This window comes from Heloderma suspectum, chromosome 7 (assembly GCF_057233095.1).
Source record: "Heloderma suspectum isolate Gila_16-S chromosome 7, 16-S_ref, whole genome shotgun sequence".
NCBI classification, from domain to species: domain Eukaryota; kingdom Metazoa; phylum Chordata; class Lepidosauria; order Squamata; family Helodermatidae; genus Heloderma; species Heloderma suspectum.
In genome coordinates, this window is record NC_139464.1 from 3,822,878 (window position 1) to 3,934,323 (window position 111,446).

The 111,446-nt window shown below is 52.4% G+C and overlaps 2 protein-coding genes across 2 annotated transcripts in view; both read left to right on the forward strand.

The window, feature by feature from the left end:
• The first annotated feature begins 15,742 nt into the window (after window positions 1-15,742).
• Window positions 15,743-100,645, forward strand: KCP (kielin cysteine rich BMP regulator). The gene is made up of 58 exons (XM_084811422.1): window positions 15,743-15,914; window positions 17,792-17,884; window positions 25,311-26,144; window positions 27,016-27,065; window positions 28,896-29,039; window positions 29,084-29,223; window positions 30,558-30,722; window positions 31,431-31,447; window positions 32,205-32,761; window positions 34,804-34,876; window positions 40,590-40,858; window positions 42,763-42,946; window positions 43,945-44,012; window positions 44,259-44,429; window positions 45,374-45,470; window positions 50,303-50,385; window positions 50,632-50,772; window positions 51,130-51,223; window positions 52,089-52,322; window positions 52,559-52,815; window positions 53,266-53,359; window positions 54,482-54,564; window positions 55,925-56,018; window positions 57,397-57,476; window positions 57,639-57,738; window positions 59,252-59,337; window positions 60,449-60,542; window positions 61,383-61,535; window positions 62,934-63,040; window positions 64,089-64,182; window positions 64,279-64,452; window positions 65,395-65,477; window positions 65,691-65,784; window positions 66,209-66,391; window positions 66,922-67,092; window positions 67,274-67,450; window positions 68,148-68,233; window positions 68,958-69,048; window positions 72,255-72,337; window positions 74,158-74,337; window positions 75,316-75,586; window positions 75,886-75,968; window positions 77,080-77,250; window positions 77,394-77,487; window positions 77,913-78,086; window positions 79,740-79,822; window positions 81,148-81,268; window positions 82,487-82,569; window positions 83,564-83,663; window positions 84,776-84,864; window positions 85,462-85,564; window positions 93,486-93,628; window positions 95,466-95,638; window positions 96,281-96,392; window positions 96,650-96,751; window positions 97,603-97,767; window positions 98,344-98,653; window positions 100,042-100,645. The coding sequence occupies exons 1-58, from the start codon at window positions 15,743-15,745 to the stop codon at window positions 100,257-100,259; spliced, it is 8,745 nt and encodes a 2,914-aa protein (XP_084667548.1). The 3' UTR covers window positions 100,260-100,645.
• A 7,657-nt stretch (window positions 100,646-108,302) lies between these two features.
• LOC146339255 (interferon-induced protein with tetratricopeptide repeats 5-like) overlaps window positions 108,303-111,446 on the forward strand; it is a 6,467-nt gene continuing 3,323 nt past the window's right edge. The window contains exon 1 of the mRNA XM_084811676.1: window positions 108,303-108,434. Within this exon, the coding sequence (XP_084667802.1) occupies window positions 108,430-108,434 (5 nt within the window). The 5' untranslated portion in view covers window positions 108,303-108,429. The remainder of the gene's footprint in view (window positions 108,435-111,446) is intronic.

The following is a 111,446-nucleotide window of genomic DNA, read 5'->3' on the forward strand; positions in this document are numbered from 1 at the left end:
TTCATGTCCTTTTTTTCTTATTGACATCATAAGCAGAACATATGAACAATATTACATGTACGCAGTCATCCTTCCTTCAGACTTCTTACCATGATGCACTTGTTGCTTTTTCCTGACTGTAGAAGGAGGAATGGTTCCCCCTTATTTTTCCCATGTTACTTTAACAATAACAGCCTCAGAGGGCAGTGAAAAGTTCAGTAAAATGTCATGGCATGAAAGCATGATTGTTTTTGCTGGAATCAAACTGATTAAAACTTAATATGAGAATTCCTCTTAAGATTTCATGTGCTTTTTTATGAACGCTGTAAGCTTCTGAGTGATGCTTCTGAGAGATGTATAGACCTTTTTTTTTAATTTAGGATGAACATTTGCAAGGTAACCTATTATGCAGGTTTTTTGCAAGACACCCAAACTAGAATGCAAAGACTTCAAGGGCAAATATTTATCACATTATATTGAATACTCAACATATATTAAGGATGCTTCCAGATGGACAGTTCCTAGCACTACCAATCAAAAGGCACCAGGCAGCTATTCTGTCTTTCCCTCCTTAATGGATCTTTTACATTACTGCAGTCAGAAAAGGACAGGAGAAGCCATGGGGAAACACGGAAGGGTTACAAATGGAAGGTAACATTGTCTGGACTGCACCCCTCCTCCCCTGTAAAATGCCATGAAGGAGGCAGGGCGACTGCACAATAAGAGCCTTGCCTTGAAGCACCCTGAACTCCATAAGTCTCAAAAAAAAATCCTCGCTTTGCTCCATTTTAACCCACATTGAACCACTCCTTTGTCACAGCTGCCCCTGTGCACTCAGGAAATACTCTATGGGCGCGCTGAATAGACCAGCTTTCTTCTACCCTTTAAGCCAAAGGTTCTCCAACTAAGGCAAGAGACCCATCTCCGAGGGAGGCGTGGGCTGTTTCAAGGAGTGGCAAACTTTGCCCTCCCTGCTGAGTATCCCTAGTGGGCAAGGCACCAAAGAGGGCACCAGATGAGTGTAGCTATCCACACTCGGTGGAGGAGCCATAGCTTAGTGGTGGAACGCCTGGACCAGCCACAGCCCCCCCCCTTCTCCAGTTGAAAGGATGGCAGAAGGCAGAGCTGGGAAAGGATCTGGCGAGCTGCTGCTACTGACAGCTGGCAACACAGGGCCAGATGGAATGACTCAGTGGAAGGCAGCTTCCGATGCCAGCTCATGCCAGCACAGGGCTGATGGTCAGTACCGTGAAGGGCTTTTCTTCTGCAACCTCCTTGCTTGCCCAGAGCATCTCCTTTCCCACAATCCTGGGCGTCCAGGTGACCTATTTCCAGAGGACAGCCCTTTATTTTGGAGAGCTGGTAGAGGACAGTCCTCTATTTGAAGGTGTCCTCTATTTGATGGGCTGTCTGGCCTAAGTCTGGCTTACAGTCAAAGAACCAGCAGAAGGGCACAGCAGCGGGGGGCTCGAAGTTGCCCATCAAGACATAGCACCTGGATAGCAGCCTGAGCAGGCAGTCGGGGCCACCTGGTCAGTCTTCTCCGCAATGGTGAGGTGTCTTGTATTTCTATTTAAATTATAGCTGTTATTTCTAAATGTGCACCTAGGCATATAAATTTGCACACACACACATGATGCAAATTGGTGGCTTCTTTTGTCCTCTTTTTGGGTGCTGCGTTTCCCAACGTGGAAGTGGCAACCTGAGTCCCAATATATTCCCATTCATTTCAACTGCAGCATAAGGAGAGCCTTCCGGATCAGACCAAAGGTCCATTTAGTTCAGCTTAGAGTGGCCACTGTGACAGCTCACCTGGTCACAGCCCTCCCCACTATGTTGAGATGTACTGGATATCAGTTTAAACTATAGCCATCATGTAGCATATGCAATATGAACAATATGGGCAAGCAATATGGACAGTATGAACAATATGCAAGATGGACAAGCATGGGCGAATTTAATTCAGGTGACCATCATACCTACTACTGTGGGCAAGAATCCCTTAGAAGAAATGGGGTAGCACTCATAGTCAACAAAAGGGTGGGAAAAGCAGTCCTGGGGTACAATCTCAAAAACTATAGAATTATCTCAGTATGAATCCAAGGCAAACCATGCAACATCACAGTAATTCAAGTCTATGCCCCAACCACTGAGGCCGAAGAAGCTGAGGTTGATTGGTTCTATGAAGACCTACAACACCTTCTAGAACTAACACCAAAAACAGATGTCCTCTTCATCATAGGGGATTGGAATTCTAAAGTAGGAAGTCAAGAAATCACCAGGATAACAGGCAGGCATGGCCTTGGTGTACAAAATGAAGCAGGACAAAGGCTTATAGAGTTTTGCCAAGAGAACACGCTGATCATAGCAAACACTCTTTTCCAACAGCACAAGAGGCGACTCTACACATGGACGTCACCAGATGGTCAATATCGAAATCAGATTGATTATGTCCTTTGCAGCCAAAGGTGGAGAAGCTCCATACAGTCAGTAAAAACAACACCTGGAGCTGACTGTGGCTCAGATCATGAGCTGCTTCTTGCAAAATTTTGGCTTAAATTGAAGAACGTAGGAAAAACCACTAAACCATTCAGGTATGACCTAAATCATATCCCTTATGAATATACAGTGGAGGTGAGGAATAGATTTCAGGGATTAGACCTGATAGAGTGCCTGAGGAACTATGGACGGAGGTCCGTAACATTGTTCAGGAGGCAGCAACGAAATCCATCCCAAAGAAAAAGAAATGCAAGAAAGCAAAGTGGCTGTCTGAGGAGGCTTTACAAGTAGCTGAGGAAGGAAGGGAAGCAAAAAGCAAGGGAGAAAGGGGAAGATATACCCAACTGAATTCAGAGTTACAGTGAATAGCAAGGAGAGACAAGAAGGCCTTCTTAAATGAACAATGCAAAGAAATCGAGGAAAATAACAGAACAACTAGAGATCTTTTCAAGAAAATCGGAGATCTCAAGGGAACGTTTTGTGCAAAGACGGGCATGATAAAGGACAAAGAAGGCAGGGACCTAACAGAAGCAGATGAGATTAAGAAGAGCTGGAAAGAATACACAGAAGAACTATACAGGAAAGATCTGAATGTCCCTGATAGCCATGATAGTACGGTCACTGAACTTGAGCCGGACATCCTCGAGAGTGAAGTCAAGTGGGCCTTAGGAAGCATTATTAACAACAAAGCTAGCGGAGATGACACTATTCCAGCTGAGCTATTGAAAATCCTAAAAGATGATGCTGTTAAAGTGCTGCACTCAATATCCCAACAAATCTGGAACACTCAATAGTGTCCGCAAGACTGGAAAAGGTCAGTTTACATTCCAATTCCAAAGAAGGGCAATGCCAAAAAGTGCTCAAACTACCGTACAATTGCGCTCATTTCACATGCCAGCAAGGTGATGCTCAAAATCCTACAAGTTAGGCTTCAGCAGTATGTGAACCGAGAACTACCGGAAGTACAAGCTGGTTTTTGAAGAGGCCGAGGAACTTGAGATCAAATCGCCAACATTCTCTGGATCATGGAGAAAGCAAGAGAATTCCAGAAAAACGTCTATTTCTGCTTCATTGACTACGCTAAAGCCTTTGATTGTGTGGATCACAACAAACTATGGCAAATTCTGAAAGAGATGGGAGTACCAGACCACCTTACCTGTCTCCTGAGAAACCTGTACGAGAGTCAAGAAGCAACAGTAAGAACCGGACATGGAACAACCGAGGGGTTCAAAATTGGGAAAGGAGTACGACAAGGCTGTATATTGTCGCCCTGCTTATTTAACTTATATGCAGAGGACATCATGAGAAACGCCGGGTTGGATGAATCACAGGTCAGAATTAAGATTGCCGGGAGAATTATCAACAACCTCAGATATGCAGACGATACCACCCTAATATAGAAAGCGAAGAGGATCTAAAGAGCCTCTTGTTGAGGGTGAAAGTGGAGAGTACAAAAGCTGGTTTGAAACTCAACATTAAAAAAATGAAGATCATGGCATCTGGCCCCATCACTTCCTGGCATATAGAAGGGGAAGAAATGGAAGCAGTGACAGATGTTATTTTCTTGGGCTCCAAGATCACCGCAGACAGTGACTGTAGCCATGAAATTAAAAGACGCTTGCTCCTTGGGAGGAAAGCGATGGCAAACCTAGACAGCATAGTAAGAAGCAGAGACATCACCTTGCCGACAAAGGTTCGTATAAACAAAGCTATGGTTTTCCCAGTAGCAACGTATGGCTGTGAGAGCTGGACTATAAGGAAGGCTGAGCGCCGAAGAATCGATGCCTTCGAGCTGTGGTGCTGGAGAAGACTCTTATGAGTCCCCTGGACTGCAACGAGGCCAAATCAGTCCATCTTAAAGGAAATCAACCCTGACTGCTCATTGGAAAGACAGATACTGAAGCTGAAGCTCAAATATTTTGGCCACCTAATGCGAAGAGAAAAATCACTGGAAAAGACCCTGATGCTGGGAAAGATTGAAGGCAAAAGGAGAAGGGGACGGCAGAGGATGAGATGGCTAGATAGCATCACCGATGCAATGAATATGAACCTGAGCACACTCCGGGAGAGAGCAGAGGACAGGAGGGCCTGGCGTGCTGTGGTCCATGGGGTCACAAGGAGTCGGACACGACTTAACGACTGAACAAGAACTAGCATATGCAAATTGTATGCACATCATGACCTCTTTTGCCTTCTTTTTTGGTGATGCTTGAGTGGCCTGTCCCTTCAGTTCTTCTTCCCACAGGGGCCAGCCAGTAACTTGACCCTGCCTGTGGCCAGGGCCTAAGCTTGGAAACATGGCTTCATCTAGGGCTGTTGGAGAAATCTGCAATGGATTCAAATGAGTTCAGATTTCTATGAATCTGATCTGCAGACTCCAGAGCGGACCAGCTTTTTCTGTGCTGCACAGATACCACAGACTTGCGGACCGGCTTTTAACTTTGGGGGGGATTTGTATAAATGCGTACTTGTACTAATGCACATGAGTGCACTTGCACTCATGTGCATTAGCGAAAGTGTGAATTAGCGCTAATGTGTGTTAGTGCAAAGGGAACAAAATCCTCATACATCCCTTAAAAAATCTGATTCCATCAATAAATGGACGACAGAACAAATGACGCCTGACAATCTGCAAAACGCAGATGGAATGAATTTAACAAAATCTATATATCCCTAGATTCATCTTTAAGAACATAAGCAGAGCCCTGCTGGATCAGACCAAGGCTCCATTTAGTCCAGCCTTCTGTTCACACAGTGGCCAACCAGCTGTCAACCAGGAACCCACAAGCAGGGCAGGAGCACAACAGCACCCTCCCACCCATGTTCCCCAGCAACTGGTGTACAGAGGCTCACTGCCTCTGGTACTGGAGGTAGCACACAGCCATCAGGACTAGTAGCCATTGATAACCTTCTCCTCCATGAATTTGTCCAACCCCCTTTCAAAGCCATCCAAATGGGTGGCCATCACTACATCCTGTGGTAGCGAATTCCAGAGTTTAACTATGTGCTGTGTGAAAAAGTACTTCCTTTTGTCTGGCCTAAATCTCCCACTGATCAGCTTCATGGGATGACCCTGTTGGGTTCTAGTAATTTGAGAGAGGGAGAAAAATGTCTCCCTGCCCACATTCTCCACACCATGCATAATTCCGTACACCACAACTTTCCTGGCTGGCTGTGGTGCCATTCCTAAGCCACAGAAGGACAGCAAGTGCTTCCTTTCTCAGGCATCGCTGCTACCATCCATGGGGACACACACTAGATGAGATTTACCTGTGGGTGGGTTCTTTCCATCCTACCCAGGGACAAAGCCTCTCTCAGCCTTAGCTTCTCACCTGCAAATAGACTAATTGATGTTCTTATCCCATGCAGGGCTGTTTTCTTGCTTTGCTTGTGGTTTGACATTTGTATTTTTATTCTTTTGTAAGTTGCCCCGGAAACGCCTGGGTCCCATCACTGAAGGACTATAAACTTTAGAAATACAGAAATACATAAATGAGATTGGGACAGAAAACATCTTCAGCAAAAACAACTACAAAACTGCTGAGAACATGTTTGTCAGCCACTTTGCACATTCATTTGTGTGGCATAAAAATGATCTCTCACACCTAGTGACATACACTCCCCAGTCACAGCGTGGTGAGAAGTTTCAAGGAGAGCCGCAGGATTTATGCTTCTTATGCCATATCCCTCCTTGGCTCTCTTTGGGCCAAGATCAACAGCAGCAGCAGTTACGAAGGCCATGAGGAGCCGCTGGATGTCCCCTCGCTTTCCAAAGCCAGCGCTTCTTGCTAGCATCCCTCCCCGCTCCGACGGTCCCTTTTCAAAAATGCAAGTCGTGGATGTTAAGCAGCCACTGCGAGCGGACTTGCCCAGCGGTTCGTGCTCTCAGCACTTCATGCTGGAATGACACAGCTGCTCAGCAAATGCCTGTCCCCAGTCCAGAGGTGTTTTGTAGGAGAGGAGAATGGGGGGGGTGGCTTCCCCCTTCTGTGCCTATGACTCTGGCCTGCAATTTCACACACCACACGCACACACACTGCCTGCCTCCCTGCCTTTTTCTCTCCACTGGGCTGGCCTGCTGTTTTGGAGCATGGCTGGGGCAGGGAGGGAGAACGAAATTTTAAAAACCAGGGGATTTTTAAATTTGCAGAGGAAAGAAGGCAGCTAGGAGAAGGGTTAAACGCCTCCCTCCTGCCCACCAATACTTCTCTGCAGTTTCTCCCCCCACCACTATGGTCCCCCCTTTCACCTTCCCTGGAAAATGTAGGGTTGGGGCCCCCACCTCGTAACATCCAGTTCTGCCTTCAGAAAACCATTCTTTCTTGCTTTTCCTTAAGGTCCAAACTAGAGGTGACACGGGAGATCCCTGGATTTAGCCTGAGGGGAAAGAGGAGATCCTAATTGCAGATCTCCCACCCTTCCACGAGCAGAAAGGTCCCCTGGTAAAGCTGGTGGGTCTCTCGACTAGGGTGCCCGTTCAGCACCAACCTGGATTCCCAAAGATCTGCCACGCTCTTCACACTAGGAAACCTTTCCCCAACCTGGTGCTCTCCAGACGCGTTGGACAGCAACTCCCACCATTCCCAATTAGCATGACTGGGAATGATGGGAGTTGCAGTCCAACCCATTTGGAGGGCACCAGGTTGGGCTTGCTTTATCCACATAGAGCCACACGGGCACAGCAGTTCCTCCAAAGTGCCATACTAGGTAAACTAGGTATACTATATGGGGGGGCATGGTGAATCTGACCACCCATGAGTGGGGAAGGGCAACTGCATGACTCTTTCCCATCAGCTCCAATCCCAGAGGGCACCACAGTGTTGGGCAGGTGTGAAGGGAGGCAGGAAACAAAGCCCAGAATGGGGTTATGCAAAAAGGGGTGACTCTAAAGGATGAATCAGCGACACCACGGTTCACACAAGCAAAACAAGCCACCACGGCTTTATTTCTTTAAGCCATGGTGGCTTGCAAATCGGCGGTGCTGCTGTTGGGTTGTCTGAGGGCTGTTTCCCCCTCAAACAAGTAAGTAGGCTAATGGCACCGATGAGACACGCACCGCCAGTTAAAACAAGCCACCATGGCTTATTTAAGCTATGGTAGCTTGGTTGATCGTGTGAACCGGCTCTCTGAGGATTATGAGTACAGAATGAAGAGCTACACCATTAATTGGGAGAACCGATGTGAGCCAGGCACTGGGCCGGTTCGCATGATCAAGCAGCCCACCGTTGGCTGTGGCATGGGGGGGTGGCCATTTTGAACATTCAAGCCGCGGCTGCGATTTCTCATGTCATCCAATCCTGGCAAGAGTGAATTGTTGGCATGGTAAACAAGCCACCCACAACCCTAAAACAGCCCGTGGGTTCTGAGTGGTTTGTTAACCAGCCCAACAACCCACCCTTGCCAGGCTTGGATGACATGAGAAATCGCAGCCGCGGCTTGAATATCCAGAAGTCACCTGGCCACAACAGGAACCGTAGGTTAAATAAGCTACAGCTGGCTGTGCTGATCTGGTGCGAACCCAGTCACTGTGCAGGGTTGCCAACTGATGCGGGAACACAGTTTGGACTGCTCCTGGGTTTTTATATATGTTCTTGCAGGATGGAGCTTTTCACAGAACAGAAATAAATATTTTATCAACTCGTAATGTCTGAACATCAGGCTGCTATTAGAGGCACAAGATCGAAGGTGGGTAAAAAAATGGTTGTAAACCTTAGACAAGTGGAGAAGCTGGTGCAAGGGGCAGGTATAGTGCCCGCGCACACGCACACACACACAGACTCCCAAAGGGTTCACCAAATGCAATCCCTTTACTTTCTCCCATATGTATATGAATTATTGACTTTCAGCCTTGCAGAGGAGCATTAAGCAATGCCCCTGAGGACCACTTTAGTGGGCAAGCACAAACAGCCCCCTGTCCTGGACACGGAGTGGCGAAGCCTCCATCAATAGTCCAGCAGGAGGCATTCGCCCTCCCTGCCAGGAGCTCTGCAGTATACGCCCTGCTTCCCCCACACATCCATCTAGCACGCATCTTACTAGCTTACCAACACATGAAGCTTTAGCACAACCCCCAACTGGTCCAGAGATTCCCTGTCTGGCCTAGGCAAGTTCCTCCCTCTCTGCCTCAGTTCCCCACCTGTAAGAAGGGAATAATAGTGTCCTACATACCCATTGTGAGAACAAATCAGAGCTAATGTAGCATCAAAATCATCATCATCATCATGTGCTATCTACGTTCATCACAGATAATGATGTGGTGTCTATGTGCCATCTATCTATATAGCATAATGATGTGCTATCTATGTTCATCTACGTATCATCATCAAAATGATGTGCTATCTGTGTTCATGGTCCTTTAGAAAGAATGAGAGGTCAGATCCCTCTCCTGTCAACCTAGAGAATTATGAGGGAGGCAACAGAGGAAGGGGAGGGAAATGGGGTGACCATATCTTGCATCAGGGAGTTCCAGAGGTCAGTAGTTAGGCGTATTTGGTTTAGTTACAGTCGGGCCCCAGGACTAGACTCTAGAGGGCCTCGCAGAAACAGCGGATTCAGAAGGTGGGTGTTCAAATCCCACCTCAGTCATGCATTTGCTGGATGGCTGCTAATATAGGTCACTATGAATATTTGACCCACATCCTTCCTTCGAGGAGCCTTCCCCTTTTATCTTCACAACAACCATATGCGGTAGGTTAGGTGGAGAGATAGTGACTGGCCCAGGATCACCCAGTGAGCTTTGTGACTAAGTGGGGAACTGAACCCAGTTCTCCCCCATCTAAAACTAATGCAATACCTACTCCATGATACACTCTTTCAGCCCCCAGGCCCCCACCACGCCCCCCGACATGGGGCTAACACCTCTGGCCTTCCTCACGGTGCTGTTACAAAGCTCACCCAGATAACAGGCGTTGCTGGGCTTCTGGGGGAAGCAGGAGCCCTGGGTGGTCTCTTTATCCAAGGGCAGGCGACCTGGCGCCCTCCGAGTGTTCTGAACGACAGCTCCAGCTTGTGGAAGCTGCAGTCCAAAACATTGGGAGGGCACCAGGCTGCCTGCCCCTGGCTTTAGCCATTTTGGCAGGCATGTGTGCTCCGGCACTGGAGAGAGGGAGCGCACAGCTCAGCCATCCCCCCCAAACCTGCTGCTCTCCCGGGGTTTTGGACTACATCAAATGTCTTGAACTACAACTCCCATCATCCACAGGCAGCATGGTCATGCTGACTGGGGTTGTGGGTATTGTAGTCCAACACATCTGGAAGGTGCTGGCTAGCGTAGCTTTTCTCAGCCCATGCAGCATCCTGGCATGACAGTATGCATCTTCCAGAATTCCCTCTCCCTTACACAAGTAGCCCTCCTTTGCATGCATCTACCCACATGTTTGGTGCCTCCCATTCCAGATTCCCCCAGGAAGAAAAGTTGGGTGGTGAAACAATTATGTGCAGCATGCAAGAGGAGGGGGCCCTGGAAATGTCCGGGCTGGACAATGACTGGGAGAAGCAGCAGAGAGGACAGGCAGAGGAAAGACAGCGGTGGCATTGGACAACGGAGCTGGCAGAAGCAGGAAGCCCCCAGAGCCCCCCAAAGGGCTGGCTGAATGCTTCTCCCTCCAGTTTCTCCTGTTCCCACAAACCAGCAAGGAGTTCCGTGTGTGTTTGTGTTCCCCTGCAAGGTGCAGCTTGGCTCACTGTCTTGAGTCACCTGGAGCTAGTTGTGCTACAGAAACATTTTGGCCACTCATATGCACATCTGGTTGTTTTTAGCTGTTTTAAATATGGTGGCACTCTGAGGTTTGGATGGCATGCGACGATCAAGGCGAGGGGGCAATCCTGTCTGTTGGGCAAGGAGTACATTAGGCCTCTGCCCCCCCCTCTAATTCTCTAAAATATTTCTCCCTGTCCCCTTTTTTTTGGAAGCCTAAATTCGATCACCTCCTGTGAGAGAGCAGCCTCTTTTGGCTTGCTCCAGCTGTCACCCAGCCAGCAGCCATTACATCAGGCTACCTGAACTCTTTCCATCCCATCTGAATGGTAACTTTAAGAATCAGTGCCTGGGGTAGCTTTTTTCCCTCCTCCCTCCCCATCCATTTTCCTTGAGTGTCATGTCTTTTAGATTGTAAGCCTGAGGGCAGACACTGCCTGGCCACTGATCTTTGCAAGCCATCCTGAGAGCCTTTCTGGCCAAAGAGCAGGGCTAGCATGCTTTAAATCAATAACTAAGGGGTCCAGTCTGCTTTTTCCTGCCTGTCCTTGTAGACTCACTGTGGACTTCACCAGCCTCCCTCCCTCCGGAAGGAGAAGGGCATGAGTGCCTCACCGCCACTACGCCCTTCCAGAGCTTCGGAAACCACTTTAAATGACAAGGTTCAGCCTTATGAAGCACAAAGTAAGGACGAGGAGGGTGCCTGTGAACATCTGCAGAGTGCCCCTCTCACACCAGAGGATAAAAGTTCCAGGAAGGCATCAGCTCCAGCCGTTTTGGGGGAATGAAGTGCCAGAGACAATCTCCCCTCCACAGACAAGAGGAGCACCTTTGTTTTCTGCTGAGAAAAACTCCAGAGAGGAATGTGAGCAAGAAGGGTGACACCTCAGGGTTACCGGTCTTACCTCCACCCTGTTTAGCAGGTGCCGGGGCGCTGGCTTCCGCTAGTCCCTTGGGGAGATGAATTATGTTACCACCCAGGACACAGCTTTCCTCCACTTGGTGTCTTCCAGATGCGCTGACTACAACTCCTAGCATCCTCCAGCCAGCATAGCTGGAGGACACCCGGTTGAGGGAAGCTGTCTGTGTCCCAGAAAATGAAAGGGTTATTTTGCCCCATGCATAGGAAGAGACACCTGCTGAAATTACCTTTTCTGCACCGCTATGAAAGATGGACAAGCCCTGTCCTCCCTGGCATCTGTCCCAGCCCCGCTAACCTCCACTGAGCAAGCATCAAGTCTGCCCCTTTCTAAGTGGAAAAAGCCACCTTCCCCAACCTGGCACCCTCCAGATGCCATTTGGACTACAACTCCCATCTTCCCCACAACTTTGGTTTGGGATGGTGGGAGTTGTAGACAAAACGTATCTGGAGAGCACCAGGCTGCCCAAAATACCAAAGCACCGAAGGCTGCTAAATATAATTCCAGTGCACGTACCAAAAAAAAACCCTCCAAAGGGCAAAAAACAAAACCCACCAGAAGCTGGGAAGTTCTCCCGCATACGCCCCATTACGAGAACAGGAGCTGCAGCCCTGTCCTCAGCAGGCACCTGTGGCCCACGGCTGCTGGCACTCTCATGTCAGTACAGACTGAGAATCTGGGCCCCTCACTGAAGAGCCAGCGTGGGGTGGCCAACTTTTCTTCTAATTGGGCTCCTGTGCCTTCAACTGTTGCGAGACTGGTTGGGAAAAGGCTTCGCCCGTTCAACAGCTGCTTGTTACGCAGCTGATAAAGATACAGGAGCCTTACCTGGGGGAGCAAAAGCATTGGACGGTGCACACTCAGGAAGCAGAACTGCATTTCAGCACACAAGGACTGTTTTGGAGATGAGCTAGTGGGATGGGGCCAAAACTCCATGTTACACACAAAGACATACAACGGTAGCCAGAAGCCTCCTTTATAAACTGGAGAAGCCGCTTTGGGAGTGGGCAAAGGAGAGCAGAGAAGTGGTGGATAAGGGAAGGGCCAAGCACTTGCATCTACATCAGGATCCCTAAACCATTTGAGCCAGTGGGCACATCTGGAATTTTGAGAGGGTCTTGTGGGCACTCTTACAAAATGGTTGCCATGAGGGAGCTGCCGATTCATAAAATGGCTGCCATGGTGGATGTGGCCAGTCACAAAATACTCATTTCTCAGGAGACAAGCTGGGGTGACTAAAAGAAAAGTAACTTGCCCCAGGACCTAATTACAAGACAGAGGTGGGGGGCTGAGCTCCAAAACACAAGACCACTCTTTGGAACCCAAATCAAGATGGCACCGGAGGGCAGCACACCAGCTTCCCAGTTAAAAGAATAATACATTTTTTTTTAAATCTTCAGAAATAAAATAAAAATCAGGAGGGGCAGGGAGGCACCAGCTTGGAAACTCCAGACTGGCCCCCAGAAAGAGGGAGATTACAAGCAGGAACTGCTGCATTCTCTTGAAGGGCCCTGGGGTCTCACACTCTGGAACTGTGGGGGCGTCTAATATTTATTGTTATTTATTGTTATTTATTTATTTATTTCTATGCCGCCCAATAGCTGAAGCTCTCTGGACAGTTCACAAAAAATAAAACCAAAGAGCACACAATAAAACAATATAAAATATATAAAACATTAAACCACAGTATAACAATACAACCAGAATAAAACCAGAATAAAACTAGCAACAATGCAGAGATTTAAAATACAGATTTAAAAGTCTAGAAACCTCAAATGCTAAAATGCCTGGGAAAATAAAAAGGTCTTCACCTGGCACCAGAAAGAATACAATGTAGGTGCCAGGCGAACCTCATGAGAGAGCTCATTCCACAGCCGGGGTGCCACAGCAGAAAAAGCCCTCCTCCTAGTAGCCACCCGCCTCACTCCCTTTGGCAGGGGCTCATGGAGGAGGGCCGCTGAGGATGACCTTAAGGTCTGGGCAGGCACATATGGGAGGAGATATGGGGCAGAGCAGGGAGGCTGTGGAAGTCAGGGGCCGCTTGTGCTTATTTATTTATTACATATATATCCTGCCTCTTTTCATCCTGAAGGAACCCAAGGTGGCTTACACAATCCTCCTCCTCCATTTTATCCTCGCAACAACAACCCTGTGAGGTAGGTTGGGCTGAGAGTCTGTGACTGGCCCAAAGTCACCCAGTGAGCTTCCATGGCCGAGTGGGGACTAGAACCCGGATCTCCCGACTCCCAGTCCAACACTCTCGCCACTACACCACACTGGCTCTTATTCAGTGGTGTGTGTGTGTGTGTGAGAGAGAGAGAGAGAGAGAGAGAGAGAGAGAGAGAGAAATTCTGCACATGCTCAATGGCACTTTTTTAAATTATAACTTCACTTATTCCAGGACTCAAGCCTGACTGTTCAGTTGCTGCAAAAGGGGATGGGTCAGGTTGGAAAGGGGGGGTGGGCTGGAATCAAGATCCCACAATTCTTGACCAGGGGTGTGCGGGGAGTACTAAGTATTTATTCCATGATATTTCCTGATCCATCACTGAAGGTAGGAGTGAAAGAATTAAGATGGAATCCACCTGAGACGGGTGAGGTCACCCCAAGGTAGAAGAACATATTTATGTATGTATGATTTCAAATCTTTCTGAACCGCTTTTTGTCCAGAGGATTCCAGGGGAGCGTGCAAAAGTGTGCATGAAACCATGAACACAAATGTATACACACAATATAATAACAACAACAAATAACCACAACAGAAGAGAACAACCAATTAGGCAGATTTAAAAAAACAACAAAGCAACTGAAAGCATAGAAATAAACTGCAGTGAAATCTCCTCTAAAATGGTCGAGCCTTCCGCCCACACACCCAACCTGGTCCCTTTCAGGTGGGCTGGACTGCAGCTCCCATCATTCCCAGATGGGAATGATGTGAGTAGTAGTTGGGGAAGGCTGCCCCCAGATAACAAAGCTCCCCCGCCTTGATAGCCGAGTAGGAGACGTTCCCCCTTCTCCACAGCACTTTAAGGCACTGGAGCCTGCCTCCCCCCCCCCCCCCGCACGCTGGCTTCCACCACGGGCTCCTGGCCGTTGCAATCCAGCCTGCCCTCCTCCCCATCATCAGACTCTGAACAACGTCCAGCCCCCTGTGTCTAGAAGAGGGGGAAGTCCAGCTATCTGGGCTGGGCAGCAGAGGAACAACCCATCCCTGGCTGCCCTGGGAGGGCTGGAAGGCCATGGCCAGGTGCAACAGCCGGGATTCCTGAACTCAGCTGTGCAAACGCCTCACCTGGGCTGGGCTGGGCTGGGCTGGGCTGCTCCCACAGCTCTCCTGCCCGGGAATCTCCCCTCTCGAGAAGCCTGCTCCCAGCACCAGCCGGAGGGCCTCATGAGCCTCGCCTGGTCCTGTGCTGTGTCAGGGGCTCCATGTTCACCAGCTGGCTGGCTGGCTGGCCTGGACACCCCCCCCCCCCGCAGGGCCTGGCCAGGTGGGCGTCAAGCTAATGCTCTCCGCCAGCCCGGTAATTGGATTCGGCCGGGCGGCTTGACCTGCATTACACCCGCAGGCCAGGCAAAGGAAGGCGGCCACCAGGGGCACCCAGCGGCCCTCGGCAGGAGAGCCACAAGCCGCTGGTGGCCACGAGGCAAGGGGGCCGTGGTGAACGGCTGGAGTCGGAGCCCAGATAGGAGAAGAGGGAATCGCACCTGGCATACTTGTGCTTGCCCTCTGACACGTTCTCGGATTTGCACAGGTTGCTGGGATGGGCGGCATCTTTATTTGTCCAGAGCTTACCTGCAAATAGAGCAGGTGTAGAGACCCCTATCACCGATGCAATGAAGATGGACTTGAGCACGCTCTGGGAGACAGTGGAGGACAGGAAGGCCTGGCGTGCTGTGGTCCATGGGGTCTCGAAGAGTCGGACACGACTGAACGACAGAACAACAACAAGAGACCCCTGTCCCCACCCAGAGGAGTGAAGGGTTGGGGGGGTTGTTTTTAAACCTGAGTGCGCCTGAGCATGTGAAGAGCGCATGACAAGGAAGGCTCCCTCCGCTATCCAGAGACTCTCACTGTATGGAGAAGTCGGGTGTCCTGTGCCTTCCACCGAGATCTCCTTCAAGCGTTACTGAAGGATCGATGTTCAGTATTTGTAGCCAGCCCTTTGGCTATCAGTCCCCAAGGCACAGAATTATAGGGATGGAGCGGGGCTTGAGGCCATCTAATATAGGGGGGCAAGGCAGAAGTGGGGGAATCAACAATAGTAGCATATTTGGGTTTAAACCTCTTCCTGCCAGAAACGGGGCCTTAGGAGAGGCGTTTCAACCTTGGGGGGGAGGTGCACAAAACCCAGGAAACCACCAAACTATCAGCAGCCAGGGGGTGTGGCCAAGGGAAGGGGCGTGGCCTTCCAAGAAACCTCAGAGGGCCAGATTTGGGTCCCAGGACAGCGGATCTGGCCCCCAGTCTGAGGTTCTGCTCCACTGCTCTATAATAACAACCCCCCCCTTCTCCACCTCCCCAGTCACTATTGAAGACTGGAATGCATCTCATGCTGACTGGGGAGGGGGAGGCTGGGAGTTGTAGTCCAACACATCCGGAGGGCATCAGGTTGCGGGAGGCTGCCGTAAACCACTGGGCACGGGGATGAGGGATCCCTCCTGTATCGGAGCAGTGCTGGTGCACACAGTCAACCCGATGCTCTGGCAGCAGCTGATTTGGGCTCGGCTGGGGGCTGGGGGCCTCTTCTCACGCAACCCGAGGGGCTGCAAGTGGGACCAGCTGCTCCTGGGGCCTGGGTGGGGGCTGTGGCCAGGGAGTGGGGGCGTTCACATGTGGAGCAAGCAGGCCCCAAGCAAAGCCCCGCCGGCTTTTCCTGCAAAGAGGCCATTCTGCAGGGAAACGGAGCCGGATCCTGCCTACCTTCAGTGGAGGCTGGTGGCTCCGATGTCAGTGGGGCAGTGCATCTGCTCCGGGTTTCACTCAGAACCAGCCAGAACTCTGAAGTTGCTATCCCAGGTGCAAAACCTCCTCAGGCATGGATTTTGGGTGCTGCTGTAGCGTGGCCAGGTGCCCTGTTTTACAGAGGACAGTCCTTTACTCTGGAGGGCTGGAGGACAGTCCTCTATTTGAATGTGCCCTCTGTTTGATGGCTGTCCAGTCCAAGCCCAGTTTAATGCCAAGGAACCCTCCAAAGGAAGAGCCAAAGGGCCTTGAAACTGCCCACCCAGAGCGCGTGCGCGGACTGAGCAGGCGCACAGGTCATCTGGTCAGTCTTCTCCGCTGTGGTGAGATGTCTTGCATTTCTGCTCAAATTATAGTTATCATTTCTAAATTTGCATCTATACAGACGCATTTGTGCATGCAGATGTTACGCAAATTGGTGTCCTCTTTTTCTTCCTGATGCATGTCCTCTTTTTTGATGTAAGTGGCCATTCTACATGAAGGGAGGCAGACCAGGGCCACGGCCCAGGGAGAACTTCTCCTGCACCAGCTCCATTGCACTGGACAGCTCTCTATATTGGCTGTGACTATCCCAGAGATTTGGGGCTTGTGACGGATCATCAACTTCCTCAGCAGTAGAAAAATTAGAATAGTGCAGAGAGAGAGAGACTGTTTCTTCCCCTCTCACAGTCTCTCCTAACCTGGGGCCCTCCAGATGTGCTGGAGTGCAACTTCCATCATTCTGGCTGGGAATTATGGGAGTTGCAGGCCAACACATCTGGAGGGCCCCAGGTCAGGGAATGCTGCTGTCTTGGAACACTAGAACATGACTGGGGCCTTCCTTCAGCTGGAACAAATTGCTTAGTCATAGGTAACCAGACCCAGCACTAACATAGGCCAGAATGCTGCACACATTTTCCTGGGAGTAAACCCCCTTGAACATAGTGCAACTTACTTCTGAATAAGGATGCAAAGGGTTACACTGTGAAGCAGCATCTGTCCCTCTAGCTCTGAGGGGAGCCCCAACAGCAGCCTTCCTCAGCCTGGCACCCTAATGTTGGACTACAACCCCTATATTGTCTCCTGCAGATGACTGTACCTGTAGTCCCACACATCTGGAGGCGCACCAGGCTGGGGAAGGCTGAAACTGAATTTGGTTGCAGATCTGACGGAAAAGAATGCTGTGGCTGATGGCCCCTCCTCTGGGTCCCAGTCACAGGCATCACTGACAGAGGGGCCCAGGGCTCAACCACGTAAGGTGCTGTGGCCCCACCTGTTTTCCTCTTCCCTTCACATCCCTTTTTCCTTCTGTGCCGTGTCTTTTTAGATTGTACGCCCATGAGCAGGGACCACCTTGCTTACTGATTGCACATGCGCCGCCCTGGGAATCTTTTTGGCTGAATAAATCACTAAACAATAAATAGATAATTTGTGGCACCTGGACTGGGTCTCTGTTTCTTCTGGGCTGGAACATTTCAAGAGATCACACCATCACAGCTTCTTAACCAAGGTTCACAATGCCATACAACTGCCCCAACGTACCACAGGTAGCCAGGGACGCACCTTCTGGTGGCCCACTCTTCTTGTGCTGCAAAAGCGCGGGTCAGATCTTGACTAGTGGCTGGAAGAGAGGGGGGCAGCAAGGGGGGGCAAGGTGTGGTGGGGGAGGATCCCTGATGAAGAAGCAAAGCGTGGAGGGCTGGCAGCGTTGGGCTGTGCCCATTCTAACGAACACTGATCTGGCCTAATCAGCTTTGCTGACAAAGAGGATTAACGACTTCCAGAAGCTGGAGGTACGGAGAGGGTGGAAATGTCCCTGCCCTGAAGGGGTCCAGCTAGGGGTCAGTATGGGAGAGAGGAGGGGGAGGGGCCCATCTGTGTTCAAGAAGGTGCCAAGAAGCTGGAAATGTGGCAATCCCCATCTCCTTGGAGAAGCCTCTAGTTTCAGTGAGCTTCTCCGAAACTGAATTTGGCCCTTTGAAAGAGGTTCATAGAATCATAGGGTTGGAAGGAGCCTACAAGACCATCGAGCCCAACCCCTGCTCAATGCAGGAAGCCTGATTCCCAGGCAGTTTCCCATCCAGGTACTAACCAGGGCTGACCCTGCTTAGCTTCTGAGATCAGACGAGATCAGACGTGATAACAGGGGTGCATGGTTGCCAACGGTGCATGGCTGAGCATGGAAAAGCAGCTCCATCTGTCTCTCTCTCCCTATCCCCCTCCATGCTTCCCCCTTCCAAAGGTACCATGTTCTGTCTATGCAGTTCAATGCATCCTCCCCTATCCACTCCACTGAGTTCATCACTGCAGACAGCTAGTGTGGTGTAGTGGTTAGAGCGTTGGACTGAAGACCCGAGTTCTAGTCCCCTCTCAGCCATGAGGCCCTCTGGGTGACTTTGGGCCAGTCACTGACTCTCAGCCTAACCTACCTTAAAGGGTTGTTGTGAGGATAACAATGGAGAGGAGGAGGATTGCGTAAGCTGCCTTGAGTTGCTTGCAAGAGGAAAAACGGTGGGATATGAACGTGATAAATAAATAAGTAAATATCATTTCATGCTCTACAGACTAGCAAGGGAACAGCACATGCCAGGATGCATGCATCAGTGTTGTGCGGTTCCCCATGCTCGGATTGTGCCCTCACCCCATCCATAGGTAACTCCTTCCCAGTAATATAAAACAAAACACCCAGAGTGGTGTGCAACAGCATATAAAGAAGTCCATTCATACAGATTACAACAAGGCCTCACCCACAAGCCCAGCAAGAGAAGTTTCCCCACTTATACCATCTCCTACAATAACCTACATTTAGCAACATGGATCTGAGCTGAAAATATGACCAGCTGTTGCCACAAATCAGGAAATAACAACGACAAAGAATCTTGTGGCACCTTAAAGACTAACACATTTATTGCGGCATACGCTTTCGTGGACACAGTCCACTTCGTTGCATCTGATGAAGTGGACACTTTTGCTCACTGCAAAATCTAGACCGCGTGACCGGCAATCCGCCTTTTGCCAATTTTGTTCACAGCTGGCATGAGAAGCCTGCCCTAGGGTTGCCATCGCCAGTGTGAAATTTCGCAACGAGTTGGCATCTCAAACATCATCACGAAGTTTCATTTTCCTTATGAATCCCACATGCCCTGGTGGGTGCTGAGATGTGAAAACGGAGCTCAATGGATTCAGAGGGGCATCACTATTTGAATCTGACCAATTTTAAATCATAGTTGGTGAGTACTTTAACATGCAGCTGGACCGGCCCCCCAACCTGGTGCCCTCCAGGTGCATTAGACTAGAACTCCCATCACCCACCGAGCACGGCCACCTGAAGGGTGCCAAGGTGAGGAAGGCTAAAGTAGGCCCTGTACAAAATATATGAAAATGCCAGGACCTCACCCAGAGGCTTAGACTCTGCAATATGCGCAATATATCAAATGAGGGGCCGGGGGGACATAAGAGCATAAGAAGAGCCCTGCTGGATCAGGCCCAGGGTCCATCTAGTCCAGCATTCTGTTCACACAGTGGCCAACGAGCTGTCGACCAAGAACCCAGCAGCAGGACATGAGCACAACAGCACCCTCCTGCCCATGTTCCACTGGTATACACAGGCTCATTGCCTCTGATCCCGGAGGTAGCACATAACTATCAAGACTAGTAGCCATCGACAGCCTTTTCCTCCAGGAATTTATCGAACCCCCTTTTAAAGCCATCCAAATGGGTGGCCATCATGACGTCTTGTGGTAGTGAGTTCCATAGTTTAATGATGGAACTGACTTCCTTTCATCTGTCCTGAGGGCTTCTCCACATGGGGCTTTTATTCTGCAACTGAGATTGGTTACTCATGGAAGTTTATGGTTCCTTTACAGAAGTTCATCCCGTAAACTGAATCAGCACTGAAATGCTGATCCCCCTGCACCCCAAAATAAACTTCAGACTAGCCCATCTCACATATCTACATGATTGTGGGATAACAATGGAGAGGAGGAGGATCATGTAAGCTGCCTTGAATTGCTTGCAAGAGGAAAAATGGTAGGATATAAATGTGATAAATAGATAAATAATATCATTTCATGCTCCACAGACTAGCAAGGGAACAGCACACGCCAGGATGCCGGTTGCAGTTAAACCTCAAAAAAACCCAAGATTATGGCAACCAGCTTGATTGATAACTGGCAAGAGGGAGAAAAGGTGGAGGCAGTGACAGACTTTGTATTTCCAGGCGCAAAGATCACTGCAGACACTGACTGCAGCCAGGAAATCAGAAGACGTTTACTTCCTGGGAGGAGAGCAATGACAAATCTTGACAAAATAGTTAAGAGCAGAGACATCACACTGACAACAAAGGTCCGCATAGTTAAAGCAATGGTATGGATCACTGCCTTGTTGTGGCGAAGGGGCTTGCGTAACTCAGTGAAGCCATAAGCTATGCCGTGCAGGGCCACCTGAGACGGACAGGTCATGGCAGAGAGTTCTGACAAAATGTGGTCCACTGGAGAAGGAAATGGCAACCCACTCCAGGATTCTTCCCAAGAAAACCCCATGGAACGTATCACAAGGCTAAAAGAGATGACGCCGGAAGATGAGCCCCTCAGGTCGGAAGGTGTCCAATATACTACTGGGGAAGAGCAGAGGGAATTTCCAAGTAGCGCCAGAAAGAGTGAAGTGGCTGGGCCAAAGCTGAAAGGACACTCAGCTGTGGATGTGTCTGGTGGTGAAAAGAACGTCCAATGCTGTAAAGAGCAATATTGTTTAGGAACCTGGAATGTAAGATCAATGAATCAAGGTAAGCTGGAGGTGGTCAAACATGAGACGGCAAGGTTGAACATCGACATCTTGGGAATCAGCAAACTAAAATGGACAAGCATGGGCGAATTTAATTCAGGTGACCATTATATCTACTACTGTGGGCAAGAATCTCTTAGAAGAAATGGAGTAGCACTCATAGTCAACAAAAGGGTGGGAAAAGCAGTACTGGGGCACAAACTCAAAAACGACAGAATGATCTCAGTACGAATCCAAGGCAAACCATTCAACATCACAGTAATTCAAGTCTATGCCCCAACCACTGAGGCCGAAGAAGCTGAGGTTGATCGGTTCTATGAAGACCTACAACACCTTCTAGAACTAAAACCAAAAAAAGATGTCCTCTTCATTATAGGGGATTGGAATGCTAAAGTAGGAAGTCAAGAAATCACTGGGGTAACAGGCAAGCATGGCCTTGGTGTACAAAATGAAGCAGGACAAAGGCTAATAGAGTTTTGCCAAGAGAACACGCTGATCATAGCAAACACTCTTTTCCAACAGCACAAGAGGCGACTCTACACATGGACATCACCAGATGGTCAATATCGAAACCAGATTGATTATGTCCTTTGCAGCCAAAGATGGAGAAGCTCTATACAGTCAGTAAAAACAACACCTGGAGCTGACTGTGGCTCAGATCATGAGCTGCTTGTTGCAAAATTTTGGCTTAAATTGAAGAACGTAGGGAAAACCACTAAACCATTCAGGTATGACCTAAATCATATCCCTTCTGAATATACAATGGCGGTGATGAATAGATTTAAGGGATTAGACCTAATAGACAGAGTGCCTGAGGAACTATGGACGGAGGTCCGTAACATTGTTCAGGAGGCAGCAACGAAATCCATCCCAAAGAAAAAGAAATGCAAGAAAGCAAAGTGGCTGTCTGAGGAGGCTTTACAAGTAGCTGAGGAAAGAAGGGAAGCGAAAAGCAAGGGAGAAAGGGGAAGATATACCCAACTGAATGCAGAGTTCCAGAGAATAGCAAGGAGAGACAAGAAGGCCTTCTTAAATGAGCAATGCAAAGAAATCTAAAGAGCCTCTTGTTGAGGGTGAAAGTGGAGAGTGCAAAAGCTGGTTTGAAACTCAACATTAAAAAAATGAAGATCATGGCATCTGGCCCCATCACTTCCTGGCATACAGAAGGGCAAGAAATGGAAGCAGTGACAGATTTTACTTTCTTGGGCTCCAAGATCACTGCAGATGGTGACTGTAGCCATGAAATTAAAAGACGCTTGCTCCTTGGGAGGAAAGCGATGGCAAACCTAGACAGCATAGCAAGAAGCAGAGACATCACCTTGCTGATAAAGGTTCGTATAAACAAAGCTATGGTTTTCCCAGTAGCAACGTATGGCTGTGAGAGCTGGACTATAAGGAAGGCTGAGCACCGAAGAACTGATGCTTTCGAACTGTGGTGCTGGAGAAGACTCTTATGAGTCCCCTGGACTGCAAGGAGGCCTAATCAGTCCATCCTAAAGGAAATCAACCCTGACTGCTCATTGGAAGGACAGATACTGAAGCTGAAGCTCAAATATTTTGGCCACCTAATGCGAAGAGAAAACTCCCTGGAAAAGACCCTGATGCTGGGAAAGATTGAAGGCAAAAGGAGAAGGGGACGGCAGAGAATGAGATGGCTAGATAGCATCACCAATGCAATGAATATGAACTTGAGCACACTCCGGGAGAGAGCAGAAGACAGGAAGGCCTGGCGTGCTGTGGTCCATGGGGTCACGAAGAGTCGGACACGACTTAACAACTGAATAACATTCCCCATAGTAACCTATGGCTGCGAGAGCTGGACCATAAGGAAGGCTGAGCGAAGGAAGATAGATGCTTTTGAACTGTGGTGTTGGAGGAAAATTCTGAGAGTGCTTTGGACTGCAAGAAGATCAAACCAGCCCATACTCCAGGAAATAAAGCCAGACTGCTCACTTGAGGGAATGATATTAGAGGCAAAACTGAAGTACTTTGGCCACCTAATGAGAAGACAGGACACCCTGGAGAAGATGCTGATGCTAGGGAAAGTGGAAGGCCAAAGGAAGAGGGGCCAACCAAAGGCAAGGTGGATGGATGATATTCTGGAGGTGATGGACTCGACCTTGGGGGAGCTGGGGGTGACAGCCAACAGGAAGCTCTGGCATGGGCTGGTCCATGAAGTCATGAAAAGTCGGAAATGACTGACCGAATAAACAACAACAAACTCCAATCCAATGATCTGAGGTAGTCCAAAGCTTATGTTGAGATACAGTGGGACATAAAATGTAGCTCCTGGTTCAGTTTACTGACTGAGGTCTGGTTTGAATTTTCACACAGATAAGGAACTGGGAACTAGTAACCAGCTTCAGCATCATAAAGATTTGTCTCAAAAAGTTGGGGAGAGAATTACTGAGAACTCACAAACCCATCTGGCAAATGCCACATACATCCACTAGAGGGCAACAGCATCCCAACCAAGTCAGCACCCGGCTGGGGGCTGGGGAGAATCAAAAGGCCAGGTCTCTGCCAAGTCTGCTGTTCTGGACCATGCGATGCTCCTTCTAGGCCAGCGGTGTTGAGCCTCTTTCAGACCAAGGGCCAAATTCAGTTTTGGACAAACCCTCTGCGGCTGCGTTCCAGCATCTTCACTAACGGCAACGTGTTTGGCATAAATCAGTGCCCAAGTGCCCAGCCCCCAAAACTCTAACTCAAAGTTCTTCTGAACATGCATTAATTGGGTACAGTGCAGGCAGGCACCCAAAATATTTTGATACATGCGGAGGGAAAGGTGCTGGACTAGACGGGCCTTGGTAGGGTGTGCACTGGCCACAAGATTTTGTTCAGACCCCAATTAGGCAATTTGGAAATTGGCAGATATGGCTTGGAGAGATTCAGTGGCCACTCTTATCTGTTGTTGTTTATTTGGTCAGTCGCTTCTGACTCTTCGTGACTTCATGGACCAGCCCACGCCAGAGCTTCCTGTTGGCCATCGCCACCCCCAGCTCCCCCAAGGTCAAGTCCGTCACCTCCAGAATATTATCCATCCACCTTGCCCTTGGTCGGCCCCTCTTCCTTTGGCCTTCCACTTCCCCTAGCATCAGCATCTTCTCCAGGGTACCCTGTCTTCTCATGATGTGGCCAAAGTACTTCAGTTTTGCCTTTAATATCATTCCCTCAAGCGAACAGTCTGGCTTTACTTCCTGGAGTATGGACTGGTTTGATCTTCTTGCAGTCCAAGGCACTCTCAGAATTTTCCTCCAGCACCACAGTTCAAAAGCATCTATCTTCCTTCACTCAGCCTTCCTTATGGTCCAGCTCTCGCAGCCATAGGTTACTACGGGGAATACCATTGCTTTAACTATGCGGACCTTTGTCGTCAGTGTGATGTCTCTGCTCTTCACTATTTTATCAAGATTTGTCATTGCTGTCCTCCCAAGAAGTAAACACCTTCTGATTTCCTGGCTGCAGTCAGCGTCTGCAGTAATCTTTGCACCTAGAAAGACAAAGTCTGTCACTGCCTCCACGTTTTCTCCCTCTATTTGCCAGTTCACTCTTATCTACTTGGCTCCAAATCTTGGTTTGGAAATCCAAATCTTCATGGCTGCCATTGGCTATAACTGGAAATCAACAGATAGCTTTGCTTTTTATGTTTGTCAGAATCTGTTAAAATTTGCAGGCATAGTAGTCTGACATGAACAGAATATGCCTGCCAAATATCAGACAAATAGGTGCAGGGGGGGTTGCACTATGTGCCTTTAAATTCATATATACATACACACACACACACACACACACACACGGGAACTGACAATAAAATTTTTAATTTTCAGCAGAATTAGATGAAATTTACAGAAGTAGTTGCCCCTTCCGAGGGAATCAAGCCTTCCAGGTTTCACATAAAAGTTATATGCAGCTTTGTGCAAGCGCAGCCTTTACAGTTTGGGGGTTTTCAAAAAAGGATGTGCTTCTTCTCCCCCTATATTTTTTCTGAGCAATTGTTATGAAAATGACAGACAACACAGAGATGGCCCTAAGAAACCTGTAAAATTTCAGGACAGTTGCAGCTATTTGTGTGGAATAGGAATGTTCAAATATCCATCTAAAATTATTGGGGGTGGGGTAAGTGATTCACTCCCCCTTACTCCTTGCATATGGATTTATTCTATTCTATTCTATGGCCATTTGAATAAAAATGGCGAACAGAAAACTTCTGACCTGGCACCGAAAAGAATGCAGAGTCGACATGAGTTGCACCTCTGTCGGGAGGTGCACGTGTATTTACAAATGTGGGGTGTATGGTGCCCTTTCTATACCTAAAACAAGAGAGTGTCTTGCAGCACCTTAAAGCAGCCCTTTCCAGATGTGTTGGACTACAACTCCCAGCATGCCCCAGCCAGCGTGGGGCATGCTAGGAGTTGTGATCCGACACAACTGGAGGGCACCAGGTTGGGGAAAGCTGCCTGAAAGGCTAACACGTTTATTCTGCCATAAGCTTCCGTGGACTACCTCGCTCACTTCATCCGACGCATGATGCGCTCCGGCGTGTTGCAAGCATGCTTGCACACGGGCGGAGGGCGCGGCGGGGATTCTCTCTGCCCCGCTGCACTGAATGAGGAGCCAGGACCCTCACCCGCCCCCTGCAGCCCTTTGCTCTTGTCCTGGGTCCTCCCCGCCGGTCTCCAACCGGCCTCATCCCCTCCCTCTCCAATCCGCCCCCCCCCCCATCCGCCTCGGCTTTTTGCTCAGGCCCCTCCAGAGGCGGCTCCAGCCAGAGCATCTCTCCCGCCCCTCGCGCTTTCGGAGTGGGGCGGCGGGGGGGTGGAGGCCTCTGGATTGCATGAAAGCGGGGGGGGGCGGGGAGGAGCGCGCCTCCCTCCCAGCCCCTTCTCCCGCCTGCGGCTGCAGACCTTGGCGGGACGGCCCTTCCCGCCTCGGCGGGGGCAGGACAGCGGCTGGGGGCCGCCGGGCCAGAGGAAGCCGCCTTCCCTCCCTCGCCTCGCCCAGCGCGGAAGGACCGCCGCGCAGCCCCCCGCCCCGATCCGGCCCCCGAGCGCACAACTGGCGGGGCGCGCCGCTCCTCCTCGCCGCGGCTCCTGCAGCGGCGTCCCGCGCCGGGCCCCGCGCAGCGCTCCAGGCTGGGGAAGAGCCGCCGCCGCCGCGGCCTCTCCGGGCGTCCCATGCGCTGGGCAGCCGGGGCGCTCCGGAGCCATGCCCGCGCGCTGGCGGCTCTACGCGGTCCAGTGGGCCGTGCTGGCCCTCCAGTGCGCCTGGCAGAGCGGCCCGCGCGCCGCCGCCGAGACCCCGCCGCGCCACTACGGCGACAACGGTGAGTGAGCGAAGGCGCGCCCAGGTAGGCGAGAGTGCGAGAGGCGCCGGGGCGTTGGCGCAGTTGTCGCTAGAGCCGTTCTGGTGCCGGAAAGCAGACGCAGGGTTGTCGGTGACACAGGACTCTTCGGCAGGGCAATGGGAAGCATGGCGGGTCTGGCTTGGGGTGGGGGTAACTTGGGGAAATCATGGCTGTTGCCTGAAGGCCGGAGAGCTCCCCTGCCCCACACCATGCCAAAATTACCCCTAAAGAGTAGGATAGTTTCTCAGCAAACTTCAAAAAGCGGACTAAGGTGGAGGAAGCTAATCCGTAAAACTGTCACTCTTCTCTGTACGCAGAGAGAAAACTTCCAGACGTCACTGTGCGTGATTTTCTATTGGCAGTGCTGTGTGCAGGCTTTGCAAGTACACAGAACTCCTCTTTGGTGGATAGAAACAAAAAGAATCATTACATTCTCCTCTACTATAGAACACATGTACAGAACCCTCCTCCGTGGTCTGTGCCCCCTCCCTAAATAAAGGGCACAATCCAGCCAAAGCAAAGCACTTTCAAGCCTCGCTGATTTCAACCGAAGAAATTAAGCACATACCTCATGCATTCCCACTGAAGACAATGAGGCGTAAAATTGTTTCAGCTTGGCTGGATCATGGCCCAAAGTATTCATGGTAGAAATTAATTAAGGAGCGGATGTGGCAACGGAACTTTTCTACAATGGTAGTTTTCAGGTGAAGACACGCAAACTGCTCCCCTCACCTGAAAGCCCCCTCCCCGAAGACCAGACATGGAACTGGGGAGACACACTATCATTACTCAGTAGCATTCTGCACATACTCAGACGCACTGTTTGCACACTCCACGTGCAACTCGGCAGTGAAAGCTGCTGTCTACAGTGAACTCTTGGCACAAGTGAACTCCCGCTGGGTAAGAAAACAAGAATTGCCTTGCTGGATCAGACCAAAGTCCCATCCAGCCTGAGGTTCTGTCTCCAGTTCTGTCTCCATCTGTCTCCTGATGCCCCTGGAACCTTCACAGCCAGAACGCAAAGGCGACGGTGCTGCCCTTCTGCGTGTCCCTTGCCTCTGGTTCGCCAAGATGTGCTGCCTGTGGACGTGCAGGTTTCATTTACTTGTCATGGCTAATCCATGGAGGCTGGATGACCCTTGGTTAGAGCCCCCAAATGGCCAGAGTAGGTGCTACCAGGAAAAACAAGGTTCCCAGCCTTGTATTTCTCTTGTGCGGGAAGGGGCCCCCTCTGTCCCGGAGCCCTTGCCTGCAAGTGCCCGCTAGCCTCCGCTTTCTCCTTATCTCAGCATGCTGGACTAAAAACTCCCATCATCCCCATGCTAGCTAGGAGACAATGGGAGTTATAGTTATTGGTGCCTTCCAACACATCTGGAAGGCACCAAAGTGGCAAAGGCCGTTGTCAATGCCATGCCTCACATGGCGCATGGGAGTGCAGGCAGCACATTGTTCCTGAAGTGGAGCCCATAAAGATGCCCAGACTCCTCCTGGCTAAGTGTGCAGATCATCTCTATAGGCTCCTGGTTTGCTTTGGGGCAAACAAAAGCCCCCCCCCCCCCGCCCACCAGATCAATGCAACTGAGAAGCATTCAGAGGGCAGGAACGAGAAGAGGTCACTTCGGGCTTCATATCCCCAGTGGGGTTGGAATGATGTGTCTGCCAATGTCACATCTAATTCCATACGAAAGCCAGGCGCCACTCTCCGCATCTTGCAGCAGTGAGTTCCATAGGTTTTGTGGAAACATCCGTTCTTTTGCCTGTCCTGAATCCATGGCCAATGAATTTCACTGTGTAGCACTGAGTCTTATGAGAGAGGAAGGGGGGAAAAAACCACTGGGTCTCTTTGCAGTGTTGGTATAATTTTGTAACTGAAAAGCCTGCCAGCTTATGGAAGGCACTCCAACCCCACTGGGGATATGAAGCCCGAAGTGACCTCTTCTCGTTCCTGCCCTCTGAATTCTTTTCAGTTGCATTGATCAGGTGGGGGGGGGCTTTTGTCTGCCCCAAAGCAAACCAGGAGCCCATAGAGATGATCTTTGCACTTAGCCAGGAGGAGTCTGGGCATCTTTATGGGCTCCACTTCAGGAGCAATGTGCCGCCTGCACTCCCATGTGCCATGTGAGGCATGGCATTGACAACTGCCTTTGCCACTTTGGTGCCTTCCAGATGTGTTGGACTATAACTCCCATTGTCTCCTAGCTAGCATGGGGGTGATGGGAGTTTTAGTCCAGCACATCTGAAGGGCCCCACATGGGGGAAGTCTGGCCTACAGCGTGGCCCTGTTTTACTTGCGCCAATGTTATGTTGTGCTGGCTTCCCGTCTGTTTCTAAGCATAGTTCAGTGTGTTGAGGGTTTTCCTTGAAAACCCAAAGGGCCTTGGGACCTGAAGCCCAGTGCCATGTGCTTTGATGTCACCGCTATGTGGATGACGGGCACTCTGCCTACGAGTCCACGCGAGGGGCTGGGCCTCCCGAAGGGGTGTCTGGATGCGGTGCTGAGATGGACGAGGAGCAATAAACTGAACCCTAATCCAGGCACGATGGGATTCTGTGAGCTTGGAAATTGCGTGATCTAGATAGTGGTGTGAAACCAGTCCTGGGTGAGGTTGCGCTCCCATCAGAAGCCCAGGTGCGCAGATGGCCGTGCTTGGACTTGTTGCTGTCTGGAGAGGTGTGCAGGTAACGGCAGCAGCCAGGAGTGCTTTGTACAAGCTCCATCTTGTATGGCAGTTGCGGTTCTATCTGGACTGGTGGGAGCTGCCCTCAGATACCCATGCTCTGGTTACATCCAAGCTGGACTACTGCAATGCACTTCACGTGGGGCTGCCTCTGAGGATGCTTCGTGAGCTGCCACTGCGGGCTCTCTGGATGCCAGTGAGGCCAGAAGGTCTGTGCAGGGCCCTCCCATTTTGTGCCAGTTTCATCAGCTACCCGTCAGCTTCCAGGCCCAGTTCAAAGCCTTAGCCGTTAAAGTCCTCAGCACCTGGGGACCAGGTTACTGGAAGGACTGCCTTCACCTGCCCATTATGCTAACATGTGCTTCAGGGATCCTTCTCGAGTGCTCATCACTAAGATCAGCAAGGCTGGCATGCCCAAGAGATAGAGCCTTCTTTGTGAGGGTGTAGCCCTAAGAAGAGACTTTACTATTATTTAAATAAATAGGTTTTTTTTAAAATGAAGGAACATCTGGTCCCCTGTCAACCTTCCTGTGTCTTGAGACCATCTGTGGAGGCTCTTCTGCGTGCTCCACCATCCACAGTGGTGCTGGTGGTGACCTAGGAGAGGGCCTTCTCAGTGGTGGCTCCATGCGCCTGGAATGCCCTCCCCAAGGAGGCTCACCTGCCATGGACTTTGCTGTTCTTTCGGCACCAGGCAACCCCCAAGTTTTTTAGAAGTTCTATGTCTGAACGTGTTTTAACTGCTGGTTTTGATGGATGTTGTACATATACAAAAATATGTACAATACAATTGTATTGTTTGTACATATTTTTGTATAAATCACAAAAATGTATTTCTTTTGGCTGAAGGGAGGGGATTAGGAAGGTTGTAAATAAATAACTGAGCCAGTGCTCTGAATGCGGCCTTTGAGAGTTGCCCAGTTCTTTGGATGGTGGACAGATGTGTGCTTACATGTATTTTCAGTGCCCTGTGAACATGAGGCCCCATGCCCAGCTGTATTTCCCAGACTAAGGTTCATGGGCGATGAAAGATGCACAGCCATGCGTAAATATCACACACATTTTATGCCAGCGGTAGGTGACCTGGTTTCCTCCGAGGTTTGGGACTACAATTCCCACAAACCCTGATCACGGTGCCTGGGGCTTTGTAGTCCAAAACATCAGAAAGGCACCACGTTGCCTACCCTGCTTTACGCATTTTCTGCAGTGCAACACTGCGCATACGTGCTCGCCGTGGATATGGCGTGGAGCGGCTCAGCATGCGACCGCAAACAGCACTCTCAAAAAGCCAGCTGCAGGTTACGCTGCACATCTGGGAACAGTCATTGATCTCTCTATTTGATTCAGAAACTGGCAAGTCCAAAGCGAGCAGGTGGCTACATCCGTTCATGCCACTCCGTGCGTTGCTCCCTTTGTCTACGCAGGGAAGGTTTGGCTGGAACCAAACACAACCCGCAGCGGCCTGGGACCTTTTCCCAGAAAGTCCCTCTGAAATCCAGTTTAATTAAGTCCAGCTGGTGCTGCTCCAATGGGGGGGGGGGTAGGTGGAATGTGGGGGGGAGGGGCGGCTTGTACGACTGACTCTTACACGGCTGAGTGGCCTGGCCTGCAGAGGATGCGGTCAGCTCTCAGCCTGGATCTGTGTTTGGAAGAAAAAGAGCAGTAAGATCTCTCCACCAGCACTTCAGTGCCTCTTTCCCCCCTTGTACTGTAGTGCCCTTCGCAAGCCACATCCAAAGGAGGAGGTGGAAGGGACTAGAATCCTGCAAGCAACATCTGCAGCTTTTGCCCAGAGCTGGCTGTTGGCCTTCCCTTATCAAGCAGGGTCCTGCAGCCCCAGGCCCCTGGGCAGTGGAGTAAGGGAATCCCGTGCCCTCCAGTAAGGCCCCCATTTTTTCCTGACAAGTTTCTTCTGCTTTGAACAAATGTGATGGGCAGAAATTCAGCAAGTGAAGATTTGCCTGGCATGGAGGTGCAGCAAGGAGCGAAGTTTTGCCTGTTGAACTTCTGCCTGTCAGAACTGTTAAAGGCATAGGAGCCCTGCCAGATTTTAAAAAGTGGCAATGGAGTCTGAAGACACACTATTACTGTGACTGCAGGGGAAGGAACAAGAGTCTCAACTCAGCCTAGACGGAGCTTTTGCAACCTAGGCAGCTGGACCTGGCCAGAATGTGAATTACATTTGGCCCGCCTTGTTTCCCTGTTCTCTTTGACCCAAGACTAAGCACCAGGTCCAGCTGCTGCAAGGATGGGCCACAGCTGGCTTCTGAGTGCCTGTTTTGCAAGAAGGTTCCAGGTTCAGTCCCCGGCATCTCCAAGTGAAGGGCATCAGGGAGCAGAGGAGGGGTGAGCCCCCACTCTTCCTGCAGCGCTGGGCAGCCCCTGGCAGTCAGAGTGGCCTAGGTACAGGTTAGATGAACCCATGGATTTAAAGCAAGGATGCAGTAACTCAGGCCTGGGCCCCAATCTGGCCCTCCGGGGCTTCCCCAGGGGCCAGCCCCCTTTGCCTGGCACCACCCCCCTTTTCCCGACTGCCAATCATTTCTTGGTTTCCCGGGTTTGTGCCATTTTTCCCCCATTCTCAAAGGTTGGAATGGCGAAGAGGTGAGTCAAGCCAACCTATGGCCCTAAACCTCAGGCATTCTGGGACCCTGCTCTCATCTGTTTGATGGTGCAGGTGTATGTCTGTATACCCACGCCCACACACATAATATTTTAATTAAAGGAAAATAAAAAATAATTTTCTAAATATTTCTATTGTTATCTTTTAATCTAAGTAAAAGGTTAAATATTGAGACCCCAAGATAATAGTGACTAGATAGACCACACCCCATATTCCACCCAATCCTCCCCCCAGCACACATGCCATCCTATTTGTTTTATGTATTTATTATGTTTATATTCCACCTTTCTTCCAAGGAGCTCAAGGTGGTGTACATGGTTTTCCTCCCCCTTTTATCTTCACAACAACCCTGTGAGGTAGGTTATGCTAGAAGAAGGGTGCAGAAATCCATTCCAGGCCCAAATTGCATTCCAGTGGTAGGTGGGGCCAAAGGCAAAAGAGGGCGGGGCCAAAAAATACCAGCATGTTTTTAGGTTACAGCTCTTTCTGATTGTAAGGAAGCTTCAGGGGAGGCATTTCAGCCTTTTGGAAGGGGGAGAAAACTGTATGAAAGCTGGGAAACCACCAAACTGTTGGTAGCTGGGGGAGAGGTGGCGGGACCAGGGGGAGGGGTGCATCCGTTGGGAGAACCCCAGCAGTCCCGATTGGGACCCCCGGAGGGCTGCATTGGGCCCCTGGGCAAGAACATTGTGCGGGAAGCACTTCTGCCCTTGCTCAGCCCCCTGTCTTGCTTTGCAGTCGTTGACCTGCTGGAGGCGCTCAACATCACCCACTCCGTCGTGGGGGTCACCAGGGCCAAGGGGCCCAATCCGGGAGTGCCAGCCTGGAAATTCCGCCAGCGGGTGCCCCACCTCACCCTCCCTTGGGACTACTCCGTCTACCTGCTGTCCACGGTGCAAAGCGCCCTCGGATTCCACTTTGTGGCCCGCCAAAGCCGTGGCTCGGAGGGGACCCTCATCTCCCTGGTGTCTCCAGCCGCCACCAAGCGGGACGGGCGGCCGCTCCTGCAGCTGGTGTCCAGCTCCCGGGTGGACCAGCTCTGGCTGGAGTACCGTGCAGTGCACAACATGGAACCCGCCTCCTTGGCCTTCCCCGGGAGCAGCCCCTTTGCCCACGGCCGCTGGGCCCGGCTGGCACTGAACCTGGAGGCACAGCGGGTCTCGCTCTTCGTGGACTGCCGGGAGCCCGTCATCTTCGAGAAGGGCGGTGGGGAAGAGGTGCTGAGCCTCATCCTGCCCCTGGACCTGCAGATCACCTTTGCCAGTCTGGACGGAGACAAGGCCAGCAAGTTCCTGGTAAGATAGAAAGGCGCCCCGAAGCAGAGGACATTCACCAGGCCACCCCGCCCGTCCCACAACCAGCCATGGAATTCCCAGCTGCCAGAAGGCTGCCAGAGTAGATCAGTGCAGGAAGCAGATCTCCAGATATTTTGGACTTCAACCCCCAGCAGTCCCAGCCATTGGCCATGCTGGCAGGGGCTTCTGGGAATTGAAGTTCAAACCATCTGGAGATCCACCTTCTGCCCACCCCTGGCTTAGATGGTCACTTAAGGCCAGGCTTCCCCCGACTTGGAGCCTTCCAGATGTGTTGGACTGCAATTCCCATCATTCCCAGCCATGGGGGGTGCTGTTGCACTTGTGCCCTGCTTGTGGGTTCCTGGTCGACAGCTGGCTGGCCACTGTGTGAGCAGAATGCTGGACTAGATGGACCCCTGGCCAGATCCAGAAGGGCTCTCCTTGTGTTCTTATGTTCTTACATCTGGAAGGCTCCAGGCTGGGGGAAGGCTGCTTTCAATAACTTCGTGGAGAAGATAGGTCTGTCAGCGACTGTTAGCCATGATAGGAAGAGCCCCACTGGCTCAGACCAAAGGGCGCTCTGACCCCCTTTTAAAGCAGTCTCAGCTCGTAGCCATTGTTGCATCGTGTCTCAGCTAAATGGAGCCTCCAGGTCAGGCGACAATGTACCAGATGTTGGGGACAATGGCAGGATGAGGGGCAGTTACCTTCCTACCTTCATCACTTGTCAACTTCCCAGAGGCCTTTGGCCACCTCATGGACTTTACTGATGGCCGTTTTATTGATGGTTTCATCAAAAGTGCGTCTCAAGCCATTTTTCCATCCCCCCCCCCCCTTTTAATGGCTTTTCCCTCAGGTTTTTCTTTTTTAAATGGGCTGCTTTGGAAACTAATTTTTGAGCAGGAAGCCAGCAAATAAGCAGATCCGTGTGAAAAGGTGGCATCATCACATCACAAGCGCCCATGTCCCTACAAGCGGCAGTCAAAATCGGGATGGAGGTTGGGAAACTCGCAACTTGGGGACGTTGCATCCTGTGTTTGGCTAAACTGAAATGTTACCAGCCCAGAGAGATGGAAGAGGCAGAGGGGCCTGGAGCTGCTGCTTCTGCTTTGGGGAGTTGGCAGCCCTGTGTCCTCCCCAATGCCGAGTACCAGCTTCAGAGTGAAATCTTTTCAGGTTGCTTAAGCTGCCCTGACCTTTTGCGTGGAGTTTCCCTGGTTTTCGGAGCATAATTCCTGCCCCAGAGCTTCATAAAGCCCCAAACGACAGATACTCTCCCTGACTCCTGCGCTCTCCCTGCAACCACACCACCATCGCCCCATCTCATACAAAGCCCCCCCACCTGCCCAACCAGGGGTGTTGAACCTCTTTCAGCCTGAAGGCTGGATTCACTTCTGGAGAAGCTCTTGGGGGCTGCATTCCAGTGGTGAGCAGGGCCAAAGGCAAAGGGGCATGGCCAATATACTCCAAATCCCAGTGTATTTTAGTTTAATGTTCTCACTAACAATACCTAAGCCTTCGGAGAGGCCTGTCAACCTCTTAGAAAGGGGGTGGAGGGATGTGCCAAAGCCGGGAAACCACCAGCTGATTGGCAGCCTGGGGAAAGGAGGCACGGCCCTCTTGGGATTCAGCCTGCAGTTCTGAGGTTCTGCACCCCAGCCATAAACCACACTTTGATTTCCTTCTGCGTGGAAAGCTAGAACGTTTGGGACGGGCTTCCGCCCAGCGGTAGAGCATGTGCAGTGCGTGCAGAAGTCCCCAGTCCCGTCCCTGGACTCTCCAGTTTAAAGGATCTGGTGGCAGGGTGTGGGAAAGATCCCTCCCGGCTCAGCTTGGGACCCCAGAAAGCTGTTGCCAGGCGGAATAAGCAGTACGGGGCTGGGTGGACCAAGGGTCCGACTCAGTAGCAGCCCGAAGGTGAAGCGCTGTCCCTCGCTGCTGAGTTCTCCTCCGCCCCGGAGCTTCATTTCCCCAACCTCCCGTCTCTTTCCCAGTCCTCCCTGCTGCATGTTGATGACGACCCTCTACGCCTTTTTCTGCAGGGCTACTGGCAGACAGCCGAGATCTCACCCGGCGGTTTCCCACACCGCCCCTGGCACTGCGAGAACCTGCCAGGTAAGAGCTTTGGGGAGCAGGGTGGCAACTTCTGGAGGGCGTGTCTGTGTGTCTCCGCTGGCTCAGATGGCTCCAGCGCCCTGCTCGACCCCAGGACGACGACGGTCGCGAGGCGTATCCAGGCAGAATGGCCTCGGTGGGATGGGGCGAAGGGACACAGATCAAAGCAACCCACTGACTTTGGGAAAGTTTTCTCCCCATCAAGGCTTTGACATTCATGCTGAAAGCAAGCACAGCTGGGCCAGATGTTCCCTGTTGTGGGCGGCTAAGATCCCTGGGCCTCAGATGGGAGCCAGCTGGATGGCAGAGTCAGTTGACATCTGGGAGACTGGCTGGATTGCAGCCCAGAAGAGCAGAGAGTGCCAGGGGGGTGGGGAGCTCTCCGAACGGGGGTGATAACAGAGCATGACGTTTCTGTCGGATTCTAAGCTAGCCAAATGGCATTTTGGAGATGTTTCCGGATGATCCATTTCTTGCACACAAAATGGTATTGTTGTTGCAAGGGACTGAAATGTCTTTCCTCAAGTGGGCACTTCTGTTGCAGGAAGACCGTATCCTCACCGCATCTACACCGGGCTTTTACTCCCGGGGCGGGTGCAAGTCGAGGTCCCTCATGATAGATGATGCAGTTGTGACTTCCCTATGAAAGGGACAGCAGAGCGGTGGCAGTTCTTGGACACAGTTTGGAATGGTCGGGCCACTGTGCAGAATATGGGGGCAGCTCCTATCTTTCTGGACATTCACACCACATGGACATCCATATAATCTTGTCTTGATCTCTCTGCCACTGACATGAACGAGGCTACTTTTTCCGGCTTTGCCAGCAGGTCTTCAGTTTGCTGCTGGCTTGACCAAAAGTCAAAGCGAGGCAGGAGTCGAATTAGGCAAATAAGGGCAGCTGTCGTCCACCACGCCTCCTCCTTCACAGAGTCAATGCCTCACACAGGCGACATAAATTTCACAGTCAAGATCGAATGTTTTCAGATGGTGCTATGGAGCAGTCCCTGCATCAGATAGCTGGGTCAAGACATCCCTCAATCTCTTTTGGAAGTCTGCCTTAGCATTTACCTGTTTAAGACTGGCAAAATATGCTAGAGAGAACCCCAAGGACTGTTCAAAAGAATTGTCCCTCCGCAGATGTGTCGCTTCCACTTGGGGAGGTATAGGAGGAGTTCAGTGGCTTCTCTCCCCTGATGGCTTGAATTTTAAGCCAAGAACTGAAAATATCCAGATAAGCCATCCTTCTGATTGGGAATATGCCTGTTTCAGCTTTAGGAAGAAAAGTGTGCTCCAGCCTTCTGCAACATCTGGAAACCCTAGACAAAGTTTTACATCAAAGATCTGGAGAACAGAGAGGGTTTCTTTCCCTTCTTCATGGCTCCAGACTTTAATCACAGTTTGGGCAGCATTCTATACTACTCCTGTATGTGCACACGCGTGTCTCGGTTTCATAGATCCTTGCAGTCCCACAGCTTCCGTGGTTAGGCAGAAGAATAATCAAATCCAGGTCAAATCAAATAATCAAATCCTTCCAGCAGTTTCTGCAACCTCTTCACTCATCAGCTAAGCAACTACGGTTCACATCTTGAGTAGAACCTAAATCAGCCTTCCCCACCTTGGTGGCCTGCAGATGTGTTGAACTGCAACTCCTATCATTGCCAGCCAGCATGGGAGTTGTAGTCCAACACATCTGGAGGGCACCAGGCAAGGGAAGGCTAATCTAAATTGTGACAGCAGACCATGGATACAACCTCTAATGGGATTAAATGAAAAATGACACCGCTGGTAAGAAGATTATCTTCTGTCTTAACTATTTTTGAGACAATTTGCCAAGTCTAGGAACACTGTGGAAAGAGAAGAAAAATAACGAGCAAAACAGGTCTCCATTCTAGGCCCTGTTTTCTGCAGACTGCCCGTCACAGGGAGTTGCCCTGGGGTTTTGCAGTCCTACGTTCCTCTGGCTGATTCTTGGCTGGAGGTTCTTCTTGCTCAACACGTCTGCACCAGGGGCAGCCAGGTGGGGCGTGGAGAGACCAAGCTTTGGTCAGGGGAAACCACAGCATTCACATGCGGTTTGGGGAAGGGGCCATCACGTAGCAGTCAAGCACAGGCTTTTTGAGCAGAAGGTCCAACACAGGAACCATTGGTTTGTCTAGTTCAGTACTGTCTTCACCGACTGGCAGCTCTCCAGGGCTTCAGAAGGGATCTTTCCCAGCCTTTCCTGTAGATGCTCAGGACTGCACCTGGGACCTTGTGCATACAAAGTGGGTGCTCTACCACTGAGCCATGGCCCCTTCCCATGGTCAAATCCGGCATGAGACCCCAGAGAGCCCCTACCAGTCAGAGAAGGCAATACCGGAGTAGAGGGAAGGGGCAGTCAGACCAACCTCCGATGCTCCTACCAGTCTCCGAAAAATGCCGGACGGAGCTACGTTGCTCTGTCTAGTATGGCTGCTCGTATGTTCTTATGATCTAAAGTCTCTTAGATCATCTCTCAGAGATTTGTCCCGCTCAACCTCATTTCTGGAATTCATCATCCTATTTGCCCTACCTCTTGGGCCATGGGGGGTGGAGGTGGAGAAACCTTGAGCGGTAATTGACCAGTTATCTGGAAAAGAGGCTTCCAGAGGTCATGAGACTGACCCTGATCTTCCACCTGAACCACATTCAGCCAAGCAGCCGGCCAAACCTGTGAAACCATCGCTGTGCCTGCTGCAGCCTAACTAGCTATCGAGGTTTGTGTGCTTACTTATATATTTATAATGCTTATATATCACTTAATATAATACAATCTCTAAGCGGTTTATGGAAGTTCAGCTTCATTGAGGCACATTCAGGGTTCGTGGCATCCTGGTCGATACTGTCCAGAAGTCACAATGGCAGTTTTGCTCCCCATTTCCCAGGCAGGAAGAACCCCGGACCCCTTGAAGAAAAAGGCATGGGGGACCTTGGAAGTCCAGGTCCAAATAATCTGTTATGGATGGAGGAAGGAAGGAAGGAAGGAAGGAAGGAAGGAAGGAAGGAAGGAAGGAAGGGGAAGGGACCGAATCCAGATCAGGCTTGCCTTCCCTGTTGCCAGCCCCTCCTCACATTGAGTGAAACTCATCCAAGCAGAGATGGTGCCTGTGTACATGCTGCAAGGAAAAGTCCCTGGTCATGCATGCAGAATCTATGCGCATAAAATTTGCATGCACGCGCCCACGCACACGCGCACAGGCTTTGTTCTAGCCACTTCAGCTGAACTCATGGAGGCCGACAGCAGGCACAGTCCCACTTCTGCCCCCTCGGGTGGCCATGGGTCCTCTTTTACACCGGACTGTCCTCTATTTTGGAGGTGTCCTCTGTTTGAAAGGCTGCCCTGTTCAAGTCCAGTTTAAAGACCAAGAACCGTGAGAACTGCTGACCATCAGGTGTTTGCACCTGGGCAGCAGACGGAGCACACAGGCCTGTTGCTCACCTGGTCAGTTTTCCACACTAGGGTGGGATGGACTGTATTTCTACTTAAATTATAGTCATTCTTTCTAAATTGGTATCTATACATATAAATTAGCATATGCAAATGCCATGCGATTCGCCATCCTCTACCCGCCACATTTCCTCTTTGGGGGCATTTCAGAAGCGCCCCCTCACCCCCTTCGTGTGCTCAGCAAACGCCTGCATGAGGCTGAAAAGGAGAATCACAGGAGGTCTGATCCGGACTGGGACTGCTACAGGGGCAAAGGGTTAAAAGCTCCCTCCCTTCCCCACCAGGATCCCAATCCAGATCAGGGCTGGGGGCGCAGGGCATGCCCGCTGTTTATTCCTTAAAAACAATCCACGCATCCCCGATGACACGAAGGGCATTGCGTCCCACTTGGCCCTCCCATGGCTGCAGCCCTCCTGGAGGTGCTGCCCAGATGACCCCGCCCGCCCTTGCTGCGCTGGCGGGGGCTGGCAGCTTCCTCGGCCCCCTGAGAACAAGGCTTCCTTGCTCAGCACCTGCAGAAGGTTCTCCGTCCCGCCGCAGACGGATTGCTGCCTGAGCCCCCCGGCCTGATGTCTTCTCCGCTCTCTCGCCTCTCACCTTCCTCAGCTGGCCGCAGGTCCTGATGCCCCCCGCCTCCTGGCCATGCTGCTAATGCGTGGGGGCTGGCTGGCCCCTGCGTGCCCCTTTTGCTAATTGAGTGCGGCTGGTCTCTGGTGCTCCACAAGGGCAGGGCAGGGGAATGGCGCAGCATCAGGGCCAGCCTGCAGTCCCCCCCCAGGGCCCAACGGAGAGTCAAGGCTTCTTGCCACCTCACTCAGATGCCCGCTGCTCCAGGCGGCTGCTGGTCGCTCAGGCAGTTCTAGCACCAGAGCGAGGTCAGGCCATGGGGGGGTGGATTCCTTCCAGAAGCAGAGGAGTCCGGCCCCAGCAATGTCGGGCCAAGTGAGCAAGACAGAGCCCCCCCGGGCCAGTGTTGCTCCACTCGAATGGCACAGTCAGGGGTCTGCCACCCCTCACCCTGGCAGCTGGCTCCACAGGGTGAGATCCAGGGCCATTTACTCTGAATTTAAAACAAACAAAGCAAAACACTCTAGAACAAGTCATGCGCATTAATTGCATTGCAGAATGAGTCCCTACTGGGGGTTGGGGGCAGGATTGCCTCATTTATTCTGGCTCTCCTTGAATACATTAACATGTATTCTGCGGCATTGTAGAGCAACGGAGTGAAGTCCGCCTTAGCCCCCGGCTTTCCCCTAGTCTGACCTTTGAAGTCTCGACTGCAAAGTTGCAAGAGTATCATTGAGGACCAGAAGCATACTTTTTTATTTAGATGAGGGGTGGGTGTCACAAGGGCAATGGCTACATGCAGCCCCTCTTTCCTCAGGCTTAGCTCCTGCCTCTGGCCCGCTGCCAAATTCCGTGGCACAGCTCCAGAAGAACAAGCTAAATGAAAAACAAGTTAAATTTGTCCTTTTTTAACTTCCATAGCAGTTTGCCACCAGATTTTGACAGCAAAAATGTGTTGGATGCTGTGCCCAGAACCAATTTTCATTCTTGCATGCTGTGTTACAGGAGCATTGAACACATCCCCCGAAAGTCCTTGACTTGAACATAATAGTTTTAAGGCACAGCTTCTCCTGCTGTATCCGGGTGTAGATGTGTGTAGATGATGACTGAATTCAGGTCAGGTTGCAGGAGGGCAATACCATCATGCAGATGTGGGGGGGAAATTAAGCAGTTTCTCCTGCATTTTTGAAACTACACATAAGTGTGGTGCTAAAGATGCAGGGAAGCATGACCTCGCATTTCCAGTGGGCACGGCTATTTATTCTGGTGGGTTCTGAGGAGGGTTGACCAGCTCAAAGAATGGATTCTGTGTCACCGTTAGAGAAGGCACATTGTCACAGATTTGACCTACAGAGCTCTTGCTCAAAGCCTGCTCATATCAGCAGGCCTTGCACAGAATTTCCCATGGGAGCTTGCCCTGCCTTATTTTCGTGCCCCAGAGGTGTAATTTGGCTTTTCTGTCTCAGGCCCAACCAGAATATCTCAGGCCAGTGCTTGGGCATGAGTTACAACTGCGTACAGTGTGTGATCTTTGGTGAATGAGTCCTCAATGCCTGAAGCCCCATTCATTGGCTCAGGAAATGGGGTCACCCCACTCACCTTCCAGCTTGACTGCATGGGATGCCCTCCTCCCACATCCCGAGAAGCTTCTGAGCATCTCTCCATCTTGCTGACCCACAGATCTGTACCTGCCGCCTCCGCCCTACACCATGCCTGAGGAGCACTACATGGATCTGACCGAGGAACAGCCCCTCGAGCTGGGCTCTCCACCCCTCCTTGAGCTACCGGCCCTGACTGACATCCGCCACTACCAGCGGGAGCCTAGCGAGTTCGACTCCCCACCCCTGGGGGCAGCACCATCCAACGTGGCCAGCCCAGAGGAGAGGATCCAGAGGCTGGAAGCGCTGGTGGACGGGCTCGGGACCATGTTGGACATGGTCAAAGCGCAGGTGAGCGTCGCCTCCGGAAGCCCCAGCCTCACAGCCCACCTACCCCCCAAGCCACCCTTATTAGCTTCATGGGATTTTAGAGCTGAAAGGCACCACATTAACCCATTAAAAACACGTCCATTAAAAAGGAGTAAGAAATAAACAGCCCCCACCAGTTAAAAACCTAATTTGGTAAACAGGACAGCCTATAACCAGCCAAAGTCTGCCTGAATAAACACGTCTTTGCCTACCAGTGGAGGACAATGCAGGTGGATTTCGCCTTGCCTCCCTTGGCAGGGGCATCCGGGGCCCAGGAGTAGCCACCCAGAAGGCCCCACGGTGTCAAGGGCTCCTTGGAGGCCTCTCTCAGTCTAATCCAGTAGCCAAGTCCAGACAAAGACAAAGGGATTCTTTTCAAAGCTTTATTCTTTGTTAACAACTCTACCAGTAGCAACTAGATCTGAGCAGCAGAGTACCTATGCCCTAAGTTGGAACAGTGGGTCCCCGTTTGAAAGGGAATTACTGGCAGACCCCTGAATTTAAGGACTAGGGAGAGTCCCTCCCCTTTTCTCTTGGATCCTCTGGGCGCAGCCGTTGTTTGCGCGCCAACCGGGCACTACGCCTCCTTTCTGCGCCCTCCATTTGGCGCCGCTCTCTGCGTCGGCATCGCGCGTCCACCATGTCTGCTATCCACACTCTGTCACTCCCTGGACTGCTATCTAAGCTAGGAATGCTGGTGGGAGGAATCTCCGTCAGCTGTGGGCCCTGGGAAAGAGGAGAGCGCTCCTCTCCCAAGAGTGACTGCTCTTCCTCAGAATCAGAACTACTCTGGGATTCTATGGGCTCAGTGTCCACCCTGACACGTGGCATCCCTGACAGACGGCCGTCCAGCCTCTCCTTAAATAGCTCCAGGAAGGATGACGAGTGAGCGAACTAGGCCACAGAGGAGCAGAAGGCTGGTTGTCAAGCACATAAGGAGGCAATGGCAAAAGTCAGGATGAAGGGAGGTCCATTGTGTGGTGGCTCGGCCCGTGCATTGCGTGCTGAAGCGCCCAGGTTCAATCTCTGACATGTCCAGCAAAAGGCGTCTTGGGTAGCCGGCGAAGGGAATGTCCTTGGGCGGTGGCCGCCATTCAGAGCACACAGTCCTGGTCTGACTCCGTCCAAGGCAGTTTCCGCGTGTTCGAGGCAACCTGGCTCCCAGGCGCCCAGGCCGGCTCACTAGACCCGCGCTCTGGGCCCTGGGAGGAGGAGCGAGGGATTCTGGCCTGCAACACGCAGCACAGATCCCTGGGCACAACCTGGAGAGGAACACAAAAGGGGCGTCAGAGGTCATGTAATATCCCCTTTATTACGATAACATCAGGGACTGTTGTTCTCATTGTTTCAGTACAGAACTGTGGTGGCAGATGTTTCTTTTTTAATTTGTGTGGTGCTGGGGGCGCAGGGTAGAATTGGGAGCCTGCCCCCCCCCCCAACTGCTGCTCCTATTTCTTAAAATGTATCACATAATGCAGAGAGGAGAACAATGATGCAGGCTTGGCCAATGGAAAGAAAGACATAGGCAATATGGGAGAAGGAAAGTTCTGTAGGCGCCTACCTGGGCTTAGTAGCCATGGTCTTTGACAGCCAAGCGCTTGACTGTGAGAAGCCTTCTTCAATCTCTCTTTGGCTTTTTGAAATTTTACTAGGTACTGTCCACGCAGTTCCTGGTGTGTGTGTTTTTTTTCTCTTCAACCATAAGGACTAGAAACTTGGCTTTACAAAGAAGAAAATAAAAATAAAAGCAGCCTTTCCATAATCCAGATTTCTGTGCTAAATACCCATTTCTGCACTTACTGGAGAGAAATATGTCACATTCTTAGACCCTCAGTCAGCTCCCATCGTAACCACAGCTCATTCACATGCCCACCTTCCCACTGTAGAATTCTGACCTGCTGGTCCGTGTGAAGTCCCTGGAGGACTGTGAGTGCCGGCAACTGACGTGCTTTTGGGAGGGGCAGCGCTATGACGACGGTGCTTCCTGGGACAAAGACCTGTGTACCACCTGCATGTGTGTTCGGGGCAAACCGGAGTGTTCACTGCGACGTGACCAACCGCAGTGCCTGGGTGAGTAAGTGCAAGGGGTGTGATCCACAGTCGCCTTCTTTGGTCTTTGTGTGAGCTCCAGCAGGTCTTGTGAGCAAGGCAATGTCCTGGTGGATTGGGCGCAAGATGGGGTGACATGGGAGTAGAAGCAGACCCTCTCTTAACACTTGCAAACTGGGCCACAATCCACAGAGGAAGTTTCTCCTGGCAAATATGTGGGGGTGGGGGGTGGGAAGTCACACACAGCCTCCTGAGAAATGCCCCCCCACACACCATCTCCCTGGTGGTGTAGAGCAGGGATGCGTGAGAATTTTGTTTTTGCTATCCAAACACGTGAGCATGTCCTGTTCAAAGCCCCAAACGCAGTTGCAGGCACAAGCACATGTCCACCAGAAATATCCATAAATTGTCAAACACGCACTCATGTTCGATTGGTGCAACTTTCCCAGTTTGATTTCCACAACTTTCCTAATTTGCACAAATTTCCCCCGTGCATTGAATCAGCACTGCTTTACCCTATGGAGGAAAGTTGGACAGATGTGGGGAAGTTTCCACACAATTCATGTTCGAACGTAGCTCAGTTTGCACAAATTTCCCATTCACGCAGAGCAAGCAGCGATCTGAAACATGAACAGGAATCAGGCACGAGACAAGCTGCGAGGGGGCATTTGGAGAACCTTGTAATCTCAAGCTTTGCCCGTTCGCCCCGCCCTAGTTCAGGGAGTCCGGATGAAGGAAGCACCCCAGTTCTGCCCCTCCCCTTCCCAGAATCCAGCCTTCTTAGAGACACTTCTTAGAGCCCTCATCCCTCTGTCTCATGTGCCCTCAACCCCAAAGAAACCGTCCCCCATCCCCAGTTGTGAAGAGACACAATTAGCTTTTCCCTGCAGGCATTTTGGCTGCCATCGTTTTTCTTACCGGTGGGGCTCATGTGCCTTTAACGGCTTCACTACAGGGAGAAATTCAAGAGGTGCAGCTTCCCCCATAACTGCACTGACCTCTGTCCTCCCTTCTCGCAGGCTGCACGGACGGGCGAAAGGAAGGGGAGAGCTGGAGGCCAGAACCATGTCAAATTTGCCGATGCGAGGTGAGGAGGCAGCCTGGCCAGGGCTGTACCACAAGCAGCTCTGTCCTGCCTGGTTGGTCTTGGGCGCCAGTTAGAGCCACACACCCACCCCTGATTCCACCGCCCTGATAACATGCCCACATTTGGGGCCAGAGCATGTGCAGAGCGTGGGGACAGCAGCAATTGCTTCCTCTTATACCAGGGAGACTCAGAACTCTCCCATACCCCCTCCTCTCCTCAGTGAACTATGCGCCTCTCTCTGACCAGGGTGGCAAAGTGTTTTGCAAGGCGGAGGAGTGCGCCCCGACTCCGTGCCAGCACCCCGTCATCCCACGGGGAAAGTGTTGCCTGGAGTGTGGGGACTGCCTGTACAAGAGGCGCCTCCTGAAGGATGGAGAGGGCTACCTGGAGGAACCCGGCACCCGGTGCGTCTGTGAGGTGAGACTGGCACAACGGGAGGACTGGACAAGGACTGGATGAGCCGGTGGGGCGGTGAGCCGTGGCAGATAAATGGCGAGGGGGCGCCCGTTGGGACAAGGGGCGTTACCAAGTCATATGTGACTGTGGGTTATTTACCCCATTAATAATTATAATAGGAAGAGGAAGAAGAGAAGAAGAAGATTATTTCTATAGGTTTTTTAGAGCGTTCAAAGTGCTTCACATCTGTTATCTTGTCATCCGTTCAGTAACCCTGAAAGACAGGGCAGTATTAATATCCCCATATTATAGATGCAGAGGGCGGGGGGGGGGGGGGTAAGGCTGAAAGGCTGCTTAAGGCCATGAAGGAGGTTCGATTCAGAGTGGAGATATGATTATGGTTGTTTATTTGTTTATTTATTTCATTTTTAGACCACCCAGTACTCGAAACTCTCTGGGTGGTTCACAACAAACCACAAATGCAAGATAATAAAACATAGTTAAAAAAAATTTAAAATACAACATGTAAAACAACTTAAACAGCTGAAATCATTTCAGTAAGATGCTAGGCCTGATAACGGCAGCTGACATAAACGCCCCATCATATGCCATTAAATGCCTGGGAGTGGATACCTGGATCTGCAGCTCAGGCTGCCCCCATCCTCTCTCCAGGGGCCCTGGCAGCAGCACCAGAAATGCCCTTCCAGCCGTTGCTCAGAGGGGCAGATGCTGCTGTCCACTGGGCTGTGGAATCTGCGGCACACGTGCATGTCTATGAATGGGGCGTTTGCTGAAGCACCTTGAGGCCTCCGAGAGAGCCGGCTCCCCTCTCCCTTCTCGGAGGGGCAGGGCTTTGGGGAGGGGAGGGGAGGAGCCTCAGCCGAGGGCTGCCCTCCTGTGCATGTGCTCTTTTGTGACCGTTTCCACGAAGGCAGACAAGTCTCCTCTCTCTGGAACTCTGCTAGGCAGGGACCGTGCAATGCCAAGCCGCTGACTGCCCAGAGCTTCCGTGCCGAGAGCGCCACACACCACCTGGGGAGCGGTGTCCTGTTTGCCATCCAGGTAAGAGCTCAGGCGAGGGACAAGGGGGAGCTCCAGCAAGCCAATTGAGTTCCGTCAAAGCCCTGCCAAGCAAATGGGAAACGGCTACCGTGAGCGTGCTGCACCTTTGCTCAAAGAACTGCTCTGGCTGCTCATCTATTGCCAGGCCAAGTTCAAGGTGATGTTATTGAACATAAGATGAGCCCTGCTGGGTCAGACCCAGGGTCCCTCTCGTCCAGCATTCTGTTCACACAGCAGCCAACCAGCTGTCGACCGGGAACCCACAAGCAGGGCACGAGCACAACAGCACCCTCCCGCCCATGTTCCCCAGCAGCTGGTGTACACAGGCTCACAGCCTCTGGCTCTGGAGGTAGCACATAGCCATCAAGACTAGTAGCCAGTGATAGCCTTCTCCTCCAGGAATTTGTCCAACCCCCTTTTAAAGGCATCCAAACTGGTGGCCATCACTACCTCCTGTGGTAGCAGGTCCATAGTTTAACTCTGTGCTGTGTGAAGTAATCCTTCCTTTCATCTGTCTTGAATCTCCCACCAGTCAGTTTCATAGAACCCTTTGGGTTCTAGTATTTGAGAGTGGGAGAAAAATGTCTCCCTATCAACATTCTCCACACCAGGCATAATTTTGCAGACCTCTATCATGTCTCCCCTTACCCTCTTTTCTTCCAAGCTAAACAAGCCCAGCTGTTGTAACCTTTCCTCATAGGGGAGATGCTCCAGCCTCTGATCATTTTAGTTGCCTTTTTCTGCACTTTTTGCAACTCTACAATAACTTTTTTTAGGTTCGGTGACCAGTACTGTACACAATATTCCAAGTGTGGTCGCACCATCCATTTGTATAAGGGCAGTATGATCTTGGCAGTTTTATTCTCAATTCCTTTTCTAATTATGCCTAACATGGAGTTTGCCTTTTTTACAGTGGCTGCACACTGGGGCCTATCCACCTTCATTGACCTATCCACCACAACTAGGGATGTGCGAACCCATCCCCATCCGGGTTCTCCGGGTGCCCACCCAGCTCCTGCCCCTGCTTGCCAGGCCCTGGACCACGTTCAAGTCCCTCCCACGCTCAGCAAGTGGCCCACACTCACCCCGGCACCCTTGTTGAGCACCGGAGTCGCCATTTTTGAAAAATAAAATGGCGATCTCAAAAATGCGCTTATTCGCGTATGCATGAAAAAGTGCATTTTGTAAATGCACATATTTTTGTGTGTGCAAAAATGCATATTTTCACAAAAAACACATTTTCATGCATACGCAAATACGTGCATTTTTGCAGTCACCATTTTATTTTTCAAAAAATGCCGACCACAGAGCTCAACGAGGCCGCTGGGGTGAGCTTGGGCTGTTCACTGAGTGCTGGCAGGGGGCAAGCAGGGGCAAGGGCTCAGCAAACGAGGCTTGGGGGATGCAGGCGGGGGGGTTCCGCTGGATTCCCGGATGGAATTGGGCACCCGCGCCGTCCCTAACCAAAACCCCAAGATCTCTTTCCTCATCGGTCAGCGCTAGCTCAAATCCCATCAGGCTTTACTTGAAGTTGGAATTTTTTGCCCCAACATGCATCACTTTGCACTTGCTTACATTGAACTGCATTTGCCATTTAGATGCCCATTCTCCCAGTCTGGAGAGATCTTTTTGGAGCTCTTCACAATCCCTTTTTGTTTTAACCACCCTAAATAATTTGGTGTCATATGCAAACTTGGCCACTTCACTGCTCACTCGTAATTCCAGATCATTTATGAACAGGTTGAAAAGCATTGGTCTTAATACAGTTCCCTGTGGGACCCCACTATTTACTTCCTTCCATTGGGAGAATTTACTATTTATTCCTACTCTCTGCTTTCTGCAGTTTAACCAGTTACTGATCAATAAGAGAAACTGTCCTCTGGTTCCATGACTGTTAAGTTTGCTCAGGAGTCTTTGGTGAAGGACTTTGTCAAAAGCCTTTTGGAAGTCCAAGTAAACATTGTCTACTGGATCACCCGTCTACATGTTTATTGACACTCTCAAAGAACTCTAAAAGGTTAGCAAGACAGGACTTAACTTTGTGGAAGCCATGTTGATTCTTTTTCAGCAAGGCTTGTCCTTCTATGTGCTTACTAATTTTATCTTTAATAATGCCTTCAACCAATTTACCCAGAACAGATGTTAAGCTAATTGGCCTATAATTTCCTGGATCCCCCCAGATCCCTTATTGGTGTTACATTGGCCATCTTCCAGTCCTCTGGTATAGAGGCTGATCTGAGGGACTTGTTGCATATTTTAGTTAGAAGACCAGCAATTTCATATTTGAGTTCTTTGAGAACTCTAGGATGGATACCATCTGGGCCTGGTGATTTATTTGTTTTCAATTTATCAGTAAGGTTGAGAACTTCATCTTTTGTCACCACTATTTGCCTCAGTTCCTCAGAATCCCTTCCTGAAAACATCAGTTCAGGCACAGGTATCTGTCCTATATCTTCTGCAGTGAAGACGGTTGAAAAAAATTCATTCAGCTTCTCTGCAATCTCCTTGTCCTCTTTCAGTACTCCATTAACTCCACTGTCATCCAATGGTCCAACTGCCACCCTTGCTGCTTTCCTGCTTCTGATATATTTAAAGAATTCTTTATTGTTGCCCTTGATGTTGTTAGCGATATGCTCCTCAAAATGCTATTTTGCATCCCTTATTATCTGCTTGCCTCGTCTTTGTGCAAGCTTGTGCTCCCTTTTGTTTTCCTCACTTGGGCAAGACTTCCATTTGCTGAAGGAAGCCCTCTTTTCTCCAATAGCTCTCTTAACACTGCTCGTTAACCGTGCCAGCGACCTCTTGGACTTGGTGCTGCCTTTCCTAACCTGTGGTATACATTTTAGCTGGGCTTCAGTTATTGTGGTTTCGAGTAATCTCCAAGAATTCTGAAGGGATTTAATCCTCTTGACTCCCCCTTTCAACTTCCTTTTCACCAGTTCCCTCATTGTAGAGAAGTTTCCTCCTTTGAAGTCACATGTGACTGTGTTGGACTTCCTGGGCAATTTCCCACTTAAATATATATTCAATCTGATAGCACTGTGATCACTGTTCCCAGTTGGTTCGACAACATTTACATCTCGTACTAGGTCCTGGACGACACCACTTAGGATTAAATCCAAGGTCGCCTCCCCTCTGGTTGGTTCCATGCCCAACTGTTCCTAGGGCACAATCGTTTAGGGCATCAAGAAATTTAACTTCTTTGTCATGGCTGGAACATGCATTTATCCAATCAATGTGGGGGTGATTGAAGTTGCCCATTATTACAACACTTCCTCGGTTGGGAGCCTCCCTGATTTCGATTTCCATCTCCAGGTCACTCTGAGCATTCTGGTTTGGGGGATGCTAGCATGTTCCTAGCACTAAATTAGTTTTGGAGCCTGGTATTGTTACCCACAGTGCTTCTGTGGAAGAGCCCACCTGGTTTAGGTGCTCTTGTCTGCGCGACACTATGCCCTCTTTGATGTACAGGGCAAAACTTCCCCCAGTACGCCCCTCCCTGTCCTTCCTGTAGAGTTTATATCCAGAGATTACCATATTCCACTGGTTCTCTCCACTCTACCAGGTTTCTGTAATGCCCACTATATCTAGGTTTTCCTTTAAAATCAAGCACTCCAACTCTCCCATTTTAGTGCGGAGGCTTCTCGCATTTGCATAGAAACAACTATACACGGTATCTTTCCCCAGGTGCCTCTGGCATGTGCATCTTTCGCCATGGGACGTTGGCCCCTTTGATTGGCTATTATGTTCTGCCATGTACTCCTGGCCTATTTCCTCCCCTTCTACATTTGGGCAATCAGAAACGTTTTCATCTTCATCCCTTTGGGATGATTTGCCCCAACCCGGATGCTTCCCAGCTCTTGTCGGGTTTAGTTTAAGAGCTGCTTGGCCACCCTTTTATGTTTAGCGCCAGCAGCCTGGTGCCATTTTGGTACAAGTGGAGTCCATCCCTCTTGCACAGGCCCAGCTTGTCCCAAAGTGTTCCCCAGTGCCTAACAAATCTGAACCCCGCCTCCCTGCACCATCACCTCATCCACACATTGAGACTCATCAGCTTCGCCTGTCTAGCTGGCCCTGCGTGTGGAAAAGGTAGCATTTCAGAGACGGCCACCTTCGTGGTCCTGGATTTCAACCTCCTACCTAGCAACCTAAATTTGGCTTCCAGGAGCTCACGACTACATTTCCCCCACATCGTGCTACCAACATGGACCACAACCACTGACTCCACACCAGCACTATCTGCTAGGCGATCTAGAGAGCACGTGCTATCCGCAGCCTTCGCACCAGGCAGGCAGTTCACCATGGAAAGCCCCAAACAAGTTGGAACCAGGTTACCTGATGGGGCGCCTTCTCCCATATCATGTTCATCGAGGCCTCTGGATCAGGGCCTCCTCGTTCTGTTGCCTACCCATGCACATTTGACAGCACCCAGGGAGGGAATGTGTGGTTGTGGGATTCTCCCCCCTCCCCGCAGTATGACAGCTGCCAAACCTGATGGTGTTTCGGCACCTGTTAAAAATGTATTGTTTAACCCGAGCATTTACTGGTTTTAGGGTGGGATTCCTTTGTTGGATTCCTTGGTTCTATTGTGGACTTTTATTTCAATTTCTTAAATGGATTTTTAAAATGGATTTTGTACACCACCCTGGAATTTGTTAACCAAGGGCAGTATATAAACAGTTTAAATAAATCAGTGATAAAGCAGTATGCTTGAACTAGCAAGGAGACAAGTCAAGGAAAGAAATGCCTTTGGGCCTGGGCAGTGGGTGGAGCACACCTTGTGGGGCATTGCCTGATACCCAGGATGCCATCCCCCTCCCTATTTTGTACAGGTTGTGAGTACAAAGGACAGCACTACCAAGACGGGGATGTCTTCGTGGCCGCCTCCAACCCCTGCATGAATTGCTCCTGCCTGGTGAGTGAGCGGAGGGAGGGCAGAGACCCTGGCTTTGCTAAGGGGCGGAGCACCCAGCATTCACACAGGTCCAGGGATTGGAAGAGCGGGGTGGGCTGGAATTTGGGCTTAAAAGGGGTGAGGGGGTCCTGGAGCCCGGGAGCAGAGCCCCCAAAGCCTGCTCCCAGTGCCAGAACTGAGCCCTGAGACAGTCGAGGGGCTGTGCAAGCTCCCTGCGGAATCAGCCCGCTGGCCCTTCGAGTGCAGCGTTTCCAGAAGTGGCCACACGGATGTCTCCGGGAAGCCCGTCGGCAAAGCGGGAAGATGAGGGACATCCCTTGTTTGTCCTTCCAGCATCTGGTGCTCAGCAGCATCCTGCTCCTGGACCCGGGGTTCCACCTAGGTGTCGTACTTCACAGTACAGACAGTCACAGACAGATCCCTGTTCTTTTTTTTATAGCCATTTAAGGCCATGGCGATTGACTATGTGGTGGGTAAATACATGTGTTAATTATGCTCTGTGTGAAAGTTCGTCTGAGCATGTGCAGAGTGTCCTTCTCCCCCTCGCCATTTGATCACTACAACTGTTCCCCCCCACACATCCGGGAACAGAGGGCAGGGCACCTGGTTACAGGGTGCGAAATGAACCGGCGATGGGGCGGAGGTGTGGTTGAGGGCTACCACTCGAGCTAGGAATGAGCCCAGTTTGGGGCGGGAGGGGCGGGGGGAAGGCACCCTGCCCACCCTGTTCCATGTTCCCCTCAGAGAAGCCTGGTCCAATGCCGCCCCATCCAGTGCCTGCCAAGCCGCTGCTCCAGGCCCCTCCCACAGCCTGGCCAGTGTTGCCCCGTCTGCCCAGGTGAGCCGCCTGTTGCCAATCAGCACAGAGGTCCGACGAGAGCCCGGCCAGAAGCAGCAGTGGGGAAACATGGGGGGGTTATGAGTGGAAGACCGTAGCCTCTCCCCCTCCCCCTGAAAACAGGCCCTGCGAATGGGGCAAGGCGACGGCGCGGCAAAGAGCCTTGCTTGGAAGCCCTTGCAGAGTGCAGTCTCTCTCGGAGGCCAGGATCTGGGGCAGCATGTTTAGGACAAGAGATGTGCCCCATAAAACAGCAGGAGATTCATCCCCCCCTCCCTTTAGGATCAGGGTGTGAGTTGGATGGACGTCCACTGGAGCCGGGGCAGAAGGTCGCCTCAGCTGACGGGTGCCGCCGCTGCGCCTGTTCTGTGAGTTATTGCAAGGGATGCAAACTCCCAACAGACCGAGGGGGGCAGCAGGAGGGTGTGCTCCCCCCCGCCTCCTGGGCACTCAGGGTGGCATATGTAGTTTTACCCCTATTTTATCCTCACAACAGCCCTGCAAAGTAGGTCTGGCTGAGAACATGGACTGGCTGGACCAGGATCACACAACAAGCTTCCTGGCGGGGGGGGGGGGGCAGCGCTGGATCTCGACCTCTTTCAGCCCAAAGTCTGAATGACACTTCAGAGAAGCCCTCAGGGGCCACATTCCAGCGGGGCCGGGAGCAAGGGCAACGGGGGCGGGCCAGAGGCAGGCAAAGCGGCGGCATGGTCTCGCTGGACGCTCTCGCTCCCGGCCTCAGGAGACGCACTTCGGCCTTTCGGAATGAGAAGCAGCGGGGAGTGGTGGCTCCGGTGCCAGTGGGGCAGTGCATCCGCTCCGGGTTTCAGTCAGAACCAGTCAGAACTCTAAAGGGGCTATCCAGGGCGCTTTGCTTTGCCTCCGCTGGATGGAGAGGGACCTCCAGAAGACGGAGAAGCCAAGTGCCAGAAGAGCCCTGCTGGGTCCAACCGAGGGATCAGCTCAACCAGCCTGCAGCTCCCGGCTGCAGCCATCTCTGAGAGGCGGCCAGGCCAGGCCTGCCGGCACCTGTTCCCAATGGAAGGACAGCTCCCAGTTCTGCCGAGGGAAGCTTTTCCTCCCGCCGAGAACAGCCGTGGTGTGGCGCGGGGGGGATTCTTCTTGGGATCACTGCGGAAGCAAAGGGTGGAAGCCCTCTCCCCACACCCCATGGTCCTGACCTGACTCTCCACACCACGCCGGCTATTTGTATTTTAGAAGTCAGGCATGTGAGGCCAAACTCCCATCTAGACTTTTGGCCCTGTCATACTTCAGAGTCATGTCCAACCTGGGGGAGGGGGAGGAATCGGCCATGCCCCTCCACCTTCCTGACAGAACCACCCAGGAAACGGACGAGACTCCAGAGGGGGAGGGAGGTGCTCTCGCTGGCCCTGGCATTTGCGGGGGCCGAGTCAGAGGGTGCCGATAGCCCTCCAGACACCTCCCAGGGTGATGCCGTGCCTGAGGAGACCGTGGGGTCGGAAGAGACAAAGTGTCTCCAACAGGTCCCATCCTACCCCCGCCTGCTCCAGACCCACCAGGATCACCCCCAGGGCCCCAAGAGCAAAGGTGGCCATGGCTGGCGGTGCGAAGTTGGATACTGAGTGCTCACCTGGCAGCATGTCCAATAGTCCTGAGCCCTACTCGTGAGGAGGAAGCATGCCCTAGATCAGGGCCCTACTGACGAGCCAGGCAGGGGTGGGACAGCAGCTCCACAATACGGCAGCTCTGTTGGAGCCGGCGCTGAAGCAACATCTCTCTTGCTGTGCTCCTTAGCTCCCCTGCTGGAGGAATGGGCCAATACCCCTTCCCCACCCCGGCATATGGCCTGGCTCAGTTTCTTGAGTCGTCTGGAGGAAGTTTATTTATTTATTTATTTATTTAAGTTGCTCTGTAAGCATCCTTAGCAGAGTACGTGGGAGATTGTCGATGGGGGGTGGCCCTGCCACATGGCCTCCCCATCCTTCTTCATTGTAGTGATGGGTCTGTGGTCGAGCCGGGTGCTTACTCCCTTCATGTTGCCTCTCTTTTCTCCCCTCCAGGATGGGAACATTCTGTGCAACCCCATCACTTGCCCAAAGCTGGACTGTACCAGAATGGAAGAAGTCCCTGGACAATGTTGCCCCCTCTGCCAGGGTGAGAGGAAGAGGCCAGTCTCTGATTAGCCCCTTCCAAGCAGGCTCCATTCCCAACTTAGCCTTTGCCCTTCTCACGGACAGGAATGGCATATCCCACTTGGAATACAGCTAAACCTAATTTCCTTCCCCTCCCCACCAAATTCTGATGTCAAATAGACTCCAGATTTGCTGAATATTTTATATTTGTACTTGATAGCCAACATGCAATGGCTTTTAGTATTTGACAGTATTGGATAGATACCTGACATACAGCAGTGTTAGTATTTAACAGTACACTATTACTGACATGCAAAGGTGTTAGTATTTGATAGGTGACAGCATGTTATATTTCACATTTGATGCCTACCACATCAATCAGGAGATGCCAATGAGCTGAAAGCTCTCAGGTTCTTCATTTTAAGATACAATTTCACATTCAAAATGAAGCCTCCACTTCACATTCGGAAATGAAGTAGTGAAACGGGACAATTTAGCCAAATTTGGATATTCATTTTGGCTCTGATCCATCTGGAACAGACGGGAGTGGGGAAAATAGCTTTGTTGTGGGGGGGTGGGGAGCTGTGTTCCAGACCAGGTTGCCCTTCTGTGAAAGCGAAATGGCTAAATATTTTTGCTCCATATGGCTTTTTAGTATTTTAAGGTTGCAATCCTATGCACACGTACCTGGGAGCAAGCCCCATTGAATGCAGTGGGACTTAACGTCTGAGTAAACCTGCATAGGATTGCGCTGTCCACGTATTAGCTCTATGCTCTGGTTTTAAGAGTCTCTCCCGCTTTTAATTCTGCTGTTGGTGATGTTTTAAGGTTTTCAAATTGGTTGTCAAGTTTTCACATTGGTTTCAAGTTTGAATTGAAAGCTGCCTTGGGGGCCCTCTTTGAGCCAAAAAGAGACTCATAAATGTATAAGCAAAATAAAATAAAGCCAGCCATGGGGGCCAGCCAGACATCTGGCATTAGCGGTGCTCTCCCTGCCCTGGGGCTCTTAAAGGGACAGGGGAGGAGGCTACCCCTAAAATGGCGGCCCAACCGTTCATTGGTCCATGTTCCCAGCTCAGTTTGGGGCTGCAAGTGCCTCCCACCATTCGTGACTCTCTGCCCCCCCTCCCCCCTGCACCATCAGGTTGTGTGGACGGGACCACCCGACACGAACACGGTGAGGAGTGGACGCCTCCCACGGACCCGTGCCTGAGGTGCACGTGCCTGGTAAGGCCAGAAGGAGGCGCTGGTGAACAATTGACTCTCCCCCCACCCCTTCTTTCTCTCTCCCCATGTTTTTTCAGAGCTTAATTTGATCAGAGGCTCCCTGGGCTTAGCCGTGATGTCAGGCCTGACACCTATCGACACCCACCAAGGGAGGCAGTGCCTTTGAGCGTGTGCAGGGTGCCTTTTCTACGCCACCAAGTGGTTCCGGGGTCAAAGAGATGGCTTCCATGCAGGCTTTTCTTATTAGCCCCCTTGAGCACCATTTTCTGGTGGAAAGACAGGATATAAATTAATTAATCAAACAATAATAATAATCTATAATAAGAACAGCATCAGTCTGTTTGTCTGTCCACTGGTACCATTGCACAAAGACCATGAAACCTAGATGCCTGAAACTTGGCATGCATACTAAGGGAACCCTAGAGGTGTGCATCTGGGGGTATCTTGTTTTTTAAACACATTAATTAAAATAAATTTTAATGTGCCCGTATGCTTGAGGTCTGCAGTAACAACTTCAGCCCCCAGGAGCAGACGTCCCTAACCAGCACATAGCCTTGCAGTCCATATGAGCCAGAGCGATGAAGAGGCCGAGGGGGGGGGTTATATGCCTCCCCCCTCCCCCCTGCTGTGGGTCACCCCTTCCCCAGGGGTATGGAGTGGACAGACCCCTTCCCTCAGGGGACTATAGGGTGCCAGTCAGTGTCGACAGTACTGGGCTACGTGGACCGAGGGGCTGACTCTGGGTAAAGCAGCATCCTGTGTTCCTACATGGTAATGGCGCTTGCTTGCTATATGGGGACTACTTATGGGGTAAAGATCTCCCTGGGTCCTCCTGTGTTCTGCAGCTGAAACGTCACAGTCTGGTTTGCTGGAAGGAGAAGAGGATGCTAAGGTGGTGGGGGGGGCTAAAATGGGAGAATGGGCTCCTCTCCCAGGCAGCAATTCCTTCAGCAATAAGACCATAGTTGGTTGGAGGGGGACAGCAGCCTGCAAGCAGCCAGGGGCTGGACGGCCGTTTCCCCTTCAAGGGTGCCACCTTCACACGGTACCGATTGACGAGGGGAAGAGCCTTCTCCGTTAGGGCGTCCTGTTCACGGAACTCCCTCCCCACAGAAGTGCAACTGGTGCCCAGCTTACTATCTTTGGGGCACCAGGTTTGATTTGCCAGGGCGTTTTAGCTGGCCGGTTGGTAATTTACTGGCTTTAAAAGTGTTTTATGACGGTGTGCTGTTTTGTTCGGATTGGATTTTAGGGTTACAGGACCATTTGGGGGTTGTGTTTTGAACCCCACCCTGAAGAGCAGTTTCAAAATCTATTATTATTTTTATCGTCGTTGTTGTTGCTCCCCCCTGCCCCACAGGAAGGCAACGCGGTCTGCCAAAGGAGGCACTGTGCCAGTCTGTGCCGCCAACCGGCCCACCCTCGCCCAGGCACTTGCTGCCCTGTCTGTGCTGGTGAGTCCCGTGGAAAGAGTGGGGGGGCGGGTGGGGGGGCTGAGTTTCCGTGGGCTGCATGGAAAGGGCTGCTCCAAGTTTCTCTTGGAATGGGGAAGCCCCGCTGAGCAGCGGTGCAGCAGTCAGCTTTGAAGCGCAGACACTTGTCATGACATTCCCAGAGTCCAAAAGTTCAGGCAGTGGTGCCGATCCATGCCAACAAACCAGTCTTCCTCTCCTCCAGGAAGAGGAGTTTTGTAAAGGGAGCGGGTCTGAATGGCGCAATCTCAGTTGCCCGGTTACCGAACCACCGCAAAACACTTTGCATTGCAGCAGAGAACAATAGAGTGTTGCTGGAGAAATGCACACACACACACCCCGCCGCCCACACACACACAGCGACTGAGCTCAGGGGGAACAGGGATGCTGAGGGGGGCAGCGGGGCAGAGAACGTCCGCACCCCTGCTAACAGAAAGTGCCCCGGCTGTGCGGCTGCGAGCCCTGGCTCCACTTCGCCACTGATCGGGGTGGGGGGCAAACAAGGCTATATTTCCTGGGCAAAGGATGAGGGGGCTGTAAAAAGGTGGGGGGGCCAAAAGCCAGGCCAGGCCAATGGCCCCTCAAGCTCAGCGCTCTCCCAAGACTAGCCCCCTCCCCCCGACACCCAGGAGGTTCACCGAGCAGGGCCTGGTGGTGGAGCGCCAGCGCCTGGCATCCCGTCTCAGGACACGGCACTACGGCAGCCACAAAAGGCTCCATCTCCGCCACTAGGAGGGACGGGACGACAGGTGAGATCACCTGGCACCCTGGAGAGCTGCTGCCGGCCCAAGCAGACAGCCCTGTGCTGGGCTGGTGGACCCGCCGGGTAGAAAGCAGCTTCCTAGAATATACCTGGGACTGATTAGACCAGGGGTGGGCAACTCGGGGCCCTCCAGATCTTGTTGGACTGCAACTCCCATCTTCTAGCCAGCATGATGAGGGATGATGGGAGCTGCAGTCCAACGTCTAAAGCAGCCTTCCCTGACCTGGTACCCTCCAGACTTTTTTGGGCTGCAACTCCCAGCATTCCCGACCATTGACCGTGCTGGCTGGGGCATGCTGGGAGTTGGCGTCCTAAACATCCAGAGGGCGCCAGGATGCTCTAGATGTTGTTGGACTGCAATTCCTATCATCCCTCATCACGTTGGCTAAAAGATGGGAGTTGCAGGCCAACGAGATCTGAAGGGCCACGAGTTCACCACCCCTGGATTCGACAGGATGGCTGAGTGGAGACGGACGGATGGCTGTGCTGACTCCGGGCTGCCCCCTGCTGGTGCCTACGCAGGATGCAGGCTGAGCTTTCTGTGCGCCGATCTCTCCACCCCGTCATTCCAAACCCCTCCTGTCCTGGTGCCTCCAGGTTGCCACTGGGAAGGGCGGGAGTACCGCAGCGGAGACACGGTGCAGAGCGGGGACCCCTGCGAGCATTGCACCTGTGCGGTGAGTCTGGCGTCGGTCGCCCTGCAAGAGCAGTGTGGTGGGTGCCGCTGCTCCGTCCCACGCCGCTCCGGTTCAGAAGGCCAGAACTGCTCAGGGGTGGAGGGATGGGGGGGATCAGATTGCGTGGGAGTAACCCCGCTAATGTTCTGCTTGCTACAACAGGCTGGGGAGGTCTCATGCGAGCGAGCGGTTGCCAGCTGCCCACCAGCACCCTGCAGCCATCCTGGCAAGCGCCCGGGCCAGTGCTGCCCCTCCTGTGATGGTGAGCGTCCCCTGCCCTTCTCCCCCTCCCCAAGCAGATCTCTGACCCTGATCCCAGATGGAGGCCCATGAACACACCGGGCTGTGCAAATCCAGGGGTGGGGCAGAGGGGGCAGGACATAAACTGACAACCTCCACAGGGTGGGATGGTGTCCCCAGGGCCATCGGGGGAAGGAGTGGTCTTGATGCCCAGAGTTCTTGGTCATTTTTTGCCCCTTGTTTTGCCAGAAGTGGGGCAAATTTCACTCAGGGGATGTGCAGGGAGAGACCGAGGCCGGTCTTCCCAGGGTCCATCTTGACTGGGCCAGAAACCCGAAAGGCAGCATTCAAGTCCTGGTGTTCTGCCCTGAAAGGCTCTATAAAAAAGACTGGCATAAGTATGAATGAAAACCAACCATGGGGTGGAGGGCAGGGGGCTGAGAGGACAAGGGGGCATCTGTGCTTATGCACACAGGCGTTGCGTGAGCCCTCCTGCGCACAGCCACTTCTCTTGCGAGCAGCAGTGCAGTGCAAATCCAGAAGCGCAGGTCCCTTCGCGACCGCCACACCCCGCCCCCTCACAGCCACGCCCCTTCTGGGATTGTACGGCCTTGTAAGATGCACCGCCTTCAACCGGGATCCAGAAACAGTGCAGCTGAGAGGAAGGCCGGGGGGTTCCCATCGGATGTCCAAGAAAAAAGGCAGGGGTGTTAAAATCTTTTTCACTCACTCACTCACAAATATTTTAGGTTTTCAAAATACGATACTCTATGGAAGTTTCACCCTCTCAACTCAGCCCTCATGGACAGACCCCTTCTCATTTAAATAGTCCCTTCGCGCACTCCCTTAGCGCCCCAAAATAACTCCTTCCTTACATCTCCCCCTCCAACAGAAACGTCCACACACCGAGGAGGATTGAACTACACACACACACACACACACACACACACACAGAAAGAGAGAGGGGGGGTGTAGTGGTAAATTTGGAAATGCAGGAGCTCATTGTGACAGTCTCCAAGGGCAGTCCGAAAATTGCAGGCAGCTGTGTCGATCCCTATCAACAAGCCAGTTCTAGGTGTGTTCATCTCCACCAGGGGCACATCTTTGGTAAAGCCAATAGGTCTCAATTGCCCATTCCAGACCAAGTCACCCCAAATACTTTGCATTCCAACATGGAACAACATATTGTGGCTTGGGAAATTCATTCCCCCCACAGCTACAGTGAGGATCGCAGCTAAGCTCAGAGGGAACAGGGAATTCCGAGGGGGGTGGCAGATGACATCAGAGTCCCTGCTAATGAAAAAGTGCCGGGGCTGTGTCCCTGCAAGCCCTGCCCCCACTACACCGCTGCTTGCGAGGGCAGAAATCGGTGGGTGGGTTACCAGGAGCTCAGAGAGAGGGGTGAGGAGGCTGTGAAAAGGCAGGAGCAGAGAGGGGCTTGTCCTAAGGGTAATGTGGCGTGTGGGTGGGGGCTTCAGTGCCTCACAGCTCAGCTCCCCTGTCTTTCTTCCCTTTCTCGAAATCCCCTTTGCCAGTGTGCGAATTTGAAGCGCGCCTGTACCACAACGGGGAGACCTTCACGCCTGCCGGGGGTAGCCCCTGCCTGCAGTGCACGTGCTCAGTGAGTGGGGCAGGGGCGGCGAGCGGGAGGAGCTGCACGAGGGCCTGGGGGCAGCCGTAGGACGGGGGAAGGAGCGGCTCCCCCTCCCATTTCTCCCCAAACCTCTCGCACACACCCTTCAGTTTAACGATAACACCGATGGCGATCACGGCATTGGTGCAGCCACTTTCCTGAGTGCTCAGACTTCTTGGCTGAGCATCTTAGGATGGAGTGGAGGTCAGAAGAGCCTTTCCAGGCAAGGCCAGAGGTCCAGCTCGTCCCACTTCTCTGGTTCCACCTTTGGCCCTCTGCATGGTGCCAGGAAGATCCTAAGCAGGACCAGCATCCCCTAAGGCAGGGGTGTTGAACCTCAGGCCGTGGGCCGAATCTGGCCAGCTTCGGTTCCCAATCCGGCCCTCCAGGTTTCCTGCCATGGCCATGCCCGTCCCCCCCCCCGACCACCAGTCGTTCAGTGGTTCGCTGGCCTTTGTGCAGCTTTTTCCCCACCCTAAAAGGCTGAAATGCCCCCGCGGAGGCTCAGTTACTGGGCAGTAAGAGCTTTATGCTCCAATAGGCTGGTGTTTTGGCCCCGCCCCTTTGGCCTTCAGCCCCGCCTACCTCTGGACTGCAGCCCCAAGGACTTCTCCAGAATGAAAGTTGGCGCTCAGGCAGGAAGAGGCTCAGGCCCGTGGTTTGTTCCCAGCATCGGGCGCCCCGCGATCCACTGCGCCTGAACAGGGAGGCTCATCTTCGCTGTTGTACCCGACGGCCCTCAACAAACCAGTATCTTTCATGAACTGGTCTGGCCCTTTTTAAAAATAGAAAATCTCCGCCAGTGGCCCAGTGGTGGTGCATCCCATGTGCTGTGTGGCATGCGAAGTTGTGCTAAGCAGCAGGGAGCGTTCTGAAATCCCAAAAGCCCACGCCACGAGAAATGCGTAACGGTCTTCGCGTGCATGCGTGTCTTTATTTAGAAAAGTGATCTGTCACGACAAGGGCAGCTTGCAACGATTTAGGCACGTCCACAAACCTTAATTTAGACACTTCCATAGACCTAGCAGTCTTTGCGCCTCAGAGCCTTTCAAGCTGCCCCAGGGCGCTTTGTTGACTTCCTGCTTTGCGTCTCACTCAGGATGGGCACATCCGGTGCCAGGAGGAAATCTGCCCCCCTGCGCCCTGCTCCCAGCCAGTCCGAGACCCAGAGCGCTGCTGCCCACTCTGCAAAGGTAACTCTTGAACCCGGGACCATTCCTGGGGCACGGGGAGCCTTGGGCGTGACCACACCTGTCCAATTTCTCTGCTCCCTAGTGAGGAGCCAGATCCAGTTTGGGTACAGCCTCCACCAGGTCAGAGTGGCCAGTGACTCCTCGGGGGTTAACCCCCTTCCCCAGCATGCAGCTTGGTTCGCTTGGCTAAGCCACCTCAAGCAATGTTCCGCAGTGCTGTGAAGATCACGTTTCAGAGCATTCGCCATTGCTGTGATGGCCATGGTGGGAGCTGGGGTAGCTTTTTTAAAACCTCTCCTGATTTATCTTGCAGAGGGGGTCTAATGTTTGGGTACTTCAGCCAAGGCCTTAATATTGTTCTGGCTTTGTGGATTGGCTTTAAACTGAAATTCTGGTCTGTGTTTCTAGGATGTCCTTGTATTCTAGGTTTGCATTTGAAGTGTTTTCATACTTGCCCTTGTGGGTCACTCCCTAGCTTGATGTTTTTTAGTCTTTTTCATTTTAAAGCGTTGGCACACTTTGAGTTATTTTTACTGTTTTCGTTATTATAAACCATCCTGAGAACTTCAAATGAAGGGCGGCATAAGTGTCTTCTAAATCAATCGAAATACATTCTGTTGTGGGGAGGTTGCTGATACTGGACCCAGCAAGTGACCTTTATGTGACCCACTGATGTTCAACACAGGGGGAGTGGCCTTCTGGGGAACCCTGGAGGGCTGGATCAGGACCCCAGGCAAGCCACATTTGGCCCGCGGGCCTGAGGTTCAACACCCCTGCAGTGGAAAGGCAAATCCAGGGCTGGACTTGACCTGTGGCTGCTCTCTCCCTGTGCCCTGCCAGTGTGTGTCCTGGACAGTGTGGAGTTTGAAGATGGCACCGAGTGGGAGCTGGAGGGGGACCCCTGCAGCGTCTGCATATGCCTCCAGGGGGAGCCGGTGTGCAGCGCCCCCCAGTGCCCCCCAGTGCCCTGCCAGCATCCAGCCCAGCTGCAAGGTGAGCACCTCCCACCCTCCACCTGACGCGGGCTGGGCAGCGGAGACAACAGAGCCGCTGGCGCACGAGCCAGGGTGTGGGTCACATCCCTCTTGGGAGTGGCACGGAAGCCGTCTTCTTGCTGCCTCCACATGGAGGGGGAATCATAGAATCATAGAATAGTAGGGCTGGAAGGGGCCTACAAGACCATCAAGTCCAGCCCCTTGCTCAGTGCAGGAATCCAGGTCAGAGCATCCCCGACAGGTGGCTGTCCAGCCTCGTCTTGAATGCCTCCAGGGTGGGAGAGCCCACCACCTCCCTAGGTAATTGGTTCCATGGTCATATTGCTGTAACAGTCAGGAAGTTTTTCCTGATGTTCAGCCGGAATCCGGCTTCCTGCCACTTGAGCCCATTATTCCATGTCCTGCACTCTGGGAGGATCGAGACGAGATCCTGGCCTTCCTCTCTGGGACAACCTTTCAAGTCCTTGAAGAGCGCTATCCTATCTCCCCTCAGTCTTCTCTTCTTGGCTAAACATGCCCAGTTCTTTCGGTCTCTCCCCATAGGGCTTTGTTTCCAGTCCCCTGATCATCTTCGTTGCCCTCCTCTCAACCCTCTCCAGCTTGTCTGCATGCTTCTTAAAGTGCGGTGCTCAGAACTGGACACAGGACTCCAGATGAGGCCTAGCCAGTGCTGAGTAGAGGGGAGCTGGTACTTCCCGGGATTTGGAAGCTGTGCTTGTATTAGCGCAGCCCCAAAGAGCATTGGCCTTTTTTGCAGCCCCATCAGGGTCTCCCTCTTCCTACCAGTCCACCCAGACTGTGCCCCATCCAGCATGGCCACTGGCCAGGAATGCTGGGAGTTGGAGTCTAAAAGAAATGGAGGGTGCCCGGTTGGGGAAGGCTGTTATAGGGTTATGATGATGTAGGCCTGGGGGCGGCCGATGTTTTGGGCCCCACCTTCCAGGTTGGAAAAGGCTGGGTGGGATCTGAAAGAGGTGTGAGAGGTCCTGGAGAGGGGTCAGGCGCCCTTCCTTGACTTGGCCCACCAGACCCCTCCCTGCCCAGCTAGACAAAGAGCAGTGGTGGAAACAGCTGTGGAGGCTGGTGGCTCCGATGTCAGTGGGGCAGCGAATCCACTCCGGGTTTCAGCCAGAACTCTAAAGGGCTATCCAAGGTGCTCTGCAAAAAGCCTCATCTGGAACACCCTGCTCCGCACCTTGGAGAGCCCCTTTAGAGTTCTGGCTGGTTCCGACTGAAACCCGGAGTGGATTCACCGTCCCACTGACATCGGAGCCCCCGGCCTCCACTAGGAAACTGAGAGACGTAGAATACCGTGTCCTGTACAGCTCCTGATACAGACGCTGCAGATGCCCCGTGCACACTCAGCAGCACCGTTAATCCTCAGCCTCCTCCACAGGCTCCTGCTGCCCGGGTTGCCAACAGTGCTCCTACCGCCAGCGCCTCTACAGCAATGGACAAGAGTTTGCTGACCTCGACAGCCCTTGCCAGAGCTGTCGGTGTACGGTGAGAGCCAGCTGGCCCGGAAGTGCCCCTGCCTGCCTGTTGCCCCGCTGGGCCCAGGCGTTGTTGGTTTTTTTGCCAGATCCTGGCCGCTTCACAAGCCCAACAGTTAGTCGGACGTCGCAAGGTCTCACCAAGTCTGATTCATGTATTCCTTCCTTCCAAGGTTTACACCCCGCCTTTCAGGCCACACCACCCTCACCAGGCGGCTTCCATAAAGTTAAAAATTTTGGAAAATATAAACATAACAACTACAATTTAACCATTATTTTAAGAACATTTATTTTAGCAGCAGCTGCTCAAATTCTTCAAGCACATTACTTAATCAAAAGCAGGCTGAAATAAAAATGACTTCAGAGGACAGTGATCAGCTGTGATGAAATCTTAGGTATTTCCCTGGGGACGGTGTTCCAAAGGTGCAAGGCCACCACTGAGAAGGCTCTGTCTCTTCACCCTGTACTTTCGAGACCTGACTCCAGGCTACATAGCATCTCACGTTTAGCAAAGGCTATCGTCAAACCAGGCTTTGACTTGATCCCAACAGCTGCCATTGTGCAAAGCTGATTCTAATTGTAATTATTTTAAGAACTTGAGTTGTCTTGCACACTGTTTGCCCTTGGTCTTGCAGACAGCACTCTTGCACACCTGCCTTTAGTTGCCAGTAATACGGTTAGGAAATTATAAAGGAAGTGAAATAAGCAAGAGAACCAAAGCAAAGTTGAGACACTCTCATGACAAAGGAGCAGCGGGGGAGACATGAGCTGTTCAGATCAGGTCTCCCTTCTCACACCTGGCAGGTGTGACTGTGGGCTGTGAGGTGACCCCACAGCATTCTTCACACTGCTCACTAGTGTTTACAGGAGAAAAAATGCCTCCCACCACCTTCCATGACACAGCTATGTCCCAGATCCACTGTCCCCCAGAGTCTGCGTCCCACTGCCACGGACGCTGTGCCTGAGATCTCCCCACCCAGGGCGTCAGCTGGGGCCAGTGTGGGCATCAGCACAGGCACCCTGTAGGCTGCAGGACCACTTCTGTCTCTTCCCTGCAGGATGGCACCGTGCGCTGCTCTCCTGCCGTTTGCCCACCGGTGACATGCCCCCGTCCAGAGAAGAGGCCCGGATCCTGCTGTCCAAAGTGCCCTGGTGAGTTGCGGAAGAGGCGTGGCGCCTGCCACATGGGATCTCGGCCCCCTGCCGACATCACCTGACCCACCTCTCCACCCTCCCCACCTGGTTTAGACTGTACTCACGAGGACCGTGTGGTGCCAGACGGAGATGCGGTTCCCAACCCGCGGAATCCCTGCCAGGCCTGTGTGTGCACCGGGGGGAAGCTCTACTGCACTGAGCGGCAGTGCCCGGGGGCCCTGTGTGCCCACCCCTTGCCGGGCTCCTGCTGCCAGAACAACTGCAACGGTAGGACACCTCCAGGCCCCTGTGTCGGATCCGCGCGCCCCTGTTTGGCCCCGTCGCACATGGCCATGTCACTTGTAGCAGGCGCCTGTCTCCTCTACCAGTTTTCCAACGTCTGTTCCTTGGCTACAGTTCTACTTCTCCCCCCAAATGCAGACCCATTCATCCGCCATTGTCTCTTCATTCGGGAAAATGGAACTCAGACTCTCAGCCTGATTATTTTTTAATGTTTAAATGAAGAATGTTATTGCTTTGTGGTTATAATTATTTAGAATATACAATATATAATTATTGTAGTTATAAATATTTTCCTTCTAGAGGCCAGTTCACATATCCATGGGCATTACTTGTTGAGCAGCACAAGGGACGCCCCGTGTGTGTGACTGGCACGCCGTACATGAATCCACCCCGGGTGGAACTTCTGTATCCCCCATTGTCAGCTCAGACACACAGAGTGCCATCTGCTGAGGACCGTTCACATGTCCAGCTGAGGCCTGTCTACACTTGCAGCAGAATGAGGTGGTAGAGTCCTGAAATAATAGAACGGACTGCACCACTTCAGACTGCAGGTGGGGGAAGCACATGTTTGAATGACCCCCTATGTTCTTTTTTTTTAATCCCTGCAAGTAGAAAACTAGCACAACAGGGACTGAAATGCTATATTTGTTACTTGCAGGGAGGGTTTAAAAAAACACATATTGGGAGCATTCAAACATGGCAGCCTGAAGCGGTCTAGTGTATTCTGCCTCGTCCATTCTACTGCATGTATAGACCACACGTAAGTGTTCTCCAGTCTGTGTTCATCCATGTGTAGAACAGCCCACTGAGTGGATCAGGCCACATGCCTAGAATTCATGCCAATCCACAAAAAAATGACCCGCGCCCCCTTCTCCCTCCTCAAACAAACTGCTGCAGCCTGCACTTAACCCTTCCCTCCCTGCACAGGCTGCAATTACGCTGGGAAGGAATACCCCAACGGAGCGGAGTTCCCCCACCCTACAGACAAGTGCCGGCAATGCCACTGCATCGTGAGTGCCAGGAGAGTGCCCGGAGAGGCCGTGCAGGCTTCCTCCTAGGAGGGTCTCGAGGAAAGACAGGCAGGCCTCGGGTGGGGAGGACCCTGCCAGTGTGATGGCCTTAGCAAACCAGGTCCCCGCTTCCTGCTCTCAGCATGCAAGGGGGGGGCAGGCTGCCTCTCCCTGCTCAGCCAGCCCCGCACCCCGCGCCTCTCCCCCTTGCAGAACGGCAACGTGCAGTGCCTCTCGCGCCGCTGCCCGCCCCTGCCCTGCCCCGAACCGCTCATGGCGCCTGGCGAGTGCTGCCCCCGCTGCCCAGGTATGGAGCTGCCCTGGCTGCAACTGCCCCCGTGGAGTGGCCTTGGGAGGGGGAGGCTGAACGGGCCGCTCACTCCCCCTCGTGGGCTCTCACCCCCAAGCGGGAACACATTTGGGGGGAGGGAGCCAGAGGGGGAACTTAGAGGGAGCCTGCCAGTGGGGGGGGGGGAATCCCAGCAAGCAGGAGTGGGAGGGAAGAGATTCCAGGCCTTGCAGGGAGGGCTGGTGGCTCCAGGTCCCAGTTGGGACTCTCGAGGAGCTCCGCTTCGCACCTTGGAGGGCTCCTTTGGCGTTCTGACTGGAACCCGGGGCAGGTTCACGGCCCCACTGGAATCGCAGCTGCCAGCCCTGCAGAGGCACACGCTCCCTCCTCAGCGCCAACCTGCGACCCCACTGCCTCTAAGAGAGCTCCCCCGCCCCCGCAGCTCCCCCAGCTGGCTGCCTGTACCTGGGCGTCTCCTATCAGCACAGGGAGCGATTCTACGACCCGTCGGACAAGTGCCGGGACTGCATCTGCAGCAACGGGACCATCACTTGCCAACGCCAGCCCTGCGCGCCCGTCCAGTGCTCCCACCCGCTGCAGCCGGACTGCTGCCGCTCCTGCGATGGTAAGCCCGTGCCCCTTCCGGAGCTGTGACTAGGACCTGGGCCCCGAGCCTGAGGCTCTGGAAGGCCTGCCCCTCTTGGCTCTAAGCTGTTGGCCTTCCACCAACGGTCACCCAATTGGTTGCACCCCAATCTAAGGTTCTCCAGATGCCAGCATCCTCGTTTTGGTAGAAATTACATGCTTAAAGTCGCCCAGGCTGTGTTGCTCATATTCACAACAGCCCAGTGAGGTGGGCCATTGATAGTCCCATTTTACAAGTTGGGGGACCTGAAGCTGATGTAGGGATCTGGCTGTTGCAACCATTGTATATAGAGCCGCTGCAGGTGTCTGTTGGCTAGTGCCTGTGTGGTCATCAACACTAAATAACATGCTATGGAAGTCCCAGCTTCCACAATCCATCATACCTCCCTGTGTCCACATACTCCCCCTCTCCACCCATTTCCCCCTCAGAGCCCAGGAGTCCTGGTTCCAAGTCACTCCCAAGGCCCTGTCTCCTGACTGACTAGCCCTTCTCTGTGCCTCCTGCCCCAGGTTGCCTTTACCATGGGAAGGAGCTCCCGAACGGGGAGCAGTTTGCAGACCCCACAGATCCCTGCAGTGCCTGTTCCTGCTGGGAGGGGAGTGTAACCTGTAAAGTGAAGACCTGCCCCCCAATGGAGTGCCCCTTCCCCATCTCGGGACCTTGCTGCAAGGTTTGTGAAGGTAAGTGGTGTGTGTCTGTGTGTGTGTGTGTGTGAGAGAGAGAGAGAGAGAGAGAGAGAGAGATCTTCCCTGCACTCAGATTTTATTGCTGTAAGCCGCCATAGGAGGGCTTCTGCCCTGAAAGGCGGCCAAGAAATATTTTAAATCAATGAATAAATCGTTTCTGCCCTGCCATCCTCAGGTTGCGAGTACCTCTCTGAGCGCTACCTGAATGGCCAGGAGTTCTCTGACCCCCAGGACGCCTGTGGCCTCTGCTCCTGCCTGGATGGATTTGTCTCCTGCACCAAGAAGCCCTGCTACCAGGCATCCTGCAGCCACCCGGCCCAGCCACCCGGGCAGTGCTGCCCTGTGTGCCACGGTGAGGTCGGAGTGCCGGGACATTGGCCTGGGAGACCGGCTGCGGGGAGAGGGAAGGGGGCTTAAGGTGCGGCACGAGCATAAGCGGAAACAAGGATGAGAAAGATTCACGTCTGCCTCTAAAACAGGGCAACTGGCGGGCCTCCAGCTCTGGCCCACACCTCCCATCATCACACACCATTGGCTGTGCTGGCTGGGGCTGATGGGAGCTGTAGTCCAAAACACTGGAGGGCCGCAGTTTGCCCACCCCTGCTCTTAAAAGCTGGAGTTCCATTCTGCACATGCTCAAGAGTGCTGTCTTCTTTATAAGTTCTAGCCAGGAGTGCTGGCACTGAACGCAGTTTCCTGGGTAAACCCAGACTCAAGTTTGGGCTGTATCTGGAAGGGACGCACACAAACACGCACACCCATGCACACAACACACATCAGGTTATGAATTCCATCAGGAAAGCTGCAAGTGGTTTCTGGCACCTTTCTTCCACATGTCTTTCGATTTTCTCTTCCGGGCCTACAGGGCTGTAGCTTAACAGCATCCATCCACGGTGGCAGCCTGCTTTTCTGACTGCCCAGCATCCCAGCGGGGAGGTGGTGGCAGCAAAGTCCCTTTCGGTTGCCCTAACAACGTGGGGCAGCAAAGCCTGAGGTGGGCCCAGGCGGCTCCAGGCAACCTCTCGTCCCCCTCCGCTGTCGCCAAACAGGCTGCTCCTATCTCGGCGTCACTGTGAGCGACGGACAGAGCTTCGCCGGCCCCGGAGACGCCCTCTGCTCCCAGTGCACCTGCCGGGTGAGTGCCGCAGCCCTGTGTTGGCTGGCAACAGGCCAAAGAAGGGCACAGCTCAGCATATGGGGCCGGGAATCGGGGACCCTGCGTTCTGTCCTTGGGCATGTGGGGCTTCCGCTCTGGCAAAAAAATACTGCTGAAGGGCGGGGGTCCCCTTCAGTATCTCTAAGGCGCTTTTTTCTGCATTATTTTTATGTTTATGATTTTTTTTTAATATATTATGAGGGGAGGGCAACAGCTCAGAGGCAGACCTCCATCTCCAAGAGGGCTCAGGACAGATTAGGCCTTGCCAGGGTGCTGGGCCCTGCAGCTGGCCACAGAGGCCTGATGCGGATGCCAGCCCTGATAGTGACATTTCTAAGCTTGGTTGGTCCAAAGGCAGAAAACCCAGGGGGAAAGGGGGGGGAGTCAAATCGACACTCCCCCACCGTTCTTCCTCAGGCCTTCCCAGAAACCCCAGAGCTGCCGGTAGTGCATGCATGTTACCCGGGGGCCATCCGGGAAGAGTTCAGCCAGCATTAGTTCATCATTAGAAAATAATTCAGTACAGTTGCACTAGATTGTAGACAAATGTGGGTTTTAATCTGGAAAGCCCTTTGGTAAGCATAGCATGAGAAAAGACAGCAATCTGCAAAGAATGAGGAAGCCGAGGTTGTTCCGTGCTTTGGGGACCTTCCTTGCTGGGGCCGGTGGCAAAAGCAAAACCACGAACCTTCCCTTCTTGCAGGCTGGTTCGGTCCAGTGCCTGAGGAAGCTCTGTGCTCCAGCCCCCTGTGCCCATCCCATGCCTGGTCCATGTGCCTGCCCCCTGTGCCAAGGTGAGTGGGGTACCCCTGGAGGGCATGAGGTTGGGGAAGGCTGATTTCGGGCTTGGGGCAGATTACAGGATCAGAACCTAAAGTGTTCAACTGACAGCCTCGAGAGAGTCAAGCTCATATGGCTCCGTGGTGTCTCCCGGAGCCGAGAGCGATAAAGCCAAGCAGGAGAGGGCATGAGTGCAGATGGAAGGCGGCTCCTGAGGGATGCCCTCAGACCCTGAGGTGTGCCTCTGCTCAAGGATACTCAGGGGCAGTGAAGGCGGCAAAGAAACATCTCTCCACCTCTGTTGAATCCTCTGCATGCTGCCCAGCAGACCATTTAGGGATGTCTGGGGCTTCTTATATGCTGGCCCCAAGGAGGCTGTGGGCCATCGGAGGCTCTCGTGATACGTTTGCGAGGCACTTCCGAGGCAGAATCTCTGGCATCCGCCAGGACTTAGGCTCCAGTTGTCCCGTTTTCTTGGATGAGTTTCAGTTGGTGGAGCTCAAGGATGTTGACAAGGTGCCTGGACAGGTTCGTGTGACCACTTCCTTATTGCATCCTTGGCTTATAAAAACTGGGGAACAGTTGGCTGGGGGCAGGGAGGTGATCAGCGCCTCCTTGCGAGAGGGGGTGGTCCTGGGCTGCCTGAAAGAGGCGGCACTGAGACCACTCCTGAAGAAATGCTCCCTGGACCCAGAAGAGCTCAACAACTTTAGGTGGGTGGCAAATGTTCCTTTCCTGTGCAGGGTCCTTGAGCAGCCCAGCTTGAGATGCTTTTGGATGAGACCAGTTATCTGGATCCATTTTGTTGCGGGTTCAGGCCAGATTTGGCACAGAAACAGCCTTGGTTGCCCTGTTGGATGGCCTGTGGCGAGAGAGAGATGATGTCAGGGGTGCCTCTGAGCATAGGCAGTGGCAGAGTAGCTCAGAGTCCGAAGAGGAACTGCAAAACGTGGGGGAGAAACTTTCCCAGACTCTTCCAGAAAGGGAGGGACAGACTCCTGAGGTTTCAATAGTCCAGCTGGAAGGAGAGAGCCTCTCTTCACACACCCCTGTGAGAGATAGTGAGTAGGGAGAGGTGGGGCTTGGACGGCCTGAATTCTTAGACGCCAGGCGCAGACGCAGGGCCGAGAGAGAGATGGCCGGGGCGGAGCTGAGGCGATCTGCCCGATTGGCCCGGCGGGAACAGCGACGCATAGATACCTCACGAGACAGAGGGAGATCCCCCACCCCACCCCACCCCACCCCTTAAGTTAGGGAAGCGTGCCCGCCTTTTCTCAAAGGGTAGGCAACTTCCAATCTTCCTGGTTACCCTTTGAACTCCCCGAAGGCTTTTCCTTTGTAGGCTGTGAGTTACTGACAGCATCTGTGTGACCCGTAGAAGTAAAAGGATTAAAGAGTCGTGGAGAGAAGCCTCTTGTCTGTGTTTTGATTCTGCTATTGGAGTTCAGCGGGGACAAAAGGGAAACCTGACAGATGGGGGAGGGCGACCCTGTGGATGCTCCTTGCTCTCTCCGTGGCTTTTGATACCATCGACCACGGTGTCCTTCTGGGGTGACTGAGCTGGGAGAGGGGGGCACTACCCTGCGGTGGCTTCGCTCCTACCTGGATGGTCGGCTCCAGAAGGTGGTGCCTGGGGGATAATGCTCAGCCCTGTGGATTCTCCAGTATGGGGTTCCGCAGGGGACTGTTTTGTCCCCCATGCTGTTCAACATCTACATGAAACCGCTCAGTGGGCTCATCCAGAGTTTTGGGGTGCGTTGCCAGCAGTGTGCTTGTCCGTTCTTCACCGGGTGAGGCTGTGCTAGGTCGGTGCCTGGCTGTGGCAAAGGGCTGGATGAGGGCTAATAAACTGAAGCTCAGTCCAGACAAGACTGAGATGCTGTTGGTGGGTGGTTCTTCTGACTAGATGAAGGGTGTTCAGCCTGTTCTGGTTGGTGTTGCGCTCCCCCTGAAGGAGCAGATCCATTACTTGGGGGTCCTCCTGGAGCCATCTTTGTCGCTTGAGGCTCAGGTGGCCTCAGTGGCACAGAGCGCCTTCTACCAGCTTCGGTTGGTGGCCCAGCTGTGCCCCTATCTGGACAGGGATAACCTGGCTTCAATAGTTACACTCTGCTAACCTCCAAGTTAGATTACCGCAATGCACTCTACATGGGGCTGCCCTTGAAGATGGTTTGGAAGCTGCAGCTTGTGCAAACTGTGGCAGTCAGACTAATAACAGGGACCAGAAGGTCTGAACATATAACACCAATTCCAGCCCAACTGCAGTGGCTGCCTATAAGTTTCTGAGCCCAATTCAAGGTGCTGGTTTTGACCTATAAAGCCTTTACACAGCTCTGGACCGCAATATCTGACAGAGCGCTTCTCCTGGTATGAAATGACCCATGCTACAGTTGTCATCCGAAGACCTCCTCCAGGTGCTTCCTTGGAGGATGGCAAGCAGGGACAGGACCTTCTTGGTGGTGGCCCCCTGATTGTGGAACGCTCTCCTCACTGAGGTCTGCCTGGCACCAACATTGTCATCCTTTTGGCACCAAGTTAGGACTTTTCCCTACTCCCAGGTATTTGACAAATAGAGTTTTAAAATAAATGACAACATCCCTGCAAGTCAAAAGCTAGCAAGTCAGGGAGGAGGGTAGGCCAAAACGTAGGGCTGGCCACAGGATCCTAGCATGGTGCACTGCTGGGGCCTGCCCTGAGCCCCCCGGCCCCACTTTGTTTTCCTGGCCCGGCCCTCCAAGCACTGCCACCCTTTTAATTTCCTACAATGGCCCCTACCTAGCATCACCCTGGAACACTGGGAAATTAAAAGCGTGGGTAGGCTCAGCTGCCCAGCACTGCTCAGTTTGCTGCCACAGCAGCCACGTAAACCCACCAGGGTCCACTGATGAGACGGGGGGCACCAGAGGCCACTTTGTCCAGGGCCCCTGCAAGCCTGGAGCCAAGCCTGCCAAAGCCCTCCTTCCTGAAATGCTAACTTTCCGTTTGCAAGGAGTGTTTGACATGGCAGAGCATTCATATGTGTGATTTTACACCTGTGCACTGCAGTCGCACAGTCCAGGGAGGGCTGTGCAATGTGGTACGTCCGAACCTGTCTGAAGACCGCATGAAGGGACATGCAGGGAGGCCACCTCCGAGGCAGGCCGGTCCCAAGCATACGACGTCGGGCGGGAGGGCGGACCCCTCCCCTTTGGTTCTGAGAGGCCTGTGTCCTCCTCTCCAGGCTGCAGTTTCCAGGGGCACGAATATGGGGACGGGGAGACCTTCGCTGCCCACAACAAGCCCTGTGAGGAATGCCACTGCCGGGTAAGCCCTGGGGCAGAGCGGGCTGCGGGCGGGCGGGGCAGGGGTTGCATCTGGCGGGGCGGGGGCAGCAGGCGTGCCTCAGGGTGGCCCGTGGCCCTGCTGGCTGAGGACTGTGGGAGCTGCGGTCCAAAGGCCGCCCTGCGCGGCCTGGCAGCTGCTCTCTGGGGCTTCCAGTGGGGCCTTTTGCAGCTCGACCTGGAGGTGGGGGATTGCACGGGGGGCTCCCACATCACAGTGCCCGCCGCACACAGACCCTCTCCCTCATGAGGGCCCCAGGTTTGGGGAGAATGTCCCGCTCCTCCAAGTGCCACAGGAGCTGTGCTTCCTGACACGAGCCGTGGATTTGGGCCCGGCCCCGCCGTTCTCCGGTGCGCCTGCAGAAAGAGGCCTCCAGTCCCACAGTGGCCGAGGGGCAGCTGGGAGGGTGGGGCAGTCGGCATGAGGCACAGCCCCTCTGCACGAAGGGCCCACCCCACACGGCGGCTCCAATCCGAGGGGTTGCCTACACACGCGCACTGGCATGCCCTTGGCCTTCTCACCTTCCTTCCCAGAGAGGAGTCGTCTCCTGCAGGCCACCCCTCTGCCCCACGCCCCTCTGCCCTCACCCATCACGTTACCCATGCAGCTGCCCCCCCTGCGAGCCCTGCAGCTTCCACGGGCGAGTTGGCAGGGGCAGCGAGCACTTCCCTCCCCCCGGGACGCCTGCAGCCAGTGCAAGTGTTTGGTAAGGATCGGGGGGCGGTGGGGGGGTGACGCAGGCAGCACTGCCAGCCCCCACTGTGGCAAAGGTCCCCTCCCCTGAGAACACCGTGCCGTGGCCCACACGTGGCCCTCTCCTGCTTCCGCAGCCACAGTGCCTCCGAGCACTACAACAGGGCCGTGGCGGTAGCGCTTCCTTCGGCTTCTGCCTCAGAACCCGCCTTCCCCTGAAGCCTTCCCCAACCGGGGGCCCTCCAGAGGTGTTGGACTACAACTCCCATCTTTCCCAGCTGGGGATAATGGAGTTTCAGTCCAGCAGGTCTGGAGCACGTTAGGTTGGGGAAGGCTGCCTTAGCTTCCCAGTCCTAAATGCCCGTGGCTACGAGCCCGAAGGGCCTGTGACGGCCTCTGCTTGCGTTCTTCCCTTGTTCCCCGCTGTCCACCTTTTCTCTCCTCTCCTCTCCTCTGCCCTTCTCCTCTCTCCTTTCCAAAGGTAGAGTGCAAGCTCCTTGCAGCCGGGACCTTTCCTTCCCCGCCTTTTTTGCTCTTGCCGCGTATGTTCCTCTCTGAAGTGCCACGGGCCAGCAGGGGAGTGGTACATTTGGGAGCGCGGGGGCTCATCCTGACAATCCCCTTAGCCATGCCCCCACGAAGAGTCCAAAATGCAGGCAAGGGCTGGATCCAGAGCAAGAAGCCGGCTCGAGCAGATGTCATCTCCACCCGGAGCAGGTCTTTTGGGAAGCAGATGGGTCTGAATTGCTCATTCAAGGCCAAGCCGCCCCCAAATACGTTGCGTTATTTCCGTGAGAGGTGGCTCACAGCAGCTGGGAAAATCCGTTTTCCCTCTAGCTACTGTCGTGCACATTGACATGACAGTAACAGCAGTGATAGTAACAGCAACAACACAGTGAAAGTGCCCCCTCTTGACGTCGAGTGCCCCTCTCCTATCTCTTGAACTGAGTGGCAGCATGACATAGTGGGCGGAGTACTGGATTTGTCGGATCCAGCCACCTCCTGTGCAGACTGCAAGCATAACTAACTCCTGCTGTGGCATACATGAATGGTGCCCCGTAAATGCTCAACATCCGTAAATAACAGGGCCTTGCCTCCCCCGTCCACAGGGTGGCACCGTGACATGCTCACCCGTGACATGCCCGCCCACGTCCTGCCAGAGCCCCGTCACTCCTCCTGGCCAATGCTGCCCGAAATGCACGGGCACCTGCCGCTACCACGGGCGGCTCTACCAGAGCGGGGAGGCCTTCAGTTTGCCACAAGACACGTGCCACACCTGCACTTGCCTGGTGAGTGAGGGGAGAGGGGGTGGCAACGAGTGGGGCAGGCTGACGAAGGGCCTGTGCCCAGCTTCCCTCGGCAGGCCAGCTGCACCCTCTCCTGGCAAGCCCAGCCCTGAATGCCACGGCCCACGCCCGGTAATGTCAAGGCTGGGCAAGCGCCATGCACTTCATGCACATTTTGGAGCATGTGCAGAAACTCCAGCTAGTTCCAAGCACAGGATCGCAGGACGCTGCCTCACGCTGAGTCAGACCGTCGAGTGCCGTATCGCCTGCCCTGACTGGCAGTGCCTCTCCCGGGTGTCAGGCTGGGGGCAACCCCAGCCCTTCTTGGAGATGCCGCTGGGGATCGGACCTGGGCCCTCCTGCATGCAAAGCAGGGGCCCCACCATTGAAGGGCAGCCCCTCGGGGGCAGAGTACAGCAGCCAGCAGGCACAAGTCAGAGAGACCACGGAACACTGGTCCTGACGTTGATTCGCTGTGAACTTGAAAGCCCAGTTCAGTTCAAAGTGCCAGTTTTAATTGGTAAAGCCCCTAGTGCGCTGGGCCCCACATACCTGAAGGCGCGCCCCTTTCTGTATTCCCTAGCCCCTTGTGGTCTTGGCATCTTTGGAAGGGAACCAGTCATGAGTCCCCATCTGAAACTCAGTCGGGTGGCGCTGGGTATATCCGGTTCAGGGCCTTCTCTGTAGGGGCACCTGCCTGGTGGACTGTCTCCCAAGGAGGGCCAGGCCCTCGAACTGCCTCCTGGCACATCAGGCCTATTTGAGACCCCTGTGTTGGTTGCCATTTTGTTTTGGACAGAAGTGAAGGTGCTGATACTGACCTGGGAACATGGAGGGGGGGTGCGTGCGTGTGTGTGTGCACGTACGCGCATGCACACTCAGGACAGAAGCTATGGCTCAGCATCCAAAACCTCATTCTTAGGAGCTGAACTCTGGTGTGGTGGCCTGCTAGTTTCCCCTCCCTCTCTCCTCCCTCCCCAGGCTGAAGTTGTGACCTGCCAGCCGCACCCTTGCCCACAGCAGTGCGCTCACCCCTTGCCCCCCACCCCTCCCGCCTGCTGCCCGGCCTGCGAGGGCTGCCTCTATGAGGGCCAGAAGTACGGCCACCGCCAGGCCTTCACCCCGCCCTCGGAACCCTGCCAGCGTTGCAGCTGCCTGCGTGGCAACGTCCTCTGCACCCCTGTGGCTTGTCCCCAGACGTCGTGTGCCACACCCAGCCGCAGGCCCGGCCAGTGCTGCCCACAATGCCCAGGTGAGGAACAAACTGGCCACACAGGGGCCTTGCTTGCGTGGAAGCCACACTGAATACAGGGGGACTTACTTCTGAGTAGGTGTGCACTGGATCAAGTGTGCTGGGCTGCAGTGGCCCTTTCCGCATGCCTCCCTCCCTCTAGGGTGGGCTGTCCGGGAAGGAGGCCAGACTGTGTGGTGTGTGGGAAGTCTGGTGGGATCAGAGAGGTGGGACAGGGGCTGGAGACGTGTGGTCAAGGCCGGGGGAGGCGGAACGGCATTGGGGGGAGCCCTGATTCACCTCTCCCTGCTCTCCCATAGTGTGCCAGCACGGAGGCCGTGAGTACCCCGAAGGTGCTCAGTGGCTCTCACCTCTGGACCCTTGTCAGCAGTGCTCCTGTGTGGTAAGACCCCCGCCCCAGCTTCCGTGCCAGAGCCGGGGCCTCCTGCCCTCCCTTTCTGCCTCCTCTTCTTGCCCTGCCCCGCCCCGCCCCCATGTACCATCCCAAACCTGGCGCGGTGCCAACCAACACCAGACATCCCAGGCACTCCATCCCATCCCGAGTGTTCCATCCCTTCCTTCCTTGTGCTTCGTCCCTTCCAAGCGTCTCTTGATCTGGCGGTCCGGGTGCCAAAGGCTCACGGTCTCCCTGCCTGTCCTGATGCCCCGCTGGCAGGGGTGCAGCTAGGTCTTAGGGGGGCCCTGCACCACATCTCTCCCCTTCCCCCTGCCTGGGTGGCAGGAAAGCTTGGAAGGAGTCCCTCCCCCCCTTAAAACTCTTTACAGAACTTGTCCAAAGAGTTTTAAAAGGAAGAAAGAGGGAGCCATTCGTGCTCTTCCTGAGGGCTGATCAGCGAGGGGAGGGAACAAGCGGATCCCTTTTTCTTTCTGTATTTAAAACAAAGGAAACGAGACCTGCTTCTCTTCTCCTTCTCCCCATTACTAGGCAGCAGGAAAGAACTGGAGGAGTCCCCCTTTCTTCTTTCGAAACTCTTCACGCAAGTTGTCAGGATAACATGTCCAAGCAGGTTTAAAAGCAGGAAGAGAGAAGGGCCCGCTCCGCACCCCGTGCCCGGCTTTCTGGGGCACTGGCGGCGGCGGCACCCCTGTCTTTTCTTTATGTCACTTTTTCTGGGGGGCCATATGTCCCCCACACACACCTTCAGTCCTTAGTGCAATGAAGGATCCGAAGGAGACCAGCGGGTCTCCCGGGCCTTTTACAGCCATGCAACCGGGAGCCTTTTAGCAGCAGGGTGAGAGATGTTTCCGAGACTCCCTCTTCTGCACAGCTCTTAAAAGGCACAGGAGTTGGCCACACTCCATCCTGGAAGAGATACTGGTGCGTGCAGATGCAGCCATAAGCCCATTTCCCCAGTACAGAGACCTGCAACACACCCGCAAGTTCTTTATAAATGTATGTTTCTGAAGGAGCCCCATCAGCAGCCTGACAAACCCAGCCCAAGCGGCCAACTCCATCTGCCCACACAGCCCCCGCCTTCTCCATCTCCTTGCAGAGCGGAGAGACCTCCTGCGAGTCGGTGCCCTGCGAGGACGCCCTCTGCTCCCACCCGGCTCCGGTGCCCGGCCAGTGCTGCCCTCCCTGCCGTGACTGCCTCTTCGACGGAGAGCGCTACGCCCATGGGGAGGCCTTTCAGCCGGAGTCTTGTCTCCAGTGTACCTGCCAGGTGGGCTCTCCCTCCCCTGAAGATCAGGCGCAGATTCCAGGAAGGGGTGCCGTGGCTTCTAGTTGCATGGTGCATGAGGCACTAGGGAGGGGGCTGACGGGAACCAGGTGGTTGGACCGATGCTCTTGCTTTTCCCCTTGCAGGGTGGGAATGTCCGCTGTGAGGTGATCCAGTGCCCTCCGACAACGTGCGCCCACCCAGTAACAGAGCCTGGGGTCTGCTGCCCCCGCTGCAAAGGTGCCAGCATGCGTAGCCTCCAAGGGGCTCTGTGTTGCAGCTTAGGGGAGACGCCTCCTTGTCCCCAACCCATCCCTGAGACCTAAACTGGTCCAGTAACCCAACACTGAGCCTGGTGACCTTATGAAAAGCATGGCTGATATGCCTCGTGTGCCCCAACCCCCGGCACTCAGAGCTTCTCAGCTGGCAGCCATGACAAAGGAAGGAGCCGCAGCTGAGAGGAAACTGCGCCCAGAAAGATTCATGCTCTTCCAGGCAGCAGATGTTCAGCCTAGAACGGCCCCAGCCAATTACCACCGCTTGGATCTAGTGCCCCTAGTCTCTTGGAGGTGGTAGCACAGGCGACAGAAGCGCAAGGGCAGTTTCCCCATGGCTGGGGGTGGCAGCTCACGGGGTCTGACTGCGGTCCCTGCCCCGTTCCACAGGCTGCACCTACGAGGGCCGGGAGCGTGCTGACGGCAGCAGGTGGCTCTCCTCCTCCGTGCCCTGCATGGCCTGCATGTGCGTGGATGGCGTGGCCACCTGTGCCGAGATTGTCTGCATCAGCTCCTGTGTCAACCAGATAGAAGTTCCTGGAGAATGCTGCCCACTGTGTGCAGGTATGGCGGAGAGGGGCGTGGCAGAGGGGGCACTCAGGCGAGCGGAAACAGATGCCGGGCAAGCGTGTGGAAGGGGAAGGGCTGGAGCCTCGTGGGCTGGTGTGTTGTGGGAGAGACTGGGAGCCAGGATGGCTGGACAGGGAGGGAGTCCTTTCTCCTTCTTTAGGAAGAGTGGGCCGAGAAACCAGGACATCATCTCTGGGAGTAGAGCGGGCAACCCAAGCAGAGAATAGGTGGGGAGTGGAAGTCCGGGATTCTTTTTGTTGCACACTTTATGACCCACAAAGCCAACTGCAACCCCACCAGCCACGTTTCGTGACTTGACCCATCGCCCATTTTTGCAGGCACAGGCCAGCAGCAAAACCAGAGGACTCCGAGGCCCTGATGGGCCACCATACACATGTGTGGTTGATGGGTTGCATGTGGCTCAGCGGGTCACACATTTTCAGGCCTGATGTGGTGATCCACATCAGATCACCACATCACATCAGAGAGCCAGCGTGGTGTAGTGGCTAGAGTGCTGGACTAGGAGCTGGGAGACCCGGGTTCTAGTCCCCACTCGGCCATGGAATTCACTGGGTGACTTTGGGCCAGTCACAGACTCTCAGCCCAACCCACCTCACAGGGTTGTTGTTGTGAGGATAAAATGGAGGAGGAGGAGGACTACGTACGCCTCCTCGGGTTCCTTAAGGAGGAAAAAAGGCGGGATATAAATGGAATGAATGAATAAAATCCAAGCGTCCAGCATAGACAAAGCAGGGGATTCGGGGGGAGAAATGTGTCTTCCATTTATTTTGACACAGCCCGGCCAGGAATAATTAAAGAGCGCCTCTTCCTTCAGACCACTTGGGCTCGCTGTGAAGACCTGAATATGTTCCTCCCAGTGTCTTTTCTGGTAGATGTCCTGCCCCGTCATGCACATGCATGAGAATGTCAGGGAAAGTTTGTTTTATGTATTGACGCTTGCCTGAAGGACGGAACCAGGTCTGGTCTTCATGGTCAAGGGGGTGATCTGCATGATTGGAGATGGGCAATAGGTGTTGTTGTTTTTTTCTCAGAGAGTTCAAGGTGGCTTGGAAAAGGTTGGCTGTTCATGGTGCACATGCCCACATCTGCTTTTGGTCAACAGCTTCAGCAGGTTTTGTGCATTATTTTGAGGACCCGCAAAACCTGTTTGCCCAGAGGCAGTGGTGGGACAAAAGAAAGATGTATGTTAGCTATGGGAAGCAATGCCTCTTTCAAATCACTTCCAAATACTGTCTGTCTCCTGCCTAAAGGTTTTGTATTTTCCCCTCCCAATATTTCTGACTCACAAAACAGAAGGAAAACTCACCCATCTCTTTGAATTTCTGGATAGTTGACATCCCTAACTGAACCCATTGTTTTGGCTGGGGAGGGCTGGGAGCCAGAACTCCTGGGTTCCATCTTCATCCCTGGGAGGGGAGCCAGCATCCCCACTCTCTCTCCCTCCTCCCCACACCCTGTAGTTCTTCCTCCTTGAGGCCCTGGAGCAGATCCCTTTGTCTCGCTGTGCCCCAGCTTCCCCCACCCCTCTCTACCCTCCTTCAAGCCAGGGATTCTACTGGAGCCACGTAGGGTTCCATTTTACATCGCCCCCTCCCCAAACCCCAACCTTGGCTTCTCTCCTCCCAGATTGCAGTCACGAGGGCCATGTGTATGGACCAGGTGAGAGTTTCCAGCCAGGACAGGACCCCTGCGAAATCTGCACCTGTGAGGTGAGGACCAAGGTCCTTGAAGAATTATGGGGTGGGTGTACCTTGAGGTCATCTTGTCCACCCCCTGCCTTGACAGACTCCTATACCCAAACAGCCCCTAAAGCAGCTTTCCCCAACCTGGTGCCCTCCGATGTTTTAAGATGACAACTCCCAGGATTCCTGACCATTGGCCACGTTGGCAGGGGCTGATGGGAGCTGAAGTCAAAAACATCTGGAGGGTGCCAGGCTGGGAAGGCCCTCAAAGGCCAGACTCCCATCCCATATCCATCTCGCCCCTCCCCTGCCATTTCCTGCAAGCAAGGCTCATCCTGAATTATTCTTGGGATCCACTGATGTTTCTTGCCAAGTTGGAAATAACTTAGGCGCATTTCTTCAAATAGAGATTGACTCATGCAATTACTTCTTTGGCCACTAGAGGCCAGTGTATAACAAGCCAGCCCAGAGGCTGAGGAACTGCACAGCCAGGAAGGCTGTGCAACATCAGAAGGCCGGAGCGGCCCTGCTAGGTCAGACCGGGAGTCCAGTGCAGTGCGGTTCCACGAGGAGGGATTAGGGGCGGGATATGTTTCCACCACTTTTCTCCCTGGGAAACACCGGCTCAGTTCGCACCACAGAAAAAACAGACAGAAAATGGAGTGTTGGTCTATTAGAGAATACCAAACTCTTGTTTGGCACAGTGCCTTCCTTAGGAGCAACTAGAAGTCACCAAGTGGGGAGCAAGGTTTCGGGTTTCACATAACTCTTCCTCAGGCTGGCTGTTGAACTCCTCCATGATCGGTGCTCCGCTTGTGGGCTTGTTTCCGCATTAATGAGGTGCTTCCTTTAACAAGTTCCCCTCTAAAAGGGAATGTCCATCCCTGTGATGGGTTGGATCTGCTTCCCATGCAGAGCCAAGCAAGTCTGCTGGCCGGAAAGGGCTCCGCTTCAAGAAGCAGGGTGGATCTGCCCCTCAGCAAGCAGCCCAGCCTGCCTGCCTGTGACCGCTTCATGCTCGCCAGCAGTTCCCCACCACTCTCGTCTGGAACAGCTGTGCACTGCACAAAGCAGAAGCACTTGCCGGCAGCCGGAGGAAGAGGGATGAGGACCGGTAACCTGGCCCTCCTCTTCCCAGAAAACATCCATGTGGCCCAGGAAGGAGAGCACCCAGGGCCAGACAGGGACAGGGCTGGACATTTTGCTCACATGACGCCATCCACCACCAGCCCAGCTCCTCCCCGGCTAGATCCCTTAAGAATGCATCACCACGCCTCCTGCTCTGTGCATGTCAAGGGAGCATCACTGAAAGAGCCCTTGGCCTGTCTGTCCCCTTCTCTTTCCCTCCCCAGCTGATGTCAGACAGAGAGCAGCATCTGCAGTGCTACCGCAGGCAGTGCCCCAGCCTCGTGGACTGCCCCCGGGAACAGATCCAGCCCCCTGGCCCCGGGCACTGCTGCCCCACCTGTGCACGTGAGTCTGCCCCCACTGCCAAAAGGCCGAGGCGCCTCCCCTGCAGCTCAGTGACCGGCACCAAGAGCTTTACACTAAAACAGGCTGGTATGTTTGGCCCCTCCCCATTTGCATTTGGCCCCGCCCATCCCTGGAATACACCCTCCCCATGAGAGCATCTCCAAGATTGTATTCTGCCCTCGGGCTGAAAGAGGTCCAAACTTAATAGGAATAAATGCCAAGTTCTGCACCTGGGAAAAAGAAACCAAATGCACAGTTACAAGATGGGGGATACTTGGCTCAACAATACTGCAAGCGAGAAGGATCTTGGAATTGTTATAGATCACAAGCGGAATATGAGCCAACAGTGTGATATGGCTGCAAAAAAGGCAAATGCTATTTCTTGTTGCATTAATAGAAGCATAACTTCCAAATTCCATGAAGTCCTAGTTCCCCTCTACTCAACACTGGTTAGGCCTCACCTGGAGTACTGTGTCCAGTTCTGGGCACCGCACTTTAAGAAGGATGCAGACAAGCTGGAGAGGGTTCAGAGGAGGGCAATGAAGATGATCAGGGGACTGGAAACAAAGCCCCAAAGGCTGAGGGGAGATATGAGAGTGCTCTTCAAGTACTTGAACGGTTGTCACAGAGAGGAAGGCCAGCATCTCTTCTCGACCATCCCAGAATGCAGGACACAGAATAATGGGCTCAAGTTCCAGGAAGCCAGATTCCAGCTGAACATCAGGAAAAACTTCCTGACGGTTAGAACAATAGGACAATGGAACCAATTCCCTAGGGAGGTGGTGGGCTCTTCCATACTGGAGGCATTCAAGATGAGGCTGGACAGCCATCTGTCCGGGATGGTCTGACTTGGATTCCTGCACTGAGCAGGGCGTTGGATTCGATGGTCTTATAGGCCCCTTCCAATCCTACTAATCTATGATTCTGTGACCCCTGGGTTAGGTGTTGCAGCATTGAAGCTGAGAGTGTGAGCCCTGCAAGTCTCTGGTTCAAATCTCCCTCTCCATGAGCGCGTTAAGTGTCTGTTGGCAAGCCAACAGCTCTTAGTCTCAACCCCAACCCCCCATCTGCCCTTTGAAGATCATAATAACACTAGCCTATCTCACAGGGCTGTTGTGAGGATTGCTAAGGTCATGTATATGAATTGTGCTGAGCATTTAGGCAAAATGCCTTTTAAGTGCTTATTGTTCCTGCATTTCTGCTGACTGTGTTTTGCAGAAGCCCTGAGCAACTGCACCTCCAGCCTGCTGGGCAACGAGGTTCACGCCACTGATGAGCCCTGCTACACCTGCCAGTGCAAGGTGAGCCCACCATGCAACTTAAAAGCACATAGGCAAGTGTGTGGAGGATGGAGTGGGGCCACAATTCTTGGCCCCTCCCCTACCAGCACCCCTCCCCCCCACATCCACACATTGCTCATGGGTGTCCAAAAGGAGACGCCTCGGAGCAGCTCCACGCACTTGGGACCCCGAGCCACTGTCTCTCTTGAGGAATGCCCAAACATCAGCGCTTGCTGCCGTCTCTGATGCTGCATGCTCAAAACTAATCTCAGGAGTTGGGCATGCCTGGGGCAGCAGTGTGTTTCTCTCCCTTGTGAACGTGAAGGGACAAGCCGCCCAAATGACTGCTGGTGCTGGCAACGTGATTAAGGGGTGCCAATCTGAGAACTGCATCTCGGGATCCCCTGAAAGGTCTCTTAGGATGCCAGGGCACCCCCCACCCCCTTTGGCTATGGGACAGCTGATCACGGCAGCTCAGTGAGCCTGAGCAGGCTCTGAACCTGTTTGGAAGCCATCCAGTGGCACTGGCAACATGGCGCCCATGTTTATGGACAGGGTCCCTGCACTCCCTGACACTGGCCACCTCCAGACTCCTGCCTGCCTGCCTCTCCCCACACTTCCCTTTCCACAACCACAGCATCCTTTCTTCAAAATGCTAACATCCTCCTCCTGCTTTGAAATATCAGGTTTAGAATTAAGGATGCAGATCCAAGTATTCAAAATCAATAACTTAGTGGAGATCCCCATGATCTGCTCTTAGAGTTGCCGGCTCTCTTGAAGTTCTCAGGACTCAGGGCAAAGCCTGCCACGTGGGTAGTGGCATTCTATAGTTCCATCACTTGCTGGCACTGGACTCAGTTGTATCTAGTTGGAGGCCCACGTTCCCTGTTGCTGCTTTGTTCATGCTGGAGAGAGATGAAAAACATCTGGTGGGTGGTGTGTCCTCCAAGCCATCCCGGACACCCCCAAGCCTGTCTGTGACATCCCAGCCCAGCTGCTGTCCATTTCCCTGCAGGATCTGACCTGGGTTTGTGTGCACCAAGGATGCCCGCTGTTGAGTTGTCCCTCTGTGGAGCACTTCACCCCTCACGGTGCCTGCTGCCCGATCTGTGATGGTGAGATCTCTCTCCCCTCCTTCTCACCCCCCTCTCAGTGTCCTGAACATGCTAGGTACCCTTGGTGTTTGTGCAGCCATGATCCCACGGTGATGGACCGCCTGGGACTTGAAGGGGTGTGTGTGGGCGGGCGGAGAAGGCTAGATGGCATCTCCAACGGAGGAGCGGGAAGGCTCAGCCCCATGAATTCCACATGTGAAAACTTCTCCCTGGTTTCATCTCCCCTGGTCCAGCAAGCACTGATTCTGTCTCACACATTCCATGTGTGTGTGTGATTTCTGAATTGTTAGACGGTCTCAGTCATGCAAAATTCACACGGGGTCTGAAGGGATCACTGAGGCCATGTGGCCCAAACCCAGTCTTCTGCCTCCAGGCAGGGCTATTTACCCACCACTCCCCCCCACCCCCCCGATGAACCTGTCCACAAAGGCCACAAGCGGAGGGCAACAACCAGCCTCATTGAAGAGGGACTCACTTCCCCTGCAACGCTGCCCCCAGCTGCTACGTGATATGGCAGGCTGGGGGGCTTAAATAATTGCAGGTAGGATCAGCTCACAGGTTGGTACCCCAGCCTGCCATTTTGAGGGGTAAATCTTCACCAGGGCAGATTTCCTCAAAGGGGAGGGCTCCAGACTGCTCTTTCAGTGCTGGAGCCCCCTCTCAAAATCAGCTTCTGGTCTAGTCAATTTTACACTGGCAGCCCAATCCTGTAGATCAGTCTTTCTTAATTTGGTGTCCTCCAGACGTGTTGGACTACAACAGACTGCTGGCTGCAGGATGCTGGTTGTTGGAGTCCAACAATCCAGAGGGCACCAGGTTGGGAAAGGCTGCTACAGATGTTTACTCATACATAAATCCCGCTAATTTCACTTCTTGGTAAGTGTGCCTAGACATGCAGTCATTTTTCCCTTTGGAGTGAAATTGATTAGACCAAAATTGATTAGACCTGCCTAGTGGCCTGTCGACTCTGAAGCATACAGATATTTATAGCTCCTTTTTTCTTTTAAGCTTACAAGCTGCCGCCCCAATCCCCAGGCACGGTGTCCTGATTTGGCAAGGGGGTGTCCTTGCTTGCCTCCTAATGCCCACTCTTTCAATCCTCCCTTTTTCAGAGTGTGTGATTGAAGTTGAGGGGCGACGGGTGTCCGATGGGGAGACCTGGAAGGACAGTGCCGACAGCTGTGTCTCCTGCTCGTGCAACGTAAGGCTGGGTGGGGTTATCTGCCAAGACCCCAACCCATAAGGATGTTGGGATGTGTTTCTGATAGTTGAGCAATTGGAAGAATTATAGAATCATAGAATAGTAGGGTTGGAAGGGGCCTACAAGGCCATCAAGTCCAATCCCCTGCTCAGTGCAGAAGTCCACACATATCACTGATGAGGGTGTTGGCAGTATTTCTCTGTCCTGTAACTGAAACCCTAGGGCTAGTTGATAGATTCTCACTGTTCCCATTTTACAGAGGAGGAGACAGAGGCTGAGAAATGGTCATTTGCAGGATGGCCACGGATTTGCAAAGACTAAATCCTGGAACCAGTGCTCCTGTCTGCTGGAGGATGCACTGTCCATTGGGCACGGGAATATTTTAGCCTAGTATATTCCAAGTGCCTTTAATAGCTGACATCTTTATAAATCTGCTTGTAATTGTTGATACTATCCAGGGCTGTGCAGGTGGGGCAGGAAACAACCTGAAAATGGGGGGGAGGGGCAGAGCAGAAGAGAAGGCAGGAAAGATGACTAGATCAGATCAGCCCTCCTGCCCCCACCGTTCTGATGTCTGCCTCTTTGTCTGATGTTCAGCTGGGTCACATTGAGTGCCAGATCCAGGAATGTGTGCCTGTAGTGTGCCAAGACGGTCTGATGAAGGTGCAGGTGCCCGGACAGTGCTGCGCTGAGTGCCAAGGTAGGAATGGCAACCTAGTGGCCGAGCTAATAGAATCTGTGTGGCAGGAAGCGGGGCCTTTTTTGTTGTGGCACCCAAACTGTGGGATTTTTTAAACAAAGGGAGTCTCCGGAACATATCATCCTGCTGGCAAGTGACAAAGACATTTCTGTTTTGGCACACTTCTGCCAGCGGTGGACATTACACAGATATTATCCCTTGGACGTACTACGTTTGCTTCTCTTTTTGCATGTAACTTTGCTTCTCCTGCGTATTTTTCTTCTCAACTCACCACATGTGCTATGGCTATGTTCTTACTGCTATGTCATTTTATAGCATGCTGTTTTTAATATCCAGTATTCATAACTGTTTTTGTGGTACATTTGGGCTGCTGCTGCTGTTTCATGGTTATGAGATTTTATTTAAAGGTAGCAATTTTCTTGTTTACTGAAGTGTCCTGGGTTTTAGATGCCTCTTTGCTGCCTCTGAAAATGGAGATTGCCACATAAGCTGTCATGGCTACCAGCCACTGATCGGCTCCCTCCACCCTGCCCCATGAATGGGTCTAATCCCTTTTCAAAGCCATCTCAGGGCTGAGAGCTGATGTGGCAGAGTGGCTCAGACGAAGTCTCTGGTTCAAAGCTCCCATCTGCCACCCCTCCTCAGTGGATCCCTCTGGTGGGCAGTCCACCCTTTTTGCTTATTTAAAGTGCTCTTTGTTTGATGGTACATTTAAGCTAGGGTTGGGCAACCTCTGGCCCTCCAGATGTTTTGGCCTACAACTCCCATCAGCCATAGCCAGCATAGCCAACAGTGAGGGATCACAAGAACATCAGAAGAGCCCTGCTGGATCAGACCAAAGGTCACACAGCGGCCAACCAGCTGTCGGCCAGGAACCCACAAGCAGGACGTGAGTGCAAGAGCACCCTCCCACCCATGTTCCCCAGCAACTGGTGGAAGCTGTAGGCCAAAACATCCGGAGGGCCATGAGTAGCGTATCCCTGGTTTAAACAATCATTTGGCACTTGATTTTAAAAACAACCACCAACAATAGTTTGTTTTTAGGCTGCAAAACTGCTGTGGGGAGAGGGCTCAGCGATGTCCCAGGTGCCCAGAAAAAAGCCAGGGGCTTCCTTGGTAGTGGCAGGACAGACTCCACAAAAGGACGAAGGAAACTGCCAATCCTTTTAAACCATTTATTCTGTAAATCCAAGACCACGTGCATTTTGAGCGACTGTGCTTCCTAAGAGATTGTTTCTATATGAACTAGTTCAGCCTTCCCCTCCAGAGGGGTTGGACAGCAACTCCCATCATCCCCAGCCAGCCAACATGGCCATTGGCTGTGCTGGCTGGGGCGGGGGAGTTGTAGTCCAACCCCTCTGGAGGGCACCAGATTGGAGAAGGCTGATCTAGGCCATTCAGCCGAGCGATGCAGTCGCCCAGGGAAGAGCTGTCGCTGGAAACACGGGGGCCTTGGGTTTACAGAGCGAATCACCTGCAGCAGTCGGCACCTGCTTGCTTGCTTGCTTGTGCAGGCGCCCAGCCAAACAGCCCCTTCCGCCTCCCGCGGCAGAACCTGTGAGCTCGGTCCTCCGGAGTAGTCCCTACCTGTGACAGCCACATGGCAAGGGTTCCCTTCCCAGAGCGGAGCCGCTCCTGCCTTTATGCACATCCAGACCTTTGCCTGAATCTCTGAACCCCCCGATTTGCTGTATAGACTTGCCAAGCAGGGCAGAGGCCGCCATCGCCACGTCAGGGGGTAGAGAGTCCCACGCGCTGCCTTTGTGGTGCAAGATGAGGAGGGCCACTGCTGGCCAGTCGAGGGGCGATCTGAGAGGCAGGAACTGGCGAACTTTAGAGATCTCTCGACAGAGGAGGCTGGTGGCTCTGATGTCAATGGGGTGGTGAATCTGCTCTGGGTTTCAGTCGGAACCAATCAGAACTCTAAAGGAGGCATCCTTGGATAGCTCCGCACCTTGGATAGCTCCTTTGGAGTTCTGACTGGTTCTGACTGAAACCTGGAGCGGCTTTACCACCCCAGTGACATCGGAGCCACCAGCCTCCACTGCCTCTCAAAGACACACCTGTTTACTTAGACTTTCCCTGACTTATAACTGCCCTGCTCAGTTTTGCTGTTTTTGTAACATTTTTAATGTATTTCTAAATATTTTTCCATTGTATTTTTCTATAAGCTGCTTAGAGATCTGATAATATCAAGCGGTATACAAATAAATAAATAAAGCAAGCAAGCAAGCATATGTCTCTGTGCCACTACAGGAAAAGAAACCTCTGCTGTAGTGCTGGGGTAGGAAGAAGGTAGACTGGGGTCTACTGGTAGACCTCTGGGTGATTTTCAGTAGATAGGCAATGGTTTCTGACTCCAACTAAAAGCTTCTTTTCTCGTAAATTAGATTGCTGAAAAAGAACTCTTGGGGATGGGGGAGGATCCAGGAGTGGATTTTTTGTGCGGTTCTGGTACTGGTCACAAATTCCTGGGCTGACCACATGCTCAGAGTGTCAGGAGTGCTTCTGAGCTCAGGGAGTGGGAGAGTAGTTCAGATTCTGAAGAAGAACTGCCAGACATGGGGGAGGTATGTTCCCACGCTAGTCCAGACATGGCTAGGCAGGCTCCTCAGGTTTCGAAGGTCCAGCTGCAGGAGGAAGGCCCCTCTTCACCTGCCTCTGTCAGAGACAGCGAACAGGGAGAGGAGGTGTTTGGCGAGTCTGAATTAATAAATGCAAGGTGCAGACGCAGAGCCAAGAGGGAGATCGCTGGGGCGGAACTTAGAAGGTCTACCCGATTGGCCCTGCATGAACTGCGGCGCTTAGAAGCCGAGAGAGAGAGAGAGAGACCTCCCCCCACCTCTTAAGTTAGGCTAGTGAGCCCGCCTTTCTTTCAAACAGTGGGCAACTTTCATAGCTACTTTCTGAACCCACTGAAGGCATTTCCTTGCAGTCTGAGAGTCACTGAGAATTTGCATCTGTATGACCCTTTGTGGTAATGGATTAAAAGCTGTAGATTGAAGCCTCTTGCCTGTGTTTGATTTCGGTGTTTGAAGTTCACTGTGGGTAAAAGGAATCCTGACACAGAGGCACCCTCTTCCTTCATTCTTAGTGTATATCTGCCTGCCTGAGATTTTGTGCGTGCCTCTGGTTAGTGGAACTCAGGGTTCTTGTAGTCAAGTCAAGTCTTTATTACGGTCCAATTTCCAAAGTAGCCCAATAATCAACATAAAATACGTAGACCAAAGACAAGAAATAGAGCAATATGTATATGAAGCCAAAACGTTATAAAAGTTCTAAACATTTCAGAAAAGTTCTAAACATTAGATAGGTTATTATTATTTATTTATTACATTTCTATACCGCCCAATAGCCAGAGCTCTCTGGGCAGCTTACAAAGGTTGGGTGAATTCTTGATGGATTTTGCTTGCTGCTGCAAAAAAATTGGCACCAATAGGAGCGGCAGCTGCCTTTTTGTCAGAAAGAAATAAAAGGACATAAAATGCATCCGAGCGTCCTGGCAATTCGAACAGAATGGGATCGATAAAAGTTTTACGAATGTCACGATAAAAAAGACAGTACAGGAGAACATGGGTCACTGTTTCCATCCCTCCTGAGTCACATGGACACTTCCGTTCATGATAAGGAATTTTACAAAATCTGCCCTCCAGGGCAGCTGAAGGAAGGGAATTAAAACCTGCCAACGTAAAAGCTCTACGATACTTCTGGACCGAGAGTGAATATAGATAATTTGCTGGTCTGGGAAGTCGAAGTGCAGTGTCAATTAAAACGGAATATGAGGTTAAGCTCAAGTCGACTTGATATTCGATATTGGCTAGGCGTTGTCTGAGCATTGCTTTGGCCTTCTCATATCCCAGAGAGATCAAATAACTGGGGGAGAGCCCATAAAACAGGAGCTTTTGAAATAAAACTTTACTCCAGAAAGATTGAAACACATCTTAAAGGATTAATGGCGCTAGGCCTGCTGGGGGGATTAACTTTAGCCAGAAGTTAAAAATGGCAAGCCAGGCCCTAGTTTGAACCTTCCGGAGACCAACTTCTAGTCTCAAAGCGGCATTGGAGACACAGCGGGGCACCTGGAGGAGAGCATTCTGGAATTTGGATTGTACTGCTTCCACGGGGATAAAACTGGGGTAGGGGCCAAGTTGTGCCCCATACAGGAGTTGGGCTAGTGATTTGGCCCCAAACAGCTTTACTGCTGCCGGTACATAGTGACCTCCTCTTGTACGGAAGAAATTTAAGATAGCTATGGCACTTCTTTGGGCTGTCTGAGTGACATATCCTGCGTGCACCTTCCTGCCACCATTGGCTTGGAAAACAACGCCCAGGTATGTAATGATCTTTGCCTGCTCAGTCTTATGGCCACTAACAAGCCAGCTGTATGTCCTCGGTCTTTTAGCGAAGACTATGGCCTTTGTCTTCTGATGATTTATTTGCAGATGTTCATCGTGACCATATTGGGCCAGGCCCCGCAGGGCTCACTTCACGCCTATGGGTGACTGAGGCAGGATTACCACGTCATCGGCATAAAGTAGCACCAAGAGGTTCTATCAGCTAACTTGGGAGGGTGGATGCCAGAGCGGTCAAGAGCTTTAACTAATGAGTTCACGTAAAAGTTGAACAACAGAGGAGCAAGATACAACCTTGCTTTCTACCTTTAGGTGTTGAAACAGGACTAGACAGCAAACCCGCAGGGTTGTATGTAATTTTTAGAGTGGTGCTTTCATGTAACTTATGCATAAGAAGTAGTAGGTGGCAATCCATCGAGGTAGCCTCAGTTTTGTACCACAGTTTGTCTCTAGAGATGGAATCAAAGGCAGATCTGAGATCTACAAAAGCTGTGAACAGGAATGTTTTAGACTTACTGCTGTATTTCTCCACAAGATGTTGAAGGATTAAAGCTTGCTCCACAGAGGATCGACCTGATCCAAAGCCAGCCTGTTCATCCACCAGAATGTTTCCATGCTCCATCCAAGTTTGAAATTTCCAATAGCGATGCGTGGCATATAGCTTGCCAATGATGGTAAGCAAGTTGATTGGGCAGTAATTGGCTGGGTCATCTTTCCTTCCCTTTTTAAAGATGGGGACGATGATGTCCAAGCCGCAAGCTGGAGGACTATGGGCAGTTCGATGTGAAAAGAGTAGCTAGAATAGGAGCCCACCAATTAATATTACTCTTAATTAGCTCTGGGGGTATATAGTCGCAGCCAGGGGCCTTGCCAGGCTTTCATTGGTTTACCAGGTCAGTGATCTTGGAAACTGAGGCAGGAGGCCATTCATTAAGGGGTCCTGAGACTCCATCCGAAAAGTGGGTGCCTCCTGTACCGCATATAGTGCACGGAAATGTGTCTCCCGTGTCTCAGAAGAAATATGACAGCCCAGACATGTTGGGCCACAGGTAGGAAGCATTGTAGTCAGACGCCGGAAGGAGGCCGTATCCTTGGACCTCACAGCATGAATAAGCTGTTCCCACCCCACTTTTTGAGCACACTTCTTTTTGGCCTTAAGCGCGGTTTTATAACATTTTTTGCACAGTATTAGGTCAGCCGATGAAACCACTAAGGGATTTTCCTTGTGGGCCCTAAATTTAGCAATCAGGCCTTTCTTAGCATAAATATAGTCCTGGTCAAACCAGCTCTTGGATCTGAACTGGATAGTCTGATGCTTCCCCGAGTTTTTAACTGTTAAATGAGCCTTTAGTGCGTTGATCAGAGTCTCATAAACATCTAGAATTCCAAGTTTGTGCCCGTTGTGAGAATGGAAGAATGGATCTTGTGGGAATGATCAGCATTTAGCAACTTCATAACAGACCTGTCCACCTTCTCAATTCGTCTGATCTTAGTGGTTCTGATATCAGCCTCCATGTTAGGCTGGAAGGCAGCAACTCCATGCATAAGGCACTCAAGGGGCTTTAGGGCCAGAGTCAAGGGAAGACGATCGCTGTCAAGCCGATTGTCTATCTCCAGTGATCCACAGGGTTTAACGGATTACGTGAAGAGACCAAGCAGTCTATAGCACTCATCCTGGTACCTGACCAGAATGTGTATTCTCCTGGGATGTCACTGGTAACATTTCCATTTAGAATACGTAAGTCCAAACAGTATGACGTTTGGGCCAGGCATAGTCCAGCATAGCTACAGATAGTATCTTTTGGAAGGCGGGAGTTTGTAGGAAAGAAAATTGGCCTTTCAGGGGGACAGAGGTGATGATGAGCATAGAGAGCAGTGTCCTCTGGTCCCAGTCTGGCACTGAAATCAACCCCAATAAGTACTTGTGTAATCTGAGTGGTTATTATCAGATTTTCAATATATAATTCTAAGTCTTGCCATAGCGTGTTGATCTGTGAACAAAGTCGTTGGGGAGGAAGATAGTAACGTGTTAGACTGATTAAATTTGATTGTTATTGCAATTGCAAACTGATTAAGAGAAGGGAAATTAGTCAATGACACGCAAAGCCGTGTATAAACAAAAATGCCTAGGCCACCCCTAGGCCGTAGCTTCTTGTCACTAGAGGAGGCGTGGAGCTGGTGGCCAACAAAGCCATTTTGTCCAGAGCCCAGGTCTCTTGTAACATCAAGATGTCAAATTTAGAGATGTAATTTATAAAGGAATCATCGCTGCTTTTGTTTTTCCACCCTGCTATATTCCATGAAAGCACAGAGAGGTTTGGTTGGGAAGACTGACAGTCAATCTGAGAGTTCGGGAGAAGACTCCATAGTGGAGACAGGCCTCCCCAAGGATTCTATAGTGATTTCTATAGTACCATGTTCAGCCAAGAGATGATCTTTCAAACCAGTGCTCTGTGGAACATACAGGGGGTTATTTTCTGAGACTGCATCGTAAAGGACGGCACCTCCAAGTGGTTTAACTGTGTCATCATTTGGAGGACAGAAAAGGAGGGACAGGGACTATCCTTGAAACCTTGTAAATCACTTCTGGGAGGGAGTCTGCTACGCAGGCATCGTTTAGCTGGTTGAAATAAGGTGGCATCCAAGCGAGTACGAAGCAAAAAGGGAGCTGAAGAATGGCATGGAATTAGGTTTTCATCACTTGCAGGAGGCAGTGAAGATTGTAACAATTGTTCCATTTGATGTATCGGCGAGTGTGGAGCTGTTGCTGATTTTTGTACTACGGGACACTTGTGGTTCATGGGTGTCGTATTATTGAAGGAAATTAAATCTGTTGACTGAGAATCTGCCTGAGGCTGTGAGGTTGCTACCCCATTCGCAGTCCTGGTTTGGAAAAGTTTGTTCGCCAGCATGCATGCTTAGGTCTGCTGAGTCCTGATTCCTTCGAGGATAAAGTTCCAGGGCTTGACCTGCATTGCTTTTTATTGCCCATGAGGAAGCAGTTTATAATCTGTTTTAAATCCTTGTTGTTTCCACCACTCCCTCTAATCTCCTTCACGCCGAGGAACCCCCTTCTCATTTCAGTTCTTTATCCGCTCTGTATTTTTCCTCTGGTTGTTTAGAATTGCTGCCATTAAGGGGCTGGGCTGCCCTGCTCCCCAAAGCACTGGACGCAGAGCTCGACGCCCTCCCCTTCTGCATCCAGGGCTCTTCTAAAAAAAACACAGTACCTCCCACAAGCCTGAAATCTTCAGTGACTTAAAGTGACTGGGATACAAATCAGGAAGGCCCTGGTTCGAATCTTGCCTCCACCCTGAACGCAGCAGGCAACCTTAGACAAGCCACTCTCTCTCAGCCTCCATCCACTCATCCGCAACATAGAGGATAATAATGCTGACTTACCTTACAGGGCTGTTTGTCAGGATTATGACTGGACGATGAGGGAAAGTGCTTGCAACACCTAAAAGCGCTCTAAAGTGTTATGGTGAAAGAGCCCAGCTGCACTCCAGGAAAATGGTCCATGCTCAGATGACAAGGAGCCAAGCACCCTTCCGGTCTTTTCCCCCCAGATCCTGGCAGCAGCTGCTCCCGCCAGGGCCAGACCTTCCAGTCCAACGAGGACTGGCAGGTGGACGAATGCACGACCTGCACCTGCATGTCCGGAGAGGTGCACTGCCGGAGTGAGCGATGCCCCCCGACCGCCTGTGCTGCTGTGAGTTGGGGGGCTTGGAGGGGAGGGGCAAGTGACTCCAAGGCCCTCGGGGGTGGGGGCACCTTCTTGGGGCAGCTGCCTGAGGGCTGCCCCTGGGAGCGGGGCGTCGCTGCTGCTGCTGCTTTCTTCCCTGTTGCAGGGGCTCAGCTGCATTCCAGGGATGGCCTTTCTGTTCCTGCCGCCAAACAGCTCCCCCAAGCGCTGGTGCAGCAGTGCATTTTGAAGTGCAGGTGTTCATCATGACAGTCTCCATAGCCACACCCCCAAGGAGAGGCCAAAAACACCGGCCGCAGTGTTGATTCATACCAGCCAGCCGGTGCTCATGGTTTTCACCTCCACCAGGAGCAGGCCTGCTGTAAAGCCAAGGGGTCTGAACTGCCCATTCAAGACCAAACCACCCCCAGACACTTCACATTTATTTATTTGTTTGCTTCTCTGTGATATTTATATACCACTAAATATAATCAAATCCCTAAGCCGTTCACATATAAATATTAAAATCACATTTAAAATTCAGTATTCAAAACACAACATTACAAACAAATCCAAATACAATAAAAGCAATAAGATGAAGCAGCATGATTGATCTAGGGCACTAGACAGTGTCTAGATGGACACAGAATGTTTTGGTTCCCAGAAACACGACTCCTTGGTCCCGGCCCCGCCGCCTCATAGGTGGTGCGGTTCATCCCTGGCTCCGTGCTCATAAGAGCAGCACAGAGCAGCCGAAGAGGGGGTGTTCCTGGGGGTGGGGAGAGGACCACGGAAGCATCGTTACAACACTTCCCATGTGCCATCCAGCCTCTCCCCCCCCCCGCACGCACACCCCAGCTAGACAGCCAAAATCAGCTGTCTAGCCATGAATGAAGGGCAGCTGGAGCACGGAGGGGAGGATCCCGTCCATGCTTCGCCCACCCCACATTGGGTTGTCGGCCCATTCCGAGCTCAGAAGCAGCCGACTATTCCCATAGGATGGTGCCCTCGGTTACAGCCCAGGCAAAGCCTGAGTGAACAAGTGTGTTTTCAGGAGGCGTTGGAAGGATGCCACATTTTCTGTCTCCCAAACTGCACAAGGGAGGGTTTTCCAAGGTGGTGCCACTGCCGAGAAGGCCCACCATCAGGGTCTTGCATGGCGACATTCCGTTAATTTTGGAATGACCAGCACAGCCTCCTCTGACAATCTTAAAGGTCACCTGGAAATGTATAAGGGAAGGCGGTCTGCTAGGTATCCTGGTCCCAAGTTGTTTAGGGCTTTGTAGCTTATAGGCAGCCGGTGCAGTTCTGTCAACACAGATGTTATGTGAGCATAGCTGGGTGTCCCATGCACAGCCCAGCTGCTGGCTTCTGCACAAACTGCAGCTTCTGAACCGCACACAAGGGCAGCCCCACACAGAGCATATTGCAGTAGTCTAATCGTGAGGTTGCCAGTGCATGGATTGCCATGGTTAGGCTATCCCTATCCACGAACAGGCAATTTTACAACAGAGGACAATACATTGTTGCTGTGAAAATGCATTTCCCACCAGCTACTGTGAGGATTGCTGCTAAGCTCAGAGGGACCAGGAATGCTGAGGAGGCAGGGGGCAGATGGCATCAGCATCCCTGCTAATCAAAAAGTCCTGGGGGTGCATCCCTGTGAGCCCCGGCTCCACCGCACCACTGCTCCTGAGGATTCAGGCAGAGGAGTCTCTTGCCAGGTAGCAGAGTTGGGATAGAGCCCTGGTCTGACGCGGCCTGTGGCAGCTTAACACGGTCTGGAGCAGAGAGTTGTCTGACTTGTGGGAGGGGGGAGGCGTGATGCAGTCCTGAGACTCTCACCCCTTCCCTTCCCTGGCAGGATGAGACGCCCACCTTGGTCCCCGGCATGTGTTGCCCACGCTGCATCCCACGTCCTGCAACCTGTGTGGCCTTCGGGGACCCGCACTACCGCACTTTCGACGGCAGAATGGTCCACTTCCAGGGCAGCTGCACGTACATCCTCGCCCAGGACTGCGATGGGGAAGCGTTCAGGTGAGCCCCCACACACACGCTCACTTCCTAGCAGTTAATCCATGGGCTGTTAATCGGAGGGCACCTGAATTTGGGGGAGGGGGAGCCGTGCCGTCAGCATATGCCTTGGTGCGGTCGCAGTTCTAGAGGGGAAGGGGGGCTCCAATTTGGGGGCTGGGGAAGGAACCCATGGTTGCTGTTGCCCTTGAAGCAAAGGGAACCCATGATGGTAAGAAGGGGCAAACTGCAACGAAGGGCAGAGGGTGGGCGCTGAAATACAGCGGTCCCTTCGGAAAGAGCTCCTTGCATGTCAGAACAGCCATTGGGATGCATCGCATCCAGGGCGACTGGCTGCTGACGCAGTGGATTTCAGGCCACGCCCATGAAAACCCAGAACGAAAGGCATGGTCTGTCGGAATGGCTATGCGGATGAATCGGGGTGGGTTGGATCCTGCGCTGCACATGATGCACCCCAGTGGCCACTCTGAAATTCAGTGCGTTCCTATGGCCGCTCGGGAGGTGCTTCCGCAGCCGTTCGGCACCAGCCTTTTGGGGGGTGCGCTCCAGCATGGGAGGCTTTGGGCTCCCCTTTGCCCTTGCAAAAGGAGGGCCTGACTTAGCCCCGCAGCACCCTCGCTGACTCCGGACTCCCCCCCGTGACAGCATCCATGTGACCAACGAGGACCGTGGGCGCCACGGCGTGTCCTGGACCAAGGAAGTGGCTGTGCTGATCGGGGACACCGCTGTGCAGCTGCTCCAAGACCACATCGTCATGGTGAGGAGCGGGAGGGCTCTGGTGGGCTGTTCCCCCCAGAAATCCTCCTTGTAAGCTGGAGCTTGGGAGAGGCACCAGTGCACCGGGGGTCTCGGCAGTTGCCCTGGGGGAGCAGGCGGGATCCAGGCCCCTCCCCATCATCCTGGTGCCTGTCCCCCCCACCCCTGCCACGAGGCCTGGGCATCCGGGCGTGTCGGCATGCATGCCCGCCACAGGCAAAGGCAGCAGCCCGAGCCAGCTCTTCCCGTCCTCACCAGGTGGACACCCAGGCCGTGACGCTGCCCTTCCTGAAGGAGCCATACCTGTACGTGGAGCGCCAGGCCAGTGCCCTCCTGCTGAGCACCAACATCGGCGTCAAGGTGCAGAGGGGGTAGGGCGGCTTGCGGGGGGGGAGTGGGAAGCATCCCAGGGTAGTGGGTTGAGGGCTGCGGGGAAGGGGAAGGGGAAGATGCCACTTCTCTGGCCTCTCAGGTGAGCGGCATCTGCGAGGGGCCTCCCAAGGGAAAGCGATGGGCACAGTTTGCAGGGAGCCCCTCTGCACGAGCCCCCTTGCCGTGGGTCGCCTGTGTGACAGCAGCGTCATCTGCAGTGCACGCAGGTGCCAGGAGGATGGACAGCCCGGCCCCCCAACACCCTTGGCCTGTGACCATGCGGCGCCCTTCGCCAGCCAGGGGCCCTCCGGATGTGTTGGGCTGCAAGAGCCATCATCCCCAGGCAGCACAACTGCTGGGCGTGCTGCCTGGGGATGGTGGGAGGCTGCTGTAGGGGGGGTGTCTGTGTGTGTCGGGTATTTGGATAGCAGCCCAGCCCACTTGCTAAGTAACAGGGAGCACGATCCGCCGGGAAGGTCTCCCACACAAGCCACGCTCAAATGGATAAGAGGTGTGTGGGAGCACGCCCGACCCGAGAGATCAGCCTTCTGCCGAGGTGTTGGACTACAGCTCCCCTCATCCCCAGCCCACACGGCCAACGGTGTGCTGATGGGGTTGCAGTCCAACGCATCTGGAGGGCACAGCATTGGGCAAGGCTGTGGCACAGGGCCCCTCTCTCACCCGCAGCAGCAGCCCGGCTTCGCTGCCCTGGGCATCTGCGTCTGCCGTGCTGTGATTCATGGGAGGTCCGCATCTGGGGAAGGGCGTCTTTGGGTGGCTGCAAAGCAACTGGGCTTTGGGGACCCATCTCTGTCCCTCCCCCCCCCCCCCCATGCCAGGTGCTCTGGAACGGCCGCTCCCACCTGGAGGTCAGCGTGCCCGGCACGTACAAAGGCCGCACCTGCGGGCTGTGCGGCAACTTCAATAACTACCCCCAGGACGACCTGCGGCTGCGCTCCGGGCACCTGACCCTGTCAGAGGCAGCTTTTGGCAACAGCTGGAAGGTAAAGGCAGGGAGGAGGTGGCGGGAGGTGTGCTAGCCCCCCTCCCCCCGAAGCCAGGGCCACAGAATCCCAAGGGAGCCTTGATAGGGTGGGAAGGGAAAAGGAGGGCCGCCCCATCAGGACAAGTTTGCCGTTGTCTGCACAGTGTCATCAGTGAGTGTGGTGCTTAAAGTGCGAGAGGTCAAGTCCCTGCCCCAAAGGGTTTACAATCTAGAAATCACCCCCAGGAAGCCAACAGAGGACGGGGGAGAAATGGAGGCAGGAGAACATGAGGGAAGGATATGCATGTCTTGAGAGTCAAGCAACGCCATATATTAAATATGTAGCGTGTGGCTGACTCTCACTTTCTCTAAAGTAAGCACATGATTGCGACCCATGCATGGGCAGGGGAAGTTCAAACCTTCCCTCCCCCAGTCCCTTCTTTTCTAGCCGGGCAGGGGGCAGGGGGCTAAAGATAAGAACGCCGAGGCCTCCCTCGGTACCAACCAACGGAGGGAAGCTTTCCCCCCATGGGGGGGCAGCCTGGGGTCTTGCCCTTGCGCCCGTGTGAACAGGGCTCGCGTTTCTTTGGCCCAGGTGGCCGCTGCCAGTGCCACGGGAGAAGGCAGCCACTGTGCCGAGGGGACAGACGCGGACCCCTGCAAGGAGTCGGGCTACCGCTACCGCAAAGAGGCCAACGCTCGCTGCAGAGTGCTCCAGGCGCCGCCATTCCAGCGCTGCCACGCCGCCGTCCTGCCGGAGCCCTTCTTCGCCGCCTGCGTGTATGACCTCTGCGCCTGCGGGGCCACCAGCAGCGAGGACTGCCTCTGTGAGGTCTTGGAGGCCTACGCCGCCCAGTGTCGCCGTGCCGGGCTGGTGCTGCACTGGCGTTCGCCCACCCTCTGCGGTGAGGACCTGGCCCGCCTCGCAAGGCCCGCAGATGCACCCCCCCCCCCCGGCTCCTTTGTCTTTTGACCAGCTCCTTAGGGCGAGGCAGAAACTCAGACAGGAGGTGGGGAGCTGCAGCGTGGCTGAGCCAAGGGGGAAGGAGGGACAGAAGACGAGGCTGCAGAGCAGGCAGGGAAGGAGGTGTGCACGGGACTGCGCAAGTATCTCCCCCCCCCCCCCGTGTGCCTGCTGTCAGCCCCGTGGGGGGTGCTTCCGTTACCTAGTCTCTCCTCTGCTACCACATGTATCTAGTGCCAGCAGCCTAGTCGGTGCTGTCTGGATGGGGGGTGGAGGAAGCAGTCCCCATCTCGAGCAGCTTTTATCAACCTGGTGCCCTCCAGATGTGTTGGACTACAACTCCCAGCATCTCCCAGCCAGTCCGGCACAACTGGAGGCATCACACTGGGGAAGGGTACTCCAGGCAGTTCTAGGGAAAGGCTATTGCTCCGGGCAGAAGCCGTTCTGAAAGCAGAGCATGCTGCAACACTTCAAAGGAGACTGAACTTACCATAGGAAGGGCATCTGACACAGCTTTGCAAATCTCAAAGAAGGGCCCATTAAAGAGTGGAAAAGCTTGATTAGGCCAGCAGAATGGACTCTTTGCTCCTGCTTTGTCTGCAACCGGTGAAGGCTCACTGTTCCCTTCTTTTCCTGGTTGTGTCCTGTAACCACGGGAGTGGTTTATCAAATCTCGGTGAGGTCTGGTGTAGCGTAGCAGCTAAGAGACGGAGCTACAAATCAGGAGCGTCAAAGCTCGCCTCTGCCATTAGCTCTGTTGGTGGCCCTATGCAAACCACGATCTTCGCAGCCTCAGCCCCCCCCCCCCATCTGATGACCTCAGCATTGAGTCTCAGCAGCATCGCAAGTGATCCTGGGGTGAAGAGGGTGGAGGGAAGAAAGGGGCACCAGGCCGTGGCCAGGCGAGGGGGACCTGAAGGGTCTTATCCTCCCCCTCCATCCTCCAAGCCAAGGTCTAGTTGTCACTTTGGCTGCACCACTTCATAGTGGGGGGTGGAGGCTCACAGGACTGAATGCTTCTGAATGCAGGTCCCCTCTTCTGAATACAGAAGAGGGGACCTGCATGTAGAAATCTAGGGTGTCAAGGAGAAGGCTCAACTGCAACCTTTTCCTCCCAACATATCAGCATTTCTACGTGGAGGGATGTTTTAAAACACAAATCCCGGCATGTTTTAAAAGCCCCTCAGTCACGTGCGCCCCCACCAGCTGTCTGAAGTGGCCCAGACACAGGCACAGCACCTTCTCGGTGAGAACCAGGCCGCTGTCCCCTCAGGCCGGGTCTTCCCCTTGTGGCCCCCCCTCACCTTGTCTCTCTCTCTCCCCCTACAGCTGTGGGCTGCCCCCAAGACCGGGGCTACGTGTTTGACGAATGCGGCCCCCGCTGCCCCAAGACCTGCTTCAACCATGCCGTGCCACCGGGCGTGCTGGAGGCCCACTGCTTCAAGCCCTGTGTGCCGGGCTGCCAGTGCCCTGCAGGGCTGGTGGAACACGAGGCTCACTGCATTCTGCCCGAGGCCTGCCCCCGCGTCCTCCACGGCACCCTCTGAGCCGGGGCGGAATCAGATGGTCTCTGGGGAGCCATCAGCCCACATCGCCCTGAAGCTGGGGACTTTAGCAGGGGGTCTTCCCTGATGTTCTGGGGGCACTTTTGGCAGCCAAGGCGAAACATGCCCTCACACGCCCCAGCACGCTCACTCTCTCTGGAAGGAAATCAGTGGCACAGCAACCGGTATGCTGTGCAAGGGCAGAATTTGCCCTCCAGCGTGGCATGTTTCATCTGAGCATTTCAGCATTCATTAAAGACATGATTCTAGTCCTCGTGACCGAGAAGGAAAGTTGGAAATGGCTTCCTTCCATGCCAAAAAAAAGTCTCAAAACTAGATGAAAGTTTGAATTGTGAAACCAGAATAAATTATGCAAACCCAAGTAAACGTACAAGTGGCATAATTTATGCTGACATTTCACGGAACAGTGATTCCTTCCTTTGCTTTGGGTCCAGAATGTTCCCAGGTCTCCCTCCAGCTCTCCTGCTTTCTCCTAGGCCTTCAAGCTCCAAATATGGCACCAGCCCCTTTCTCTCTGGAATCTCCCTCCATCCCTGCTTCAAGGAGGAGAATCAATGAGGACTCATGCTCTTAGTGGCTGTTTGGCTACGAGGCACCCCTTCTTACCAAATCTTACCGTGTGGGCCCCAGCATCCCTGGTGAGGAACTAAAAGGAGCCAGACTGCCCACAGCCAGGAGTGGGGAACCTCTAACCCCTGGCCTGATAAGGCCCACAGGGGTTTCCAGCCCAGCAGCTTTTCCTTGCTGCCTTTTCCAGTGCTTCGCAGCGGGGAGCTGTTCATTGGAGCTGAGAGCTTTTCCCTGCAGGGCAGAGGGGGCAGAGCCAGGGAAGGAAGCTGCTGAGTGGTTCAGTCCTGCTTCCTGCAGAGGCTTGTCCTTCTTACTGGTGATTAGACATGATGCTCATGCTTACTTGTGAGTAGACATGCATCCTGCGATACATTGGGAACTGTGGGATTGGGGGGATTTTTCAGCCCTGCCCACCAATGGCATGCAGCCCTCCGAGAGCTCTCTGAAGCAGAATTTGGCCCTTGGGCTGGAGAAGGTGAGCCGCCTCCCAGGTGTGTCCTTGTGCACTGGCATGCAGGCAATGCAGAGCCACCCTTCTTGCTGAAACTCTTCTGTGTCCTGTCTCTGACTGCCACTGCTGTTGACCAGCAAGCTTTGGGGAGACTTCAGCGGGGAGTTCTCCGTGATGCTGATTATTCCAGGTTCTCTGACCTCCCTGGCTACAACCAACTCTCCCCATCATGGGGCAGTCTGCATTTATGGGGAGAGTCCAGTACAGATCCCCTGATCAGATCAGGGCTAGGCAGCCTGGTGCCCTCCAGATGTTCTGGACTGCATCTTCCATCAGCCCTAGCCAGCACGGCCAATATCCAGAGGTTATGGGAGTTGTAGTCTGAAAATGCGGTTCCGACTTTGCCCCAGTGGCTGAGAGAGTGTAACCAGAACCGATTTAAGGCTGTTTGAAAACATAACCAGGGAAACAGTGAATACTCTTTCGACCGGTTAAACGAATGAAACATTCCACACGGGAAGTCTGAAGATATGAATGGTTTATAGGGAAAAGTAAATGGAGAAGACCATCACATTCAGAAGTAAAATGTGAAACATGCAATGATTACAAAGACAATACATTTCTACAGGTCATATGTAAAGATCACACTATGCAAAATACACTGCAGTTTAACTCTTGCTCAGGCTTGTTAGAAAACAACATTAGGAGAGTAGTAGGCCAGCTAGCAGCAGTTGAATTACTACTTTGCTTTACATAGGGCGCAATCCCATGCATGTTTAGACAGAGAAAAGGCCTACAATTCCCAGCATCCCCCAGCCAGCTTTACTGGCTGGGGGATGCTGGGAATTGTAGGCCTTTTCCCTGTCTAAACATGCATGGGATTGCGCCCTTAAACTGCCACCAATCCAAACTAGTTAAATGCAGTGTTTTAAGCTTTCAACTATATAGCAACATGGTCCAAACTTTTTAAGGGGGTGGGAGTTAAAGGAATGTATAGCTACCTATCCTAGGCAGAGCTCTGAAGAACAGACTTTTGAGGACCCAGAGGAAGTTGAGGGAGACCTCTCGTAGAATCTAAGGTTGTAGAACTTGGCAAAGTCCGCTTAGGAAAAATTGATCCAAGGAGAAGGGAAGAAAAGGTTTTAAAATGAAAGCTGTGGCGAAGCTTCACCAGTGAGCAAAATAAAATGGAGGGCAACAAACTCTTTAGCTGTTCACCTGCCCCTCTGAGCATGTCAGCAGCGTCAAGTGCAAAGAAAAGGATCAGCAGCCTCCACTCCCTTTGCCCACTTCTTCCGGGCAGTGGTGGGGACTGGGCACAGCGGGCAGGCAGTGTGTCTCTCACAGGGCCTCTCTATACGAGCGCTATATTGCATGCTCATGAAACTCACGGACGTTTGTGGGTGCTTCACACAACGTCATCAACCTCCAGGACATCTCCAGCACTGTTCCCCATTTATCCCGCTTTCAAAAAGATTGGTGATAAACTGGAATTTAAAAAAAAAAAATAGCACAGGATATCACCAGTGTGTAATGCCGGCGTAGCGCTCTAATCCAGCCGCTAAATGGCGCTGTTTCATTGAACATATAGAACATTTCCGAGAAAGGATGTTTTCAATTCCACATCACGTGCTCACTGTCTAAAGGAGCCCGTCGTAATCCTGCAAAGAAAACTGAAGTAGAAAGCCCTGGCAAAGTTGCAGGATTTTAGCCTGGTAGAAATGCTCTCAGTGTTTAGCAACTGTTCCTCACATGTTCTTTGTTCACTGCAGGGAAACTCTGGCTGTTGTCTAACTGTGAAGCAGCCCCGAATCCACAGTCCAGTCCACTTCCCTTTGTAAACACTGCAGTTCACCACACTAATTCACTGCTCATGCTAGAGTCACAGGGCCCCGCTTGGTTGTTTTTCACGTGCCACCACCCCCCTTAGTGTGCTGCTCCTGACCTTGCCCTGCTATTGCAACTCCTTTGGAACAGGTCCATAAGGAAAGCCAAAGATTTTAGTGCTCAGACTTCATGCTGCCGCCTCGGCAGCTCTCTGTTAAAGCAAAGGCCCCACACATTCCCAAAACATGTGCTAATGCAAATAGCAAATAGGCTTCCTATTTAAAGCTGGCCACTTTTGGATTTAGGTTTCAGTTCAGGAAGAAACCAAACATTCACTTTCGTTTCTTTATCAAGGGAGGGAGGGAGGAATATTAAGCAACGTGCCCAGAAATATTCGCTTCCTTCAATCCTCCTGGTGCATTTTAGAGCGTGATGGTATCACTTTCATTTCTGGCTGCTGCTAAAGACTGTGAGTGGGTGTACACACACGCACACACACACACAGCCCTCAAAATCTCTTTCCTAGAACCAGCATTTTAAACGACAACTTCCTTATCCTAATTGTGAAATCCAGGCAGGCTTTCGAAAGTGGTTTTAATGTTCTATATATGTTAAATTGTTTTATTGTGTGTTTGGTTTTAATTTTTGTAAACCGCCCAGAGAGCTTCGGCTATTGGGTGGTATAGAAATGAAATGAATGAATGAATGAATGAACGAACAAACAAACAAATAAATAAATAAATAAAGTCAATCCTGGATTAGCGGAACCCATCCTAATTGAAGAAGGATGCAGAGAAGCTGGAGAGGGTTCAGAGGAGGGCAACAAAGATGATCAGAGGACTGGAAACAAAGCCCTGTGAGGAGAGACTGAAAGAACTGGGCATGTTTAGCCTTGAGAAGAGAAGACTGAGGGGAGATAAGATAGCGCTCTTCAAGGACTTGAAAGGTTGTCACAGAGAGGAAGGCCAGGAACTCTTCTCGATCACCCCAGAGTGCAAGACATGGAAAAATGGGCTCAAGTGGCAGGAAGCCAGATTCTGGCTGAACATCAGGAAAAACTGACTGACTTGTTAGAGCAATACGACAATGGAACCAATAACCTAGGGAGGTGGTGGGCTCTCCCACACTGGAGGCATTCAAGACGAGGCTGGCCAGCCATCTGTCAGGGATGCTCTGACTTGGACTCCTGCACTGAGCAGGGGGTTGGACTCGATGGCCTTGTAGGCCCCTTCCAACCCTACTATTCTATGATTCTATCCATTCTGCTTTTGAATTTTGTTGGCCGCATTTGGCAGTGATGCTTCTTCATCAGACGGGAAAACAACCACACAATCTCCTTCCTCAGAAAACCAGAGGTAATCAGGGCATCCTTTCACGGCAATCCTGCCCAGGCAACCTTTGGGAAACAACTCCTTTGGGCCATGTCAAGAAGGCTTTCCGATAAGGAACGTCCACAAAACAGAAGATGGACTGCTTTTCCCATGCTACAAACACGCCAACTGTCTTGTAGGGAATCTGCCCAAATTACTGACGTGATCTTGGAGGATAAATGGGAAAACCTGTGCGCAGCAAAACCTGGGCCCTGGAAGATCCAGCCGGGCAGCTGGGTGAGGGCCATTCGGCCCCCCACCCCAAAGCAGTTCTGCACCCTGTTATGAAGTGTGGCCTGGAGTGCAAGCCCTTTTCCGGCCCTGACAGGAGATTCTGAGGTGTTTTTGTGAGGTGATTCTGCACTTGAGAGGAATCCCCTCAAGTTCAGCCTTCACCCAGCAGCAGCTCTGAGGCTGGAGAGGAGCAAGCGGACGCCCACAGCTGCGTCTTGGCCCAGGCCTGTGCGGCGCAGACAGGGCAGGGAGGAGAGGCCCCGAGAGGCAGGCTCTAACCCTGTCCACCTGCCTAGTGGGTGGGAATGCACCAGGATTGGGCCACTGAGAGCGTGGTGTACTGCTTGGAGTGCTGGACTGGGGAGACCCGGGTTCTAGTCCCCACTCAGGCCTGAAGCTGCCTGGGTGATTTTGGCTCAGTCACTTTGACTCTGGGCCTAATCTACCTTACAAGGTTCTTGTGAGGATAACCATGGAGGAGGAGGTTTATGTACGCTGACTTAGATTCCTCAGAGGAAAGATGGGATATAAATGCAACAAATAAATAAATAAATATACAAAATATTTCCCTCCAGGCCTTTCATTTGACCAGGTTAAAGGTAACCTCGTGGCAATGACTTGGCAAAAGACCAAGTACAGCCACAAGTGTAGAGAGGGTAGGCCTGTCTGAATTCCTCTGCAATATCAAATGATATATGTAGATATCCAAATATATCATTTGCACTGTTTACTGTCAAGATGACTGTAGCTGCCTTGAATCCTCTTTCCTTGAAGAATCATCTTGCCTGCAAAGTCTTCCATTTCTATGTTATTATCAGTGACTAACCAAAGCTCCTACACACACTTGGTGATGGTGGAACAAGGTGGTGATGTCCTTAGAATCACATTTGTTCTATTAGTCAAAAATTTTCTTTCAGTTAGTAAGTTAATTAGGGTGCAATCCTATGTATGGTTAGACAGAAAAAAGTCCTACAACTCCCAGCATTCTCCAGTCAGCATGGCTGGCTGGGGAATGCTAGGAACTGCAGGACTTTTTCTGTCTAACCATACATAGGATTGTGCCCTAAGTTAGTTTTGCTTCTGCCTTGCCTCATTCTAAGGGGGGGGGGGGATAGTGGCTGCCAGCACCACCCCCAAAATGGAAGCAAAGCAGGTCCCCAAAATGGCAAGCCCCGTGATTCAGTGATTTTATTTCTGAATTATTAGGTTCTGTATGGCTCAACGTTATCTGAAGAGATTCCGAAGCAGAAGAGGATGGGTTAGTTACCACCATCATACTTTAGTACAGCATGGAAATGTGAAAACTATATTTACTTAATTAATTGGACACGACTTAACGACTGAACAAATTCCACCTTTTAGAGCAGGAATGGGCAACTTTTTTGGCCCTATGGGCCGTAGACAGTCTCGGGTGGCAGGTTAGGGGCCGTACACAGTCAAGCACGCACGCAAACACGTGCATATATGCACCCACCCATGCATGCCCACACACACATGTGCATACAGAGAGAGGCATACACAAACATGGGATGGGATCCCTGGGGGAGGCTGGAGCCTCTCCCCGTCCCCACAATACCAGTTAGGATCCACTTCTTATAGCACTGGAGAAACAGCGATCCACCTGCATCTGGACTGCTTGAGCTAGGGAGGGCAAGTCGCCCCATGTGTCTCTTTCCCTAGTTCAGATCTTTTGGCAGGCTGTTGGAAGTGCAACTGAGCTTGGGAAAAGGGTGTGCAGGGAGAGATACTTCTTTCTATGCACTCTTCCCAGGCACAATTGCACTGCCTCAGCATGGGAGGGGGAATTCGGGGGGGGCAACTTGGGCACCCACTGCAGGCCACAGAGGCAGCCTCCGAGGGCTTTGTTGGGCTGTACATCCCTGTTCTGGAGCGTTCTGCCTGCCTTGACGGCTCACGAATTCACTGGTAAAACGACTTCTGGCTGGAGCCATGTCGTCCTGGTAGTGACCTGCGGAGCTCTGCAGGTTGCTTATCTCAAACAGCTATGAAAAGTTTGAGAAACCTTTTTAAATTCTCCTGGAATTAAAAGGGGAATCTTACAGTACCATCCGGTTGAAATCTTGGAAGAACAGCTGCTTCTGTGAAGAAACAGAGGGGCTGAAATCTAAGGTCAGTGGCCTTATCATCTATTATGATAGAATATCATCTATTGAACGCTGTTTGAAACTCCCAAGCAATTAGGAGACTGCAGGGCTAGTGAGCTCCAAAAAGTATTTGTGAATCTAAACTACCAGCAATATTTGGGGACTGGCAATTAAATCTAATTAACCATTTGTTTTTCTGTTTCTGCAATTATACTTGCTTGTTGTGCTTCTGGAAGTGGAGGATGGCAGTATCAAAGGGAAAAAAGAAAGGTCTGAGAACGCCACCTCCCCCCTCAGTTTCTCCCCCGGCAAAGGTTTCTAGAAATGCCGGAGGTGAAGAGGAGCTGCTTGCTTTGATAAAAACTATCTCTTCTCAGCTACCAGTGCAGTCAAAGAAGCTTGAAACAATCCAGGACACAATCACGGCCCTCCAAGGGGCTGTGGATGTAATTAATATCTGTCTTCAAAAGATGGAAATGAAGGTTAATGCACTCGAAGATCGAGTTACTGCTAATGAAACTGCTATGCAAGCATCTCACAATACTTTGCTCGAATTTCCCAATTGGAGGCTTTTACACGCAGAGCAAACCTTCGTATTCTTGGTGTTAAACACTTGGCTACTGATATATGTTTGGCTGGATTTATGGATAAACTTTTGCATGAGGTACTGGTTTTGCCATCTGATTTTCTACTGGATATTGAGCATGCATTATTATTTTTTGTTGGTTAAACTTTTAATGTTTACTAATATGTGTCAAAGGAATGGTAATATATGGTTAATGGAAATGGATTGTTTGCTCCCGTTTATTTGCTATAAGACTGAGGTTGTAACATTGAAAGACAAGGCTCACCATTTATGGAGCAGCAGATTGAAGATTTAATAATACCTGCAATGTCTGGAAGAGTGCTGTATGGGTATAATTTGCAATTGGACTTATATTTGGATATTTGGTTTGCTTTCATTGAAGCTTAGATATAATCTTTTTTCTTTTTCTTTTTCTCCTTCTTTTGCCTTCCTCCTTTTTTTCTTCTTCCCCAGAATACTGTAATGTTGGAACTGAGGATTTTGACTATGTTGTTGGTATTGTTTATTTCACTTATAAAAATAAAATAAATATAGATTTTAAAAAAAACACAAATTCATTGGTAAAACAATATAATAAACTTGCAAGCTATTTAAAAAAAAAACCAGCCTACAAATGCAAGCAGCGGATGAAAGCCTTATCAAGACACCATGCAATAAAATCACCCAGAAACAAAGTGGAATAAGAATGAAAAAGATGTTTTAAAAAAGAATAATGCCACAGGAACATCCGCTCCAGCAGTACCAAATATTAAAGGTTATTAGTTCCTCAATGGACATGAAACCTCTGCTGAATCAAACGGCTTGGGCTGGACTTTCCGTTTCCATTTCCAGTGAATGAATCCACACTTTCCATATAAATACCAATTTGAATTGCAAACGGCTGCACAGACACAGCCCTCCTGACTGCTCCCCCCAGTAAATGCCAGTTCACACAGACAGGGCCAGGTTTACTCCAGGGAAAGTCATCGTTCACTCTGGGCAAGGGTCCTGAAGAGAACACTGAAAGAAAATGAGGTAAGTAGAGAGCTCTGTCCACGTTTCTGCTTTTCACTGCCACTGCAATAATCTCCCATTTACAGCACACTTTTGGGATGGAAAGAAAAGGGACCAGATGCAAGGGAGGGCAGCACGGCTCCTCCTCTACCTGTCAAAGTTGTCATCACAGGAGGGATAATTTCAGAAAGGGCAGCTTTTCCCACCAAGGCTTGCCCAAATTGCCTGTTCCTCCCCTCTGCGGAGTCCTGGGGCCTGGTTCCCCTTGGTCTCTGCTCATGGCAGTGCAAACTTTTGGCATCCTTAGCTCTGCTTTCTTGCAGAGTGTTTTTTTCTAACACCTTAACAAGATGCACGGGAGCCCCTTCCTGGATGGTGGGGCTGGCAGACTGCCTCACACTTTCCATGCACCTCTTGGGAGCTGGGAGTTTATTTCCGTCATGCAAATGAGTGCAAGACATTTACCAGAATTTTACTTAGTAGCCTGAATTTCAGGATTTTTTAGAAGTCAAGAGGCTGCCCTTGCATGACAGTAGGTCCCCGCCCAGCCACTCTGCACTTCCTCTTGGTTTACTCAGAAGTAACTCCAGCTTTGGGGTAAATCCCCTTTACTTCCTTGCAAGTGCGCACAGGATAATGCTAATCAAATTATACTTCCAGCAGTCATAGTGGAAGAACTATTACTTACTGTGGGGCAAGAAAGAATTTTTGAAGGCAGGGAGGGGGATTCGGAAAGGGGGAGAAGGCGATAGTAGGCGAGCATCCAATTGCCTGGGAAAGGAATTTGCAAGCTGAAAATAATGCCCCAAAGAAGGAGTTCAGGAGATGCAGGATCCTTCCTTTTGAAAGAGAGAATGCTAGATTTCACTGGGCCTGCAATCTTGGATATAACTGGCCCCTCACTCCCGGTCTCCACTCAACAGGCAGCACTTAATCTGCATTTTTGCCCTTGGATGCCAAGAGAGAACAAAAAGGAAGTTTGTTCGGTAAACAAAAAGGGACCTCAGCAGAACAAACAGGATGGCAAAATTTGCCTTACCCCACTGCAGAGTCTGGACCGTCATTTGGCTTAGGCTAGAGCGAAAAGCATACTCAGTCAGACACCTGCAGAAACTCGTGTCCCACAATAAAGTTGTTGGTCTTTCAGGTGCCACAAGAATCCACTCTTTTCACACCCACAGAGGCAGCCAGGTCAGTCCCATGCTGGTGCTCCAGGTGAGGAACGGCGAGACCCCGGTCCGCCCCCCGCCCCCGCAGCGTAGAATGCTCTGTGCTTAAGAAAGCCACAACGCACCGTGGGACTTGAACCCAGGTTTCCCTAATCACCATGAGTCAAAGCATTTGAGCAGCCCGGCGACATTCACTGAGGCCTGGCTTTTCCCCTAGGGTTGCCAACTGACCAGGGAAGAAATGGCCTGGCCTGCTCGTGTGTCTTCCACATCAAATCCCGCCATTGGTTGTATCCATCAGAACTGCATAGCAGTGCCAAGAGTTAGTCAACTGAGCCCCAGCCGCCTCGCTCCGGGTTAATGTCCACAGTGAGGCTGAGCCCTGCAGCCCCCACAGGACACCACACAGAGTTTTAAAGATGATTTCAGTTTAATATTCCCCGCTTGTAGAATGCTCTCCCCAGTGATCCCTGTCCTTCCAGCACCTGGTTAAGACTTCCCCTACTCCCAGACATTTGAGGGCATATGGTGAGGCTTTTAAATTGAGTTATTTTATTGGCTCTTCCATCAGGGGCATCTCTGGAGGAGGCCCCAGATCTTTTGAGCTGTCCTAATTGCCATTTTTTACATTTTCCCATTGACTTGCATTGGAAAACAGAAACGGCCATAACATTTTTTAGTTAGTATGATAAATACATGAAAATTGGAGATCTGGTAGCCCCCATAGAGCTGATTGAACCTGCCCAATTTCAGGCAGTTAGGTCCAGTGGCTTTTGTGCTAGCCATGCATAAAGTTTCCTTTTTTCAAAGACTAAAACAAAAACTAAAATCTGTCAAGCCATACAGGGAATTAGAGACCTTAATCAGAAGGTGTTTAAGGTGACCATTAGGAGGTTGCTACCCTAGGTGCAAAAAACCTCTCACCCTCTACTTTTCTGCTCTTACATGCCCACTGCTGGGAGCTTGCTTGCAATGAAATTTTGAAGAGGGAGAAGGAAGGGAAGACAGAGCTCCATGTGAAATACTAGTATTTCACACAGCATCTGATTCTATTGCCCCAAACTGGAACCTTTGGCTTCTGCAGAAGTGTAGTAGCTTCAGTACAGTGAAGGATCCAATCAGCCTCCACAAACTTCTTTCTCCCCCTCCACTTTAATTTCTCCTAAATAGCTGTAGGACTCAAATTATTCCAAAAGGAGGGTTAGGACTACATGCCGTCATGATGGAGGAACTGCTGAGGCTTTTAAATAGGTTCTACTGTTTAAAAAAAGCTAGAAAAAGACCTCAGCCACCTCACCTCATAAAGTTAATTTAAGTACATGCAATCCTTACAAACCCTCCACAGCCTCCTAAATTCCTCTGAAGTACCACCTCTCTGAAAGGAGCCACTTGGCTTAGGGAATTCTCTCTACCCTCCCCACCCCCCTGCGCATTTCCAATCACCATTCTCCTTTTCTTCTTCCTTCCCCTATCCTGTTCTTTCTCTTCTTTATTCCACCCAGAGCATATCTTGGGGAATTCTTAAAGAGAATTCTCTTCAGTGGGCAAGAGAAGTTCTGAACTGTATTTGACTTCATACAAACAGACAAGATGGCTGGTTTTTCTCCTTCTCACTCAATTCTTTGAGAAAAGTGGGTTCACATGGTTGCAGAGAAACAAATCTGGGGCTGTTTTGTTTGTCAGTTGCCATTATCCAGCAATAGGAAGGGCTGTAGCTCAGTGCTAGAGCACATGCTTGGCATGCAGAAGGTCTCAGGTTCAATCCCCAGTATCTCCAGGTAGGGCTAGGAAAGAATCTGGCCTGAAACAAAGCCGTTGCTGCCAGTCAGTGTTGACAATACTGGGCTAGATGGACCCAGGATCT

Coding starts and splice junctions, on each gene's coding strand:
- KCP (XM_084811422.1), top strand. CDS start 15,743: ATGAGGGATCCCTCCTGTATCGGAGCAGTGCTGGTGCACACAGTCAAC. Junction 17,885..25,310: donor AGGGGTCCAGCTAGGGGTCA/GTATGGGAGAGA, acceptor TTCTGCCATAAG/CTTCCGTGGACTACCTCGCT. Junction 67,451..68,147: donor GTGCTGCCCTGTGTGCCACG/GTGAGGTCGGAG, acceptor GTCGCCAAACAG/GCTGCTCCTATCTCGGCGTC.